This window comes from Protopterus annectens, chromosome 13.part0, assembly GCF_019279795.1.
Source record: "Protopterus annectens isolate FY-2018-M chromosome 13.part0, PAN1.0, whole genome shotgun sequence".
NCBI classification, from domain to species: Eukaryota; Metazoa; Chordata; order Ceratodontiformes; family Protopteridae; genus Protopterus; species Protopterus annectens.
This window is the reverse complement of record NC_056747.1, coordinates 544,129,987-544,274,165: the sequence shown is the minus strand read 5'-3', so window position 1 is coordinate 544,274,165 and position 144,179 is coordinate 544,129,987. Positions and strand designations below refer to the sequence as shown.

At 40.5% G+C, this 144,179-nt stretch overlaps 1 protein-coding gene across 1 annotated transcript; it reads right to left on the bottom strand.

Annotated features, from left to right (window-relative positions):
* Positions 1-28,969: 28,969 nt before the first annotated feature.
* Positions 28,970-91,372, bottom strand: LOC122787458 (glutathione S-transferase theta-1-like). The gene is made up of 5 exons (XM_044054189.1): positions 91,162-91,372; positions 69,661-69,748; positions 49,642-49,792; positions 46,110-46,286; positions 28,970-29,625 (listed from the first exon to the last, which is right to left on the bottom strand). Exons 1-5 carry the CDS (start codon positions 91,271-91,273, stop codon positions 29,419-29,421), a joined length of 735 nt encoding a protein of 244 aa, XP_043910124.1. The 5' UTR covers positions 91,274-91,372; the 3' UTR covers positions 28,970-29,418.
* Between the last annotated feature and the right edge of the window lie 52,807 nt (positions 91,373-144,179).

The following is a 144,179-nucleotide window of genomic DNA, read 5'->3' as shown; positions in this document are numbered from 1 at the left end:
TGTCATAAGAATGTTGGTAAATTCTTTGCTTAATAGCCCCTTTTGTCTTGCCCATATAGATTCTGTCACAGGACTGACAAAGGGCCACGTAAAGCACCCCTCTTAGTATAGTAAAAGTATTTTTTCTTTGGTCTAATTCTCCCACAATTCTTGATATAAATTTGTTCCTTGTCAATCATAAATTTACATTGTGGACACCTGCCACATTTAAAACTGCCCCCCTTCTCTACTAAAGGCAGAGGTCTCTCTAATAACCCTTTAAGAGAAACCTCCTTCTTATAAACTATAGTAGGAGTTTTTCCCAAAAGGGCAGAAGTCTCTGCGTCAAGACTAAAAATATTCCAGTGTTTCTTAATGATTTTCCAAATGTCATAAAAATCCACATTGAATGGTAACACCAGAGCTCTTCCAAAGGTTGCCTCATTTTCACTGACACCTGCCTGTCTCAATTCCAGACTAGTATAGGTGCCTTCCAATCTTTTGTTCTTCACCTCATCCATATCAACCACAACTTGGTTAGGGTACCCCCTCTTGTTCCACATACCTTGCACTATTACACACTCACTGAAAAAAATCATCCAAGTCAAAGATCATTCTGGCTTATCTAACATATTGCCTTTTCACCAAAGCTCTCTTTTGGTGAATGGGATGCCAGCTACTATAGTGAAAGAGTGTGTTAGAATAGGTGGGTTTTATATATAACAGAGAGGAAAAGGTTTTGTTAGCGTAATCCTTCTTTAGTGTCACATCCAAATAATTAAGTCTATCCCTGTCTACACTCATAGTGAACCACAAAAAAGGGGTAGAATCATTGATAAATTCAGAAAATTCCCCCAATTTGTCCTCATCACCTCTCCACAACAGTACTATGTCATCTAGATAATGCTCATAGAGTACCCAAGAATTTTTGTAGGGTGAATCCTAGATATAGAGATCCTCCAATTGGGACAGAACTATGCTGGCAAACACCAGGGTTCAACACACCCCTATTGCTACCCTGTGGGTTTGCCTAAACACCTGTCCCTCAAGCACCAAAAAGTTGTTCTCCAAAACCAGTTCCATACAAGTTCTTAATGTAAAGATGGTGTTATGGTCAAAGTCAGTGTTGGTACACAAAAATTCATAGAACCACTCAAGTCCTTGTTCGTGTGGGATGACCGAGAACAGGTTACAAATGTCAACTGTAACCATTAATAAATTATCATAAAATTCCTGTCTTATTTTTGACAGAAAATACCATGAATCCCTGAATAGATATGGACGGTGGCCCAAAACATGCTTAACCTTAAAATCAATGAACTTAGCTATACAGAATGTCTTGGATGCCTTTGCATTCACTACTGAACGAAGTGGGGATTTTTCAATATATTTATGTATTTTGGGGATCCCGAAGATCGTAGGGATCCTTGGATGTGGAGTTACTAGGAATGTGTGGTCGTTCAAAGTAATCTGCCCATTTAACAATAATTTGTCAAGGACCAGATCTATGTTCCTGTAAGCTATGTTCAGCTCATTATGGGAAACCTCAACATATGTATCACTATATAAAATATCCAATATCCAACTGATATAATCATTACCGTCCATGATCAACAAACCCCCACCTTTATCCAGTTTCATGACTCTGATCGGCTTGTTCAAAATAATCTGCTGTAATAAATCCAAGTCATCTACAGTAAGGTTGTTAATGTTACAGACGGTGTTTGCTGGGTAAGGCTCCTAATATCTGCTTCACAGAATTTTTCAAAAAGATGAACCGTTGCGTGTATGGGGGGAGAAAAAGTACTGGGCCTTTTTAGGTTTCATCCTAAAGCTGTCTCACCATTACAATCCTTAAAATGTAGGGCTAAATTCATTTTCCTACAATAAACCTTAAGTTGTAGTATACTCTCAAACACATTGGCTTTTTGTGCTGGTACAAAATTTAGCCCCTTCTCAAAAAGATCTGCCCGCTCCATGCCAATAAATACTTGGCTCAGATTGTAAATTTTAAAATCAATGGCTGTATTAGCCACAATCAAACAACCCTCATTGGCTTCTATATAGCTGTTACTATTCAATTTCTCCTGTAAAAGGAATTGTTCTGGTTCCTTCTCCCCCTCGAATAACTCTGCTGTGATTGCGGGGCCTGCCTGAAATTGTCCTGTGCCCCACCCCTCTGGTTCAATAATCTTTGTGACCTCCTCAGAGGTGGGTTCCCTAAAGGGTCCACCTCACTGTTAGTACCATTGTTTGAATTTTCATTCACATCATCCATTTCATTACTGGCCTCCCCCACCCAGTAATTACTCTGTTGTCCTAAAGGGTGGTCAGGGTAGGCCTTCCCATTGTCGTAGTTGTTCTTGTCCCTGACTAATTTTTTATCCTTCTTAAGTTTAAGTTCATTAATGGATTTCTCAAAATCATCAATCACATTTATGAACGTATGCACAAATAAATCAGATTTAATGTTAGCATCAAGCTTACAAATATCATTGTTTATATTAGACATTTTTCGGAGATTGTCCTCAATCAACAGCTTTAGTAAGTTACACCCTTGCTACTGAAAAGAGCAATTAACTCGCAGTATAGAAAGGAGTCCATGACCAAACCCGTGGGGTACTTCCACATACGTAACCCCTTTGGGACATGCTCCCAATCTAAGGCATTCATTTAAATAACAGTTCTCTAAGTGCAGCTTCTTAAATTGGAAGACCAACTGCTGAAAGTTGTTGAACTGAAAGTCCAAGTTCCCTTTGTGTTCAACAGTATCCCCAAAATACATAAATGTATTGAAAAATCCCCACTTTGTCCAATAGTGGATGCAAAGGCATCCAAGACATTCTGTATAGCCAAGTTCATTGATTTTTAAGGTTAAACATGTTTTGGACCACCGTCCATATCTATTCAGGGATTCATGGGATTTTCTGTCAAAATTGACAGGAATTTCATGATGACAATTTATTAATGGTTACAACTGACATTTGTGATCTGTTCTCGGTCATCCCACATGAACAAGGACTTGAGTGGTTTTATGACTTTTTGTGTACCAACACTGACTTTGACCATAACACCATCCTTACATTAAGAACTTGTATGGAACTGGTCTTCAAGAACAACTTTTTGGTGTTTGAGGGACAGGTGTTTAGGCAAACCCACGGGGTAGCAATAGGGGTGTGTTGCACCCCAGTGTTTGCCAACATAGTTCTGTCCCAGTTGAAGGATCTCTGTATTTTGGATTCACACTACAAAAATTTTTGGGTACTCTATGGGCGTTATCTAGATGACATAGTATTGTTGTGGAGAGACGGGGAGGGCAAATTGGGGGAATTTTTTGAATTTATCAACAATTCCACCCCTTTTTAGTGGTACACTATGAGTGTGGACAGGGATAGACTTAATTATTTGGATGTGAAACTAAAGAAGGATTATGCTAACAAAACCTTTTCCTCTCTGTTATATAAAAAACCCACCTATTCTAACATACTCTTGCACTACAGTTGCTGGCATCCCATTCACCAAAAGAGAGGTTTGGGGAAAGGGCAATATGTTAGATTAGCCAGAATGATCTCTGACTTGGATGATTTTTTCAGTGAGTGTGTAATATTGCAAGGTATGTTGAACAAGAGGGGGTACTCTGACCAAGTTGTGGTTGATATTATGGATGAGGTGAAGAACAAAAGGTTAGAAGGCACCTATCGTACCTTGTTAGATACTAGTCTGGAATTGAGACAAGCAGGTGTCAGTGAAAATGAGGTGATCTGTGGGAGAGGTCTGGTGTTACCATTCAATGTGGATTTTTATGACATTCGTCAAATCATTAAGAAACACTAGAATATTTTTAGTCTTCACCCAGAGACTTCTGCCCTTTTGGGAAAAACTCCTACTGCAGTTTATAAGAAGGAGGTTTCCCTTAAAGGGTTATTAGAGAGACCACTGCCTTTAGTAGAGAAGGGGGGAAGTTTTAAATGCGGCAGGTGTCCGCAATGTAAATTTATGATTGACAAGGAAAAAATTTATATCAAGAATTTTGGGAGAATTAGACCAAAGAAAAAATACTTTTGCTATACTAAGGGGGTGCTTTACGTGGCCCTTTGTCAGTCCTGTGACAGATTCTATGTGGGGAAGGCAAAAAGGGTATTAAACAAAGAATTTACCAACATTCCTATGACATAAACAGTAAAAATGATAAAATGTCCTTTTTAGACATATCAACAAGTTTTCCAACCATTCATTTAAGTTTTGTGTCATTGACCATGTGGACCTGGGACGGGGGGGGGGGTGTCCTGTCATTGATTATTTAGAATTTATTGAAATGAAATGGCAGGTTAGATTAAATGCCAGTGTATTTCCTGGCTTGAATGATAACATTTCTCTTTCCCCATTTTTGAAACTTAAATCTGCTTATTGTATGTGATTTATTGGGAATATATGTATTAAGCTTGTTGTAAAAATCAACAAAAATCAACTACCAATCATTAGCGGACCGGAGTTCCGCTGTGGCGACCCCTACTCGGGAAAAGCCAAAAGACACAAACAAACAATGTATTAAGCTTGTTGTAAGTTTTAAATGGTTTTATGGTTCAGTCACAATGGGGGGGGGGGGGGTTACGACATTGTTAACCTATCATGTGGCAGGAGTATGTATTTAAGCCCATATTTGTGTGATTTTTATTTATTTTGAAGAAGTCTGAGACGAAAGCACTCAAAGAATTTTATTTCAGTTACTGGAGTGGCTGTGGCTTCCATCTCTCATTTCCTGATTTTCTTGGTCATTTTGGGTGCTATGTTGTGTAAGCTGTGATACTGCCAGCCCAGCTATCTGGAATTTTGTAAATAATTGTATGTCATTTGTGAATATTGATATGATTTATACAGAACTGTATGTTATGTACTGAACTTCAAAAAATAACCGCAACATACCCTGTTGGAACATAGATGATTAACTTAAAAAACTTCATGAAAATAAGTTGAAATTAAGTGCTTTACGATGTGCTATAAAATTTAGTTTCAATGCAGCAAGAAGACAGGATGACATAAGCTAGAAGTTTTTGCTATTGTCTTGGACAGAAGTATTTACTATGTTTAAATTGTAAAAGCATTTTATTGTTTTATGACTTCCATGTTCTGAAAACTTCTGCGAGATATGTACTTCTCACACAGAGATGTTAAAATTCTGTTAGTATCTGTCTAGCCTGGGAACTGAAGTCAGGTGACAAAGAGTGATGTCATTCAAGCTGACCCAGCAGTAATGTTTATTATTAATTTAAGAACTTTCTGAGAGAGACAGACATCCCACTCAGCACTTATTTATTATTTTTCTTGTTTATTGACATTTGTTAACCGTATTTGTCCAACTGGACTTGTGGCCCATTTTCAGTGGAGACCCGAGGAGAAAAGCTCCAGTAATACATTTTAAAACAAGTACAATTTTAAACAATATTGATATAATAGCAGTTATAGCAAAACAATTCACATATGTTGGGATACATACATAAAGTTAAAGTTGCATTACAAAGAGGCTAAGTAACACTTTTACATTGATATAGTTCAATAGGTCAATAATGAACATTTTTTTGTTTGTATAAAATTGTGCAAATGCATCGTAGACACATTGGAGACAGAGGTGTAATGAGGTACTAACTCTGGTCCCTTTGAGGGTACATAAAGGGAAGGAAGACTAGGTAGGGTCATGGCAAGGGCAGATTCTGGAATTGAGAAAATAAGCTTTTAGTTCATTTTTAAAGTGTGAGGTGTGGGAGATTGAACATAAGTCGAGGGGAAGTTTGTTCCAAGCATGGGCAAGGGAGTGTTTGTAGGGTAGTTTGCCTACTGACCTTTTTGAGTGGTAGATATCAAGTAATTGTTGGTTAGAAGTACGGAGGGTCCGGGATGGGATGTAGATGGAGACTAAGGAAGATAGAGATGGACAGAAGGAGGGTTTATAAAGAATAGAGTGTAGCATATGAAATTGATAAGATAGCAGAAACTGGGGAAGTTCAAGCCATTGAAGAGAGTTTAAAGAAATGCAGTGGTGCGAGTTGTATGGGGAGTTAGTAATGAATTTGGCTATTTTATGGTAAGTCAGTTGCAGTTTGTTTAGAGTGGAGGCCTGGATATTGGTAAGAACTGGGGCGGCGTATAAGAGGGAGGGGAGGAGGAGTGCCTGGCCCAGGGTGTGGAGGACTGGGTATTAGTAAGAACTGGTGCAGCGTATAAGAGGGAGGGGAGGAGGAGTGCTTGGCCCAGGGTAAGTCTAGACTCAGGGGTTAGGAATTTTTTGTTCTGATATAGCAGACCTAGTTTCTGGTTTGTTTTTTTATACATTGGAGTATGTGTAGGTTGAACTTGAGTTTGTCATCGATAATGACCCCTAAGAGTTTTGTGTGGGTGTCAGGTTGGATATTTGTATTGTTAGAAGATGTAATAAAAAAGGAGGTTTTGTGATGAGAAAGAGAACGGGGAAGGAAAAGTAGGAGTTTGGTCTTTTTGGGATTTAGGATCAATAGGTTGTGAGAGAGCCATTATTCAGTGGATAGTAGGGCCTGTTGGGTCAGGGAGTGTAGTTCAGGAATGCTATTTCAGATGGATATAAGTGTGGAGTCATCGGCATACTGAATAAGGGAGGATTCTTTGCATGAGGTGTAAAGATCATTGGTGAAGATGTTAAACAAAAGGGGTCCCACGATGGAGCCTTGGGGAACACCAGTGGAGATGGGAAGGAAAGGTGAGGAGGATGAGAGCCATTTGACATATTGTTCCCTGCCAGATAGGTAACTATTAAACCAGGCAAGTGCGGAAGGGGATAGGTGGAGATTTGCGAGTTTGGATAGTAGTAGAGGATGAGAGACAGTATCGAAGGCTTTGGAGAGATCTAGGAAGAGACATGAAATGAGTTTATTGTTGTCTAAGGCCTCTGCAATGATATGAGTGAAGGAGAGGAGGGCAGTGGTGGTGCTGTGGTGAGGACAAAATCCATGTTGGGTAGGGGTAAGTAAGAGGTGTTTGAGGAGGTGATTGAGAAGCTGTGAGTGAATACATTTTTCTAATATTTTGGAGAGGGGGGACAGAATGGCAATGGGTCGGTAGTTTGAGGGGTCAGTGGAGTTTCCACCTTTATGAAGAGGGATAGTGAAGAAAGATTTCCAAAGGATGGGGACAGTTGATTCCAGAATAGATCGATTAATTAGTATAGATACAGGATATGCAATTGAGTCAGCAGCAAGTCTGAGGAATGTAGGAGATAGATTGTCAGTGGAAGGAGAGCAAGATTTTAGCTTAATTAGTAGAGATTTGATGTAAGTAATGGGAACTGGCTCAAAAGAAAACAAAGTTGTGTTAGTGGGACTTGGAGAGGTGGGTGTCGAAGTAGAGTTTGGCTTACAGGTTACCAGATTTTGGATGGAAGAGATAAAATGTTTATTCAGGAGGGTAGCTGTTTCCTGAGAGGAAGAGTTAGAGTATGGGGAGGGATTAGAGGGCTTTCCAGGATAGAGGATGTTGTTGAGAGTTGACCAAAATTTTTGAGGATTGGATTTGTTGTTAAGCTGAGCAGAGCTATAGTATAACTTTGTGTCATTAGTTGTATGTTTATTTGCAAGATTCCTCAGTTGCCTGTATTTTTGAAGAAAATGTGGCTGTTTAGTTTTAGTCCAGGTTTTCCAAGCATGATCTCTTTGTTTCATAAGGGACCTAGTCTCTTTGGAGAGCCAGGGAGCATGGTTTGATTTTACTCTGATCTTCCTAGAGGGAGCTAAGGAGTTTAGAGTATTCTGCCTGCATGTTGTCTGTAAATAAGACTTAGGGCATAGTATCTCTTAGAGATAGCTAGGAATATAGTAAAGATTAGTTTAGATGTTTTCTGCATTTATTTGAGACTGTCCTGCAATGTTGTTTTAAAATATTTACTGTGATTTTGAACTCTGTGGTTACTGTGTTGTTTGAGTATTGTCTTGTTCTTTTATTATTTATTGTTAAATATATTTAAACCTATCTTTGTGGCTGATATTTATGAGACGTATTTAAGCTCTTAGAATACTTGCATATGTATTTGGTGACGCTGTACAGGCCACCCCAGTAGCCTTGCTTGGTCAAAAACTACCATTTGGATAACAGTAATATTACACAGTAGGATTGGACACCCTTTGTAAGGGCCTTAAGTAGCTGATAAGGAGGGGTTGGTGGCAGTGATAACTACCTTATAGTCTGGGAAGAAAGGGGCATAGCTAGCACACTTGTGCCAGCCTTCCCCAGGAGTGTCTGTGTGTCTGTATATAAATCAAATCTCAAATTGTGTCTGTGTCAGCAACATGGGCAGGGACACAAAGCACTGATTGGACAGATAGGGTACTGGAGGTCTTGGCTTGTCCCCTCAGCTGAGATCTTAACCCTATAGCTGTACCAGTGGGGAGTCTTATTGGGGATCTGGAGAAAGAGGGAGAAACCAGCCCCAGACTGACTGCAGTCTCTGTGTACTCTTAAGGGAAATTGTACTTTACTGTGTGTGTACTTGTCATCCTCCCATTGTATATGTCCCTCACTGGTGCTAGTGGTGAGGACTGAGGCTCCTTGATTACTGGGCCAGTGCAGGGGCATCACATAAGCTTAATTAGGAATATTTAACAGGTGGACATTTGGAGGATGTTGTGAAACATGTGGGTGTTACATGTGGAGTGATAACATCCCTTCAAAATGAGTTAATACGGTTAAGTTGGGAATAGGTTTTGCAAGTAGTTATTTCCAGGCTGTGCATGTCCACAACACAGAAACAATACTGGAAAAGTGGACGTGACGTGAGTCATAATGTTATTCAAAGACATATTGTACAATAGCTCTCATTTAGAGATGAAATTAAAATAGGCTCCATTTTATAACGCAGAGTTGTTACTGAAATATCACACATCAAAAAGAAGTTCCTTGATATAAACAGAGCCATGTATGCAAATAGTTTTAAAATACTTCCACTCTCTTTCACAAGAATAGCAAGTTTTTGCCTTACATTTTGCAGAGGTTATAGCCCATACACACAACTTAATTACTTTTTGATTATTTGCTATTAAAATGACACTTTCTGAATGTGTGACAATGCTGTATAGATTGGCAGAGTATTATCATTTTCAAGAGCAACAAATGTAGTCATTAAGATGCAGACTGGTCTTTGGTATACGTTATGAGAAATATGTAAACTCTACTGTTCAAAGTAATAAGATTTAACACTAGAAAAAGCAGCATAAATCACAATTTCCATGGAAAATTATGCAAAGAATTTCATGAAATTCCGATAAAAACTCACAAGTTGTACAAGTTGCCAAGTAGTAACTAAGCCAGTTCAAAAGCTGCCATGTTTTACAGTGTCAAAGTTTTGTAGTGTCCAAATAACTTTAAAGAAAAACACAGGACAAAGTTGACAAAGTGCATGCACTATTTAAATCTAAAAGTTGTGTGCATTGTCTATAAAATAGAATCCATGTATTTTAATTTAAGATGTAAAATGTATAATCTGTATTCAGTGACATTCTAAAACTCAAAAAGGTCTAAAGTTGCAACCTCGTTCCAAAGTTAAACAGAGGTGCTAGATATGCATGTGTGTATGTGGTGTTTGGGGGTGCCATTGCCTGGTAAGGAACAGAACTGGTGAATAGATGAAAATATGCAGCTTACATTCAACCTGAGCAAACAGCCAGAAGATTGCCACTGAAAGATGCCTGGAAAAGAAACTGACCGTTACCCTGAGGTATAAAAAAGTATACTGCGGCCTTTCAGCTTAATGACAGGAAGCATGCAAGTAAAAAAGTATCTGAATGTTACAACTTCAAAAATAAACATACTGCGTGGGTACTTCTTGGAAATTGATTTTTCAGCACTTGCGCAAGACATGTTGAGGAGGACAGCATGTTTATTTTCAGCATTTTTGCAACTATAAATCAGCCTTCAGAAAGTTGCCAGCTCCCCCTGCCCCACCCACTCACATCAGTCTAGCCACTTTATGTGATATAAGCAGGGAGGATTGACATTCTGGTTAAGATCTTAACCTCACAGATACAAGGTACAGAGCTTGATTCTGACCTTTTGTTATTGGGTAGGCTCGTAATAGTCTGCAGACTGACAACTTTGTATTTACCTGTAACTCTGTAATATACCTGCCTATGTTTGTCTACACTGATGTCATTTCATTGCTTTGCACAATTATTATTTACCCATTCTGTTTTCTGTTGTTGGACCAGGCAACCCATGCTGAGCATGCATCTGCTCAGTTCTAATCAGGTCTCTATCCAATTAGTCCATATCCAGTAGTCGGTTTATCTGACGATTGCTATAACTATTGGTATGGACCTGTTCACTTTAAGAAACTATTTGAAGGAAGTAGTCTAAATATTCAAATAACACACAAGCAACTAGGTGGGGAAAAGATTTTCTGAAAGAAATCTGAAAACCAAGAAACACAATCAGTATTTTAATATTGCATCCCTGAATACTTCTAAGTTATAAATGTAGTAAACCTAAGCAGTTTCTGGCATAGCCTATTATAAAAATGTACAAATGCCTTTCAATTCCAAAGAAAAGTATCAAAAGGAGAAGGAAAAGCAAATACTTTCTAAATTATCATATGTATGAAACACATCAAATGTTTCATCTTCAGTGGAGGGGGGTAGTTTAAAGGTAGCACCAAACTGTTTAAACATCAGCATCATCATCAGCAAAGTCAAACCAGTGGTGACACAACAAATCCAAAACAATTACATCCTGGAATGATGAAACTAACACATCAAAACTAACTACATAAACGAATAAAGCCATTACCATCAAAAATATAGAATAAAAGAGAAAAAGTGTTCTTCACAAGCACCTCTTTATTCTGCACATCCTAATATATAAATGTTCTAAATAAATTATTGCACAACTGTTGAAAATGAACATTATAAAACTGAACATCTATTCAAGATCCCTCCTGCAAAAAAAGTCTAATTAGTCCACCAAAAGTCTGAAGAATTAGAAAAAGGTGACAACCGAGGCAGAACAGCAAATTGTGGAACAGGTTAACAGCTTCAGGTATCTGGGAGGGGTTGTTGTGGGGAGTGATAGCCTGAATGAGGTCAAAGCTAGAATCAGAGGGGCTACAGCCAACTGGCACAGAGATTCAGAGTAGTGTGTGTGTATGACAACAAAATAGCTATATTTATAACTTTAACTCTCAACTGCTTCACCATACTATAGCAATAATCCACACCTGGGTGTGGGTAATGCTGGATTTACCCACGGTTGGTGTGGTTTGGTCACGAGGGCGAAGGCCAAGTGGCCAACCGTGGGTAAATCCAGCATTACCCACACCCAGGCGTGGGTTATTGCTATTATACAATGACATTATTTAAGAAAAAAATAATTACTTTTCTTAAATAATGGCATTGTATAATGCCTCCTTGCTGCCCTTCCGCAGCTGTCTGGTATTTTGCGGCAATTCTGATGTACTGTGCATGCGCATGCCTACGCAGTACATCAGAGCTCTGGGCAAAAGAAACGGAGAAAGCAAGATCTCCGTTGCTTTTTAAAAACTGTTTCGCTATGTTAAATGAGTTTAACATAGTGAGACAGCTTTAAAAAAAGCAACAGAGAATCTCCGTTGTTTTTTTTAAATTTGTCTCGCTATGTTAAACTTGTTTAACATAGTGAGACAGTGTTAAGGAATGGAGATCTTGCGTTCTCCGATGCTGTAAAAAAAAAGAGTTATAGTAATAGAAAAAGTCCGGGCGACCGGACCTTTTTCCATTACTATAACTCTGATTTACAACGTGCATGCTGAACAATCAACGTGCACGTTTTGGAATATTAATAGAGGGGTCGTTGTATAATACTGTTTAACACACTCAATACTCCTCTGTTGTATGGTTCTGCAAAAGGACACCTTTACTGTCTGCCACCAACACTACTAATCTTTTTCTTTTCATAGTTATTTGCATTTATCTTGTATAATACTTTCATCTCAAAAGTATTAACCCTGTATATTTTCTATAGATTTGTTCAGTATTTATATTGTATATTTTATTGTGAGCAACAATGACCTATCGGTGCAATTTGTATTCTGAGGAGCTTTTTTTCCTAGGCTACTACTGAAAATGGGTTCTTGCTCAGTTTGACCTTTCTGGTAAACAAATATCAATAAATAAAAATGCCAAAGGAGCTGAAAAGTAAGGTGTATGAAACACTGGGGTGACCAGTACTATTTATGGTACAAAAAAGTGGGCAGTGAAGGGAGGGCAGTTGAGGAAGCTACAAGTGATGGAGATGAAGTGCCTTTGACAGGTGGTAGGATGAACACTGTGGGACAAACAAAGAAATGAGGATATCAGAGCAGAAGCCCAAGTAGCTCCATTTGCAGAAAATGTCAAAAAGGACATATTGCAGTGGTTTTGGCACATGTGCAGGGAAGCAGAATTCAGTCTTGTGAAGAAGATAAAGAGATAAGTGCTCTACCCTGGTAAACAATTACAATAAAAAGATGGGGATTGTGTTTAATTTATTTTCTTCTGAGTTAACAGAAGAGCAAATAACTTTTTATTAAGAACTATTTTTTATTTCATCCACTGGCTGTGATCTGGTAAATGTAATCACTAACATACAGCTTTTTACATGGAATGTTAACAATGCTTATTTCCAATTCTGATAAGTTCCTATTAGCCATACTTTGATAAAGTATTTCAAAATATATGAGAAAGGAATATCCACAATATGCTACAGTACTGTAATACAAAAGGTATGTTTTAAAATGTATTTATCTAAGGCAAACAATGAAGCATTAAAAGAACTGACGATAAACAGTAGCACAAATATTAAGCAAGCAGATAAAGGGGTCTGATTGTAGTTTTAGATGAAGGATACTACGGAAATCGGAGAAGTTATTATGTGATAAAATGGCACATAGTATTAGACAATACTGACAGGATTTATAGTGAATGTGAAAGAAATTCTAAATGATTTCCATATGAGTGGTCTGAATGAAACAAGTTTGATTGTTTTCATATCCCTGATGCTCTTCTACTTAGGATTTATAGTCTTACAAAAACATATAAAGATCTGCATTCGAGAGTTTCCAGCCACGTGTGACTAACAGAACCTCCTCTATTGATGTGGAGAAGACAATGAGGGCACAGACTATCGGTATTGGTAAATTCCATGCATTGTTTGAAGCAATTACACGAATGGTATTTTTGTTACCATGGACATTGAGCATCCGCCTACTGCTGTTTAATCCGAGTTAAAGGTTGTTCATATCTAGCAAACACTATAGATTTCCCATGCCCCAAGATTCATTTGATTTGACCATTACTGGAGTTAATGTTGGAAATCAATGTTTATTTTTAAGGTTGTTTTTACAAATCATGGGGGTTGCAGAGGCACCCCATGTCAACCCATGTGCCAAATAAGTATGCAAATCTTGTATTAGATGAATGCAAGATACTTGGCTGTAGTTAGTGACCACTATTTCATTTGTTTATTAGTTTACTGCAGATTTGTATATTTGTTTCATAGATATGCCTATATAACATTTAAATGACAGTACTGAGTTATTACAATTTAAAGTTGAATATTCTCAAAATAAATTTTTTTAAAATAATGCTGAATAGGGATAAAATGACACTTTGAAATTATGTTATATAAACATTTAAGCATAATATATATTTAGAACTTGAACATATAGTCCATATTTTTATGTCAGGATCTCATGAAAGGATAGATATACAGAGGCTTAACATGTGATCAAGTTAGCACTTTAAAATCTGGTCACATGACTTCAAAGAACATGTATATGACCCTGCTCAAGTAAGACACAGAGGAGAATGCATTAACACATACAGAGTCCTATGCTAGCCCACACTTAGTGACCATGAAAGCAGTAAAGAAAATATGAATGTCAAAAAAATTAACACTATCCCTAATGTATTGCCACCCAAGAAAATTATTTTCCTGTGCCCTGTCAAGCAGAGCCACAGAAGTGATCCCCGGGGTGAATTTCCTATCTCCCATCCAATCATCAAGATTTTTCTTGAAGAGTGCTAATGAGGAGCTTTGTTTGATATAGGTAGTTTGTTCCAGAGTATGGGAAGTCTCTGGGACAGGAATTTATCCCTCCAGCATGTTCTGTTTATTGTGGTGACAAGGTTTAGGTCCCTAGAGTGTGTAGCTCTGAGGGATTGGGATTTATTTAAGTGGAGCATGTCCAACAGCTCTGGGTTTGACATAGCTTTGTAGCAATGGCAAGCTGGGAGGCAACCTCATCAGGTACCTCGTCAGACACTGCTCCTGCTAAGGCCTCTGATAGCTCGGTTATCAAATTGCTTTCAAGTCACGTAAAACGTGCAAAAAATTCAAGAACCATATGGCAAAGGTCATTGAAGTGAAGACCCACTTCCCAAATCTATCCATTGTCAAGGACTCTCGGTTCAGGGGATGAACAGCTGGACTCTCATTGGCGAGTTCCTTTTTTGCAGCAGCCACGACCATCATGGCATCCAATGCTAAATATTTCAACCTGTGAGGCTAATCTTCGGGCACAGAAAGAATTTGGTATCTTGGGCCTCGGTTACGAAGGAAGAGTCAGCACCTGGCCCTTAGTGGATTTAGATTCCTGTAGTTTCGAAGATGCAGGAACTGAATGACACCTTTTCTTTGGTTCTTTTTTGCGAGACTCAGATGTCTCTGCCTGACAAAGCCTCTCCAAAAGGACATCTGAGCAGCGCTTTGAGAATCAGTTTATTATGCCTCTCTGCAAGGGTTCGAGCACTAAAACCCTTGAAGAGCTCACACAGTGGTTGAACTTCCAAATGAGGCACCCCAAAACAATAAACACAAGAAAGTTGCCCATCTGTGTTGGGCATCTTCCTGCTACATTCCTGACATTGCTTGAACCCTATGGTTCCCTTCTGTTTCTCAGCCATCTTTCCAAAAATGCAAGAAGGCACACGCCCAAACACAAAATTCACAAGCGCGCAGGAACACTATGTAACTAATAAACTAAAGGAAAGAATAGGATCAGATTATATATATATATTTATATATATATATACACACACACACATATATGGTTTTACGTCATAATCTCGAAATGCTGAAATACCGAATTACAGCATTCAGAGACCATGAAGCTACACAAGAGCAAATTCGAATATCTCGAATTCACACTTATGCATTTCCGGTATGTTGAGTGTGGTGTTATGGTGCCTGAAATTGCAGGTGAGTGAGTGTTTGTGTGTGTTTGTTTATGCTGTATGTGTGGGTAATGGTAGCGAGGTGTGAGTGTGACTGTTGGATTTCTTGGTGTTTGTGTGATGTGTATTTGCGTGCGAGCGAGTGGAGAATGCCATGGTGTGATTTTTTTTTTTGTTATGTGCGATCTCGAAGTTGGTATATATAAGTGGGGTGGGGGTGCATGCCCCCTGCTTATATGTAGTGTAGGGTTGTGTGGTTTGTATGCTGTGGGTGGAATGGTGTGTGTGTGTTATGTGGTGTATGGTGTATGTATGTTTGTGACTGTGTGATTCGTGATTGTAGGTTTCAGTATTTTGAATGGTTCGGCTTCATGTTCTCGGAATGCTGAAATTCGGTATTTCAGTATTTTGGGATTATGAAGTGAAATCACACACACACATATAATATATATATATATATATATGTGTATATATATATATATATATATATATATATAGATATATATTTTTTAAACACTACCAACAATGGTAAGTAGAACAAAATACGTACAAAGGGAGAAAGAAGGGAATACCAGTGATGGTATTTAAGAGTTTACCAGAGGTAAGAGGGAAGGGAGGGGCCTATACCAACGATGGAAAGTAAGTTTTTACTGGCAAGGTAGGGAAAATTATATCACTCACACCCAAAAAAAACCCCACAATAGCAGCAATAAATGAGAAGAGGCAACAAATTTAGAAGCAATGAATGGTAGATAAATATAAAGATATATCAAAAAATATTAGCACTTAGCTGGAGCATGGCTGATATGTCTGATTTTCTACTCGGCAAATGAGATCTGATGGAAGGGAAGAAAGGCAGTATGGGTAGCCTTAGCTTGAGGGTTTCGAACTGGCGCAAGCTTATTATAACAGCCGAGTCGGTTCTGAGGGTTGGAACTGCAACCTGACAGTCAGAATGAATGAATGAAGATTAACATCAGATCAAATGTTTGAACCACCACTTTAATTCGTCCTTGCAGCGGGATCAGGGGCAACATCTTCGGGGGGGGGGGGGGGTTGTACTATTTTTACAGATTTTTTCAGGTGTCAGACTCCTACACGTGCATACTGGCCAAAAAAAGAATACTGGAATCTAACCTAGAATCTTCAGGAATATTTGTGCCGACATTGCTTTCAAAATTTAGAAAGAACTTGTTTAATTGCAAAGCCCTGTCATATACAAGGAATATTTTTCTGCTGTTCAGTGTCCAACAAGACTCCTAGGAAGGTTTTTGATCTTCTTGGTGTAAAGCTGGAGACAGAACTGAGATAGTACTTCATGCATTTTATCACTGTGGCTATGTGAATGAGCCGATCATACAGGTAAATATGAACCCCTTTTCTTCCGAGGTAGAGACCCAAGTATTTGGAAAACAGTCTAAATGCCATGGACTGAAAAGGACAGGCAAGTGGAGATTCTCTCGTCTCAGCTCCTTCAAGAATTCTCTATGCTCCCTGTGGATTGGTATGTACAGCTATGCATCACGTACATCTAGGGGCACTAAATAAGCCTGTGAGGATGTGGAACATTTAAACATTAGCATATTAAAGTTTACCTTTTAAAACTTTTTCAGCCTGGATAGTCCCAGAATGAACCAAGCATCACATCTTTTTGGAACTATTAACAGCCTGGAATACAAACTTTTTTCTTGTTCTTAGAGGGACCCTCCTATGGCCATATATCAAAAGAGTTACGTTAATGTTGGCTGTATTAGTTCCTCATGTCCTACAGGAATAGAAGACATACCAAGTGAAGGAAAGCTTTGAACCATTTTGTAGCATAAGAATGTGCTATGGTGGTGTTCATTTTCCTGCTCTGACTGACAGCTAACAAACTAAGATAGGAAAACATCCCACAGGTTGTTATACGGAAAAATGAGGAAATAAGGAATAGAGGAAGGGGAGAGGGTACGTTATGGATAGGCAGCATCACACATTAACATCCTGAAAGGGAGGAGACTTTTCTTCTCTTGCCTTAGACTGTTGCCTGCCTTTGCCTCTCCCACCTCAAAAGTCCCCCTTTATTTGAGCTGCCTGCAGCAGACTGGTTTAAACCATTTAGTATGACTGCTGCAATGTTACCCTGGGAATACATGGCTGGAGATGGTTTTAAAAGATTAAGGTCTTATCATTCTCGTCCACATTTTTAAACATCTCCTGAGGGGAACTAAAATAGTACATTTTTGTCTTGGGTCATCGAATACCTGCCCCTGACAACTTTGAGGCCTGTATTTCAGCCAAGCAGGCGTTATTATTGTGACAGTTCCTGTGATCCTACTGCAGACAAATGCATTTTATCTACATTTTGAGGTACAGTTTTTCCACCTTAAATCGTTGTTTGGAAAAGCCTAGTGATTTTATACTTATGATCTCATCTGGTGTATATGATACCATAGCCCCTGTTTGCTTAAAGAGTTCTTAATACTTCCAGTACACCTTTTAGAAAGTAGTTACTTTGGATGAGAGTTGCAACCAAGACGACCTGTGTACTGGTAAGTAAATCTTCCACTTAGCAGCATGCCTGTCTCATGTCTTGTTTGTGTTGAACTCTCTCACTTGGTGTTTGAATGTCAGAATTTTAATTTGGAAGACTTCAGTGTCAGAAGTGAGCATACTACTGAGTAATGTCAGAATGGTTGAGAAGAACCTGGCCCAAGAGCGCAGAGGGAAAGAGCCATGACTGTGACCCAGGAGCACTGAGGGACAGAGCCACGACTGACCAAGATGGCCAGAGTAAAATTAGTAGCTCAGGCGCTATAGGAACCATGCATCAAAGATGGAAAGAGCAGGTATGAAGTGGTGCTCTACATGCAGCCGAGGCATGCTCTGATGGAGAGTGAAGTGGGGCTCTGCATGCAGCTGAGGCATGCTATGGTGGAGAGTGAAGTAGGGCTCTGCATGCAGCTGAGGCATGCTCTGATGGAGAGTGAAGTGAGGGTCTGCATGCAGCTGAGGCATGCTATGGTGGAAAGTGGAGTAGGGCTCTGCATGCAGTAGAGACATGCTTTGGTGTTGATGAAGATGTGCTTTCCATAGCTACAGCCAGGCTACCACTGTAGTAGCTGGAGGAAGACACACATCCACCAATTCTCATCTCTTATACTGAAGTTACTCTCCTAGCAGTGGTGGTGGGGGGGGGGGGGGGGGGGGCACCTGCAGAATCACAGCAGGATTCAGCCAGACCCTGACCTCTCTGGAAAAAGAGAGCTACTGTTGAGGGAGAGGTACAAATGGGCTAAACAGAGTATGGGCAAATATCAGTAATGTGGAAGGTGTCAAAAGAGGGTAAAAAAGACAGAGATGGTAATAATCATTTCATTTTTGCCCATGCAGACACCAGCCAAGTAATTCACTTGATAGCTACTTTTAGTCCACCTAGGGCCCTAGCTAAGGCAAAGTACATTTCAGGTAAGTATTTATGTTATATGCACATAACTGAGGTTTTAAGACTGATGATCAGTTCAGGATGGTGAATGATTATACATCTTTCAACTACTCAAACTGTAAATAAACTCACATGAAAACTGGAAGCCCCAGACTTGAAGAATTAAGCTGCAGCTCACTGCGAGTGGCTTCTGAGAAACCAAACAGTCGAGTGTCACTTATCTTCATATTGTACTTGAGGAGCCAGTAGTGCGTTAATATTTGTGCTCCATGTCTGGGCAAAATCAGTTTGGCAGTACTGAAAGCTAAACGCCAGGCATATGGTGAGCGAAAGACAAATCTACCCCCTGTCACACTTGATTTTTCACTCAAAACAAAAGGGCACAAGAAACGATGCATGTGTGACAAATATGAAACAGGGTGCATGACAATGAATTTGGAGAGCTGTGCTATTTGTTAATCAGAGCTCAGTGTGTGTGGCTTAAAACAAGTTAAAACCGCACACTGTAGAGAGAATCAAACCACGCTAGGAAACCACTCACTGTAGAGAGAATCAAACCACGCTAGGAAACCGCTCGCTGTAGAGAGAATCAAACCACGCTAGGAAACCGCTCGCTGTAGAGAGAATCAAACCACGCTAGGAAACCATTCGCTCTAGAGAGAATCAAACCACGCTAGGAAACCGCTCGCTGTAGAGAGAATCAAACCACGCTAGGAAACCGCTCGCTGTAGAGAATCAAACCACGCTAGGTCTTACCTCAAGAAAGTGAAAGATCAAATGTGCAGCTACAATCTCCAACTAATGAAATGAGTGTAAAACTAACACTAAACCTGAAAAAACTGAAAAGGTACAAGAATAAAAATCAATATGACAACACTTGGCTTCATTATACGTTGAAGATTGCCCCCAATAATGAAATGGCAGCAAATACCATACCCCATATATTCATTGTGAATGAAGGCGTGAAAATTGACAATGTCAAAATGGCAGGTTTAGAGGCTATGTAGTACAGCTGGCCATTATGCAAGAATGCACTTTAAAAACTGAAAAAACTCTAGACACCGACATAAAAGCAGAAATAAGTCTGAAATTGTGTGTGATAAGGCCTGTTCAAACTACTAATAAATTGCAAATCCATTAGAGGAAAGGTTGATGCCAGCATCAACAGTAACATAATGGCTTAATATATGTTCATAGTTTTATTCTAAACTGTAACCTACTGTCACTCTGCATGCTTACTGTTGTCTTACTTAGGGTATCAATTTAAGCAGCTGGGTCAAACTGATCTGACCATTGTCTAGAGATGAGAGGCTTGGCAAGCCCCATTAAAACAATCCAATATAACTTCGTACTGATGCATGTGACTATGGCCTTGATTAAGCAAGTTCAAGCCACACAAATGGAGACAAGCCGCACAAATGAAAACTTTAGCCACTGTGAACCAACTTCAGTGAGTAGAGTGAAAACTCATCCAAGAAAACAGCAGTTAAAGAGGATAATTTTCAGAGGAAGACAGAACACTGAAATTAGTACTAGAGTTAGGAGTCAGTACTTGAGTACAGTGTTAAAAGCAAATATAGTACAGATAGGTGTGTACTAGGCTAATGGCCCTGGAGCCTTTGCAAGCCTAGCCCACAGGATTATCCTGGCATTGTGCCACCTGCTTTAGTTCCCAGTGCCTCTGTCAAGTAGAGCCACTGGAGTGATCCCCGGGGTGAATTTTCTATTTCCCATCCACTCAGGATTTCTCTTGAAGGCCAGTGAGGTGCTCTGTTTGACATGTATGGGAAGTCTATTCCATAGCATGGGCAGTCTCTGGGTTATGAACCTGTCTCTCCAGCATGTTCTGATGATTGTGGTAATGAGGCTGAGGTCTCTAGAGCATGTGGTGCAGAGGGACTGGGATTTCTTTAGATGTAGCATTTCTAACAGAGCTGGGCCAGACATGGCTTTGTAAGTCAAGCAGAGATCACCTCCAAGTAGGCGATATGAGACAAAATAGTTGGAGTTTTTGTCTGCCCAAATAGGACACGTGTTTAAGGCCTAGGATCCTCTGTGATGTACTTTTGCGGCCTCTCCAGTTGTTGCAGGTGTCTAGTGAGGTACATGCCAAATGGGGCATTGTACTCGATTGGCCTGAGGAAAGAACAGAGGGAGACAATGACTTCTTCCTGGATGCAAACCCCTTAATAATGAGATGTGCCACATAGGACTTTGACCACAGTGGCAATGTGGTAGTCAAAAGAGAGGTTGTCAACCTGTTTTCCCAGATTATAACTCTGTGTTCAGTGGGCTACCACTGATGTGGTAATTCATGGGAACCGGGTTTTTCCCCAAAGGGGACGACGACATGTTTGCCATGGAGCTTAAGGCCATGGTTCTGACATCAGTTGTTGGTCTCAGGGAGACGTTTCTGTAGAATGTCATCACTTGGGGAGTTAATAGCTCCCAACTTGCAATAGTCTGAACTTAGTCAGCCAGAGTCTTTGTGTTGGCCTGGACTTCAAAGAAGTAGATAGCAAACAGGAGAGGACCCAGGACCGAACCCTGTGGGAATCCACTCGTGACTGGTCAGCAGTCTGACTTGGAGTCAGCTACTTTCACACTGTGGGTTCTATCTGTGAGCCAGTTTGCAACCTACCTAGTGATATAGGGGTTGATGCCTAGCTTAGTGAATTTTTCTGATTCCTGAGTTTGGAATTAAACAAAATCCTCCGATAAAAAAAATAAAATAAAATTTAAAGCCATTTCAGAAACACTGCACAGAAAGCGTATGCTTTGTCAGCAATCGCCACAAATGCAGAAGCACAATGCACAGCACTAGGAAACCAAGATTCATGGTCTAGCAAACAGTCTAGGGTGCTTGAAAAGAAAACATGAAATTATTATGACAGTGGTCTTCTGTGAGCACTGTACCCGCAAACAAAGGACAGAACAGGAGCTTAAAAGTACGGAACAGCTAGATACACAGACTAAGCCCAAAGAATGGGATAACAGCATGCTGACCATCATAAACCACATTTAAAATCTGTACTAATCCACAAGATCTTAGAAAATGGATTCTGAGACTCATCCTCTACAAATAGTCACAAGGGGTTGCATTATGCCTAATGTAAAATTCTTTAGTGCTTGATGCTAACAAGGGATTTTTTTAAAGTCCATATTATTTGCGATCATATATATTGGCTGGCAGCAGAGATGCAGATCATGCCAGTGTCTTACAGGTGAGCAGATTTGTCCATGTGCCTCTGTGCAGCAGTACACGGAGAAAGGTAATGCACAAGGAAATTGCCAACATAAAGCTGTTCGTTATTGCATCTATTTACTGAATGTTTATGCACAATGATAAACGTGGTAAAATACTGGCCATAATAACATGTAGTGCATAGTCTAATAGATTAGAACAGTGATGATAAACGTGGTAGAATACTGGCCATAATAACATGTAGTGCATAGTCTAATAGATTAGAACAGTGATGACAGAAATGATGAAGCGGAGTACAGCTGGAAGGCAAGGTACGTTGGACACAGCAGGGATTTGACAGCAAGTGAAATACCGTGAAGTTCTTTGAAGAAAGGTGGAGTACAGCTGATGAACGTAGAGTGCAGTGTTAGCAGGTGTAGATAAGCCATGATTGTCAAAGAAATGAATCTTTGGTGTGTATCTTCGACACTAAGGGAATTTGTTACCTTAATTTTATACTGGAATATTGTTCCAGTATTCATATAAATAAATGCAGACATGGAAAGAGTCAATACATAGATACATAAATGTAAACCTAGGCTCGGTTACACAGGAGTCAGCTGTCTCACAGACATCTCAGTATGCTACAAACCTGCTGAGAGTACTATTCTGAAAATAGGACAGACTCCTATTTTTGTAATTATCTTCAATTGCTTCACATCATCCCCCACTCCCACACGCCAGTGTACTTTTGCTCCATTTGAAGGGGCTTCAGGTAATGGACTGTGTGCAGCAATGCTTTTAGAAACGAAAACAAAAAAAGTTACAAAATGAGCCAGGAGTGCCAGCCAAAAAGATGCCCAACAAATTGGAAAAAAATGAATGATGTTCCCACAAGAAATAGAAGAAACAAACTTCCAAGGAAAATATTCTAGTATCAAAGCAAACTTCCAAGGAAAATATTCTAGTATCAAGTGTCATCTGACCGATTAAGTAGTGGATATCACAGTAACCATCAGGCAATTTCAGGTCCACAGTTTAGCAAGGGGATATTATTAAATCCAGTAGAAGGAACCATTGCCTGATAATTGTATATATTTAATGGTATGAAATATTATATTCTGCATTGTATACATTTGTTTAATAGTTTGACATACCATACTCTGCCATCCTCCAGTCCTATGCTACCTCCATCTTCTCACCCTATCGTATGTTCAGAGCAGCACATTTGGTTTCCCCGTCAGACATTTTGGGGAAAGGGACTGCAGATCCTCACACTTTTCTCCTGAGGAAGAGCCATCTAGTCACTCTTGTTCCTACAGGGTCAGAGAGGCCTATGAATGGCTTCTGAATGTCTGTCACAGTGATTACAGACCGCTGCCTTTCAGGTGCACACCACATATGGAGCTGAATAAGCAAATAAAGCACAGTAAGGGTCAGACAAATGACACCATCTGAACCTCCACATACGACACTGAATCCTAACCAGAGGACGATGTTAAGCCAAGCATTAAATATAGCTGGATGCTGAAGTTTTATCACTACTTAAACTGATAATACAGGCAGTTTAGACAACAAGTAGAGCAACTCCCCCCCTAAATAAATGGAGGGTGAGTATTAAACAAGGATTTTAAAGACGCTAACTATGACCGTTGCAGATTCATAAGTGTGCCACCATCAGAATGTTCTAGCAGAAAGCAGCAAGTTACCTGAGCAGCAGAGAAATTCCACAAAGGCTGTGATTATGTAAACTGAATAATGCAATGAACTGGTGGGGCAGAACCGTGCTTCGGGTAACTTTAGATAAGACATGGGGGAAACTGGATACGAGTCACATATCTTTGAATTTATTACTGCTCAATATCAGAGTTGTATGGCTTCTGCTACATACCTAGAATTAACTGCATTACTAGCTGAGTTAAGTACAAACTTGCAGTGTTAAAGATTGTACTGCATTTTATTTTTCATATATTTAATTGTTTCATTGAATATTGTGGTCTGTGTCTCTCTGTAGTTATTTTACTATTTGTTTCATAGAATACTGGGGTCTCTCTCTGTCTCTGCAGTTAGTTTCCCACCCGCTCTCCCTGTTCTTGTTCTGGTATTAATCTTGGTGGCTTTGGAATTGCCCGCCCCTCCTGTAAATTTGTGTTTGAACACTCCTCCTGGGTCTATCTCATTTGCTCACTCAGAGTACAGTGAGATCATATTTTGACTTCGGACACTCCTACCAGTCCCATCTGTTCAGCTCTGTGCCAGATCTATTCCAGTCTAGTGTCACTAGCTCATTCTACCTAACAGAGAGAACACTTGTGAAGGGCAAGCCACTTACATCCTTAGTTTTGAATTATCTTCTGTTTCTCCATTCTCCCTTTCCAAAAAAAAAAAAAACACTTCTAAGCTTGTCTCCTGCAGTAACTAGTCTAGTCTAGTCCAGATACAGATTTGCTGTGACCAGGACCGTTTGTAAGCTTCTGAGCCCCCAAAGCCTTTCTGTGTTGGAGGGAAGCCTTCTAGCTCATCAGTGGGAGTGGTAAGCACTAGGTAGCCATCTACCACAAGAGCGGTTTCTGGCTCAGAAATTGTAGTTTACTGGCAGTTTGGGCAGTTTTTCCATCTCTTTCAACTTGCTGGTTTATAAGCCTGCATTCCTTTCCTGTACCTAGTCTAGTCCAGATACAGATTTGCTGTATCCAGGACTGTTTGTAAGCTTCTGAGTACCCCCAAGCCTTTCTGTGTTGGAGGGAAGCATTCTAGCTTGTCATTGGGAGTGGTAAGCACTAGGTAGCCTTTCTACCACAAGATCCAGGTACAGATTTAGTTTTAGCACTTTAATTTGTTTATTCGTGCTCATCACTTGCTCAGAAGTTGTTGTTAGCACTAAATAAGCTACAAATTACTACAGCACTCAACCTCTTTACCTAGAGGAAAATAGTTTTTCTACTTTCCTCACTTGCTTAGAGAAAAACACATTTTATTCTCCTTTTCCTCACTTGTCCAGATGAAAGTATTTTTTTATTCAGACATGTCCAAGGGTCAGCTCCCTGTGTTCTCTGTCTGATGAATCTGGGCATCGTAGGGCAATGTAGCAACTGCCTCATGTACAAACAACCCTCTCCTCTTACCACCCAACACCACAACCTGTGAGAGATACACTTATGTAGCCAAAATGGAGGTAAGGCTCTCTCCAACCAAGACTGAACTTGACAGTCAAGAGAAGGTAAACACTTGCACCACAACACTCCTAGTCCCACTAACCCTACACCACCAAAATCCACACAGAAACACAAAAACATTTGCAGAGGCTTTCAATAATAATCTGCTCAAGCAACAGGGACCTCCAAAGCAGAAACGCAAGCAACCTCCACCGTCTAACACAACCCAAATGACACATAGCCCACAGACTCAGTGTGCCAATAAACCACAGCCCATAAGGCAAAACATACCCAACACAGCAGTCGTAGGTGAGTCTATAGTCAGGCACACTGATGTCCCACTCACCAGGCTAAACAAGGAGAATGTTACTCTCAGCTGCCTGTCGGGTGCCAGGATCTGCCACATAACCCACGCACTCAGGTCACTCCACAACAAGTACAAATAAGACTCTGTCATTGTCCATGTTTGTGTGAATGACCTGAGACATACCTCCCTGGACTAAATGAAAACAGACATTGAAGAGCTCTCCAATCTTGCAGCCCAGGCAGTTATGACCCTAGCCCTCAGTAGCATCCTGCCATCGCCCAGAATGATACCTCAGTACAAGGACAAAAAGATTGACTTCAACAGCTGGCTAAGCTTCTGGTGTCATTCTAAGGGGATCCAGTATCTGTCTGCCTGGGACAACATGGTTGACAGACCATGATGCTTTGCCAGAGATGGCCTGCACCTGTTGCCCCTGGGATACTGGCTAATGGTCTTTCCACCCCTATAGTGCCTTTTTTAGGCAAGGCTCAAATGACAAATTCACCACCATAAGAGGAACAGGCAAGCAAAAACTGAGGGTAATGCTACTCAATGCTAGAAGTCTAAATCTCAACATGCACTCATTTGAGGCACTCCATGAAGAACATCAATATCTGTGCAGTGATGGAGACCTGGTTCAAGGCTCTAGAGAGCACCCCTGCATTACCAGGCTATAACTCATACCATACTTTTCGGTCATCTAACCTTTACCAGAACACCAAAGGCAGAGGTGTCCATATTCATTAGAAATATGGACACCTCAGGCTAGTTGCATAGCATAATGCATCCAAGGTTATCAAAAGTGCAATTCTGGCCAAACATGCAATCCAAATTGTAGCTTGCTACAGATCCTCCACCATGCCCCAGGATTCCCACTCCTTTTCTTGATATACTGGAAAATATTAGGGTTCAACCAAACACCCTAATAATGGGTGATTTCAACTACCCCCCCATTAACTGGGAAAGCTACTCATGTACCAACTCCTTCGCTCACTTTCTGGAATTCATAAATTGCAATGCCCTGGATCAACTTATCCACACCCCTACCAAGGGCAACAATATCCTAGACCTAGTCATTACCAACATGAGTGACAGGTGTTCCATACCAACTCCTCATTGGTCAGATCCGACCATAAGCTAATCACCCTAGATATCTGCATCCTGCCCCCACCCACCATTAAGGAAACCACTGTAAAAAAAATTCTCCAAAGCCAGCTTCATGCTTAAGACAGAAGTGGTGAACTTCATGATACCCATGCAGATGGACAATACAGTTACAACTGCTGAATCCTACACAAATGCACTCTAAGCACTTGCACAAGTGCATGGATCATGCTATCCCAAACAGAACCAAGAGGCTATCCTCCAAAAAAAGGAAGCCAATCTGGTGGTCCCCTGCCATAAACACTACAACAGAAAGAAGAAACTGTTGCAAGAGTAAAATCCCATGAGTGGAGAACTCCCTGGTCAGCCTCAGTTAGAAGTTGAGATCCCTTATAAGATCCTCCAAAGCTATCTACGAAAACAAAATTGCCACCGATTCTAAGGGCAACCACAAAGCATTCTATAGCTATGTCAAGAATCTCAATGGCAGCATCCAGGTCTGCTCTGAGTACAGCACAATGGCACGAAAATTACAGTACCAACTGATATTGCCAACATCCTGGCAGATAGGTTCAGTGCTAACTTTACCCCCCTCTCACTCCCTAAAGGGTCCATATCTATACAGGAAGAATGCAGAGTCCCTGTAATCACATCTATGCAGGTAAAATCTGCACTCTAAAACCAAAAACACAGCATCCATGGGACCGGACAACATCCCAGGCTGCGTTTTACATGAACTTCAGAACAAACTGGCTCTCCACCTAAGCACCATGTTCAATCAGTCTCACGTCAGGTTTTGTGCCCATGGAATGGTGCACAGCAACAGTTATCCCACTCCGCAAAGGAGGAGCCACTGCTGATCCTGGGAACTATCAACCTATTAACTTGACAAGCCTGGTCTGCAAGGTCATGGAACGTATCATGGAACTCAAAGACATTGGTAAACTCCAAACTCTACACCCCACCAGTTCATGTTTGTGAAAGGCAGATCATGCCTTTTGAACCGGATTGACTTCTTGCAGTAGATGAGGGTAAGGTGGTTCACACAGCCTATCTTGACCTCGCCAAGGCTTTCAACACTATCCCCCATTCTGGAATTATAGCTAAACTCACTAATCTAGGTATAAATCCCTACATCACAAGATGGGTTGCCAACTGGCTCACTGAGAGAATCCACACTGTAAAAGTTGCAGACTCTAAATCTGACTTCAAACCAGTGACAAGTGGAGTACCACAGGGTTCAGTCCTGGGACCTCTCCTGTTTGGTATCTACTTCTCTGAAGTACAGGCTAACACAGAAGGCCTCTGGCTAACTAAGTTTGCAAATGACTGCAAACTAGGAGCCATAGTAGACTCCCCAAATGATGTGGACATCCTACAGAAGGGCCTCAATGAGAGATGCCTGGTGTCATAGGCATGGCCTCAAGCTCAAAGACAAAAAGAGCACTGTCATCCCCTTTGGTAGAAATTCTGTATCCATGAGCTACCACATAAATGGCAGTCTACTTAAAGCCGAATGTGTGATAGAGATCTTGGGACCCAAGAGGACAGAAGTCTCTCCTTTGATAAACACATTGCCACAGTAGTCAGGAAATCCTTCTATGTGGCACACCTCACCCACTATAGAGTACTATGCCCCTTTTGGAATGTACCTCACAAGACATCTGCAGCAGCTGGAAAGGCTACAGAAGTACCTCAGAGGATTACTGGCCTCAAGCAGATGCCCTACACTGACTGTCTCAAAAAAAACTCCAGCTTTACTCTGTTGCATATCGCCTACTCAGAGGAGATCTCTGCCTAACATATAAAGCTATGTTATATCCAGAGCTGTTACATCTAAATAAATCCCAGTCCCTCCGAGCTACACACTCTAGGGACCTAAACCATGTCACCACAATACACAGGGCATGCTGGGGGGATAGACTCCTGTCCCAGAGACTTCCTATACTCTGGAACTCTATGTCAAGCAAAGTTCCTCATTGGCACTCAAGAAAAAAATCTTGGAGTGGATGGGAAATAGGGAATATACCCCAGGGATCAATTATGTGGCTCTGCTCAACAGGGGAAAAAGAAATTAACTTTTGAGTGGCATAAGCCAGGGAACCTTGTTGGCTAGGCTTACTTAGGCCCTTGGGCCGATAGCCTTTTACCTCCCTATGAACCTATAAGAGGACTATTATCTGTTAAGTCAAGTGGTTTTTAACAGCTCATTCCCCAGAATAAGGGTATTGTTAAGAAAACTTAACTTAGGGGCATCACTGTAGTGAAATATTTCTATCAACTTACTGGAGATCTATATCACTGGTCCACTGTTGAAACCACGTGCACCAAGTTGTGTACACAAAAATAACTTGTAAAAAATCAGCAATATTTTGTTCTAATTGGCTAATCTAAGACTACTAGTTTATGCAAACAGTATCATGCTTTGCTGTGCTATATTATGGTGGATTAAGCACCAGCACTTATGAAATTAATTGAAATTAATGTTGTACAGCAAAACAAATGCTATCACATGCAAACTAAAACTATTAACTGTAATACATACACAAGACTGACACTAATCAAAACAGATCTGGAGTGCAGTATCTTCGGAAAGGAGGGAGACCACTTCCATAATTCATGTGAAGTTTATGCCACTTTTAATCAGACTCTAATCTGGACAACAAGGATTAAAATCAGACTAGGTTTTCATGGTCCGAGTTCCATTCTGTTGGAAATTTCATCAGCAAATAGCAGTAGCTTTTCTTCAGCTAGTAATTAACACTAGTAGGCATTTGTCCAATAGGTTTCTAGCTACCCTGGATGTTTACAAAATGAACTGGTGAATTTAGCATAATCACAGAACACCAAGTACATTTACTGACCATCTCCACTAAGAAATGAAATACATAGAATGCATCTCATTCATCATCTGTGTCCAATACATATAGGGCCTGTAGCAGTATGGTTTATACATGAAAAAAACAGCCAGTAAAAACTGTACAAATAGAGAAACTTTGACAAATCCAATCTTGCAAGTTGGAAGATAAATGGGAAAGGATGGGAATATTTCATTCTTGTAGACTTCAGTGTTGTCCAAGATGATGCTGCAGCCTAACCATCAAACGTTTTGCAACTTCAGGAGGTATTTTTTGTTCAGAAAAGCTTTTGGCATTCTGGATTCCCCTGTTTGCCTCTGTAAACAATTCCACTCCTATTTCGGATTCAACACGCTGATGCCAAGCAGCCAACTTAGGACGTCCCTCAAAAACATCATGGCCACCGCCAAAAGACTGTAGGAATCAAAACAAAAGACCTCAAGTAAAAATGCAGATTAGAGGAAAACACCAACTGACAAAGTATTACATTTCTGTGCATGTTTGCTAACCTTAAACCAAGTTAGTCTGGTTTAAATGAGCCCCTTTTCAGCAGATTCCTAGAAAAAAAAAAGCCCCAAACAGTAAAACAGCTCATTCTGACGGGCAACTTTTAGAGACTCCTTTAGAGACTCCAATATATCTGAACAAAGTATACTGTGGCTCATTAAATAGTAAGTTGAAAGGGAACTCATTTGAAGTGTTTATAGGAAGAGAGACTGGAGGGTAAACATATGATGAATTTTAAGAGATCAGGCACGTATGGTACATTTTAAGTGAAATGGGAATTAGAAATCAGAATTCTAGTATGAAGCCTGGTAATGGGTACTTGTGAAGGAGGACCAAAGTGCATGTATAACTGTGTGCAAGTTAGTCATATGAATATTTTTAAGAGGCAGTCTGGGATTTCTTTTACATTGTTACAACAGATCATGGAAAATGTAGGTAGTATTAAAGTTTCTTTTCTGCAGTTATAGCAGTTTAGCATTCCCTATTAAAGAGAAACTACGTCCCAAATGCAACATTTCCTTTCCCTATCTCTACCCCTAAAGGATGATCCCTATACTTTGCATATTACAAAGCATTATTTAGCATTTTCCTCTAATCCATGTAATTTCTATCTTAGCTAGCTTCCTCACTGCATACCACACCGAGGTTGAATGAATGTTTTACATCATTTTACACCTGAAAAATATTTTGCTAAGTGAAATGGCAAGGAACTTGTAGCGGTTTGATATTTCACACCTATTGAGGTCATTAAGCTAGTCTCAAAATATATATCTTGGACTCTGCTGACATATAAATCTAGATTATTTTCCTTACATGGGGGCTGCAAATCTATTAAAACTTTATACTCCTAAAAGTGAGCAAGCCCGACAACTACTGAAAGCAACAACCATTTAGCAGAGCTTTGCAAGTCAGGAAATAACTCTCTAGATGACTTGAGTGAAGACATGCTTTACAAAATCATTTAAAAAGGTCGACTTCTCAGGTCGTTTAACTATCCTTTTCCCTAAAGAATTCATATGTGATGTAACATGCAGGAAATATATCCAAGAGTCACTGCGAAAAAGTCACTTGTTTTAAATGGTATTCTCAAACTTGGGAATATTTCTTACTGCTTCCATTCTAAGTGAATGGGACCATGGTCTGAAAGCACAGGATACGGCACTGTAATCAGTTGCGCCTGCATAGTTCATTATGGGTAAGACTTGCTTTCCAAATAAAGCAGTGCACATCAGCATGTCTGTCCCATGAGGACACTCAGGAGTAGACCAAAAAACATCAATCTACTGTGGTAGCAGCAGGTTTAGATTGTGTAGAATTTCATGGAAAGAAAATATTTTCCACTTTTGCCTATATTGGTCTTTTGTTATAGGAGAAGACCCAAGCATCTGTGTAGCTATGCTATCAAATTCTATAGAAAACATTTTAGCTTTGGCTCAGATCAGAGTTCAAGGCGTATTCAGTTCAATAGTTTGAAATTGAGTAAGTATTCACCAGATTGTTTAATGGTACATATTTGGTTGAGTATGTGGTCCAAGTTGTCTAGAATTGTATTTACTGACAAGTTTGTCAATAGGTGAACATTTGTTTTGTGTTTTATATAGGATGTTAAGCATTTCTTGGTTGTATGGTAACAAGTTCTAACCATTGTAATTGCTTAAGGGCTGTACAGCGGTTTCCCATACTGGGTATGTTAGTGACAAATGTAACAGTTTTATTGTAGTACTTTTCTAATTTAGTACAGACTTGCAAGAGTTAGTTGCTACTGATACTAACCATGGGCAGTGTAGATGGGTACAAAATCCCTATTTGTCGACCAGGTTGGGACCATTAGGCTAGTGGCCTATTTTTAGGGGAGACCAGAGGTGGTATTTATACTAATAGGGGAAATACTGTCAGGGCATTGAGGACCTTCCCCTAATTGATCGTTGCAAGTGGGATCCATTTTGCATGAATACTTCCCATTTCCTTTTCAGGCTCAGGCAGCCTGGAGAAACATGAAAGCAGAAAGCCAATATCAAGACTGGAGAATGTGTGCAAGATTCTGAGGATATGTTTCAAAGAAATATGTTTTGTTGGAGAGGAGTCGGAAAATGATGGCTGTATAATTACAATCCTCCAGTTGGGAGGGTTGCAGGATGATTTACTTACAGAAATGGTGATGCAAAGTGAGTAAAAAAAAATGAAGGTGATGTTTCCTGGGGAGACATTATGGAGAAAATACAAAAGGAGGCTTCAGAGACTATCCTGAAGAATTGTGGTGAGATGGAAAAGAAAACATGCAGAGAACGTAAAAGGCGGCAAGAGGGGTAGAAGAAAACGAAAAACAGAAGTATGTGGTAAGGACTGAAAGTAAAGAAGAAAGAAATAGAATGGATATGAAGTGTGGGACAATTTAATAGCTTCTGTGTGTAAAAGCACATGGGGTAAGAGCATTTATTCTTAACAGACTTTGTGACATTATATTTGCGACTTTTCAATGGAAATTTTTCTTGGGTAATATGGGGGAAAAAAGCCCAACTCAATGGTATCTTAATGTGACAAAAAGCATTTAACAGGGAAACAAAAGAAAATTCACTTACAATTTTGAACAGAGGTAGATACTTTGAAAGGATATTTGAAAACTTCTTGTAAAGTACTGGACATTGCAAATGTTTATGGACTGAGATAGTAATAGTGTTAAAATAGAAAACTATACATATACCAATCATGATAAATGTGGAGGGAATAGAGGTATTGTAACATACTGGGAAAACCCAAAACCATGTTTCTTTTGTAGAAGACATTTGATAAGTTACTGTGAAACAGGAAAATGTTATACTAGTAGGAACTAAGACTTTATGCACAAAAAAATGTGAATTCAACTGTTCTAAATGAAACTGGACACTTATGGATGGATTGTAAACATGAGGGACAAAGAATATTTATTTTATTTTACATTTGTTAACCGGGAGAGTCTGACGGGATACAGGTCCATTTTCAGCAGAGGCCCGGAGAGAAAAGCTCCAATTACATGCATTCTTGACATCTTAAAGATTTAGATGCAACATTCAATTACAGGCAGACTAACATTGTGAATAAAAGGCAGCATATTGCATACACTGAGTAAATATGACAGTACAAGGTAAGACATTACATAACACTTTCCAGATATGACAAGCTATACATAGAAATTTAGTGAGCAAAGATACAAAACAATTAGAAGAGAAAAAATTAAGGGCATAGAAGGCCCTGAAATAAGCAATGAAAACAAATTGGGAGACCGTAAAAAATAAAAGAACACTATTGGTAGAAGGGTAAAAGGCAGAAAAAAAACAACAAAAGAAAAACAGCTATTACTGAGGGGGTGTATAATGGTTAAGGTTTTTAATTCTCACCTTAGGATGAGAAATTGGTATGGCTTAGAATGTGCTATTAAGAAAGCTAGTCTAGCAATTGGCTATGAATTTATGAAACCATGAATCTAAGGAAAGGGGAAAGGATTCAGTGTTTTTCTGTAAATGGGAATAGTATTACTATTAGTAAGAATAAGGATTTCAGTGGTATATATGTGATGTGGAAAACAAGATTTTTAACAAAAGAAAAATTATGACTATGGGGAGGAGAGAATATGAATATGAAATTTGGGAAATGAGAGATGTTCTGGAATAGCCATATTCTATAGACTTAAAATGGAAACAACAATTATATAGATTTATTATAAGTTTATGCTAATTGTAAAGAAAGGGAAAGCTTATTTCAGAGTTTAGACTATGTGGTAATAAAAATGAGTTATAGATATGGTGATAAATATGGATATTATAATGGGAGGAAAAAGAAAATACAAGAAAAATGTTAGAAGTTATAAGATGTGGAAAGTTAAAACTTTGGGACAAACATTCATGGACTTACAAAAGGGTATGTCTAGAACTAAACTAAATTTTATAGTATTGGAAGGTTTAGTTAGAGAAGGGGAGATAGCTGAAATGGGATTTTCTGATCTTACAACAACATGTCTACAGGTAGAGAAACATGTAATATATAAAAATAGGCAAAGAATAAAGGATAAATGAAAAAGCATCAAATGAAGGAAAGATTACTATGGTTAAGGAAACAATCATATTACTGTGAAAAAAAATGTTTTATAAAAATATGGTTTGAATGGTGGGTGATATTTAAGGAAAAATGTTTGCAGTGGCAATGTGAAGTGAAAACAGTAGAGGAAAAAATGTAAAACAATGATGCATTGAAAGATTTAAAACATAATGCAAGAAATACTTTGACAAAAAGAATTATATGAAAGAATCAAGAAAACAAAATAAGAAAAAAATAAGAATTGTTAACAGCAAAGATATCTTCATATGGAAAATGTACAGAGTTATATAACCAGATTAAGTAAGACAGTTGTGTAATGACAAAAAAAGTAAAAGGACAAATAGAAAGAACTCGGGAAGAGATTATGAATACTGTAGTACAATACGTACAAAAATGTTTAAAGAAAAAAGTTAGTGACAAAACATGGAAAGTAAACCGTTCCATCTGTGTTGTCCAGCTTCATTTATCCTTGACATATGGGTTTGGTTCCAATCTGGAATCTACTCTGCCATTACTACAGCCTGTGAGAACAAAAAAACTCGAGCTCAAGTCCTACACAGAATGCTCCTCTCCAACTTCTCAGACTGAGTTTGCAGATAGAAAAAGACAGAAGGCATAATCCTAAAAACACCTTTATAGACACCATATCTGGTGTCATTAAAAAATGCATAACTAGGACCATAACTCGTTCTACCAAAAAAACTGACTGGAAGGGGGACGGAGGGTGGGGAGTCAAGGATAAAATTGAAAACAGATAAAGTTATCTGTGACATATGGGACACAGTCCCCAACTAGCTTAGATCTTGGGAAGACTCATGGAAGGATATTTTTGAGCACCATAGAACCAAATGATGCTCCTCACCTAAAGAACAAATCCAATTTGTAATGAGTAATAAAGGTATGAGGGGTAGCCCATGTTGCTGCTGCACAAGTATCTTCCATGGAAGCCTTGCAATGAAAAACTGCTGAAGCAGTTATGGCTCTAGCAGAGTTTTCCTTAACATGCCCAGGTAATTCAACTTTGTTGTTGTACGTGAAGGAAATACAGTTTTTTAGCCTTCTACATAAGGTAACCTTGGTGACTGGCTTGCCTAAACAGTTGGTCAGATTTCCATATGCCTTTTGTTCTATGAAGATAAAGACACTCTAGGAACATTTAATAAATGCAAACTGTATTCTCCTTTGTTAAATTGGGGAAAAATACTGGAAAATTGATTGCCTGATTGGTATTGATTTCTGACACCACTTTTGGTAAAAAGGAAGTGTTTTCTCAAGGAAACACTGTCTTTGTGAAATATCAAATATGATGGTTTGCAAGATGAAGCTTGAATTTCTAAAATCCTTCTAGTAGAAGTTATTGCTACCAAGAGATAGCTTTCCAAGATAAGGATTTCAAGTTGCAGTCGACAGCAGGCTCAAAGTGGGAGTGTACTACTGTCTGTAACCAAGTGTAGATCCCAAGGTGTAGATGGATATTTATAAGGAGGTTTTATCAAATTCCCTTTTAAGAATGCTTTGCAAAGTTTGAGAAATTAATAAATATTTTTAAACCCATTATGAAAATTTGAATAGCAGCTAGTTGAACCCTAAAGGAAGGAAGGAAAAGGTCCATGCTTCAAAGAGCAAAGCTAAAAATTCGAAGACTAACCAAAAAAGTACATCAGGGCAAGTGCTCTCAAACTGCAAGAACCAAATAAACCAGCTAGCACTGAAGGAAGGCTCGACAACACTCGTTGAAAGCAGGCTTTAAGCAAATTCAGGAACATAAATGCAGGAATAATCCACACAGCGTTTTCACCTGTTAAAAACAGACTTCCTCAGATAAGTACTTGTAGCACCACTGCACTTGCTTTATCTGATGAAGTCTGTGTGGATTATTCCCACTTATGTTCCTGAATGTGCTTAATAAAGCCTGCTTTCAACTTGACTGTTGTCAAGCCTTCCTTCAATGCTAGCTGGTTTGTTAAAAATTCTAAGACTTTATCGATAGGAGTGGAGAAGGGGTCAATGTTATTATCACGAGCCCAGTAGGAAAATCTTTCATTTACTATTGTAGAGTTTCCTGGTGGAAGGCTTATGGGAGGCTAAAAGAAAGTTTATTACTCCTGGCAATCAATTGAACTGGGGAAGCCAAGCCATGAGCTTGAGGATTTTGAAAGTTTGGGTGAACTAATCCCTCTGGATGTGATAGGAGATCTGGATTCAGGTCCAGAGTCCATGGTCGCTGAATCAGATAAGGCCAAAGAAAGGGGAACCAAATCTGTTGAGACCAGAAGGGAGCACTGAGAGTTACCTTGCTCTTCAACCTGATCGCCTTCTTTAGAAACTGAAGAATTAATGGAATTGGAGGAAAGGGGTACAGAAGTCTGGAAGGCTAATTGGGCAGAAGGGTGTCTCAGAGCCACCCCCAGAGGGGGGGATCAGGGCAAAGTAGCTGCTGTACTCATTGTTCAGGGGTGATGCAAGGCCCCAGTGCTGAAAATTATTTTCCGTCACTTTGGGATTGATAGACCACTTGAGGCAGGAGAGTGCATCTGCTCGGTTTGTCTGCTATCACATTGGAACTCCCTGGAACTCCCTGGAATATGAACTGCTATCAGAAAGCAGCTGGAAGAGATCACCCACTGCCAAGCTGAGAGATTCTTGACAAAGGGGTAAGATCAGATTCCTCCCTGCTTGTTGATGCTCCAAACTACCAACATACTGTCTTTTTGAATTGCAATCCTTCCCAAGGGGAGAGCAGTTTGAAAGGTCTATAATGCTAAAAGCATTGCTGTCAGCTCCAGGACACTGATATGCAAGTTGGTCTCTATGGGGGACTAAGTGCCTTGGACAGTCTTGCCCAGATAATCCCCCCAACCCATCTGGGAGGCATTTGTCGTCACTATGGCTTGGGATTGACATGGGACAAAGGGACAGCCCAAGAGAATTTCCTCTGAATAAATCCACTAAGATAGGTCTTTCTTGCAATGGTTGGCTATCAAAATCTGATCCCACACTGGTTGACACAGTATGGACCACTGAGGTGCTAGAAGCCACTGTAGAAGTCTAATGTGAAATCTTGCTACGGGAACCAATGATATGGCTGCCATCGAACCTACAGCTTATAAGACTAGTTGTGCAGCTACTCTTGCTTCAGACAATTTTTTTGCACTTACTCCTGGATGTTTTGTATTGGAGTCGGTTATGATTTTTTTGTAATTTAAGGTATTCCCCAGGTTGGTGCAGATCTGGAGACCATAGTCTCTTGCTTGTTCTAGAAGATGCCTGGTGGGAGACGTAATGAGCCAGTCCAAGTATGTAAACACCCGGAATCCGTGCAGTCTCAAGTGAGCTGCTACTACTGCCATGCATTTGGTGAACATCCTAGGGGCTTTGGTCAGACCAAAGGGTAGAGCTCTGAACTGATAAGGACTGGTTCCCAGCCAGAAGCGGAGAACTCTTCTGGACTGCTTGTCTACTTTTATGTGGTAACACACATCCTGATTACCTATTGAGCACATCCAATCATCTTTTCCTAGAAATGAGAGAACAGACTGAACTATGACCATCTGGAATTTTGTCTGTTGAATGGACTTGTTCAAGACACTTGGATCCAAAATTCATCTCTAGTTCCCTGTCCTTTTTTGGTAATGTAAACTCCAGATTCTATCTGGTCTAGCAGGACCTCTTGGAGGACTCTTTTCTAGCAGTTTGTGAATTTCTAATACTGCTGGTTCCCCTTGACTAGGTAGAATGTTAGGAATTTTGTTATTGTATGGGGAGGGTATGGTGTATCCTCTGGTTAGGATCTACTGCACCCAAAACATCTGAAGTTATCTGCAGTCAAGCATGTTGGTGCAAGGCTAAATGTTCCCCGACTGCTTCTGCTTCTAGAGGAAAGCAATCGGGCCTTTCAGAAATGCTAGTAGTGTTTCCCCAGGAAAGCTGTCCCTGGAAAGCTGATTTTGCAGGTCACCTCTGCTGCGTGGACGGTATCTTCCACTAAAGCTCCCCCCTCTGCCCCTGGGGGAGCCACTGCCACGTGTGTCCTGGAAAGGTCCTTGGGACTTCAACCACATTTTCTGGCTCCTCAGTTTCCTACAATAGGACCACTGAGGAGTAGAAAAACATATGCCCACTGCAGAAAGGGTCTTTCTATCCTTTTCACACCTGGACAAAAGTTTCTTGAACTTTAGGGCCAAAACGGGACGATTCTTCAAAGGGGGCATTGATGAATGAAGACTTAATTGGCTCCACAAATTCTCACAAGTGCCCAGTCCCACTGCTCTACTCGTCCCTTTTGGTGCATGTACTATAAGCCTCAGTCGAATTTCAAATGGACTCTAGGGTGGCCAACTGAGAAGCAACCTTATCTTGGACTTGATCAGATATGGCTCCTGCCGAGATATCTGATAACTCTTTAATCAGATCCCTTTGAAGTCTGGTGAAGTGTGCCATAAAGTTCAAAGGCCATAATGCAAAGCTCAGTGAAGCATAAACTTGCTTGCCAAACCTATCATCCCCAGAGACTCTCTATTAGGAGGATGGATAGAGAAACTTTCCTGTGCCAGTTCCTTTTTGGCCACTGCTACCACCATGGAATCTACTGCCAAACCCTTTGCCAAAACTGATGATCCTCAGGTGCAGGTAGAATTTTGTCTTGCCTCTTGGGAATGGGTTCAACAGCGTCAGGAGCCTTCCACACCCATTGTAAGATCAACTTAATTAGCTCATCAGTTAATTAGCGCATCAGTGGGCAGAGTTACTGGCAGAATTACCCAAGAGGTAGATGGTAGAGTGCCAAAAGCCTGCAAGTACACGGATTCCTGCAAAGAGCCTTTTGGGATGTCCAACCACCCCTCTATTCAAGGATGTCTCCAAAAGAGATATCTTCCGGGGATGACTATGGGGAACCCTCCCTTTCATCATAAGTGTCATCTGTGAGGATTCTTCTGGGGAATCTAAATGTTTCCTCTTACACGTCCTCTGAGGAACCTTCTCAGTGGGATGATTTGGGGAGATGTCAGAAGAGGACAACACCTGTATAGGGGACTCCTGCAGTTTTGGCACTCAATCTCCAGGTGTTGGAATCAGTTGAAGCTGTGGATGAGGGGAACAAGGAAACTGCCCCAGTAGGTGTGGAGCTGACTGAATACCTACAGTGGACAGAGCCCTCTCCATAGCCTCCAAAAATGGAAGGGAGGCTGGAACTGAGAAAGACTGCCTCAGAACCATGGTTCCTCCCGGCACCGAAGAAAAAACCACCTCAGATGCTGAAGCCGGAGTTGAGCCAATGTGTGCTGAAGCCCCAAGGTACAGAGATGGCTCTGAAAAATCTGGAGTATAGTCCTGCCCCCAGAAACTGACAGCATAGCCATGACTTCGAGGTCCCCAGATGCAAAACAGCAGAAGAAGTCAGGGTAAGAACAAGTACCAGAGATGAAGATCTTGCCAGGACCATAACAGTCGGCACTGGGAAACTTGGAGCCAGGATCTCCAAGGCCTCAGAGAAGGAAGACTATTTGGAGTTGAAAAAGGAAGGGTTCTGGCAGCAGAAGTGGCTAGAACCAAGGACATACCTGAAATTCCCCTTGCTGCAAGGAGCTGATCCACCACTCTCAACACATCCAATTTAGTTAGACTGTTGGAATGAACTGACTGGGTAGAAGGGTATTTTGGTTGTTCCAAAGAGGGGCTAGGTAATTGTCTGGCAAAAGAACTATGGACAGAGAATATCTGGTCCTAGGACAATCAAGAAATGAGTATTCATTGTTTTTCGCTGGCACCAAAGCCCTATGTGCCAAAATGGGATATGGCACCAAGACTATCGGCTCAGTGATCTGGTCTTGGGTCTGTGCCGACAACTTTTGCACCATTGGAGGAGAAACTTTGGTACTGAGGTGGGCACCAAAGTATCCTTTAAAGTTTCTATTGGTTCCACACTGGAAGAAGGAACTGAAGTATTAAGTTTTGGTCACAGGTGCAGAGGGAGAAGCTGGCACTGATCAACTCCTTTTTCTAGGTTTGTCAACTTTTGAAGAGGAGAAAGACGAGGAAGGGGAAGAAACATCTATTTTATTTTTATCATCATGACCAGAGATGGCCTCCTCAAAGGCAAATTTTATCATCCCCTTTAATAACAATTTGTTCTTCCTTTCCACCAGGGCCCAGTGACTGAAACGATAGCAAATGGAACAATCTTCCAAGTGCACCTGGCCCAGGAAGTAAACAGTGCCCATCAGAGTTCGGCAGTTTATGGCCACACAAGACATTTCTTAAATCTGGAGGTACCCTTGTCTTTATCAACCATGATTCACACAACGAGAATCATGCACACATACACTATATGGCAAAAACAATATTAACTAAATAGACAGAGGAGTATAGAACTTGTACTACTTTTTTTAAGATAAATAGTTAAAGATAGAGACCACCAACAATGGTAGAATAGTGCACCCGAAGGTATGGAAAGCTACAAACAATGGTAGGTAAAGAAAACACTGACGTGTATAAGGGAAATGCAGAGAGGAGTAGTAAAGAGCTATTAAAGAAAATGGTAGGCTATAGAGCAACAACCACAACAGCAGAAGCACAACATCTTACATCATCAATACACAGTTTGGAAATAAAAAAAATAACATTTAACTCAGCTAGTTGCTAGCACATCTGTCACAGGAAAACAGCAAACGAGATGGGAGGTAAGTTGGAGAGAAGCATTCTGGGTAGGACTTAAGCTCGAAAGTATTTTGGTTCTCATGGGCTGTAGTAATGGCAGAGTCGGTTCCGATACTTGGAACCAAAACCATATGTCAAGGATAAAATGAAGATTGACAACATCAGATAAGCTATTAAAATATTTAATTAAAAAAAAAACAGAAAACTGGGGAATACTGAATATAATAAACAGACTTTCAACCACAGAGATTTCAAAAATAATTCAGTTGGATATTTTCTCAGTTACAGATAATACAAAACTATTCTCACTAGATGCCCCAGTCTAACTAAAAAAATAGTGTTCCCTGACTACTTACTAAAGCAAGCAAACTGTATGTGTGCCAAGTGTCTTACCACAGCAAAAGCCAGATGATGTCTATCTATAAAAAATAAAACCGAAAGCTGGCAAATAAAAGGTCTTCTTAATACGCAACAGTCAAGATAAAATAAAAATAAAAAAGAGGCAGCAAACACAGTAAGAAAGTATTAAGTGCTTTCACGTCTCTAATGATTCTCAAACAATACATCTAAATCCAATATAAATAAATTCTCTTGGTTCTAATTAAAACTATGCAAAGCAGCTAGTTAAACATTTGGGAAATTAAATACCTTCTATGGATACTACAAGGGGAATGTTATTTTTAGTATTTTTATGAATACAGGAATGTTCTTATATGTTCTGTGAATGTACTTATTTTTCTTTTGCATTTATTCATATATTCTTGATGTTTGCACAGACATATTTATTTCTTTACACATTTTTACATATAGACATGCTTACTTAGGATATGTTTACTCATTTAAATTTTGCTTGACAGATTTTGAAATCATATTTTAAGTGTTATAGGTGTCTGTGGATTTAATTTCCCAAATGTTTTAACTAGCTGCTTTGCATAGTTGATTGATTTAACTAGAACCAAGAGAATGTACTTACATTGGATTTTAGATGTTGTATTGTTTGAAGATGTGAAAGTGAATGCATTTATATTGGATTTTAGATGTATTATTGGTTTTGGTTTGAAAGTCTGAAGAAACGTCGTTAGAGACATGCAAGAGCTTACTCAAATACTTTCTTGCCATGTTTGCTGCCTCTTATTTTTATTTTATCTTGACTGATGTCTATCTAGAATGAATGATAGAGACTGGAATTGTGAAATTTTTCTGTCAGATCCTGTGCTGTTGCAAGAATTCCAAAGAGTTCAGCTGCTGTGAGAGTTCCAAAGAAACTAGATGCTGGTTAGAGGATGACATCACCTCTGGTCACCTGCCTCTGGTACAATACACACAGAGCTTTGCTAAGATTGTGACAGCATCGGAAAGCTATAACACAATTCCAAACTTTCCAACCTTCTAGGGTTCTCTGATAAAACATTCACATTTGATCAGTTACGGCAATAAAAGTGAATAAACCTAATATGCATTTACACTTAATACAGGTAACATTTTTAACACCAGCATCTGTACAAATCAGAGAGATGGTCAAATGACAAGCTTTTTTTTTTTTTAACAAAACTCCAGCTGGCTGGGCTGGCATACATACGCATTTACCATCCTACTCTCCCTGCTACAGATGGCACAACCACATATCATTACAAAGTGGAATACTAAATACATATGGAAAATGAAAGCTAGAAGACAATTAAAAAGATGGGGACTGATGGTACTGAAGAATGATAAAGGATCTGCTTATGAAAGTAGAAGAGACTTGAAATTAAAATGGAAAATATACAATGGCGGATTTAGGCTTTGGTGCAGGGGCGTGCGCCTCCCCCTTTTTAAACTCATGCCATAACCTGGCATGAAAATAAAAAAAAAAAAAAAAAAAAAATAGTATTTACACCACAGTGACGAGTTCACATAACCTCCACTATCCTACCATCTCCATCAATGGTAACAATCAGCCCACCTCCAAGATGACATTACCACAGGGGCAGGACCTACCCCATTCAATACCTTGCAATTCCACAGTAATGAACCTTGTAACTGCTCCGCTTTTACCAGAGAGTACCGATTTTACTTCACAAATCTCTGTTTACCCCACTGTTTACTTTATGTGCATTGCCTCACTACCATCAGGGCACCGCCAACACTACTGCACTTCCGTACACTTCTGTTAATTGTATGCTTAATGGCTAGCCAAAAGAAAACACTATGATGCTTGATTCAAAACAAGCTGCTTTGAAACTTAGATTATTCTGGGATACATTAGTTTTGCCCTGCACGTCTGTCTTTCATTATTGAATAGTGTAGAATCCATGTGCTGCTGAACAGAACTGTGTGTCTGGGATAACTTTGTGAATTGTTCTCAATGACCTATCCCCAAAATTTGCCGATAAATTACATTATGACAATGATTACCAACAAAAAATTGAAAATCTGATTTCTCCGATAGTGGCAGGAAAGAATGTTGTAGGCTATCTGAAGCGTGAAAGTTGTGTGGCTTATTGTAATATTTTTTCTCAAAAATGTATCCAGATAACCTAAACCATGTTATAATGACATCCGGTCAACCTGAAAAAAGAAAAACTAATCTTTCCTCATCATTGTGATTTATTTTCCTATAATTTCTCACTCATACTTATCCTTTCTCATTAACCGCACCCACTTAACAAATTTATGGACTAAATCACATTCACATCTTACATACATTTTGGGAAATAACTCGAGTAACTACAGCAACATTATCAACATTGTTTTAAATAAGTTAATGCATGGAAATGCTTATGGAAAGATAAAATGGATATACCTTAACTGCTCCAAACAAAATGCATCTTTTTAAAGTGATATGCAAAGTTGCCACTATGATTAAATATTCTGCAATGTCTATAGTAGGGCACATACCATTACTTACCCAAGGCAGTGTAAGCATAATTACTGTACTTTGCTTCAAGAAAATGAAAGATTGTTGGATTACTCTTTGGAAGTTTCATGTGTCCTTAGAAGTCTTTCCATGGCTTTGCATATTAGACTGTTCAGACATTAAAGTAGATTGTGTTACTGTTTTTTTGTGAAATACTACAGTAAGATTTGTTTTTTTACATTGCATATAACTATCTGCTTTTTGGGACTTAACATATAGTTCCTTTATTTGTTATGTTGTTTTAATTAACTGAACTTCACTTGTGCACATAAAATTATTTACTTCAATTAACTTTGCTGGTTTCACATGTCATTATTTATTAAAATTACTTACATTTGCTATGGGAATTGCTGGGGTGATGTCACCTTCATTGGGACTCTGCAAAGTTATCATAATGCATATGTCAGGTATGCCATAGAAAAGAACCATGACTTGGCATGGGCAACCAAACATATCTTCCAGGTATGTCTTGAAAAACTGGCAATGTCTGCAAATGTGCTGTGTATACCTCTCAACCTCAGTGCAAGAAATCTGGACAAAGCCTGACAAAATGAGGTGACAAAAGCTCAAAAATAGGGACATATTTTAAATACTGCTCTTATAAACTTAGAAGGTTGTTAGAGTGAAAGGATTTATTTTAACATGCATTTTCTAAAGGATTTGAAGTCTAAAACTCAAATGTAAGTCATTTTATAACATCAGTCTTTGGATCATCCTAGTGATTTGCCAGAAACCACAAATTTTAGGAGGAACAGACCCAAAATATAAGCCAGAAATCTGGACATTCAGTGAAAATCTGGACATTTGCGTTTTATGGAGGTGTGTACTGGATAGGAGTTATTTACCTCCACTAATGCAGCCACATCAGATTCACTGGATCATAGTAGAATACTAGGCTAACTGCCCTGAAGGGTAATTTTAAGTCTAGCTAATAACATGAGGTTTGCAACTGAATGTATGTTGTGTTTTCACACATGCTGATACAATATTTTAAGGTGATCCTTTCACATCCCCCTTTCCCAGTGTTCTACTTTTCCCCCTCACTTGTCAGCTTTCCAGACTGCCCCCCCTTTGCAAATTCCTGAATCCGCCATTGATATATATAGTAGACTTGAAATTAAAATGGAAAATATATATATAGTATAAAGGGAAGGGCTGTCAAGAATTGATTGTTGATATTATGAATAGAAAAGAAGACCTTAATAAAGCATGTCATACAACTGGACATGAAAGTAATAATGAAAGAATGTAAGTGAGAAAGTTAGAGAATTATGTTCAGTACATAGTAATAAAGTAAAAATACTTGTAAATAGTTGGGTAAGCCAAAAGGTACATATGAAAGAGTTGTACACCCTTTGCATTAGTTATAAATGCGATTCCAGTCCAGTTAACATATGTAGATAAATTGGATAAAAGTAATAATTTGCACAAATGATATCTAAAAGGTGATACGGATGGTTAATAAAGAGAAGTACAGGTTTAGGTGATATAGTAAAGGGGTATATATTTCAAATGAATTTTCTGTGTTAAGTATAACATTTGGGAATACAGGTGCAAGTAGAATTCAATGGGAAAAATAGAAATAAAACAAACCTCTTTTCTGGATAAATTATCGTTCAGAAAAATGTCAGCACTGACAGGGAAATTAGCATACTTAGCAAGTATATTTGTGTTGTCAACAGTGTTTGAAAAGGAATTCTTGTGGATATTTTTTTTTTCCATTTATATGGGGTTCTATATTAAACCCAGTATAAAGAAGAGTTTTACATGCAAATAAAGAGAAAGGTGGTTTATGGTTAATTAACCCAATGGCATATGCCGCTTCATTAAATTTGTACAACGTGCTAACGTAGATAAATGAAATGGAGATTAGTAGTAAAACTGTATATATAGAAGCATGATAACATTAAGTGTGTAAGTGAAGAAATAAAATATTACTAGTAAAAAATATTTTGTGGAAAAAATGAGGAAAAATATGGTACAAGAATTTAATGATAAAACATTACTATGTAAAACCATGAGAAAAAAATTAACAGATAAAAGCCAGAAAAATAAGAAGCAAAAGGCGTAATAATTAGAATGTCAAGATTTGTGGAGAAGGGTAATATGCCATATAAAAAACAAGTGATAAAATGCGTCTACATGCTGGATATTTTTATTTTACTTGTGGAATTTACATCTGGTTCCAGGTATTCGTGGACTTGTGTTACAAACTACCGTGGACTTGTTACAAACTACTGAGCATGTGTTTTGTTATGGAGGAAAATCATTTTTTTTTGAAGATGTAAAAGTGGATAAAATAAACATGGACATGATTAAATACAGATATAAGAAAAGTAAATATGTTTAATATGTCATATGGGTTATACGGAATGAAACAATACATTAAATTATGCTTCATGGTAAGTGGATTTCAGCAATAAGTAAAAATCAGATGGTGGTTATGGAAAAAAGGAGGGGGTCTAATAGGGATGAAAATTTTGTATGGCTAAGGAAAAAAAGTGTGAATATTTTAAATATACTTGATTTATACAATTTGTACAATTGAAAATATCTGTAAAGAAGTTATTTTTGCATATAAATAAAGAAACCCTTCTCTTTTCAATAAGTGATGTTGGAACTTTTACATCCACCAATTCAAGCAGATGGGACCTCAGTTTAACATCTCACCAGAAGGACAGAACATGCAGGAATGCAGCTAAGTGTACAATTCTGATCTTGTAATCTCCATTTTTCACCTACTTCAACCTCTCCACCTTCTTACCTGCATTATATCGCAGATTGACAGCAGATCAGCCAAGGAAATCTTGTCCCCCGTGACAAAGGGCTTGTCCTGCAGGAATAACTCTTCTAGCTGCTTCAGGGTTGCATGGAGCTCTTGCAATCCTGCTTCTATCTTCTCCGGTGGAAGCGGCTTCCCCAAAAGTGCAACAGCCATAGTCTGAAGGTAAAGGTAGAAGCAGAAAGGTCTTTAGCAGTCATCCTAAAAAAACAAGACTCACCTACTGGACAAACAGGCATCATGGATAAGACAGAAAAAGCAGTCATACCTATAAGTAAGCCGACTATGTATCCATTACTTTTTCTCCAGTCCCTCTGTTGCCCATCAAGCCACACACCCTTAGCTGGTCAACTGGCCCATTCTTTCTCCCCAGGTGCCAGCCCTATCACCCATTTATTTCTGTAGCAGGGGGTGAGCAAGTTGAAATCTGCATCACCCACAATGCCCTTTCACCGAATATCCCAATGTATTGGCTATACCATGCCCATATTTGCATTCCTTTGTGCACTGGGACATTACAAGAACTGCTCACCTCTGTTCTAATATTCCCTCTCTGGAGCCCTACCTACATGCTGAACCTGGCAACCATTTGCTGTGATCTCCAGTAAAACTAATAAGAAATGGGCTTGCCTTCAGTACTTCAACCCTTCCCCTCAAGACACGTGAGCAAGCAAAGAGTTTCTCTCTCAAGCTGCCTCCAGAAGGTGCTTTGAGTTACCTAACTGAATGATAAACTGGGTCATAGTCCAGGCTTTATTCTGGTATGTCAAAAGAGCTGGCAAAGTCATCTATTTTAAGGAGAAGAGGCAGGTATTCAGTTAGAGACTCAGGAACCATCTCAAGCCTAAACCTGGGTCACAGTCAAGGCTCTACTCTGCTTTACTAAAAGTGCTGACATTAAGCATTGACTTATGGAGAAAAGGCAAGTATTTAGGCTAGAGTTACCAGCAGTCCATAATTAATGAAAGAATAGTGTAGCACACAGTTTGCACCTTGTGAAGGACGCCACCAAGTTCTGTCGCCACAGTAACCTTGGGTCTGGCACAAAAGCAAAATTCTCTACAATATCACTCAAGCAAGAGTACACGGCACAAGGTGAAGTGGCTTGAGGGTAGAAAAATGGACAAAGTGCAGAAAGTAAACATGGAGGGAGAACAGAAAGGATGAAAATATAGAATACAGTACAGAAACAGAAAGGGGTGCACAATAAAGTGGAATGCGGAGAGTTTTCTAAAAACCTTAATCTTGTGTAGATAAGACCAGAGTGGCTTGTGCACATCTAGGGAGTGAAGTGTAAACTTACCCTTTGTTCTAAGGATCAGGGAAGATGGGTAAATATATTGCCTAGTTAAGAGAAACTTCCATGACCACTTTAGGCATGAAGGAGTGATAGGTTCCTCTACATCAGTGCCCTAAGCTCAGGAATCTTTGACTGATGAGTCACTAAGAAGCCAGTATTCCAAGTGGTAAATTTGGAATCTCTAGAGGCTGTAGGCTCAAAAGGAGGCAAGGCAAGCTTTTTTCCAAAAGAAAATTTAGGTCCCAGGATGGGGAATGGGGCCCTCCCAGAAGATCTTAAGTAGATGATACCTTAAGAGAAATGTCACTGTGGGATGGGAACAGTCAGATAGCAGAGGTGTAGATTTTAACTGAGGAGTATGAGAATCTCTGAGAAAACACCATTCACAGTGAATTGGTGCTTACACCGATTCAGTCTATGGCGTTTTCCTTTTCTCAAATGGTTGTGCATCCATTGAATTGTATACAATTAAGGGAGGTGCTTGTCCCCCTACAAAAATAAAGTAAGTTGTATTTTCTTATGCTTAATATTTTGACTTGTGATTCAGCGTTGTGGGCTTTCAGTCAAATTCTTCCAAACATTTAATTTTTAGTCAAGTACTGTTCAATCAAATAGCAAACCTACACCTGGGCTTCCTTCCACAACGTATATGTCAACCAAAAATTAAAGAAATACATCCCTCCGTATGGAATTTATGCCAGATGTTCAGAAATGTTACTGCTTTTAAAGCATCAGGCTGGACAGGTAGAAATAAATTCATAGGCAGCTCTCCTAAGAAAGGAGAGCAATGACTGATTGGGAACATTCACCCAGAGATGGAAAGTGTGGGCAGGAACTACCCAGGTATGAACTACAACTGAAAGAATAGTGGCATGTGAAGGTGTCAAACATCTGCACTGCAGGGGAACAGTAGGAAAATCTGGGGTGAAGCAACATCACTGGAGGGTACCACAGCTTTCACTAAACTCATATCTGAGCCATAGAGGACTTCCTTAACTAGAAGGTCAGATAAAGGGCAACAGGGCCCTGTAGCTCACTCCTCACCTTGGGAAAGGTTATGCATAGTGTGACAAACACATCTGAAGGCAATATCTACAGGACCGCGTTGTACCCAACCAATTAACACCCTAAATCCCCTCAAAAATGCAGCACATGTGACTGGCTGCTATAGAGGGGTGTACTTTAAAACCCCAGGGAGCATAATTGAAATCCTCTGAACTGTAGAACTACAAGTGTGAATGCAGGGGAATGTCATGCCAACTCAGACAGCAGGTAAACACAGAGGTTTCCTTCTATTTCAAGATAAACATGTCCATACAGACTACAACAATGCTTTGAAGGAGCAACTGTTTTGTAATTTTATTTCTGAAATTGCAGTTTAACTTTGCAACAGTTGAGATTTGAAGCACAAGGGTTCACACTTCTCATAGGCAGTCTTTACAAGGTATTACACCGACAATGGGGTAAAAATGGAAACGTTTTATACATACATCAAGCAAGGGAAGAATAAAATTCTAATTTACCCCAGTTCCTTCGAGCAACTGCCAGTTTAAAGTATTGCAAATCTCGCGGTTTCACACATTTTATTTTACTTAATGCGTTATTGGGATAACTACTAGATTAAGCATTTAATATGTGCACATTTCACTGTTTGTAACTGCAATGGGGTTCTGATTAAGACACAAGAGGGTAAAGAGAAAGTGAAGGAAACATACATCTGTGGGACAGTAGTTATAAAAGAATACAATAGTTATGCAAGATGCTCATTATACCCTTGGATACTGTATTCTGGCAGCAACAGGAATTAGCACTTGCTCCCATGTTAATCTCAGCCTCTTTCTTCCCCAAGGCTTCTGAGCTTTCCCTTTGCTGCTGTTATCCTGATCCAGGTGACATCTATCCCTCTCTCCAGCTATGACGATCAGCTCAAGTAATACAGTGTGAATACTGTTCTCACAACAGTACCTCACCATTCACATAATCTTGAGCCTTTGTCTTCTATGGAGGGCAAATCCACCCGCTTCCCATATAAGACTGCTTTGTGCAATGCAGCCCCTTTGACTCTGATGTCAATGCACCTTAGGAAAAAGAATTTCACACAGACATACACCTGTGTGAAGTCCCATAAAAGCTTTGAGATGAAGCAGTCAGGTAAGCTTAACTTCAGGAAGTTCAACAAGCAAAGACAAGTCACATTGAGCCCAAGCTGATTACCTTTAGCCAGAAAGCTTTTCCTGTATGTTGACGGAGTGTAGTAATATGCCAGGACATGAACTCATCAACTTTTGCACGTTTTTCCAAGTCGGCAGGATACCAGTGATCAGGAACCTTGTACTTTCTGGCCAAGTACAGCAGAATTGCAACACTAATAGTAATAAAGAGCAAAAATTAGGAATTTTAAGTGTTGAAAATAGATAAACCAGGAACCTATGTAACCTACTTTACATGTATAGAATAATTCCGGATGAGCAATTAATTAATAGCAGCAAAAATCTTTCTAGACTGACTAAAAAAAAAGAGCATTCTATTGTGCTAATGCAAGCAATTTCAGGGATAGGTGCAATTAAAGCATATATCTGAGATAGGAGGCAGTAGGAATCATTCCTACATTGTCTCACACTTCTATGCTAGAAAGTAGCAAACACTGCAAATGAAAGTAAAGTCTCTGAATCAGCACAAGTGGTGCGCACCTGTAGTATCCAATCTCATTCTGCACTTCTGTAAAAAAACTCTTGCACTCACAAATATTTAACTATATGAAGTAGGGATAAAGCAATAAAATTGCAAAGCACTTTAGGTGAGCCAAACGTAAGGGCATTTCTACAGATGCCCATCAATATCAGACCGCTGACTGCAAAAAGCTCTTGCACCAATTTAAAGTTACTCCTCTCTTGTCTACACCTCTATCTAAAGTTACTCCTCTCTTGTCTACACCTCTATCTACAAAGCATGGAGAAGGGTCATCAGTTTATGGTGCAGATCAGAAGCAGCTAACAAGAGTAAGGGTGCTTAATGTACCCTAATTGGGAAGTGGTCATATGCAATGCTGGAAATGTTGCAAAAAAACAAACATTCTAAATAAATAAATTTAGACATTTTTTCTAGCCTCTGATCCAAGTCTTGAATCATTTAATTCTTTTAACCAAAGTGTATAGGAGTGTGTGTGCATGCTCGCTCAAGCATTACAATGCTGGCACATCAAAAGTGCCCTAATTGCAAAGTACAACCAATCAAAATGAAAACAAATGGTTTCCTTCTATGGCAGATTAATCAAAACCCTACCAGTGACTTCAGACAGTCTGAATAATGTTAGTGTTATGGAAAGATTTTTATCTAGGGTTGGGATTAGGATTAGTATATATTAGTAAGGGTGGGTGAGGGCATTGCAAGCCCCATGTTACTGATGTGAAACACACTGCCCCAATCTCAACCCTACACCTTACCCAAACCTTTTATGTAACAAAACCACTACATAGACCACATACAGCAGCACACATGCCCAACACTAAATCCATACTCTTCTCCAACTTTAAGCTGCAAATCCTTGCACATACTGACATGCACACACCCCCTTGTTACATCCAAAGTTTTGACATTAAACAGAATCCCACACAAGCACCGACCACAGTCTCCCTCCTTTTGACATATCTAGCACTTAGAAAAAAGGGTGGGTGGAGATTTTGAAAAATTTCACAAGCATGTCAGACAAATTGATGATTTAATAATGCAAGAAGGAAACCAAACAAAAAAATGGAAGTTTTGCATCTATTAATTTGATTTCATGCCAAGTGTAAGCATGTCATTGACAAATTGATGATTTAATAATGCAAGAAGGAAACCAAACAAAAAAATGGTTTTGCATCTATTAATTTGATTTCATGCCAAGTGTTTTGAAAATATCTGAAGTGGTACAGTGTATAGTGATCCTGATTTTTTCTGTTCATTAAAAAACGGTTTAACACCTTTATGGGTTTCACAAGTACTCAAAAAATCAGTATTTTTTTTTCATAGGTTTGTACTAAGATAACTGCCCTTGGAAGCCATTTTAAGCCTAGCCAAATATCCCTTGTGAGATTCAAACCCTGCACCTTGTGTTTGCAAGGCAAACAACTTAACCATTAGGCCATCCTCCCAACCCTGTAATTCCTGTCAGACAAAGAATTTGCCATGTACATTCTTATGCTACTGAAACGGAGAGTCAAAGATGGAGCTCAGGGAGCTGCATGACAGAGGTGGAATAACTGGTGTTGCAAGTTATGAAACAAAGCACAGGTTTTTGAGAGACAGGTAGGTGCAGCATCAAAAGCTATGGTGTGAAGATCAGCTAAATGATGAACAGGTATGTAAATAAAAGCACACACGGCAGAACTGAGCAATAAAGGAGAAAATAAAGCAAATAATCAAGCAATGAAGCAATGTACATAAGGGCTCCAATGGAGTCAAAAATTGCATCACTGAAATACAGATTTGCAGCAGGTGCATCTAGAAACAGGACAAGAAACCTCACCAGCTCATTCAAGCTGGTAGAATCTTTGCAAGAAAGCAGCATTTTACAAACGTGTAAAAACAAAACCAATTGCTTTCAAACGCATCTGCATGTTTTTTTTTTGCATTAATAAATAAGGCAAGACTGTTGGTTGGTCTTTTACTTTCAGCTTTTCCCATTAACGATCACCACAGCATGACGGTCCTCAGTACGACTGGCGGTGGAGTTTTACTGTGTCAAGTTTCCAGCTCGGTGCCCAACCTTCCACAGAAAGCACATGCATGCACTGACACCTAGGGCCAATTTAGAGTGTTCAATCCACCTTCAGCATGTCTTTGGAATGTGGGAGGAAAATGGAGCACCTGGAGGAAACCCACATGGAGGACATGCATTCACACAGAAGGCACTCCAGCCAATTGGAAATGGATGCTTAGAAATAAAGGTCTATAATGTGCAATTTAAAATGAAATACTGGTGTAGACTGATACCTCATCAGAAAATACTATTAAAGCTTTGAGACTGAAATACCCAAGAGACCAGAGTGTCCACTGAACTTAGTCTGGCTATCTTGTAGCACCATTAGGACATAAACTGCTGACATGTCACTATAACAAGTTTGGATTTTTTTTCCCCCCAGTAGATCTACTATTCTCCCAACATTTTTGGTTGTCTGGTTTCTGTGAAGTTAGGAATGGTAAAATGAATTACAAGTACGAAAGCAAAGACTGTATGTTGTCACAGTCAGAAGAGCGAATCATATGCACTGTAAAAGGCATCTCAAATACAATGCAAAGCCAAAGCACTGAGCTACTGCATGGCTATGAGGATTTAGTCTCAGTCTTAGGTAGCTTGCCAGGAGAAAAATTACATACAGATAAAACATGCTGTTCTCCCAGAAAAGTAAATTAGAACAAGAGCTGAAGGACATGAAGACTCCAGACACTAAGAAATAAGAGTCAAAAGAATGAGTAACCAGCATGGTCATTGTTGTAAAGACATACAAGATGGATATTTCCCTAGGAACTGCCAAAACTCCCTCCCCACTAAATGCTGACCCAGACACCCCTCACCAAACTGCAAATGCTTTTAACTCTTTCTTTACTGAAACCATTCAATCTCTTGCTAGTCAACTGAACACTAATAACTTCTACCCTCCAAATAATCTAGTAGACTCTTCTTACAACTTCTCTCTACAACCTATCTCTACCTCTTTCATCCATAGACTTATCTCCAAACTGAAACCCTGCACCCCCTCTGCCGATAAGCTCCTTTTCCTTTCCCTTTTTCTGCAAAAGGCAGCCAAAGAAATTGCATAACCAATAAGTATACTTATAAATAGGACCATCCAAGAGGGAACCATCCCTGACAACTGGGTGGGGAGGCCTATGGGTACAAGGTGTTTGCCTTTACAAACACAGGGTGCAGGTTGAGTCAAGGGGGATAAGGATGGGGCTTAAAATGGCTCGCAAGGGCAGTTAGCCTAGTACGAACCTATTAACATCTGGAAAGTCTCTCATATTATCCCTCTACACAAAGGCGGTAACTATATTGACTTCTCTAACTTTAGACCTATTGCACTTCTCTCACATTTAGCAAAGATTATGGAGAAATGTATTCATCAGCAACTTGTACAGTATCTCTCCCTACACAATATTATAGCTAACTGTCAACATGGCTTTAGACCCCACCATAGCACCACTACTGCCCTCCTTTCCTTTGTTGATACCAACAGCAATCGCAATAACCTTTTCTCTTCTGCTCTATTCATTGACCTCTCAAAAGCTTTTGATACGGTTAACCACTCTTCTTTAATTCATATTCTTGAATCCCTCTCAATTGATAAACTTACTATAAAATGGTTTAGTTCATATCTCAGAAACAAGCCGTTCTTTGGGACGGCCACATCTCCTCCTTACTGCCAGTTTCTGTTTGAGTCCCTCAGGGCTCTATTCTTGGCCCACTTCTCTTCTCCCTCTTTATTAATGATCTCCACTCAGTAATTCCTCAAGCCACCTGCATTCAATACGCTGACGACTCCACTATTATTTGTTCAGCATCCTCCCCTTCTAACCTAATCTCACTAACCCAAAACGTCTTCAACACAGTAGAAACTTGGTTTACTAGACGATACCTCTTCCTTAATGCTAAAAAAACTACTCCTCCTCTTCACCCCCACCACTCGTACCTCCTCATTACACTTCACCATCCTGTCAAACAACAACACAATCATCTAAACTAAACTGCTAGGCATAACCATTGATAACAATCTCTTTTGATCAACACATCAACACCATTAAATCAGTAAACAGAAAGATTGGATCCTTATACTGTATTAGCCATTTCTCACCCCATCTGCTAGAACTACTATTACCCACTCCCACCTCATATCCACTCTCTTTTATGCCTCTATCTTCACTAACCTCAAGAAAACTAACCTAAATAAACTTGCTACAATAACATTGCCCGCTTCGCCACTGGTAACCCTTTCAAAACCCATCACTGCCTTAATTTGAAACTTCTAGGCTGGCTAGAACTAAAAAATCATCTTATAATCTCACAACTTACTATTGCCCACAAAATTCTGTACCAACCTGATAACACCCCTATTCTATCACAACTCTTACTCCCTTATAACAATCTTACCTCCCTTCGCTCCTCTTCTAAACTCTTGACCAAACCCATAAAAGCTCACAACTTAGCTGGTGACTCTTTATTCACTAATACTGTAGGCTGAATATGGAATTTGCTACCTAGTGATATAACTCTAATCACATCCCTACCTCTCTTCAAACAACAAATCAAACTGTACTTCCAAAACCACTGGCTTTGCTCTTGTGATACACCTGACTGACTTCTCTCCCTCTCTCCTGACCTTCTACCCTATCTTGTGCTGAACACCCCACCCTCTCCGGACCTTCTACCCTATCTTGTGCTGAACACCTAGCAATCACCTTTCTTTTCTCTTGTTGTCCCTCTATGCTCTGACCCATTTCTCTTACCTCTCCCTTTCCTATTGTTTGTCCTTTTCATTCCTTCTCTCATTTCTTGACTACTGTCTCTTCCCTCTCTCTTTACCTTACACTTTTCTCCTTCTCTATCCACTTGTTCCTTTTTCTTATTATAGTAGGAGCCTTATGGCATAGCCTGTTTGAATTAAGTTAGAAGCTTTGAAACTGACCTAACTCTAGTCATGACCTTTTTGTTGGTGTGCCTTATTTTTGTTAATTTTATCTCCTAGTTTTATTGATTATTACTATTTTATATTACTAATTTTTTTCTTATGTTTATTCAATGTGTTTATTAACAATATGTCTCATTGCCTATGTTTTTTTATGGTGGAGCTTTTCTCCCCGGGCCACTACTGAAAATGGAAATATATCCAGCTAGACTAGCCCGGTCAACAAATGTAAAATAAAAAATAAAATAAAAATATTTGTATTAAGCCACATTATCCGAATAAACAAATTCCCGTAAATGTCTATGCAGATTAGTGAAATTGGAAACAGATTACAAAACCCTTGGCAAGCATACTCAAAATGTCACTGTATAAGGAACCTCCATGATCACACAGGCCATTACTTAAATTTACAAAAATGTTTGTCTTTCGGCTTTTTCCCGGTAAGGGGTCACCACAGTGGTACTCTGGTCCACTAATGATTGGCAGTAGATTTTTACGAAACGCCGAGGTGCCAGCTTGATGCCCAACCTTCAATGAAGGCATGCCCATTTATGCACGCATGCCTTTTGAACGCTACCCAACCACGAGGAGGACATGCAGACTCCCCACAGAAGGCACTCCCAAGCCAAGCCGAGAATTGAACGGGAGAACCACTTGCTATGAGGTAACAACGCTACCGCTGTACCACTGCGAGTAACACAAATTAAATTTACAAAAATATGATCTGAAAATGAAGTATGCATCAGTCAGGGAACTACATATAGATTAAACAGAACAGGTTACTGGAAAAACATGAAGGGTTGCTACAAGGAGAGATATAGGTGACACTAACTGCCAATAAAATACAACTACTAAAAGATGTTACAGTGAAAGGCTGGCATTAGCCAAATACATCAGTAAGAAAACATTCTTTCCAGAAGAAATAAGACGTGTCCAATGACTAATGTTCAAAACTTACTCGTTCCCAATTTATTTTATATTTGTTTACTGGGAAAGTCTGACTGGGCATGGATCCCACTTTTAGCAGAGGCCCGGGGAGAAAAGCCCCACAAAGATTAGTACAGCAAATACAGTAAATACAATACATGTGTTAAAACAATACATGTGTTAAAGTACAGTACAAATAAGGTACAGTTTCAAGGCCAAAAAAGAGCCAACAACTAAATATACTACAAGGAGCACTGTGTTACAACAAATACAGTTGAAAGGACACATTTAGTTATTCATTGGTGGCTAGTACAGTAAACACACATTGATTAAGTACAGAAAGGAGTTGCTGCAAGCTTTCATAGAAGGTTAACGTATATGATATGATCTAATTAAGTGAAGCTACCCAGGGTCAGAACAATTACATAACCAAGAACTATGTAAATGGGACAGAAGTTTGAAATTTTTGTTTTCAGTGGTCCCAATATCTATGGGCATGGTATTCTATGCTTTTGCAACAGAAATGGAAAACATGGAGTCCCCAGAGCTATTGTTGCTTTTGCCTAGGTCAGCCAGTGCTTTATTGATGGATCTTAATAGAAGTTTTGTTAGAGTAGATATTAACAGGGCTGGTGTTAGCATTTTGGGGGCCCCCAGCAGATGTCAAGTTGGGGGCCCCTAGGCACTTCCAGTCTACGTATCACCCTGTCACTGATAACCCTCCTAAGCAACCTTTTAGTTCATGCTGCAAACTTTTAGGAGTAGTTAATAACAGACTGACCTGTAGCTGCAGTGCTCTTAATTACAACAGACCCTTGTATCACACTATGTTGTCCCATCTCACAAATGATCATTTAAAGTCAATGGCATTTAGTTGCACCGAAGATACATTGCAGCAACTCTATATACAGGTCTGGACTTTGTGAAATGGTGCCCTAGGCCTACTGTTTCAACTACCCCCCCCCCCCACCGACACACACACACACACAGGTCTTCCCCTGTTTTCCCCCCATCTTGGGCTCCCCATACCATGCACATTACTTTTTTCTTCCTTTTCTCACATTTTGCTTTACTCTTCAGCTTTTTTGAGAAGCGATAACTTCCTTTATCCTCTGAAGTGCATTTTAAAGGGTTTTTTTTTCCAGCCTTTTCATCCAATGATGGCTTGAACAGAAATGTTGATTAAGGAAAGAAATTGTGTTGCTGTTCAGCTTTAGTTTTCCTTGCATCCTTTCAACACACATTTCCTGACCAAGTAATAACCATTTAGGAAATAATTCAGTTAAGCTAGAGCCCTCAGAAGCATTGGGGTATGCATGTTCTGAAATACATTCAGAGCATTTTACCAACCAATGATGGTGGCCAAAACAAAATTAGTAAGAAAATAATTTGTCTTATTTTTTTTCTTTCAGTGAAGGCATAAATTGTATCAAAGGCCTAATGGTCAAAGATAACAAAACAGTAACTCACAGTAAACTAATTGTTGTTGTCTGGATACACAAGTCTTATCTGCCTCCATAACCCCCCAAAAAGACTGCCTATGCATCCCTCTGGTGTTAGACTGGGATGAAAGCAGAGGTTCAAATTTCTACCGTCATGCATTTCAAATGACTGCTGACATACATATACATAGATGCTTCCACATTCCTCAACCCGAACAGTCAAAGGCAGCTACCTGCATACATGTCTGAAGTGTGATTGTGAGGAAAGTGAAAAAAAAAAAACACACAGTAATGTATTTTACTTTGTTGCTCCTAGACAGTACACTGCCCCAGCACAAACTATAGTAACCTTTGTATACCTCTGAAGTCTAGTAGAAAAATAGAATAAACAATGACCACACTGTCCTAAGCCCAAATGACCGCATGTGCACACATCTAAGGTTTGACTGTGATGACAATTAAAGTAGTAATGAACACCCCCCCCCCCACACACACACACACGAGCAGGGCTGGTTTTAGAATGGGTGCAGTTGAGAGCAGAGGCCATTATCAGCTCTATCCTCACAGGGTCATATCACACCCCTGTTCAGGTTAATGAGCGTTATCAGAAAATTAATAAATTTTTCCTCCTAATTTTCCCCAAGCAGCAACAACTTTTGTGGGGCCCCCCACAGTCGAGAATGATTAAGGGAGCCCCATATATATAGTGTAGGACCCCATCTAAATGTCTGAATGTTCTGTGATATATTTTATTACTTTTAAAATACTTATTAGCTACATTTTTGTACTGTTACCCAGAAGAATAATGTCTGTATTCTAGCATTAGTGGGTGTGTGCACAGATAAAATCACTGATATATATATATTTTTTTACACACACATGCGCACAGACATAAGCATAAGCCATAACAATACCAGTTTTGTACTTATTTCAGCAAATTGCAATACATTGTACAACACTGGTACTGGCACAACATGATCAGTTACTGCCATTTAGCAGTCGTCAACAGCAGCAGGGTAAGTCACTTTTATTTTCTTTCCCTGACTTTTCTTATAGTTTTGCTGTATCCTTTATAAAAAGTTTGATTTGCTTGTAAATCATTCAGAATTACAGACAGTCAGTAAAATCAGACTGTAGACTTTTATACTTCTTGTCCAAAAAAATGAAAGCTGATGCAAAAGGTGTTAGACTATTAACTTTTTAATTTAGAGGAATATTTAGAACTGGTTCATGATTTTAAGCCCAACAACAACAACAACACTGAATTCTTCTGCAAATAAGTTGAAAGTTTTAGTAGCTGCTGGTGTTCTGTCATTGTTTATAAAATTCCCTGAAAGAGAACCATCCCTTAAGATTAGAAGCATCAGCTTTTCTTACAATCCAAGGTCTGCACTGATCTCACTCTGGACGGCTGATCTCTCTAGCGCTTACCTTGCTTATGTTCATTATCCTAACAGGTCATTGGACAGACTTGTTCACAGTTGGACTGCTGACCTTTGATCTTTCTAGTGTTACCTTGCTTATGTTCATTATCCTAACAGGTCATTGGACAGACCTGTTCACAGTAGAGCATAATCAGGAAATTCCTGCATTTTTCGCCTCATTTTTCTCCAACCAGCAGCAATTTGTGGGGCCCCGACGCACAGTCAAGGATGATTAAAAGGGTCCCTTTGCACCCACGGGTATTGCAAGTACCTAAAGTTGGCTATGTTAGTTTTAGGGGACTGAATGTCCAGTAACAGAGTTTAACTAAGCCAGGGGTAATATGTCAGGGGTAAAATATTTAATGGAATTGCGAAGCCTGTTGCTTGACACAAACACTGTTACTATAACCGAAGCTTTTGTTGGTTTGACAGACATGTTACAAAATCTCAAGGTAAGACAACTTGCTGTGGTTGGGGGCCCCCTAGGAACAGGGGGCCCCTAGCGACTGCAGGGTTTGCTGGTGCCTAAAGCCGGCTATGGATATTAAGTAGGCCTTGAGGAACAGGAAATCTATTGGGATAATATTGAATTTGGTGGGCTATTGCAAGCTGGTTATATGTGAAAAAATATGAAAACATGCTTGGGAGAATAATGAATCCCATTTAGTGAAGATCCAGGCAACCTGCAGCCTCACATGTTCTGCAACCACTAACATGCACCTGGTTAGTGCTTTGGGAGCAGAGGTGAAACCAAATGGCACAGTACAAAATGAGTTACTATCTCTATGCAGAAGCAAAAGAACCTCCCTGACTTTTTTGCTACTTTGACTATGTAGGATTCTTGGATGTCCAAACAATGCATGCAGCCTCAAACACAAGGAAGGACTGAAGTTAACAGGACCATGTGAAACGGCTACTTTGAAACACACCAGTTTAGGAAATTGAAGAATGGGTCTGAAGTCATTAGTTTTCCATGAAGAAAATTTTGAGTAAAAGCATAGCCCTTTGTGATCTAGCAGAACCTCTGGGATTGCTTTTTGGAATCAGGCTTGATGCAGCACTTTGGGTGGGATGTCTGGCAAAATAATTAACTACCGCTTAGGAAGAAAAGCAGTGAAATTGTATAGCTTCCAGAACTTATCCACAACTTCCTATACCTTCGGACTCATCCATGCAGACAAATGGGGGGAGGCAAGTGAAGGGGGAGGCAAGTGACCCTGACTGCCTCTAGAGTGAGACAGTAAACCAAGGTCTCTGGTAGCTAACTGCAGGCCCCCCATGGGGGGGGGGGCTGTGTGTCCATTTTGATTGTCCAGCTTGGTACTCGCACTGGAAGTTGCCATGACCTTTCTGATCCTCCCACAACCTTTGTTTTTATTGTGCTTGGCAATGTTGAAACCATAACTGATGCAGACTCCACTGCAAGGAGATAACATGTTGGGACATCTTGAGTTTAATGCAGGAGGGAACTCTCCTCCTTTTGCTTCTGCAGTTAGGTTTTACAGTTGGTCCAAACAGCATAAAGCTGGTCTTAATTTCTTTGGCACAAGCAGACAAAGCCTGGTATGGCATATTAAAGAAAGGCCACTGCCTGATGCTCTTGCCAAATGATATACCATGCTGTGTGTCTGATGCATGTTTAGCTTTGACACATTTGATAGGTGGAGGTCTGATGGTAACCCTGTCAAATATACAGATTCCAGGCAGCTTCCTAAACCAGGACCATCTAGAAAAAGCATCTGGGATGTGTAGTTTTTGCCCCATAAAGTGAATGAATGCACAGACTCATTTCCCCAGCCCATGCAATGCACATGATTCTTTACTTTGTGCATGGACAGCTAAGCTGTGAGGAGTGGGAGCCTTTAAAGGTAGCCAGGAGTCCATCTGAACAGATGTAGGAGGATCTTGTCATGTCTGTTTGGAATAGGGACTACCACTTCTTGCTTCCACAGTAAGCCACCAAGAGAACCTGACAGGTGGGAAGGCCTAATGTGTGAGAAGAAGTCCAAGTTCTCCCAGACTAATTTTTAAAATCTCTAACCTTTGTGGCTTTCAGGTGGGAAGAAGAAACAGCCAGCCCACTTGACTTCATCTACATCAAGACTTTAGAGAGTCAAGGAATGATCCATTTTGCACGATGTCTCAGTATCTGATTTTGGAGGTGAAAGTTCCAAGGAGAAGGAAGACAAAACTCATCTGCATGAGGCCTTAATTTCCTGCTGAAGATCCCTAGTTTCTCTACCCTTTAGAGAAAGGGGTAGATGGCTAACAATGGAGTTACTGGAGGTCCCATGGTTCAGCCATGACTTAGACCAATGTTGTGGAATAAGCATATTTCAGAGGCCTGCATCTTCAGTCCCATGATCAAAAATCAGGGCCGTAAGTCAAGCTGCAGAGACTTACCTCAAAGTTTCAAGGACCAGCCCAGCCTCATGCCTCCCCCAAGGCTTACAGCTTGGCTGACACCAAAAGCATCAATGTCAAAAGGTCAAGCCAAGTGCTATAATGGCTGGGCAAAAGGGGACTGGATCAACCTTGACCTCCAGCTCCAATATCAAAAAGACCCCTAAAACTAAAGATGCCAAGCTCAGAAAATATGCTTAACAGCACTGTCAATGGGAAAAGTCAAGATGTGGAGCCATGGTCCTGAAGACCTGCATGTAACCCCAAGGGCTGCACCAATGTGGATGCTGGCAAAAACAGATCAGTGGCTTCAAGTGCACCAGAATCTGAACATGACCCAATGAGGAAAGCCTGGGACAGGCAGAGAAGTGACAGACCAGATGCTCAGCTTGCCCAGATGTTACTGGGGGGTGTAGCCCGTCACCACATACGCTGCACTGTTAAGACCAGATGCATCCTCCTATAATCCAGTCCATGAGCACAGAGCTGCAAAGGCTGACTGGCCTTGAGGACAGGGTTCAAAGTGTCTCAAGGTTAGGACCTGAACACCAAAGATGCTACCATGTTGGAATGAGCAGCAAGAAATTAAGTCCCAAAGGAGAGAAGGAAACCTCATGCTGAAGTTTTATAACAGAAGCCGAGGAGGCCTCACCTTTAGAGGGAAGATCCTTTTAATTAAACTCCACACGATCAGAAAAAAAGCTGACATGTGAAGCTTGGAGAAGGTCTGACCAATAAGCCTCAAAAGGAGGAGACCTAGACTTGAGCTTCTCCAGTATCATCCTTTTTTTATGGTCCTTAATAATGGAATGTTCAAAACTGGCACAAATATAGCTTTCAGAAAAGGATTCACCCAAGCATTTACCACGTTTGAAGGGTTTGTCATATGTATGTCTGGTGCATGTTCATATTTGACAGAGGGAAGGGTTAACATCGGAGACTGTTAGACATTTTATGCTATTTACACTTAATTTTCCCTATTTAACCAAGGATAACACTTTTACATGTCACAATTCCAGCACCTGAAAAAATAATCTCCTGAAAACTGATTAGACATCTGAACAGTAACATAAATCACATAAACCAAATATGTATGAATGCTAAACACAGAAATGATCAACTGTACAATGTTATACATATTGCTGGCAATGTGGGATGACAGAAGTTATTCCAGCTGCAAACTTGAGAAATATGGGGCAAAATTACACAGCAACAAATGACAAAATGTAAATATTAGTAAACAAAGGGAAACGCCCTACAAATGGAGTGAAACAGCTTATGGTGAAAAGGAACAGAAATTCAGCCAAAAGTGGCTTGTAATGAGAAAAATATTACTGAACTTGGTAGTTCAAACAATTGGCAACAAAGGTAGCCTGGGCTCTTTTAAGCATCATGAGCACTTTGTGTGGCAAAAGATATCTGGAAATGGGTTCCTAGTCCAACAGCATCATCAATAAGGGGGACAGGATAACTTGCCTGGAAAAGCTTTACATGCCATGCTGTCCTGCTGGCCTTCAGGAAATGACCAGTGCTGCTCACTTTAGTTAAATTTATGGGAAACTTGTGTTCATGCCTGCATCAGTTTTAAGAAGGTTTTTGAAAAGAGTGTTTTGATTCAGACCTCTTTTGACAGTTTAATTGTTAAGAAATTAAGCCAACAAAAACACTGCAACCCAAAAGAAAGAACACAATGACTGAAGTATTCAGCCTTGGAGGATTTAGCAGAAGAGCTCAGGGCTCCATTGCTAAACAGTGACCATGCAAGACTAATGCATACTCTTGACTATGAAGAGTGAGGTAGAAAGGGCCCCAAAGACAGGATGTTGGGACCAAGTGGGAGCAGACTATGGCAAGATAATATGTACCATAACAAATACTCTGGACACACAGCAGGAGAAAAAGCGAAGGAGTGAAGAAATTACTGGACTCCATAAAAATGGATGGATTTTGAGGGTTGATGGAGGATTAAGGCAAAAAATAAATCCAGTGTGGCTCCACCAGTGTGGCTCCATTGAGATGTGGGGTAGTTATAATGGAAAGACAAGGAGTACAGGAACAGGGGGAGGATCACTGGAAAGTGATGTAGAGGTTAGAAAGGTTAGAAACAGGATAAGTATTACGAACGTCAAGACTAAACGACTTCTAAAAAGCATTTCATGACAGAAGGCAGGGACAGACTCGGAACTACCGTTTGAAAGGAGAAAAGCACAAGTAGGCAAAACAGGACATTAGTATAACTGGACATCTCAGATTACTGATCACTAAAGCAGAAGGCAATATGTCAGGCTGAAAGGGTAAGACAGTGAGAGGATGGAGAGATGGGAAGGTAACAGAAAAGGCTCCCAAAAGCTGAAGGATAAGGCACAGAGACCGGATGGGAATTCAAATATCTAAACAAGGCTACTCGGATTTTGGTAGAATATCTGATAGAGCTGTTGAGACAGAAGGTGGTCATAGGATTGGGTGGAATCAGTGGCAGTACTGCTCTATAAGGGTACATCAAGGACTGGCCAGTTAATATGACCTCACTGATGGGCAAGATGAACAACAGTCTTGAGGGGAAGACTTACAAGGTTCCTGGGGCCAAAGGAGCTGTTCAATGAGTTTCACGGGATAAAGTCCTGCCAGACCAACTTGACCAGGTCAGTGAGACTCACCAGGAAGGTGGACAGGGTCACCCTGTGGATATTAACATGATTTTGGCAGAGTCCCCGAATGGGATCATAATGTAGACTTGTACAAAGATGGACACAGAAGTGGGCAGCAAACTGTAGGTGAATACAAAGTAATGGTCACTCAGTGTTATAGAGATTACAATGCATCCCCCAGTTTGCTGAGGCAGTTTATGTAGGTAATTTCTCAAGGACAATCTCTTTGAGTTATTTTACCAGGAATATGATTCTAAAAGACTTACTCAAAGCTGACGCAAGTTACGTCACTAATTACCATGCAAGAAACAGCCTTACACCACAGGGCTCATAAGTAGACACTAGACTATCAATCTGCAGACTAGAAGTCAGAATCACATGGCATCTTGCATATTAAGTTAAGACCTCAACCATTATGCCATTACCACTTGTGTTGGAGTAAGATAAACCTTTAGAATCTCACCTCAAGTCTCTAATCATAATGTTTACAGTCCATTGTAGTTTCTATCTATAAAGCAGCCTTACACCAGAGCATCTTGGAGTAATAGCATTTCCACTTCAGTCCATGTTTTGTATACATTTCCACTTCAGTCCATGTTTTGTATACATTACCGTGGTTAACTAGGAAGAAGTCAAATGTTCCAGTTGAGAAGGTAATCATCAACTGTACAGTTGGAATATATATATTTGCATAAAACTCTGCAATGTGTTAAAGTGTCAGAAAATGACCAGTGGTGTTCTGAAGGGATTATTTCTGGGTCCAGCACTTTTCACTGCATTTGACACCTCATACAGACATAGAAAGATGTTTGTCTGAGACAAGATCAAGGATGGGATATTATGACAAAGTAAACATGAGAAGGAGCCTTAGAAATGAAAAGGAACCTTAGAGAAACAATGGTGTGTGCCAAGAGGTGTCACCTTTGGTTCAACCCTTCCAAACATATAATGCTGCACATAGGTAAGGAGTCAAGAAAACAACCTGCCTGGGGAATATCATGGAAAATTTAAACTAGGAAGTACAGAGGAAAGGGGTTATTAGTGAAAGCAGACTATACAACACATCTAGGAGAGTTAAATTCAAGGACTAGTCAGGCCAGATTTGGAGTACTGTTGGCATTTGTAGGGTACTTAAAATGGACAATATTTAGTGCTGAAATCACCGACTAGAACAGGGAGTGTTACTGAAGGTATATTGTACAGGAACAGGCTAAGGCCTTAATGTAAACCTTAATGTTCAAAATAAGTTAGATGGGACAGATATCAAAGACACTGGGGGATACTGTAAAAATAATGTACTGCAAGGAAGATAATGGTGGCATGACCAGAAGGTCAAGGGGTACAGTTTAAGCTTTACATGAGAAAATTATTTACAGAAAGCAGTTGATAAATGGAACACAGTGAGCAGACTGGACAGTGAAACAGACATTCAAGGACTTTAAATCACTTCCAGAAAGGCTGGGATGAAAGAGTAAGCAGATAATACAGCAACTTTGCTTGACAATGTACAAGTTGTTGTAAAACACCTTGATCAAGCAAGGGGCATTGCAGGAAGATACAGTAACCTCAGCATGGAGTAAGGTGCCCTCCCCCCCACCAAAGAAAAACTCAGATATTCCAGGTCCATAACAAAAAAAGATCACTGAAAATCTTCAGATACTTAAAGAAAGAGGGAGAAGACTAGTACTACTTTGTACCATGTCTAAGGACACCCATACTCAAGACACTATATAGTTATATCATTCTACACTTGGAATCATTTCAAACTGCCTAACAAAAATGCTACAAGGGATAGTATTAGATACACAGAGCAGGCATGTCTGAAACATTAGAATGTGCAGTTCCCTGAATCACCATCTGCTTATAAATGCTACAGAATAGACATTTTTATAAATACTGTGTTCACAGGACTGCTAGGGAGGGACAGCACTAGTGACACTAGTGTCAAAGTAGAAGGTTCCTTTTGGCGGCAACATTTTTGAGTGGTCCTTGAAGGGCTGTGCTAATTTACCAAAGTCCAAGAGATTAGAAACAATGAAAATCATATCCAAAACTATTAAATAAAAGGCATGTATTACAGGCAGTGTGTACTGATGGATACACAGAATGAACCTGCATTTTACATAGGGTGCTTTTATTAAACATCTGAAGCTGCTGCATACTGGAAAGTGGTTTCCATCACTGCCAATCAGCCAATTTTTCACCTTGCAGTGCATATCAGACTTCATATTATCAGGATAGTTTTGTAGACTTTGTTCCAGCTACAACAGAAGCTAAACTAGTAAAAGTAATGTAGTAACATTTTAACACCTCTGGGATGAGATGGTAGAGAAGATGGCTTACATCTACAGTAATTCCAGGGAATTTCTCAGAAATCTAGGTGGAAGTAGATGGTTCAGTGATGACTGCCAACTAGGCGCAATCTTCGAGTCCCCAAATGATGTTACATATTACAAAAGGGGCTAACAGACAAATGACTGGGGCCAAAGGAGCTATTAAACAAATGACTGGGGCCAAAGCCACAGACTAAAATGCAACGAAGTGCATTAGCATCCCCTTTGGCAAAGAGGAAGTCCCTGTAAATTACAATATTGACAGCATGCCCCTAAGCTCAAACCCAGTGGTGCGAGATTTGGGAACACAGGTTTATAGCAATCTAAACTTCGATCACCATGCGCATCTCATAAGTAAAGGCATCCTCTGTACTTGACCCTCAGACCACTAGTAGAATACAATGCTCCCCTCTGCATGTACCTCAGACACCTGCAGCAGGTGGAGAGACCAGAGGTTTCTCACCAGGAAAATTCAGGGCCTCCAAAACTGAACCTAAATGGAAAGACAAAGCCCTGTCACTGTGCTCTGTATCCTACAGGCTGTGGAGACACGACTTGTGCCTGGCCTACAGGGCAGTCTCTGACCCTGCCCTAATGGAAATGCTGTACATCCACAAATCAACATCCACAAATCAAATTGGACAAGAGTCACTCACTCTAGGGATCTCAAACCAGCCTGTGACATGAGACAGATACATCTCCCAGATATTGCCACGCCTCTGGAATAAACTCCCAATTCACATGAAGCAGAGCTTCTCAATGACCCTATCCAAGTGGACCCTAGACAACTGGATGGGAGACTGTAAATTCACCCCCTGGGATGGCACCTATATCCCTCATGGAGAGAGGCAGTCGGTGCTAATCTTAGCCTCACTCTGCAAATAATGACCATCTAACCAAGATCAATTAGGGAACACAAATACAACATGGCTAGGCTTGTAAAGGCCCTAGGGCCATTAGCCTAGTAACCTCCTATGAACCTGTAAGACAGAAAAAGATGGTTTAGTTATAAGAATTTAGAGGGGCTAACAAAAGTTAAAGTATTGCAGAAAAGGGGACTCTCAGAAAAGCAGCAGGTGCCGAGCACTAAACAAGGAGTATTTGGGTAATATGCATGACATAGGACTGCTTTCAAGTTGATCTCTCCAGAGCACATAAACTTACAATGGCTCAGGCAACAGAAAAAAGACAAAAGGTTTGCTACCAAACGTAGGAAGCATATACAAGAAAAATATCTAGAGATCCTGTAGAGGTATTCGATACATTTTGGAAATTTTGTGAAAATTTGTATAAGGCAGAGGAATGTGGAAATCAATGAAAAAAATTTTTATTGAAACATATGCCATGTTTAGAGGTTGGTTGTTGTGGAAGATTGTAAGAATGTAAAAGATCTGGACGATCGTTTAAATGTAGGGGGAAGCACCATCATCTTAGAAAGCTGTGGGGGTTGTATTACCTAAAGAAACACAACACCTACCAGACCCAGCTTCATACAGACCCATTTAAATTTTAAAACATGATTATGAAGTGTTTGTCTATACTAGCTAAAAGAATGGCAAAGGTGTTACCAAACAGATACGGATCAGTGTTTTTATGCAGGGGAAGCAAACATGTGACAACATTAACAGAAGAATGATGATCTAGAGGGAAACAAAATATAAGAAAATAGCACTGTTGGTGAGTCTTGATGCAGGGGAAAAAAAGTTTGACAGTAAATTGGGATTTTAGGAGCAGGGCAGTGGAAGCATTTGTATTCCCTGAAATAATCAAGGGAAACTAAGGGGATGTATGAAGGATTGCTAGCAAGAATTAAAGTGGGAGGGTTCCTCTCGGATGTTTGAAAAGAGGATCCAGGCGGGGGGGGGGGGGTCCTCTTTCCTCTTATTTGCTTTAGATTTAGAGCTATTGGCAAAGAAAATAAGGGAATCAAATTCAAGCATATAATTGGTATGGTAATAAAGAAAAGTTGGCTTTATTTACAGATAATATTTTTGTACCTGATAAATACAGAAAAGGACTTCAGTCTTGTACAATGTTTTTGGGACAGTTTCAAGTCCTGTGGGATATAAAATTCATGAATGTAAAACAAAGGCTAAAGCCATAAGTGTCCCCACACAGGAACTGGCTCAGCAATACCCATATCTAAGGGGACACGATTAGTATTAGGATTTAAAAGGGTTCTGTTCTGACAGCTAATGATGTGGGAAGAGACTAAACAAAATACAAAAGCCGAGAAACTGGAAGCTCTTATTTGTGAACATAGATAGTAGCTCCTTTAGTTTTATATACAGTGTGTCAGGCATATTTATCAAGCAGAGGAGAAACTGTAAACAATTAGTTGAAGGAATTTATCTGGGAGGGGAATAGGGCAAGACTCAAGTAAAATAAACTGATCCTTCCAATAGAAGGAGGTGGCATAGGATTACCCGATTTGCAGGAATATTTTAGAGCTCCACAATTAAGGCTCATATATAAATATACATAAGCAGAAGCTTGTAATTCAATATGTTGAAGCGCAGGGGGGGGCAGAGTTAAAATAAGGAAATAGTTTGATTTTAGAAGAAGTAGAAGGAAGCAGATCGTACAGAAGAACCATGCAGAATAAATTCATAAAGAAACAGAGCATTCTAAGTAATAAGCCACCACAGGAATTGAGAAAGGAGATTGTCAATAGGGATTACTGCAAGCAGGAGTACAGAAAATAGACAAGAGGGGGCTGGAATTTACTGGACTAAACTGGCAAAAGAGCCAAAGATAACTCAAAAGTGGCAAAGGATAACTACACAAATTCAAGACAGCTTTACAAACAGGATCTGTGCAATGATTCACTCTTGTGGCATGTAACTGTTTTCTGTGGCACTTTCAGAACTTTACTCCGCACATGTACGTGTACCAGTCAGTGCTGCTTGGAACTGAAAAGTTTTTGTGGTTATCTAATGTAATAAAACAAACAGTCTAGTGATTACAGCTATGATAACAGGCCAAAAGTAATACTTGGCTCAGGATGAAAGCAATACATCTGTGTAATTATTTATGTATTACAGCTATATAACATTACACAGAGCCACAATGCAACATTAGAGAACTTAAAATCTACAAAGGGCAATAAATTTTACTCCATTACAACCCATCTTGTTTGTACTTACAATATAAAAGCATGTAGTTGCATTTTACTTTGTTGTAATAGGAAAACCACTTTTTAGCAGTTTATAATCCGACTAATCAAGCTCTAATTAAAGGACATATGTAAGTTGACACCCCCCAGTTGTATTTACTTCCTGGTGAGAGAAACACCAGTTACCTCTTCGTATTACTAAGGAAGAGCAGGTTATCGGAACCAAAGACATTTAAGGCCATAGCTGCACCCCCTTACACTAAAAATTGGACTGTACCTCTCAGCCAGGGTGAAGTCTCCATCTTTCAAAGCTGGAACTTTCCTTACAGGGTTCACCTTCCCAAACTCCTCAGACATATGGTCCCCTGCAGACAGAAAAATATAATCCTTATAGGTTATTTCTCACAAAATTGTTAGTTCTTACATTATTCATTATGTTCTTTGTACAACAATTACAGACATGACTTTAGTCCTCTAGATTGTGAATTTCTCTAGAACTGAATTTCACAACTCCAGTTTCCTAAGGGTCTGCCCTCACCCTGGTCTGGACCAGACAGGCAGACAAACGCAGTCATATCTTCAGTTACTGGATCTGTGTTAGGCAGAGCTACCCTATGTACTAAGGGCTGTGGTAGGTGGAGCCATCCTAAATGCCAGGATCTGTGGCAGTTAGCTATTCTGAGTGCTGTGGCTTGTGACATGTGAAGCTACTCTGAATGCTAGGTCCTATGAAAGCAGCCAGTTTGTCATATTAACTCAGTCTCAACTTAAACGTTTGACCCTTTTCTCTAAAGCGCTACACCCCTCAGAGGAAGTTTGTAAGAGTTAGGGCAGGGGTGATGCTCCTCACATGTAAGGCTAGGGGTCACTTTCCTGAAAACACTTAGATGTGCCTGTCTGGTTGCAGAGATGAATTATGATTTACTGTCAACTGCTGCATCACTCACTAACAGAAGACTATGGGTATACTTTAACATGCATTGTATAACTGGGGAATAGCAGGGGTACACTGTATGCAAGCATCAGACCTCTGCAAACAAGAAACTCCACCTACTAATGGACAGAGCAGACAGGATAGCTCCACCTACCACAGGCTCTAGAATTCAGGATGGTTTGACCTCCCACTGGCCTTGCTACTTAGTATTGCTCCACCCACCACAGATCTTGACATTCATATAGGTTCTGTCTGCTACATATTCTAGCATTCAGGAAGGATACATGTAGTACAAGTCTCAAACAGGATGGTGCCACCTAAAACTCAGCCATTCACAATAACTTTAGCTACCACAGAGTCTGGCATTCAGTATGGTTCCATGTATCATAGGATATACATACCACAAACCCTAGCATTCAGGATGACGTGGAATACCCCAGACCTCAGACAGGACAGTTTTACCTACCAAAACTGTCATTCAGGATTGCTTTATGCATTGCAGGCTCAGCAGGGAGGATAGCTCCAGCAATCAGACCCTTGAACTCAATGATTCTGTGTATCAAAATATTCATTAATGGCATCAACTGGCAACTTAAAATAACACATACTCTATGCACTAAAAAAACTGCATCCATCTACAGGTATTCAGTCTTTCTTCCAATATAAACCCCATAACCTTAGGTAGATGACTATACCGGCTACACTGGTTAGCCTTGCTAACATGTGCACCTCTAAGCTAAAGTACCTTCTCTCCATCCAGTTTGTTACAAAGTGACTTTGCAGTAAGGGCAGTGACAGACAGCATGGTCTAGGCTATTGAGAACAGTGACTCACATGAACAGTGACATGTCCTCAGATTTGTGACAGACATCCTGAGACCAGCATGTGAAGTTGTACTTGGCCATGCTGAAGGATCATCAAGAGTTCAGACAGGAGTGACCCCCCCTCCCCCCCCCACACTGCCTAAAGGACTAAGCACCGACATGAGATACCCATCCCTTTCCCCCAGCAAGTGACATGTAAAACAGGGCTGGCCAAACCAGGCTAAAACTGAACTGAAACTCAAGACAAGCATTATGCAGAAAACAAAGCTATGATGCTGGGTAAGATAGGAGAAATGGCTCCTGAGGGTACTAATAGTGTGGAGAGAAAAGCGTATCCCAGATGACTGGAGAATAAGCATACTCATGCCAGTGTACAAGAACAAATAGGACATCCACAACTGTGGGCAGTACAGAGGCATCAGACTCCTATCACACTGCATGAAAGTTCTGGACAGGGTGACTGATAAACAGATACCCAGAGTAGTAGAATGTAAGATGGAGATGAACAGTTCGTTTTCAGATCAGGATGCAGCACAATTGACCCAATGTTTGCACTGAGACAGATACTTGAAAAGAAGCTAGAAATGAGGACAGAGTCCAAATGGGCATTCCTAGACTTGGAGAAAGCATATGACAAGGTCTCAAGAAAGCTGACCTGGGCAGTACTGCGGTGGTTTGAATTCCCAGAAACATTGGTAGAATTAGTGCAGGGTATGTACAAGGACTCAACAAGTAAGAACAGTGTTTGGCCTCACAGGGGGGTTCCCAGTGGGTGTACATCAGGGTTCAGCTCTGAGCCCACTGCTGTTCATACTGGTGATGGACTACATTAGCAAACAGGTTGGAGGGGGTGGATCAACAAAGCTGCTGTATGCAGACAATGTGGCAATGCAGGCAGACTGAGCTAGAACTTTACAAAATATAGGAGAATGCAAATCTGAAGGCACATGGGATGAAACTAAGCACAGATAAGATGGTGGTAATGGCAGCAAATTGGGGAAATAAGAAACTGAGAAGAGATAGAAGGGAAGATAGTGGAAAAGATAAACAGCTTCAAGTATACGGGAGGAGTAGCTGAGGAGAAGGGTAGTCTGAATGAAGAGGTCAGAGCTAGAATCAGAGGGGCTGCACCCAACTGGCATAGAGCATCAGGTGTAGTCTATGACAGAAGATTGCCAAAGAAACTGAAACGTAAGGTGTACAAGACAGTAGTGCAACCAGTACTGCTGTATGGTACAGAAACCTGAACAGTAAAGGCAGAACAGCTGAAGAAGCTAGAGGTGATGGAAATGAAGTACCTGAGAAAGATGATAGGATGCACACTGTGGGACAGACAAAGAAATGAGGACATAAGAGCAGAAGCCAAAGTAGCTGCAAGTGCAGAAAAGATCAGAGAGAACAGATTACGGTGTTTTGGGCATATATGTAGAAAAGCAGAAGACAATCTGGTGAGGAAGATTTGGGACAGACAGGAAGAAGGTAAGAGGAAGTGAGAATGTCCAGCAAAGAGGTGGATGGATTGTGTGAAAGAAGATCTGTGACAGTCAGGCATGAGTGTTGAAGAAGGCAGGAGTGTGGCACTGATTAGCGAGAGTTGGTGACAGTCAACACGATACTCCAACCCCATGCAGAAAAATGGGAAAACGGGGGCTGATGATGAAGCTAATGGAAAAAATGACCAAGACAAGACTGCCACAGCACAAGACATCACAGACCACTATGAAGCAAACAAAAAGGGTGTTCCCAATGCATATCCTTCAGGAATGAGGTAGACATCCCGACTTCATTTCCTGGCACAAACTAATCTTGAACCACTGCTTCTGGGAGACTATACAGTCACATATACAGGTAAAGTGAAAACAGATTTGCAAGAAAAGTCCTTAATGGCTATAAATTCAGTGGGAACAGGTTGCGCTTTGGAGATGCACTATATAGTAGTTCAGTGACTAAAAAATGGAACTCTGTCCCTACTAGCATTCAAAACACATCATCCAAAGCCTCCTTTAGACCTCATCAGGCAACATCTCAAGCAAAGTTGGCAGTGCCAGGATTGCTCCCCAGGCTAGTGAAAGCGGATAACATACATACAAAATCTAGAGCACTTGATAATAGTTTTCAATCTTACTCACAAACACTGGCTAATCTACAGTGTATGTACTGTACCCGTGTACTATGTATGTATTCTACCTATGTTCCAAATTTCAGCTGTACACCACAAATCTATTACCTTTATTTTTAAAATTAATGTTTCTTTGTTTGTTCTCTCCACTAACTGTTTATGTGCCGCATACCACTGTAAAAACATCTCTTGTAATTTGTGTGCATACTGATCATGTCTAAATAAACTAAATGTGTCTAATTTCTTTGTGGAGCTTTTCTCCCTGGGCCTCTGCTGAAAAAGGGCATTTTCGGCTCACACCCCCCCGGTTAAATGTAAAATAAATATGTTAAAATGAATTAAGGAGGCATAACTCCCTGCATGGAGGTGTACAGTGGGCCTTGACCCCTCACACAATTTTTTTGGCAAAATACTACGTGGTCAGCTATTGCTGACCAAACTGGCATAGAGTAACTGGCAGAGTGTGGTGCTCTGCTTTCAGAGACCCAAATACATCTGAATAAAGAATATAGCCTGGCAGAAAGTCTGTTTCCAGGAAATAGAATCATGTGAGGTTAATAGGCCAATGGCCTTTGAGCATTTCAAACCAAGCCATTCATGTCACAAATTTCCTGATTAGCAGTGCCTATAGGCTAGAATGGCTTTGGTATATGCATGTGCCTTAGGGCAAGTACAAACTGCCTCTGTCCATAAGGGCCACAGGCGACAAAGTAAATGTGATTTCCAATCCAATTGGTCAAAACTTCATTTGAAAAGACATACGGAAGAACTGTTTCACATGAATGGGGAGTCTGTTTCAACAAAGGGGTAATCTGAGACACACACCTGTCTTTCCAACATGTTTTGTTTAGGCCACAGATGAGGATTAGTTTCTCAGATTATGTAATTCTAAGGCGGTTTTGTAAACCTGTAGCAGATCCACCAGGGCTGATCGGAGAATGCTTTGTAGGTTAGGCATAGATCACCTCTCAGCAGTCTGTAGGAGACAGTACAGGGACAGGTAGTTGAGGCTGTTTGCATAACACATTTACACCCTGTATCCTTTTAGTGAGGAACTTTTGTAGACATTCCAGCTGTGGCAATGCCTGATCAAGTACATGCTGGAGGGTGTACTGTACAGTGGGACAATGATCTTAGATATGGATGCCATGCCCTTACTTGTAAGTTGTACCATGTATAAAACTTCTCAATACCAAGGATGCATGATCAAAATTGACATTACTTGAGTTCCCTTATCACCACGTCTACTCTTAGGGGAGTGTTATCACTGTTGCAGTTTGCAGGGGTGGCTGTCTTGCAAAGGGTATGACTATGCATTTTGCATGGAGTTTTAGGCCATGGTTCTGGCACCAGTCATTTGTCTGTTAGACCTTCCTGGACGAGATCTACATCTTTAGGCGATTCAAAGATTGTACCCAGCTTGTAGTCATCAGCAAATTTCATCAGCCAAAGGCCCTCTAAATTTGCCTTAACTTCATGGAAGTATCAGGAGAGGTCCCAGTACCAAGCTCTGTGAGACATCACTAGTAACAGGGCTCTGGGTGTAGGTGGATTCCCCCACTCTCGTGTGTTCTGTGAGCAATTTAGCTATCCATCAAGTGACAGGGATTTATGCCCAAATTTGAGAGTGTTATAATAACTGGATGAGGTATTGTGACAAATGTCTTTGCCAGGTCAAGGTAGGCAGTATGTACTGTTTTTGCCCTTCTCCATGGCTCTAGTAACCAGTCCATGTTTAGTAGACATGACCTGCCCTTGACAAAACTGAACAGGGATGGGTCCATTGTTTGAAGATTTCCCCAAGTCTTTCAGGTCCACAATAATTCTTCCCATGGCCGTGCATACAAGACAAGTCAAACGTATGGGTCTATGGAATTACTATAAAAGGGAGTTCTCAGACAGCACCAAGGCTCAGCAGTCAATTAGTACTTCCTAAAGCAAAGATCAGTTTTTCAAAGCCTGCTAGCAGCAGATTAATGCCTTATGTAATTCCCTGCACTCACTGAAAGGGATACAAAAAGGTTAGCTGCAAAACAGAGCTTAAGGCAAAATGCAATTAAAATTCAAGAAAAGCACTACGTTTTGCAGCACAAAGTTCATGTGCATAAAGAGTAACAATGCAGTACTAGTTAGTGGGTAGAGGCCAGTCATGTGATGAATTGGTAAGTGCCCCCACAATTGCATGCATCCTATTATGCACACATGCAGATGCCACTGTCCAATACAGAACTGACTGAAATTTTACAATTCTGGTGCTGCAAGCTACAGCCAAGTAAACATGATGCTGTGAGATGCAGTGTCCAAGCCCCCAAAACGGTGAAGGATACAGACATACTGACCATAAAGAGGAAGATCTACACAGAGGGCTCAAACACTCTTATGCACCCTAAAGAGCCTGAACAGTTCATGAGAGTCAGGTGTCCATTTTCCCCATGACACTACCACTTCCCTTAACAACCCTATATGTACCTGCAACCACCCTACTTAACCCCTCCCTCTCCCTATACCCACTTTACCACCAAGTCTGATCTATAAGACCTTTCCTATTTCTATAACTTAGACTCAAACACTCTTATGCACGCTAAAGAGCCTGAACAGTTCATGAGAGTCAGGTGTCCATTTTCCCCATGACACTACCACTTCCCTTAACAACCCTATATGTACCTGCAACCACCCTACTTAACCCCTCCCTCTCCCTATACCCACTTTACCACCAAGTCTGATCTACAAGACCTTTCCTATTTCTATAACTTACTATATCTGTATGCTCTCCCTTCTACACCCTCCCTCTAGATAACTACATCCCTCCTCTGCTACTTTCTTCTTCCACACCATCTCTTCCTCTGATCTGAGGCCCCTTGTACATACCAGTTTCTCTTTTTTTACTCCTGCACTAGTTTCATCCTCAGATCTGAGGCCCCCTGCACATATGCACTTTTTCCTTCTAGCTTCTAATCTAATAATGCCATATTTTCAAATGATTACCTATAACCTTAATTCCCTGACTGCATACCTCTTGGATTTATTATTGTTGTTTTTCCTTTTACAACCTTATAATTATATTTTTGTATATAGCTATGTTTAATTCTATTGAGTACATTGTTTTGCTCTGTATTATTGTAAACTTCTCTACTTGTATGTCCATTTGGGGCTTTTCCCCTCTGGTCTCCACTGGAAAAGGGTAAATTCTTACCCATCTGGGCCAACCCAGTTAACAAATGCAAAATAAAATAATATTATGGAGTATCAAAGACTGATATAATGTCTTCAGAACCACAAAATATTGCATTGTGACCTTTTACAGCCAACATGTAACGAAAGGTGTGATATTAAGTACAAGGTGAAGTGTGTTATGGGAGAGAACAAGTTTAAATTAAAAACTCAGTATGTGCCTATCCCATGTCAAAACTGAACTGGTTTGTTTGTTTTTTTTCTCTTGTAAGGTAACTGTGCAGAGTTCTGCAATACTACTAAATAAACTGTTTGACCTTTTCACAATACAAGACAGAGTAGGGGCTGTTATTCCAAACTACAGTTATTAATGGGCAGCCCTGAAGCAAAACGGTTTACAAAAGGCAAGACAAACTGGAATGTAAAACCATGACAAATAAAACTATGCAGCAATGACCTTTTCACAATACAAGACAAAGTAGGGGCTGTTATTCCAAACTACAGTTATTAACGGGCAGCCCTGAAGCAAAATGGTTTACAAAAAGCAAGACAGAAACTGGAATGTAAAACCATGACTGAAATAAAACTATGCAGCAATGAATAAACTGGTTATTTCAGAACTACAGTTTAAACCACTGACTAGCAAACATTCTTGAAAGGAGTGGCAAAAAAATCTTTGTATCTTGCATTGAAGTGGAAAGTAGACATACTGAAGTGGAAATGTGGAATGCTTGGATATGGACCTATTACTTTAAATCACATAATACTTGCCATTAATACCCCAAAATATACACAAATCTACAAGAATTCCATCCAGAAAAACAGCAAAACAGTGATGGCACTGCTCAAGATACTGTCCTCTGTCACACCCTACAAGACACAACCACAAACAAAAATCTACAGATCAGATGCAAAGGATATTCACAGCAACTCAGCGTTTGGCAACATAGGTAGGTACTAGGCTATTAGCCCTAGGGCCTCTATAAGCCTAGCCAAAAGAGGTACCCTGGCTTTCGCCACCCAAGAAAATTATTTTCTTGTGCCCCTGTCGAGGAGAGCCACAGAAGTGATCCCCAGGATGAATTTCCTATTTCCCATCCTATCAAAATTTTTCTTGAAGATTGCTAATGAGGAGCTTTGTTCGACATAGGTAGCCTGTTCCAGAGTATGGGAAGTCTCTGGGACAGGAATCTATCCCTCTAGCATGTTCTGTTTATTGTGGTGACAAGGTTTAGGTCCCTAGAGCATATAGCTCGAAGGGATTGGGATTTATTTAAGTGGAGCATGTCCAACAGCTCTGGGTTTGACATAACATTGTATGTTAGGCAGAGATCGCCTCTGAGTAGGCGATATGCGACAGAGTAAAGCTGGAGTTTGAGACTGTCTGCATAGTTCATCTGTTTGAGGCCAGTAATCCTCTTTTGTGAGGTATTTCTGCGGCCTTTCCAGTTGTAGATGTCTTGTGAGGTACATACCAAAAGGGGCGCTGTACTTTATAATGGGTCTAATGAGTGATGAGTAGAGGGGAACAATGACCTCTTTTCCTGGATGAGAATGTGAACAATGCCAGAGTTTGAGAGATTCTGCTTACACTTGAAGCCAGTCTTGTAAAAAAATGAATTAATGTATTATTTTGCACTTTTACTAGTCTCCACTGCATTTGTTGAAGCATTCTGTACTATTTATTCATTTTTCCTGCACTTGCTTAGAGTTAAGTTACATTCTTCCAAGACTGCTGTTCTATAGCTGTAGTGCTCTAAATAGTATCTGCAGTTTCCAGTGCTTTTGGACATCAGTTTTTTGGTTCCAGAACATTTGGGCTCCAAATGAGTCATTTTACATAAAGTCTGCATTCATCACGCAGGATTGGCTGGCAGAGTGCCCTGTATATGCATGCAAGCACCTAGAAGTTGAACTTGTCCCTGTAAGAACTCTGAAATTCTTAGTCCCATGCTGCTCAAGGAGAAAATGGTTTGCTCACTGAGCGGCATTCATAGGATTATAGGAGATTACTAGGCTGTCAACCCAAAGGTCATTTTAAGCCTAGCTGTTTCAACCCAATACAATACCAATGAGGTACTAGTCAGTATCCAAGATTGCATTTAATGACGACTGCCCATGTCCAGGAGGGTTGTGGACACTATCCCCAGAAAAAATGTATGGTGCCCCATCCACTCATCCAGATTCCTCTGGAATAGTGTCAGAGGTGCTCAGTTTCACATGAATTGATAGCCTGTTCCAAAAACGTGGCAGTCGCTGGGAGATAAATCTGTCCCTCAAGCATGTCCTATTTAAGTTGCAGGCAATGTTTAAATCCCGGGAATGGGTAGCCCTAGACCTAGTTGATTTACAGTTATGCAGTAAGTTCATTAGGTTTGGTTCCTGGGTTGCTCTGTAGGCCAAGCATACATCTCCCTAAGAAGTCTATATGATAGTGTCTAGTGACAAGGATTTAAGTTGGTCTGTGTAAGCATTGTTGCATTTAGCTAGCTTTAGCTTACACTACTTAAAACACCCAAACCTCTTCCAGTCGCAAACACCCTCCCCCATTCAATTCTCTTGTAAAACACATAGGACTTGCAGTCATGGATATGCACTTTCATGCTATCTCTGCAGCCAACTTGATGGACATGGACATCAGAGTCAGTGTAGCAATTGCCTCACATTTACTGACAACCACTTAATTCTGAAACAGATAAACGCAGTATGTGAGAGATGTAATTACAACTGTACTGGGGGAAAGACTCAAAAATGCCATACAGGTTCTCAATGACACATACAGGACCAGACTGACTCACATGCAGGTGCTCACATAGAACTTATCCTAACTTCAAAGGCCTCCCAGATGGAGTTCTCCACATAAACAAGATAATTTCCACTAAAACACAAACTACTTCTCATGGTGCCTCAAGTACCAAGTCCACAAGGTGTGTGGGGTGGGGGAGTAACACATTGAGGCTCACCTTTTCTTGGGGGTGTGGAAGCACAAATTCAGGGTGCATATTCTAGTGGTTGAATCCCTGAAGGCTAAACACCCCATAGGTGTGCTGGCTTCAAAGGTGGGGGTGGCAATGTCACTTGTGGAAATGGAAGCCATGCCTTTGCCAGCAGCCACTAAATGCAAAACCCTGGATGGGTTACTGAGCATAAACTAGATTAGCGTCGAAAATAGCAAAGTGTCACCACCCCTAATGGCTACCTAAAATAACCACTCAGTTCTCAGCCAGGTGCGTATCAAATGAATGGGCTTACATTCCAAGACAGGATGCAATGTTTGGCAGATAATAGGAGAAAAAAAAACTTCTGGCCTACAGTGACATGCAAATGAAAATATACCAATACAGCAAACATTTCCCTGAAATTTCCTTACTTTTACGATATCAGAAGAATATGAAGTCCTTGTCATACAAAGGAAACTGTCAGCCTAGCCCATTCACATCCAATAACCAAGAGATTACACCACAGTCTTCCTGTAATACCTGGACTGGTGACACCATTGTATCACCTGATCACCATGCCAAGAAAACAGCATCTTGGGAAGGATTCATAATTACCCTTGGCAAACATGATTCTCTGGCTACCAAGAGCCCTAGAACCAGTAACCAGTAAATGGAGGTCCATATGCTAAATATATATATCAGCATCAAGGCCTCTTGGTCAGTTCACCATAAGCACATGAAGTGGTATGTTAAACAAATGCAGAAACTCAGGAAGTAATTCACAAATATGCATCTTTTATGAGCCTTTCTGATCAATTTCACTACCTTCAGCACAGACAGTAGAAACATCTAGGGTCTTTAAGTCTGCTGCAGAATGATACTGTCCTGCTTTGTTGTGCACCCATTTCGTACACCCATTATCTGACACACACACACACACACACACACACACACACACACACACACACACACACACACACACACACACAGTGAAAAAAGTTCCATATGTTACCATTTTTCCACTACCAGTCATCTAATCAAAGGATGCCCTGTAACAAGGCCAGTAAGTTGATAGCTTTAACAAGCCCAGCAGGACAGCACAACTTTTTTGTTGCTAGTCCTATGTCTGTAATAAGCTCTGCTTATAGGACACTGCATCTGTCCAACTATCAGAGTCTAAAAATAGTTAGCTTTGATGGTCATGTCAGAAGCAGCAGTACATCAGCACCAAAGGAGCATCCTCGTGCACATCTCATGCTCCCACAGTCGAAAGTTGTAACCCTACCATGTCACATATTCCTTTCTACAGCAAATGAATGTCGCAAAGTGGAAGGTTAGAGTAGAAAATTACTGAACTGTAGGCTTCAACCTCCGAGATAACCATATGTATGATATTAACAAGAGAAGCATTATAGAACTGAGGAAATTGTGAAATGGACAGAACTGGCCACAAGGAGAAGGAAGAGAGGCTGTGACACTGAATAGGGTTGAGCAGTGAGAACAGGAGATTATAGAATATAATGGAGATTGGACATAACAGTGATGTTCAATGATATATGGATGACTGAAGGCTGGGGCATCAGTAGGGCAGGACTGAAGGTTGGGGCATCAGTAGGGCAGGGAGCAGATGTCCCATGGAGTAGCAGTGAACAGTATGGGGCATAATGGAGGATGTGTTGAAGACAAGGAACACAAAGTGAGCAGGGTAAAACTGCTTATACAAGGGTAATTCTGAACAACTTATCAGGTGGGGGGTAAACAGGAAAAGCACAGGATATTACAGCTAGAAGCTTTACCAGGACAGAAGACTACCTGGAAACTAATAACCAGAAAGGGGACAGCACAGAAGCCTTCAAGGGAAGGACACAAACTGAAGACCCAATGCTACATACAGTGCCATGTTAGTCACTTCTCAGAAGTGTTCTGGGTCCTGGTGCAAAATGAAAAATAGATCTCAAAGCATAATACTGGACTGGAGTGAATAGTGTAGCCAATGAGACTAAGATCAACTGAGGCAGTTCATAAAACACTCTTAATTGGGCCACATACGTATGAAAGCTAAGAGTAAGCTGAAACAGAAAAAACAGATGGCCTTAAACCAGGTTCAAGGGAAGGCGGGAGTGGAAGGAAGTTCTCAAACATACAGGAGTGGCAAGAGGACTCTAACTAGGCATGAATGAGAATGTCACTGAAGAATAGATTAGTATTCAACCCGAAAACTTCCAGCATCAAAGAACTAAAATGAACTTTCTACAGCTGTCACTCTTGGAAGGAAAGATGGAACAGGAAGTAAAGAAACAGGTCAAAAAGTGAAAGGGGCACAGGAAGGAGAACGCCAGAGAAAACTAAACAATCATTTACTATATGCAAGGAAGGTTGCTTTACCACCATCACAACTGGCTGGGATAGAGGTTCTAGCAGCTGAGCTAAAGGGTGAGCTGTGGATAATACGACAGGTACGACAGGTCTGCTACATGGACAATACGACAGGTAGGACAGGTCTACTACATGGACAATACGACAGGTAGGACAGGTCTACTACATGGACAATACGACAGCTAGGACAGGTCTACTACATGGACAATACGACAGCTAGGACAGGTCTACTACATGGACAATACGACAGGTATGTTGGATCTACTGCATAATGCATGCTAGGTATTAACGCTACTGATCCTCAATTCTCAGTTTAGTGTTAGGACAATTGACGGAACACTTCTGGAACTGACTTGCATGGTTCTTGAAGGTGAATAATCTAGAGCCTACTCAGCACCATATGAAGGAGAAAGTTCTGTCACTGCATTCTGAGGATTCAGGGCAGAGATAAGAAAAGCAGAATTCCTTAAGTTTATCATTGAGGGCGACTCCATGCAATACTGAGAACGCAACAGATGGGACAGAAGTAGGGGTAAAGGCAGTGTGATGAAATGTTAGCAATTTCAGCATCAAGTGAAGTAACTGAGGTGGGGGGTGAAGACCTCTCAACTGTCCTGAATTTTGCAGTATGTCCAGATTGTGCCTCATATCTTGTCTGTTTTCATATTCTGGCAAATCAGTAATGACTGCAGTCAGTAAATCATATTCATCAGAAAATGTATGCCAATACAAAACCTGTTATTGTAGCAACTTACTCAAGTTTATAGGTTAAATTTTTAAAATTCGTCCGTTTTTGGGCATTTGCCCTTAAGCAAGGGGTCTGTCAGTGCAGATATAAAGGGAGGGCCAGGACAGATTTATACTATTGCCGGAAAGGTGAGAATTTGGAATCAACCAAGAACAGCAAGATAATAGGGCACGAAATAGTTCTGGGACGTATCTTTCTGCTATGGACCAATTAGTATGGACACAGAAGGTTATGATTTCTGTCACCATTTTTATGTACTCTGATGGTAACTGATCTACAGCAAGTTGCTCAAAATAAAAACTATTAGTGAGGTGGGCACTGGACTAAAATTGTAGAGCTGCGGGTGGTTTTGACTCGACAGGGGTACAGGGAGGTGGGCAGATATATTAGTGTCTAGGAGAGATAATATTGACTGTATAAAGTAGGAATTAAACTGTGTAGAGATAGTCTGTTGTCTGTTTTTGGCAATGGAGTGGTGGTTTTGCCAGGATGGAGTCATTTAGTGATGTCCAAAACTGTTCGGGACATTTTCATGTTTGTCTTCTAGGTTGGCATAGTATGTTTGCTTGTCATGTTTGACATGGAGTTCTGCAGGGTTTCCAAGATGTCTAAATTGCTGCAAAACATTCAGAGTTCTAATTTTATACCAATTTTTACAGGCCTGATCTCTTATAAGCATTTTTTTGTTTCTCGTTAGCCATGGTGCAGAGCTGGACTTTACTCATATTACATACTGCTGCTACATTATTTAAGGTATGTAAGAATATATTATACAGCAGTATCTAGTGGCACTGTTCCAAGTACATTCCAATTATATCGTTTTAGTGTTTCATTGAAAATATCTTTGCTGAAACTGGTTGTATTTTGTATTTGGTTACAGATGTGTTTATCTAGGTTATTGTGGGCTTAATGGCATATGTTGGCATGCAGTCACTGATGTTATCTTAGCGGCAGCTTACTTTTGTCAGTTTGTCTGCTTTGGATGCAAGGATCCAGTCTAATGCAGAGTGTCGCCCTGAAGTTGTATTGATTCTAGTGGGTGTGGTTATTAATTACAGTAGACTCCCTCTTATCTGGTCTCACTGGGACCGGACCTTAGGTTGGATAAACGAGAACATACAAAATAGCATTTATAGGTTGTAAATCAGATAGAACAGGATTTGTGTTAGTATGCATTTTTCTAAAGAATATGAAGTCTAAAACTCAAATGCCTGTCATTATTTAGCAACTTCAATTCTTTTTATGAGGAAGAAAAATATGGGTAAAAAAAATCTGGACAGTTGAGGGTCATGCTACCCATCACACCTGTGAGTGCAGGAAATCTGGACAAAGCCTGTCATAATAGAAGGAGGAGACAAAGGCCCAAAACTACGGACTCATTTTAAATATTGCTCTTATAAATTTAAATCTGTTAGCATAACAGGATTTGTGTTAGCATGCTTTTTCTGAAGCATATGAAGTCTGAAATTGAAATGCACATAATTATTTAGTGACTTTAATCTAGATTTAAGTCTCCAAGTATTATAATTTGATATCCAATATAGGAGGTTTTCAGCAGTATCAATATTATTTCCTGGTGGTATACAAGTTGTTAACTATAATTTTTGTATTGTTGATTTTTAGGAGTTAGAGATTCAGCTTTGTTAAATTTGGGCATTTCTTTTTTTTTTTAATTTCTCCCAAGTCTTTTGGGTTTCTATTACTAAGACAGGAATTGATCCCATTCCTAAGTCAAAGTATGATTAAAGCTCATGAAATTAGTATTGTTTCATTCTTTTGATGTCAGCCAGAAGTACTCTTCACAGCCCTCATAATGTGCCTAATAATGACTCTTTCTGCAATTCATATGGAATTACATGTATTGGTAACATATTTACAATTGTAGATAATTTCATAAGACCCATTGCTCCTACTACTATTGGAATTGTCTGTGTATCTTTCTTCCACATTGCTCTCATTTTTGCCTGCAAATCCTGATGTTTTAAAACTGTCTCTTGGTACGCAAGACACTGTAGTCACTGGGTGTAGGGATTTCAATGATCAATGTTACTGGTCTTCTTTTCATGGACCACTATATCTGGTTTTCTCGCATCTATCTTTTGAACAGTTGGTAATGGGTGATCCATGTGATGTAGACTTCATTTTCTATGATGCTTTGTGGCTCATGTTTCCAGTGTTTCAGCTATTTTAATACCATAATGTTTACACAATCCCCAGTCAAACAGTCTTGAAACATTATGCCTTTCAGTATACAGTCCTTCTGACATTAGTAGTATGTCACAACCAGCAATGAGGTGTGTGACTGCTTCCAGTTCTGTTTTACAAAACCTACATTTGTCTGTTTCTCCAACATGCTCAACGAACTTTGTAAACCAATGGGCAATTTTTTTTGGGCTAGGCTTGTAAAGGCTTCAGGGACATTAGTCTAGTACACACCTACGAACGTGTCCGTAGCCCACTATCTTGGGCTACCAATATTAATTAACCTTTCATCTTTTGGGTTGATTTTGCCTCAACCATTTCTGCGTTCTATCCTGATCAATACGAGGTTGTTCCAGAAGTTTTCTATACTTGCAACTATATTTATGCTTTTTCCACATTTCTTACCTTCTCATCTGATCCTTCACCTTATTTTATTTTACATTTGTTGACCGGGCTAGTCTAACTGGATACATGTCCATTTTTAGTAGAGGCCCGGGAGAAAAGCTCCAAGACAGAACAATGAAATTAACAAGATAACAAATAAGGAAACATTAAACAAAAAAAAAAATCATATTTACAATACATATTACAGGTTATCACAGTAAATTCAGCAGTGCAGAATACAGGCATAACATAGCATGCTAGTACAATCAAGATGTTCTACAGGGAGATAGTATTATGGTTAATACGGAAGGAATTACAGTTAATGAGTAGAAGGGGTAGGAAGAGCAAAGTATTAAGAGACACATAACTAGTCAGGGTTAGTACAGGGGCATAACCACTGTGTTCTGAGGAACACTTTCAATTTGTTTTTGAAGGGTGATAGTGAGGGAAGTGAGGAGAGTTCACTGGGGAGGAGATTCCAGGCTTTTCCAACAATATTAGAAAAGAGGGAGTCACCGGCCTTGTTGTTTGGTTTAGTGGCATGTACTAGAAGTCTCTGAGAAGACCTTAAGGATTTCAGGTTTTTATAGGGAGTGATGAGTGTGGATAGAATAGGAGTTTAGAAGGTTTGTAAAGTGTTGTGGGCTATAGATAGTTGATGGAATTTAAATCAGATTTTGTAGTTCAAGCCATCCCAGCTGCTTTAAATTAATGCAATGGTGGGTTCTAAATGGGTTGCCTGTAGCAAATCTGGCAAGGTTATTGTAAGACATTTCCAATTTGTTAAGATTATTTTTAGATAGATTAGTAAAAATGGGTGAGGCATAAAGAAGTGAAGAGATTAGATGAGTGTGTGCTATAGTGGTTTCAGCTGAAGGTAAGAGGAAGGATTTTACCCTATAGAGAGAGCCAAGTTTTTTGTTGACAGTTTTTATAGTATTGTTAATATGGATATCAAAGTTCAGATTGTTGTCAATGGTGATGCCCAATAGTTTGGTGGTTGGATCAGGGGATATAATAGTTTTATTGGTAGAGATAACTGAGAAATCAAGAGGAGAGGACTTATTGGTGGGAGAGAAGAGGAGGAGTTTAGTCTTTTTGGGGTTTAGGAGAAGGCATCTATGTGTGAACCATTGTTCAACTGTGTTAAATACTTCTTGGGTAAGTGACTGAAGTTCAGAAGAGGAGGTGGCTGAGCATATCAGTGTGGAGTCATCTGCATATTGTATGCATGTGGCTTGGGGGGTGGCAAGGTGAAGGTCATTAATAAATATGGAAAAAAGCAGAGGTCTTAGGATGGACCCTTGAGGGACACCAAGTTTGACAGGCAGGTGAATGGAGAGAGACTTGTGCCATAGTAGGGCTTGTTGTCTTTTATCAAGGTAGGACTGGAACCACTTTATAGAAGATGTATCTAGTGACAGGGATTTCAGTATTTTGATGAGAATTTGGTGATTTACCATGTCAAAAGCTTTAGACAGGTCAATAAATAGTGCTGAAGAAAGCTTGTTAAGATTGTGGTTTTTGTTGATACAATCTGTGAAGGAAAGAAGGGCAGTACTAGTGCAATGTAAAGGTCTGAATCCATGTTGACAGTTGGAAAGCAAATTATTTTGGGTTAGATGGTCAAGTAATTGTCTGAATACATTTCTCCATGATCTTTGCCAAAGGAGAGAGAAGGGCAATGGGGCAGTAGTTGGAGAGTTCAGTGGAGTGTCCACCTTTATGGAGGGGGATAATATGGGAGATTTTCCATAAACTGGAGATATGACTTTCGGTAATAGTTCTATTGATCAGAATAGAAATGGGATAAGCAATAGCATTGGCTGATTGTTGTAGGAATTCAGCAGGTAGTTGGTCTGCTGAGGGTGAGCATGGTTTTAGTTTCTGTAGAAGGGTTAGAATATTTGTTGTTGGGACAGGTTGAATATGAAAAGTAGGGGGTACGGTTGATTTATAGGAAGGTAGAGTGAAGTTATTAGGTGATAGTTAACTAGCTAGTGTTTGTATAGCATTAGTAAAAAAGGTATTGAAAGCATTAGCTGTATTCAATAGACTTTTGTGGTCAGTATTTTGAGGATTTGGAGTAGTGGATTGACCTGGATGGAGTAGTTGGTTAATGCTAGCCCAAAATTTTTGTGGGTTGATTTGATTAGCTTGTTGGGATTGTAGGTAGTAGTTTCTTTTATCAGATATTATAGCTTTCTTGGTTTCATTTCTTAGCTGTCTAAATGTTATTTGGTTTTAGATATTATTTCGTTTTCTAGCACATTCAGTTGCCAGCTGAATTTTATCTACTTCTGGTTTGATTTCCATTCCTGCTTGAGATCGATATGCTTCTGCTAGGCTAAATAGGGAAATGATCTTAGATTTATTTTCCTCATGTTTCAAAACTTTCACTGTTTGTGTCCTGCGAGATCAGCAGATGTGTGCAGTTCCATGACTGCAGATCTATACATATAATCAATTTCAAGGAGGCCCATACTGCCTTCGGAATGGGGAATATATAAACTTGGTATGCACTGATTTTTATAAATCATTTGGTGAGCATAAACATTCCTTCTTGTTTTCCTATCTGATTTGTCAAACATGTTTTGGGGCCAGTCAATCACTCCAAAACTGTGGGAGTAAGGTGATGGTTAGGGAATTTCTATACAAGTTTACTACTCACCTGCATGCTTGCTTTGTCTGTCATGCCTTAGTATATTGTATCCTTGGGGGGAGGGGTGATTTCATTATCTTTTATTTCTTTTTTAACCAGGTTTTGGCAGCCATGATTAGATCAGGAGTGTATGCTGCAAGATAGGAATGGATGTCAAGGATTTTATTGCACATACTTAGGCTCCTATTTAGTAAGGAGCGTTTGGGTTCAGTTTTTTGTTGAGGGGTATTAGGTGATGTTTATTGCATGGTTGGAAATGGTTTTAGGAATAGTGAGACAGGGTTAGGGTGAATATCTAGGTTTATTATTTGAACTGATAATTTACAGAGGATAAAGTGTGACCAGTTATATTTTTTGGTCTTGGTTTGGTATTTGCTCGTAAATGTAGATACTTGTTTTAAGGTATTTATAGATAAATAAATCGGGTCTATATTACAACATCAAACTCACAGGAGTCCGAACGTTAAAATATCAAACCCAAATGTTCGAAATACGAAAATAGTGAAGCCACGGCACACCGATTTTTTCCCCAGGGAGACAAAAAAAAAAAATACAACGTTCGAACTCCAGTGAGTTTGATAGATGTAATATAGACCCAAATAAATCAGATGTGGTTTGTTTGTATAACTAGGGTGCAGTAGAGAGAGTCAGGCTGGATGATGTTGGCATTCTTTGTGAGGACTGGTTAAAGTCCTATGTATTTGAATTAGGTGGATTTGATAACTGGTGATGGGGAGTAGACTTAAGATTAGTAGAATAATCTGAGTTAGGGATATCTTATTTAACTTGGGTTTTACCTCTGGTAAAAATTAGGATTAGAAAAAGTTAGAGCGTACTGGGTTGGTTGTAAAGATGTAATGTAATAGTTATAGGGGCAAGTAGTAGTACAGTTCGAGTAAACTAGAGTAGGTATCACTACTGGGAGTTATTCTATTATTTTCTGCTGGGAACTTATAATATTGGTTTGTGGGTTGTGCTGTGAAATATAAATCTGTAGTAAGAGGGGTTGGGAGAGAATTGGGGGTAGGGTAGAGGAGCAGGGTGAGCCCGATCATCATCAAGGGCGAACGAAGCAGGTTGAAAATGCAAGTTGGTTAAAAGAGAGAGCAGCAATCAGTGACTGGACTTTGATATCCGCTGAGAAAGATAAATCAAGAAGCAATGCAGTTTAAAAGACATCCATACTAGAAGATGAAACTCATGATTTTGTTGCTCTAAGACAGTTTTAGTAGGAGAGTTAGCCCAATATCAGGGTATCCTCACTAATGGTGATGTACAATAGTAAAGTTTGACTGAACAATTGCATAATGGTGAGGTTTCTATGGACTTTGAATTGCAAAATCCAAAGGAGGAATAAACCTAAGAAAGGGAGACCGTGGACTGCTAAAAAACAAACAGATCCCAATTGTAAGGACAGAGTACCATTGTGGCTGCTGTGGTCTAAGAAAATGGGACATTGTGGACAAAGTTTTTTTTTGTTTTAGGATGGCAAAATATTTATAATTTACATAAAATTATAGCTCACAAACTGGTGCTCATACTGCAAGCTTCACTGTTCTAGACAATTAGTTCACAGCAAGGCTACTTCTATAGAAAAATAGAAACAAATTTTTCTAGCTTAAAGAGACAGTTGAATGCGTACAGTCACCATTGACTCAGTGCAAATACTGGCTCTGAGCTGAAAGTGGTTTACTAACTTTCTCAAGCAAGGAGAAATAAAAAAGGCAACCAAAGGTGACTTCCATGAAAGTATGCAGTTCCACTGAACAAAGACAGGAGGATACAAACAGGAGTAGTAAAGCTAGAAGTGAAGAAAATATGTAGTTTAACAGGAAGAGTAAACGCCAGTGTCTGTTAGGAGAGTAAAAGCGGACCAGCAGGATGTCTGTGGGGCACACCTCTTAAAGAAACCTGAACAAAGCCATAAATAATGGGGGGGGGGAGCAAAGATAAAAAAAAGTTGGGACAATTTTTAAATACTGCTCTTAGAAATTTAAAAAGTTAAAATAACAGGTTTTCCATTATCATGAATTTTCTGAAGGGTGTGAAGTCCAACTTAACACGTCATTATTTTCTGAGTTCCATCCTCAGTTTTTGCCAATCATTTGCCAGAAAAACAAAAATTTATGAGGAACAGACCAAAAATGAGGCAAAAATCTGGATAGTTGAGACGTATGCTGTGGAGGAGGGCTTACAGACGTAAGACTATCACTTTTAGACTAGGGCACTGAAGCACTTGTCCTCAGACTAATCACCTTGCAGGCTAAAATACATGCAGAAAATACTGGCTGACACTTAAAAGCACTATGACAGAGGTGGTACAAAGTTTGTCCCAAATAAACCATGGGGGTATTGAGTGGAGTCACACTGCCTTTTGGATAAGCCTGCCCAGTGTATGCTTTAATGATGTTTCCACTGAACCCCTGCAATTCCCTTGCACCCTGGAGAAAAATATGGAAAGAAATGTAAAAACTGTTTCTGATTTTTGGGTTAGGCATGCATTGTGTCTTTATATATATTATATCGATATATCTATATATATATATATATATATAAAATATAGCTATATGCATAGGTTACACCTATACACACACCCACACACACTAGAATGAACCAGATCAGGACGTCCTTATCCAAGCCGCGTTCATTGGTTTTGTGAAAAATCAAAATCCATGAAACGCAAAACGCTAGACTCAAACACCACCAGATAATTCATTGTGAATGGTTTCCCAGTCTCATAGCCTTCAACCTTACATTCAAAAATGACTTCAACTTCAGTTAAGACGCTCCCGATGGATAAATTAAGTTTTTCTTATTCTTTATATAAACGTACAAAGATTCTAAAAAAAAAAAAAAAACAGACCCTTCCGGGAATTTCGAAGCACGCTTTTTCAGACCCCCAATGTGGAACATCCCTCGTGATGAGGTACCCCTCAGCATTCCTCTCAACCTCTTAAAGCAATAAATCTGGACAAAGCCATAAATAAAAGTGGGACAATGGCTCGAAAATAGGGGCAGTGCTTAAATATTACTCTTACAAACTTAGAAAGCTGATAGAATAACCAGTTTTGCATTAGCATTAATTTTTCTGAAGGGTATGACGTCAGAAACTCAAATGTCTGTCATTTTCTAATTTCAGCGACCCCAACCGGGAAAAACCGGAAGAAGTCTTTAATGATTTGCCATTAATCTGCCAGAAACACAATTTTATGCAAAACATAAAAATATGAGGCAAAATCTGTACAGTTGAGAGGTATGCGGGATGTATTGTCGTTATCTAATGAAGTTATGAGGTAATACTGCTATGGAATTAAAAACGTGCACAACCGTAAAAAAGACGGATTACGGCCAAGACCCCCCGGCTTCCCATACCTCCACTGCCACGCACCCCCGAAATCAAAACTTTTCATTGGCTCTACCTTTCATAAGCTCCACTTCCTTGAATTCGAACGGAATGCCATTCTTCTTGGCGAAGATGTAAACTGTTCTGCAGGGAGGGGACAACAAGTCCAGGTGCAATTCCAGTCCCATAGTTACAAAATAATCAGACACAGACCGAATTCTTAAGTAGCAAAAGCGAGTGGCATTCAAAGGCACAGTGTCAGTATAGCCAGTTTACCTCGTTTTATATACTGACACTTAGCCCGCCCATTTTACAAACATCTCAACTGCCAAGCATTAAAAGTTTGTTGTGGAATTCGTGGGAAAGTGCTTAGTCACCCTATTCATAATTCCTCAAGCAACCTGCAACAGAAATGACTTTGTTCTTTTAAAATGCACCCACCACATATAAATTACTGTAAAACGTGACCGAAGGTGGAATGCATGAATAAGCCACAGATTTGCAAACGGAAAAAAAAACAAGGGGTATTGGTAGAAGAGGACTTGCAATACTTTCAAGAATTAGTGAATGAAGGCACAATTGGCTAAACTATTTATACGACAAAATAGCTAGCATAAGAGCAGCTCAGAGTTTGTGAAGACTGCAGCTACCTGCAAGAGTTTCACGTAGCCATCATTAAAATAAGCACAGGGATCGCAACTCAGTTGTTCAGAATTTCGCAGAATGTCCAGAATTTTGCCTCATATTTTTGTTTGCTCTTTATAAGGTCTGTGCTTTCTGGCAAATCACTGAGTACTGAAGTCACCAAATAATGTTTGCTAAGGCAGCAGCTGTTATTATACTGGCTTATACAGCAATATTTAAAAATTGTACCCGAGTTTGAGCTGTCTCACGTTATTTTTAACTTTATCCACAATTCATGTGCAAATATGTTGAGATGTATGTACTGTTATCAGACTTCTGTTCTCACACATGAGAGCTAATTGTCGGTGAAGAATGTTACATTTAAGGAGTGTATATAGTCCCCATAATTATAATCATATTTACTATTGTATTGTATGCAACATTAACTCCAAACTCTTTGTGTTGTGTATACTTTACTGACTTTATCAAAATGAAATAACTAATAATAGTGTCATAGGTTTTTACTAGATTAATGATCACTGGAGCCATTATAAACCTAGCATCATCCCAAATATATCCTGCGAGATTTTGTGCATTAGAGGTTATTTTAAGAGGTCTGTGTAAGCTAGGGCAAGATTTGCAGACTGCCTCTGGCTGCATCCAGTAGAAACATAGATGCTGGACCCAGGGTATACTTCCGGTTTCTAATGCCCTGGTCCAGGTTTCAATTGAATATGGTTATGCCAGTTCTAGAGAAGGGGGAGTTATCTGAGTCACATACCTGTCCCTCCAACAAGTCTTATTTATGTCATAAATGAAGTTTAAATACAGGAATCAAACAATTCTGTTGCTATTTATTTTGCGGATATGCAAAAGGTCTATCAGAGTGGTATTCAAGGATGCCTTGTATGCCAGACATTGATCACCTCTTAATCTGTAAGAAACAGAGTACAGAGATAGGGCGTTGAGTCGATCTGCATAGGACACATACCTCTCAAGTGTACCTCATTACGATGGACATACCTCATTTGGGGTCTTAAAAAAGTTCATGTTCCTTGAAGTTTCACATTGAAAGACTGTCACACATTCAGTGTTAGGAGTTTTTAAGTGAAATCCATTGTAAATAGAAATGACTCATATTAATTTATTAAAAGATCTTTATAAGTAAAACCAGCATATTTTAACCATCCTATGAACTTCCTAGTTGAAGTTGTTAGTAAGCCATTAGCATGTGCTCCACACTTTGCCCATTTGTTCCACATTATGAGGGCTAGTGTTCCTCAATTTGGAGATGGAAGGTTGAGAGCTATGAATTAGGACATGCTGTTTACGTTTTGTATTCCTTTCATGAGGAACCTCTGTGGACATTCCAGTTGTTGCATGTGCCTGGTCCGTACATACTGTAGTGGCATTGTAGTCACTGATGGGCCTAATGAGGACCAGATATACTGAAATGATGACTTCTTTGGACCTATATGTCATGTCCTTGCGTATACATTGAGCAATTCAGAATGATTTCCTTACTATTTTAAACACATGCTGGGCGAAGGCCAGGTTACTATCTACAAACGTACCCAAATCCCTGACTACTGCATCTGCTTTTAAGGGTTTGTTATCAATGAGGCAATTTATTAAGGTGGCTGACTTTCCCAAGGGTACTATTATGTAATTTTTTGGCACTGAGTTTTAATGACTGGCTTTGGCACCAGTCATTTGTCTGTTTTAGTCCTTCCTGTAGGATATTAGTGTCTTGAGGGGATTCTTTGAGTGCTTCTAGTTTGCATTCATCTGCATACTCGGTCAACCAGAGGCCCTTGACATTGGCCTTGAAATACAAGAAGTAGATGCTAAAAAGGAGTGGACCCAGCATAGAGCATGGAGGGTCACCACTAGTGACCAGCCTCTCTGTGGAGGTAGTTTCCCCCTGTCCTAACTTCCTGGGTCCTATATGAGAGCCAGCTGATTATCCACCATGTAACTTAGGGGTTTATGCCAATATCCATGAGTTTCTTTACAACGCCCAAGTGGGGTACTGTATCATATGGCTTTGCCACTTCAAGGTAGGCAGTATGCACCATTGTTCCTCTCATCCATTGCCTTGGTGACCTTTTCAAAGAAGTCCACCAGGATGCATAGGCATGATCTGCCCTTAATGAAACCAGACTCAGTTGGATCCAGTGCTTGAAGGTTTTCTTTGTCCTTATTAAGTATTTTCATTATAATTCTTTCCATGGCCTTGCATACAAGACTAGTCAGACTTATGGGTTTGTAGTTCCTGGGGTCTGTTGAAGGCTCATCCTTCTGCTGAGGGATGACCATTGCAGTTCTCCCTTCACATGGCACAAAGTTTGTCTGGAGGCTGTGGTTGAACAGTGACTCCAGAGGTCCCAATAGATCAAGTTTCAGGCGATTTTAGCGGCATCCTGGAATATAATCTGGAGCCATCAATGCAGTGTTTTTTGGCAGACAGAGAGCATATAGGACATTCTCCCTAGTGATAGTTGAGGGGGAAGTTGTTAGTATTTCTGGGGGTAGTGGTCAAGGGAGAAAGGGAGTTAAAACTGGTTGTGTATGTGGCTCCACTTGCAATCAGTGTGCTGCCTTTGAGGTTTCAGACATAGCTAAAGAAGGATTTATTTCTGACCTTTGCCTGGGATACTATCTTTGTCTCAGATTTGGTTGCAGTAGACTTAATTTGACCTCTTAGCTGTTTGTTTGTTTAGACTGATGACTATTTTTTCATGCTGGGTGTAGCTCTTCTTAGCCTTGGCTGTGTTTTTTCCTTTTGTTGTACAACCAGTTTATGTTTGGATTCCACCAGAGTGTTTTTTTTTTTGTGTGTGTGTTTTTTTTTTTAGTTATTTCTGATGGGCACAGCTGTCTGTATGCATTTATTGATGACTGTACAGAGTGTCTGGGGGCAATTCTACATAGGCAGCTATATTCCCAGGGTTTGGGGTGGGCTTGAAATTTTGACAGGTTACCACTTAGTAGTAGGAAGCTTGTCTTAGACTAATTCCTAAATGTTACAGGGTTAGCCAAAGTCACATAACTGATTTGTATTACAAAGGCGTCAGCTTTGTGGTCTAACCTTACCATTGAGGACACTTCTAGTGGGGGTACAGCATTCTACCATGTTTGTGAGCACCAAGTTAAGTATGTTTTCAACCCTAGTGAGTGTATGACTATATAGTCCAGCGTGTTTGTGCTGATAAAGTCAAGGAATCTCTAGGCCTGTAAATCTGGGATTGTGTAAGTATCCCAGTTTATAGTGGGGTAGTTGAAGTTGCCCATGACTATGGTATTGGGTTGAATGGTGAGGGTCCTCAATAAGTCCAGGTATGAGTTATGGATTTTGTGGGTCATAGAGTGTGACCTATAGCTTACAAGGATACGATATGGGACTTTGATATAGAAATCTGGACATAGAGAAATTTGAGCATGTCATCCTGTCTGACTAGTCTTGAGGTGAGTTTGTTTGGTCCCTGTCTGTGTAGTAGCTGGGCTAAATGTTTGGAAGTCATAGTAGTCCTGCACTGGTGTGGTACTTTCTGTGGCTTTAAATCATGCCTCAGTAACTGCACAGATGTCCACATTCTTCAGGGTGATGAGAGCATGGAGGATGTGAAGTTTCTTGTTCAGGCTCCTGTCATTGAGCAGCAACACCTTTACATTCCTTTAGGATGGTTTTACAGTGTTGGAAGGTTTGTCAGGTTGGCAATGCCTAAAAAAAGGCACTGTGGGAAAGAAGAATGTTTTAGCCAATATTCAAAAGCCTAGAAGGAACAGGTGTAGACCATCCTTGGCAAAGCATTGTCTTCTGCTGACCATATCCTCCCATGCTGACAAATATTGTACCATCTTGAAATGACACCAGAAACTAAGAGAATTACTGATGTCAGACATCTTTTGTTCATTTTGTGACATCATCCTTGGTGACGGTAGAATGCTGCTCAATGCTAGTCAGATCCCAGTGTGGGACACATAGTCCGAGAGCTGCATAATGTCTCTCTTCATATAGTTCAGGGAGGTATATCACAGGTCATTTACACCTACCTGGACTATGACTGAATCATACTGGTATTTGTGGTCTAATGACTTGAGTATGTGGTGTGATTTGGTGAATCCTAGCCTTTGGTAGACAACTGACCATGATTTTCTCCTTATTCAACCTGGTGAGCATGACACCTGTATGTCTCACAATGGAGTCTCCTATAACTAAAATATTGGGTAGTGTGTTAGCTTGCCTTATGGGCTTTGTAGCTGAGACTCCAAAGGATGTGGCTGTACATGTTGTATTTGACATTGTTTTGAAGTCCTTTTGGAGTTCCTGAAGATTCTTTTTTACAGTACAAATGTGTAGGAGATCTTTGGGATTTAGGAAGGTTGCTTTTTAAGTGCCTCAGTATATGTTGGTGAATGTGCTAGGGCAGTAATTTGTGAGGTGGGTGAAATGCTTATACTAATGACAACCTGATTGGTATTTTAAATGTTTTGTGTGAGAGTCTTGTCTCCAGCGACATTGTATAATTACATCTCTCACATAATGTATCTGTTTTTCTAAGGATTAGTTAGTTGTCCTTGTACATGAAACAATTCATAGTTTGTCTCAGGATGCCAATATCTCAAAGGTGGAGGTGGAGAAGTTGGGAAAGCGCACTTCTGTGTTGTCAGGGCTTTTTTACATGAACTACAAAGGAGTGATACTGTAATTGCTTACAGTAGGTTGATTAAGGCGCTATAAAGGTAGAAACTACAACTAGACTTTGCATGACTGAATTTGTGCAGCAATGCTCTTCAGTGCCCAAACAAGTTGCTCTTTATGCATCTGAGTACTGGGTAAAGTTATAGCTGAAGTTTTTTAGAGAAAAGTTAGTTTTTAAATGCCATTATCTATTCAAGGCATAGCTAAATACTGTTGTGTAACAAACAGTGGAATTTACCGAATCAAAGAAAAGTGGTTAAACCAACCAAAAAGTCCTCTACTCAATTAAATAATCGCATTTTAAGCCTCCCTGTATGTTTTCCAACTCAGACAGACCAGGCTACCTTTCTACTGCTACTAGAACTGCACTTTAGTTAGCCACAAGTGAAAATACATCAGAAATAAATTAAACAACTAGCTACAGCAAGTAATTACTCAGTGATTCTAAAACAGACAAGCCATCAGTAAGGAACAGCTCTGTCTGTCTCTCTCGCTCTGTCTCTCTCTAGCTCTGTCTGTCTCGCTCTCGCTCTGTCTGTCTCGCTCTCACTCTGTCTGTCTCGCTCTCTGTCTGTCTTGCTCTCTGTGTCTCGCTCTCTCTCTCTCTGTGTCTCACTCTCTCTCTCTGAGTGTCTGTCTGTAACCACAGCAATGGTCTGTATTTCAGGTTGTACCAGGTTTTGGCGTACCATGCATACGTGTTGTGGGTGCATAACAATCGAAGGCTGGGATTTGGAAATCGCATGGTGCTTCCTGCTTGTATCATGTCGCGAATTCGAGCACAGTTTCCATGTCAAGATGATGATTCTTACACGGGATTTAAACCTTTCGAGGGACTATGGATTTTTTCACAACACTGACATGTCAAAGTAGTATTACTATAGCTGTGCATTGTTGGTCACAATTGACAAAATGGATTTTACTTTTCAAAGCATGTATACCCTACCTTATTTTGAAATTTGTGCACTAATAAAGTGCGTGAATCATTATGACTTGGATATTTAATGTTTCATGTGTGCTTCTGTCTAACATTGCCTTAAATTAGCTGTGCTCTGAGAGCAGTGTACGTACTTACAGCCCTTACGACTGTTGTATATCATCATGATGATTGTGTCTTTCTACAGCAATATTTGCACAACTTGTAATCCATGGTGAATGTCCACCAGTGCAACTGGTACCATTCTTCCTGTGGCCCACCATGCAGACAAACTAAATGTATGTGGTCCTAGAAGTGTTTTTTAATTCTGTACTGGTTCTGCCACACCGCATATGTAAGACTAATGAATTCCTAAGGTTTTTGGCTGCAGCAGAGTTACCATACGATCACTATATTCCAAGCTTGGTGATTGCACTTATTTGTAGCACAAAGTGTTGAAGTTGTGGTAAGGGGAGAAATTCACCTGAATTAAAACTCCTTTTACATTGCTAATGTAGAAAAGTAGTGTTTTACAGTGCCCTGGTTTGAATCAGAGGAATTGTCGACTTCATGTGTCATGTAAAGCCTGGGAACAAGGATAAACTTTGACCGCAGAGCAACTAAGGTGGATGACTGTGACACTGACAAATGTATTTCATGACTGTCACATGAAGGCAGCCATTATTAAAGTTGGATATTTCACTGAACATCGATTCGAACCGTTGAAGTCTTACAGGTTGTACCAATGTTATTATGCAGTCTAATCAGTTTACCATGAATGAGTTTTGTGATTCCTGTATGTGATTTGATATAGTACTTTTTATTTTTATTAGGTAATCGTCAAAATGCCATCCTGCTTTGCAATCAACTGTAGTATGTGCCAAGACAATCTGCCACAGGGGGTATCATTCCATCAGTTTCCACGTGACATTAACCTGTGTAGACCGTGGGTGATTAACTGTGGTAGAGATGTTGGTAGCATACCGAAGTTTGTTAAGGAAGTGTTGAGTAGTGCAAAGCCACGACATTTCCTCTGCTCCAAACATTTTGAGGAGAGCCAGTTTCACCTTGACTACCAGCATCAGCTACTTCCTGATGAGATGAAGCCCAAGCATCCAATAAGGAGATTAATAAAAGGGGCAGTACTATCAATTTTCAGTCTTTCAACCAGCAAGACACGGACATCTTCAGTACATCGGTTGCAGCAGAAACAGCAACAGAAGGTAAGAACATTGGTTGGAGCACTGAAAGGTTTAATCAGCCTATTGTCATTTGCTTAGTGGGATACTGGCACTGTATGCTTTTCAATTTGCAACAGTTAATGGATGTACTTTTCCATGCAGCTTATTGAAGACCTTCTGAGTACAATGCAACCTACATTGCAAAACCTTGTGACAGAGCAATGTTCTGTCCAACGCAAGGTGAGTGTAATTCTATTGTCTCCTCAGCATACAAATCATTACTCACTACTCAAGTGAATGTAATTTTAATGAGCCATAATTTGTATCTGTTGCAGAGTAATATGCATGTCCAGCTACAGAGTCAAAGGGATCCTGATAATGAGGTGTCAAGACACAATGTGGTGGAAGACCAAATGGAAGACTGCCAAGTGAGTCAAGAATCTGTGGAGGTAAGTTTTGATGAAAACCTAGTGGAATATGTATGTGTGGATAAGCATTTAGTCTACTGGTGAGGTTATGGTTGTCTGAGGAATCAAAATAATTCTACATGAAAATTTTTGTCTGGAGTTCATTATGAGTCCATTGAATATATTGACTCAGGATCACAGTGATCCAAATGCTTATGCTGTCATGACAGTGTAAATGTGTGTAGAGTTTTATACTTGTATATTTAAACTTTGTCATTAGTCGAGCATTGACTGATTAACAATTGTTATGTGATTGTAGGTTCAAGCAACATAATTGTATGAAGAGGTAGTCGAAGGCATGGAAGTGTACGCAATAGAGACTGGGATTTGCAGTCAGAGTACAGTTGCATGCCAGACAAAGTTTCGCCAAAAGAAAGGTAGCAGCATAAGAATTCAAGCCAAGCTAATGGACCTTCAAACAGTACCACGCACTATGATTGATGCAGCTGTACAGGTTCCAGAAGTAGGAGTCTCACCACTGATATACCACATATACTTCAAAACTCCAAGGTTGTACAAACAGAATTGAGTCCGGACCAGAACAGCACAGTTTCACTAATGCCAATCATCGCCTGAGTGAGAGTACATGCCACAGTGAAAAGGATGAGAGTTGCACTGAAGAGGCCACGTTGGAAATGACAGATCGCAGTACTCCGGTCAAGCTACATAAGGACGTCCATAACATGAGCATGCATAGCAGCTCCTCACTTTCGCAGTGGACAGATGATGTTGAAAAGGATCCCGACTGGTTGTACACTTCTGACAACTTGCCTACGTCAGAGATGGAAGACACAGTGCTGGAACAGGATGAAGATGAGAAGATGATAAGTGAATCAAAGTTCATTGCGTTTGAGTCCTGCCTGGATTGCGTGTTGTTAAAACTGACCTGTCCACAATGCCACACACCAGTCATGGAACTGAAGAAAGTGAAGTTGGGATCCTATGTCTCAGTGAAGGTATCATGCATTAGTGGACACTAAGTTCTGCATTGGGAAAGTCAACCATTAATAGGCCAAATGCCAACTGGCAATCTTCTACTCGCATCATCTGTACTTTTCAGTGGAAGTATGTATGCACATATAGCATGATTCTGTGCTTATCTAGGACTGGAATTTATAAGTGAAACCACATTCTATTCTATTCAACGAGAGTATTTATTCCCAGTTTTGCAGCATACTTGGACACAGCATCAGACTCATCTGCTAGAAGATGCAATGGGTAAGGAAGTAAGGTTAACTGGAGATGGGCGGTGTGATAGTCCAGGTTATTCTGCCAAGTACTGCTGCTATAGCATGATGGACCTGGACTCTGGATTCATTGTTGATTTCTATCTGGAGCAGGTCTGCAGCGGTGTATCCTCAGTGGCACTGGAGAAGAAAGCTTTTAATAAGTGCATGAAAAACTTGCTGGATAAGAATGTGAATGTAAGCCTTGTGGCAACAGACAGACATCCTGGGATAAGGTTATTGATGCGCACAGAATTTCCAAAGGTGGATCATCAGTTTGATGTGCGGCATATGACAAAAATTTGACTAAGAAAATCACTGAAGCTGGGAAAAGGAGAGGCAAGCAAGACTTACTGCAGTGGTGCCACAGTATTTCAAATCACCTGTGGTGGTGTGCTGAAACATGTGAAGGGGATGAAGTCGTACTAGAGGAGAAATTGTTGTCATTGCTCTAGCATGTAACCGACCAACACAGTTGGGATGGTGGCAAGAAGGTTTCCTGTTGTGGACATGAAATGCCACTCATCGATGAAGATGAGACAAAGTGGCTGGAAGAGGATGATGCATGTCACAGTGCATTGAAGAGAATTGTTGCAAACAAATTTCTCATTAAAGATTTGGAACACATCACCAAATTCTGCCACACTGGTAACCTCGAGGTGTTCCATGCATTACTGTGCAAGTATTGCCCCAAGTTTGAGCACTTTAGTTTTGCAGGGCTGAAAGCAAGAATCATACATGCCATCCTGGAGAACCTTCATCGTGAGCAAGCAGTGGTGAGATTCCCTACAAAGAAGTCAGCAGCAAAGGGAGAGCTTAGGTATCGCGTGGTGTACCCGAAAGCAAAACAGGAATGGGTAGCCAAACCAATATTTGAGAAGAGAAAGTTTGACTACATATATGACCTGATGTTGGAAGTTATAAAAGCTAAGCGCGGCATCTTGGAAACGCAACCCATGTCTATACCTGACATACCAAAGAATATTGCTAGGTGTGAACGTCCTGAGAAGACTATGGTGATTGCTAGACATATTTCATGATTTGGTGATGGTAGTAAATATCCAGGTTGAAACAGCACAGTTGCTACTGTGGACTGGGTAAGTAAATTGTGACACTCTATACTTTTTTCGATTAACCTAATTTGGACTGATAATATCCCCAGCTATTGATGGTAATGGGTGATACTACCCCTGTACCCTAAATAGCTCCCTACAGTTAAAGTAAATTAACTGTTTAATGTGCATAGGAGCACTGCCACAATATGCACGATCAGCCCTTATTGACCAATTCAAAGTGACACCCATTGGGATGCCCCCAGGCATTCTGTACTGCTTCAGAGATCTTGCTGGAACTGGACCACTGGTGTGGCATACCTGAAATGCACCTGTTCACCTTTTCCAACAGGCAACTTGGCTGGCATTGCAGCAGGACAACAGAATCAAAGGCAGTGGTAACAGATGGCCCTATCCACCTCCTGGCAGGGGAAATTTCTGCATGCTTTACCACCCTTCCCATTATTTCGAAATGTGCAGCTGAAAATTAAGCTGGATGAAGCATACATCTTTATGTTGACTCACTACTAACCAAGACAGCACTGGTTCCCCCTCTTAGGTCAATCAGAAGTTACCCCACTCAGTGGACCAACTAAACACAGGAGGGATCAGAGATGCACAAGTTTGGAGCCCCAGGAAAATGACATTGCTCTAATCCTGTCTTGTGTGTAAACGAATACAGACAGGTTAATACTCTACTATAAAAGGACATTTTTTCGATATCTCAGCTTGTCTCACCCTGGACCCACCCTTATCATACAGACTACCTGCAAAACCTTCCGAAAAGGGGTTCTCCACCTAAGACCCCATATGAAACAGACACCTCCTCCATGGGTTATTTAACTAGAAGTTCGAACTACTCAACAGAGCCCCCTTTGAGCCAGATGCCAAAGCCTCACGTAAATGTTTACGCATGAAGCACTGGCATTTGATGGGCTGTAACCTCAGACTGGAGGGTCTCCCAGCTAGTAGATGTAATGTCTGACCCACCTTTCCTAACCTTCCATCTTGACAGGCTTTCGCTCAGGACCAACCCGTCCTTCATGGCAATGATGAATGACCTATCCCTGAACTAGGCCATACACTGACCCACTTTTTTCCCTAAACCGCAGGATGATAGGGACAGTTATCCATACTCTGGATGTTCACAGACTGATTTGGTTTTATGCCCGTAACACCAAGTGTAAATCAGTTCTCCCTAAACTGCAGGGTGATAGGGATAGTTATCCATACTCTGGATGTTCACAGACTGATTTGGTTTTATGCCCGTAACACCAAGTGTAAATCAGTTCTCCCTAAACCGCAGGGTGATAGGGATAGTTATCCATACTCTGGATGTTCACAGACTGATTTGGTTTTATGCCCGTAACACCAAGTATAAATCAGTTCAGGATTTTGTCTCTTTGCACCCCAGGGTTGTGTGGAAAGTAGTGGTCATGCTGAACATTTCAGCCTCTTTTCTCCAAGGTAATTACATTTTGCTACCTGTACCATGGAAACACATTGCATGGAAGTATTGCAGCTCACTAAAGAAGAGCGATGGCCTCTTCAGGAGACTTAAGGAATGTTACCACAATGCTATCATTGAAGTAACTAGTTGTTCCTTAGTACAGACTTTATGTAAAAAATGCAAGCTGGACAAAATCACAATGGCCAGAGCAGAATTGGCCCGGGCTGTCCTCCATGGTTTCCTAGGGAAACGTCTACCAGACCAGATAGCCTTCATGGTGAGCTGCGGAAGTCACCCACGTGGAATAGTACAACAGTGGAATCGGAGGACATCAAAGTTGTGTGAAATATTACCATAAACATAGATGTCCATGTCTTCCATGTTGCAGTATTCCTTCACACCCTCCCCCTCCTGTGAGTGTGCACTTGTTCCTGTTAGTGGTCTGTAGGCCTGACTCCTACTGGCGCTTCTGTTATTAGGGCTGGTGTGTGTGGACATCACTTTTACAGCCCATGTTCATAGAGCTACACAAAGTGAGAGGCACATAGGACGGAAACATTGGAGTAGTGGCCATACGTAGGTGAAAGATAGGGAACCACATGTGAAATAATGCAACATGGCAGAGAATGACACTTATGTTTAAGATTTTACAAAACTATTCTGTCCAAACTGCCGATAAAGAGGGACAGTGATGGGTTGATCAGACATGCAGTGGGTGTCTCCTCCACAGGTGGTGGCACATCGTGTAGAAGAAAATATCCATACATCGTGGTCCTTAAATGTGGTAAGGGTAGGTGACAGTGTTTGCGAGCATGTAACCAATCGGATACTTCAGAGGAATGGTTAGGATGCAGGCATTAGAGTTGTCTAAACTGGGTGTAGTTGCCAGGTAAGAGGATAAGAGCAAGGCCTAAGGTAAGGTTTGTGGTAGTGGTAGAGGTCATGCAAGTGGTGTGTGTGACACAACAAGATGCAGAGGACAGGACAAAAGGGAAACGGATATGCTGTAGCGACCCCCAATAGGAACAGCCAAAAGAGAAGACTTCCATTGCCAGTTGAATACAGACTAATCCAGTCTTTAATTATCACTTATTCTACAGTTGGACAGACTATCTTGTCATATGTAAACTGTGAAAACTAAGAACTGATCTTTGGTTATAATTTGATTCATGCCAAAATGACTTTGTCTCTTGTGTTCAATACAATGTCTAACATGGTGCTACTATGAATTCATGCGATGTAAAATGGAGTCTGCAAATGTGTTATGCATGCTTTGTGATGTGTAATTTTAACAGTTTTCATGACTTGATGATTAGAGTTTGACTGGATGACTGGTTCTTGAGTTGGTAATGGATGGAATTGATAAGCTATGTAATGTACAATTGTATTAATGCCAGTGTATGGACTGCCTATTACATGCAGTCACTGTAAATGTACAGTGCTGTGAATGTATCTTTTTGGCTTGAACTCTGAATGGTATGATTACAGTCCTGCACATTCTGCCCTTGCCAAGTGCCATGTACAATGGAATAACAATCCTGTCATCAAATAGTGAAGCTTTTGAAATGGCATTCATGTATGGAGTAGCACTGAGGGAGCAGGCAGTAAAGTAAGGCATAGGCCATTATATCACTATGCAAGCACCCTTTTCAACATTACTCATTACTAAAGCATGTATTGTCAGCGTATTGTTTGACAGCAGTGAGTGTTCTCTACATCAATTTGTATGAAGTCCTGGGAGTGTCACACACTGCATTCCCTTCCCAGAAAAGTATTTCACATGGCCAAGTGTAATGGTGAGTATATGTGATAGACGTTAATTTCTGCGTAGTGCAGTGTAAGGGACTTGTCAGTGCATTCAGTAATGATATTTACATTATAATTTTTTTTAACTACTTGGTCCGGTTGATGGAACACTTGTAAATCCAAACCTGTTTCTTCTGCTTGTCTGTCATTTGGGAATGAGTAGCTAAGCATGCAAGCTGGCAATTTTTGGGGTACATGGTGTTCCTGCTGTTGAGCACTTGGGGCTCTGGACAAGTACTAATAATTAGATAATATACGTACTGGTATTGTGCAGTGATAATAAATCTTTCTGAAATAGAGTGACATGTATGTGTGCTGTTAGAAATAATGAAACTAACAAAGGTCAATGATCAGTTGGCATAAGTTCTTGTGTAAGATCTGTCGTGCTGTGCAGATGTAGATCAAGAGACCACTAATCTCATGGAATGTCTGGAATGTTTTGTATTAGTCCAGATTTCCAGTAGGGGTTGTGTGAATGCTGGAGCGGTATGGAGTTGTGTATTATTCCTTTTTATTTTTTTGCAGCTGGAGCTTATACAGTGTGTCCAGTAAGAACTGGTCCTTTGTGAATAAATGTAGATATGTAGCGTGATTTGCTGGTCAAGCGGCGCGTATATCTGGAAGCCTGTTTTCATGCAGGGGTGTAATGATAGTGGTGACATGAGTGGATCAGGCTGCAGATGCAAATACTGTTGTGGCGTGAGTGGACCTCTGTGATGCTGGCTACCTTGACGAGGTACAGAGGCTTTTCACAATAGTGCTGTGGTAACTGCCACATTTGCACATTGTAAACCAAAAGCCAGCTTATCTGGATGTCATTTACGATGGATCAGTTGACTTCTGGTACATTTTGGGAAATTAACTGGTATTTGATTACTGTAGATTTGTAAGGTCCCTTAAAATCATAACTGTTTTACAGGTGTCAGATCATTACTCTGCAGTCTTAATGTATACGGTGTATATTTATAGAGAAATGGATACAGCGCATACTTATTTGTAAATGGACATACTGTAATTAAAGGAAAATATGTAGCAAGATGATGCATACTAACCGGTGAAATTCTGAGTAAACCATGATATGATGGAGTATATGTAGTTGATTTGGGTTGTAACTGTAGCTGAGGTTGGAACACAAAATTTGCCCGTTGCTGGAACTGTGATAGTCCAGCAAAAATGTTAGACTATAATCTCACTTTTCTGAATAGCCCTACCAATGTGACAAAGTACAGGCAGAAGCACAGTAACCTCTAAAAAAAACTAAGAGTATAAATTTGCAATGACCATGCGCAGACATTAATTGCATGTTTTTACATAAACAGATGTCTGGCACAATTAAACACTACAACAGATTACAAGTGGTATGCGCTGCCGTAATATTTTAAATTATGACTTAAAAAAGAATGTGGGTGCTGTCATGCAAGTCTGTGAAATATTTCATGTTTATAGTGTATCATTTGTTAGCTATTTAACCAAACAGGAAGGAAAAATAAATGGGAGTTTGATGCTTTGCAAAACAATGATTATTGCCAGTGCTATGTAGCTTGGTTTTAAATTTGACAGGAGGAGTGCAACAAAAAAGTCTCCCACTGTAATGAGGGAAAGGCTGACAAGAAAACAGTACATTAGTCTGGTCACCTGCTGTGAGCTGTCAATCACATGCAGATGTTGTTGTCTTAAGGCTTTTCCCAGTTAGGGGTCGCCACAGCAGAAATCTGGTCCGCTAATGATTGGCAGTAGATTTTCATGAACGCCGAGGTGCCAACTCGATGTTCAACCTTCAACAAAGGCACGCCCATTTACACATGTCTTTCGAACTCCCACCCAGCCGCAGGGAGGACATGCAGACTCCACACAGAAGGCACTCCTGCACTCCAGCCAAGAATCGAACGGGAGAACCTGTTGCTGTGAGGCAACAATGCTACCGCTGCACCACTGTCAATCACATGCAGATAATGGATCAAATTACCCTTAGCTCTTTGACAGCTAGGGAAGGTAGGTGTGAAGTAGGAGGGGAGATGCTTTGAAGAACTAGATTTCAGCCTTCACAAAAGAAAGCAAGTTAGCATTTCTAAGAAGAAAGAGCAATAAAATGCACTTTTCAGTTCTGTTCTGTAACATTTGCACTGCTTGTGTTTAAAGTAGGCATTGAAAAAGGATAACATTTTAACCAAAAGTAGGGGTCCTTTAAGACTGCAGTGAATGCCTAAGTCAATGAAGTGACAGCAGCTTAAGGGAAAATGTGGCAGATCTGATGCAATTTTTTGGAGATGAACAATGCATTCTGGGATACTTAGAGGCAGAGTAAACAGTCTGAATTGTTTCAAAATGCCAGCCCCCATGTGGACAGAGTCAGAAATTATGTCTTAAAATATCTAAAAAGCTCTAAATAGTCCCAGAGTGCTGTTAAAATGTAGGAAACATCAAACCATGAAATTAATATGTTTTTTGAGTCTGAGGGTGCGGTTGTCCTTTAAGGTGATTTCAAAGCATACTAGCAGTACCTAGCCAGTGGGAAAAGCAAGTATACTTTATATTAAAAATGTTGAAGATGCAATAAATAATTTGAAAATACAGCATCAGTCTTCAAAAATAATATAATGTCTCTCTGCTCCTTCTCTCACTAGGAGCAAAACAGGAATACTAATCTCAAATTGAATCCTGAAAAGGAGTTCCCACGCTCTCCAGTGACTGGTAGTCTGGTCCCAGATGTTACAGACTTCAAACATATGCTGGATGAAAATAGAGTAACACTCAGGATATTGCAGTGTGCACTAACAGAGAGAGGTGATGTGAAGTAGATGCTAACACAGGTTTAAGATTCCAAGGGGAGAGCCTTCCCAGTTTGATCTTTCAGTGTCCAGTAGAATGAGCAGATGATATAAGATGGGAAAAACCTCCAAAGACAAATTGACAGTCAGCAGTGATGAAAATGTTAAAAGCCACCAAAAAAAAACAGGAACTAGGTGAGTGGATGGATGGGAAAAAAATTCAGGCCTACAGATTTCTCAAAACAGAAAACAAAAGCAATAAATAAAATGCAACAACAGAACAAACTCTTTGGAAGGGCCATATATAGCTACAAAGTAAATGCAGACACAAAGAAAGAAAATAAAATTACTTCCCTTTCGTATTCTCTCTTTCTAGTAGAGAGCCAAATAATGATTGCCTGGAAATGTAGCCCAAGGCTTATTGTGTTAAGACACTGAAATAAGAACCTATTTCAGTGGTATTTTTGACCTGGGACATAGCTGAGAAGGTTTGGAAGACCACTCCTTTTCTCCATCCATTTTCCAATAACCCGCTTTATATTTACAGGGTCATGGAGATGCAAGAGCCTATCCCAGAAGCCAATGGGAGCAAGGCATTAAGACTCATTCTGGATAGGGTGCTGGTCCATCTCAAAATGTCCACTTCCACTCAGACAGCACACATAAAGGCAATTTGGAAAATATTTGGTTCACCTACTGCGTGACTTTGGGAAGTAGAAGGAAACCAGACAGTGCAGAGAAACCTCATGCATATGTAGGGAGGACATGCAAAGTTTGCACAGAAAACACACAGCGAACCTCTTACTACAAGATTGCATCTCTACTCAAGGTACAAAACTAACAAAAATAAAATCTCTTATATTTGCCATCTTTAACAATGCCAACCCTGGCCATGGGGGCAGCCAATCATAAATAATGAATTTTTACAGGCACCTGCACTGACAACACTAGTATGGTGCAACAAAGCAGACGCTTACATCTTACAGTCTTTGAGTTGCACCCTGTGTAGAATGAAACAATTAAGCACACCTATGGGCATGTGGGCATGACTCCCCATGACCATTTTGGTTTACACATGAGAGTGAACCCTGAGTGGTAGCTGTAGCAACAGAGTTAATTATGCATTATATCACAATCACAACACTCAGTTGCTTTAAAAAGATTTTCTCGTATTTTTTTTTTTTAATTTTTTTTTTTGTTGATCACGGTGTCACGTTTGTGTTCCTGTGTGCCTGATTCAGTCTGACATTCATTACAAATGCACTGCATATATGTACTCATGACATATATGCAGCAAATAGAGTGTGATTTATGCTATTTACAAGGGGCGTGCATGTGTCTGTCTGTGTATGACTGGCATGTACTTGTGGATGAAATTGTTAGTATAAGAACAAGGAAATAAAGTATATCTTGCTGTGGGCTAATAAAGTCCTTTTTCTTAAAATAAAAAGAGTACAAAGTAATTGTAATAAAAATAAAAAAGTCCCAACACAAATGTGGTTTCACCAATTTAATAGCACAAAACACAAAGATCCCAACGACTGAGCGCTTTCACCTTAAGAATGGCATTCATCTTTTGGTGAAAGCACTCAGTCATTGGGATCTTTGTGTTTTGTGCTATTAAATCGGTGAAACCAAGTTTGTGTTGGGACTTTTTTATTTTTCTTTCATTGTTTTTTGCTTTGTTGGAAGACTTGGTGTTTTTGTGACAAAGTAATTGTATTTGCAACCCCTGAGGTAGGAGTTCTGTCTGCACACCCCCCCCCCCAATCTTTACACTACATCCTGAGTTTGGGAAGATAACCTCAATAAACCCTTTGTAGTTTCTTCCACTTGGAATGTTGTGCCACCAGTGTCCTGGTCACTTGAAGGTAGGTGACACTTTCAGTCATTTATTTGTCATTTGTTAACTGGGTTAGTCCAGCTGAGCCAAAGGTCCGTTTTCAGTGGAGACCTGAGGAGAAAAGTTCACCCCTCAAAAAAAGACATTAACATGCATGCATTCAAAAAACAAGAATATTACATAGTTATATCATACATTCAAAAAGCAACAAAATGACATATTTATATCATTGCATAGATTTACAGTAACAGAGGGTTATGTGAAAAGTATATACAAAATAAAATGCTGAGTGAACAGCAGATGAAACTTTAGAGTAAAATCAGACTTACATTCACCCTAGTATGTTGTAATATTACAGAAAGGACTTTATTAGCCCACAGAAAGATATACTTTATTTCCTTCATCATTCCTCAGTGGTCAGTCATATTGTCTCGTATCCTACTTTGGCTTGGGATGCAAAACTGTTTGGCTTTCTCTTTAGCCATCCATCCCTCTGTGATCAGCAGTCTGGCTTCTCATTCTTCTTGGAGTATGAAACTGTTTGGTCTTTCCTTCAGTAATCCATTGCTCTATTATCATCAGTTTGGTCTGTCATCTCTGTTGCGGTATAAAACTGTTTGGCCACATCTTCAGTTATCCTTTCTTATTTGGCAAATTATATGATCTCTCATCCCTCTCTGGGTACAAAACAGATGCATCATCTCTGACTGAACATTTTCTTGATCCTTTATCTTTCTTTTTCAGGTCTGTTTATGCATATATTCTGGGATTACTGTTGAGCTGGTTGCTGCTGCAGTACAATTTTAGTAAAATAAAATAAAAATGCAGAAATGAGGTGGCTAAAAGCAGAAGAATTAAATTTAATAACAGGTTAGCGCTTTCACATCAACGATGCTTCCTCAGACCATATACAATCTTTTCACTTCACCCATATACATATATATATATATATATATATATATATATATATATATATATATATATATATATATGGGTCTAGGATATTTCATTGAATGCACATTTCACTGAAAGTCAAATTAGTGTGCACTTCACTAAAAGCACAGTTCACTGAAATCTCAATTCACTGAAACACATTTCGCTGAAAGTTATATATGGCCTTTTTCCCACTGTAGTGCGACCCTGGAGTTAGAATATATATATAGTAAGGGGGCACCGCCCACCACATCGGGGGGGGGTGGGCGATGTAGCCCCCCCACATATTTTAAATATTTTGAACTATATGCATGGACACTTGCAATTCCAATATACTACTCTTTTCCGAACATAATATATACTTAAAATATGTGGGGGGGGCTACGACCCCCACACCCCCCCGATGTGGGGGGCCCCACACCCCCTTACTATATATACTAACTCCAGGGTCACACTACAGTGGGGAAAAGGCCATATATACCTTTCAGTGAAATGTGTTTCAGTGAATTGAGTTTTCAGTGAATTGTGCTTTCAGTGATTTGTGTTCAGTCATTTGAGTTTCAGTGAAATGTGCATTCAGTGAAATGTCCTAGACCAATATATATATATATATATATATATATATACATTGAATTCATCAATTAACCAATAATGTAATCTAGTTCTTAAAGTCAACTCACATCTCTTTTTATAAAAATACATACATATACATATATATATATATATATATATATATATATATATATATATATATATATATATATATATATATATATATATATATATATATGTGTGTATGTGTGTGTGTGTGTGTGTGTGTATAAAACAATCAAAGCACATCCTAAAATTATATGTATATAGACACATATTAAATGAATATATAAATGAAATATTGAGGGAAGATAGAGCACAACCTTATATGTATGGACCAACATTAAACCAGGGAAATACATCTAGAGTACAGCAGGATAGTAATGATGTAAAATTAACATTAGAGTATTCTAGTAATGTTGATTATGTGAGATGGATTATTAATAAGAATTGGTTTATATTACAAGCTGATACAGAGATAAATCAAGTCATTAAAAATAAACCACAATTTAGTTATAGAAATAAAAAGAACTTGAAAAGATTGTTATGACATGCCAACAATTTCAATGAGATGGTAATAAAAGGGCTACAGAAATGTGGTAGTTGTAACATTTGTGAAGCACTAACACCGAATAACGAATTCATACATTCTAAAACCAATAGGAAATATGAATTTAGAGTATCAGCTAATTGTGCAATGAAAAATATAATTTGTTTAGCTACCTGCAATTCTTGCAGCTCATTTTATATCGGCACAACTAATATAGGATGCTAAAGGAATGCATTAGAGAACATCTAGCAGCGATTAGGAATCAAGATGTAGTGAGAAGTGCACTTGCTAAGCACTCAGCCATGTTTAATTATATGCATGCATTCAGTTTCAACGTGATAGAATGTTTAAAGTTAAGCCCACAACTAGGGGATTTGAAACATGTGACAGAACAACGTGAATTAAAGTGGATATTGGAATTGCAAGCAGATAGACTCTCTGGCCTTAACAACAGGGCATCTATTAAACCACATTTAAAAGCTAGACCTTTGAAGTGAATTGTATTTTTTATTATTATTTTTTATTTTTCATTTATATGTTCATTTAATATGTGTATATATACATATATACATATAATTTTAGGATGTGGTTTGATTATTTTATATATATATATATATATATATATATATATATATATATATGGTTCCCGTTTAGAAACGCGAACTGAAACAAACTCGAAACGCAAAATCACGACACAGGAAGTGCGAAAGGCGGGAATCTCGAAAATGCAATATACCGAACAACACCAGAAAACACGTACGGTACAGAGAAATATCGAAAAAATCTCGAATAACCCCGAAACACTTTATTAAACAAATTCAAGTATCCCTCTTGTTCCAAATAAAAAATATATTCGATATCCGCAGCAAAACAACCATCGTGCAGGAAAACGAAATATAAACCCATCCTGACGTGAAACTTTAAACAGCACGTACACTCCTACTACCAATCAAGCTGAACAGTAGTAATCGCAACATCCCATAGTCCTCACACCTTTAGCAATCTCGCAATAGCCATAAGAAACTCCATCGTACTGTAGCTACCTCTATTCTTCACAACTTGCTGGAACTGTAAATGTCGCCTAACAACCTTCCGTTTCTTCGGTGACGGGGGCGCACCACAACTCAAACGTATCCTGAGCTCATCCACTCTGTCCTGTTCCCTAGCTAATATTCTCATCAGTACACACAGATCTGTTTGCCTATGCCCCAGCAGACTCTTTAACCTATGATGCCATGCTTCAACACTATTTTGTGTATGAGGCAAAAACAAGGCATTTAACTGCTCCACATTCCAAAACGTAATAGGGAACAGTGGTGGGAACTTTGAAAAACCAGTAGTTCGAGTACAAAATTTACGAGGTTTACCATTAACATACCATTCGGAAAAATATCGTAACAATTCACTGCCTTCAGTAGGGAAGTCTGCTTTAACCTCATTGAATGCTGTAAGCACATCGCTCTCTGGTAGGAACGCTAAGGCGATCAAACATTTAACATGCAACTGAAAATGGAAATCCGTGTTATACAAGTGAGCTAAACCCAACTGTTGAACTTTCTGCCATATATTTTGTGAGAAATGAAACAGACATCCCTTGGCTGTTACACCCTGTAGATTGGAAAGTATACTTCTCCTAGCTGCAATTTCAAAGTCGCTCAAAACATATTCCACAGACACTTCTAAACCATGTTCATCCATCAACCGTAACACTGAATTCCACATGTTATTGTACGCCTTCAATGACTTCTTATTCATAATACAATATAGTAATGGTACACTCTTATGTTACCCTCCGTACTGAATCATGCCATGTATACTGTATAACTGCCTGCACATTTTACCCTTGTAAAAATAAGTCCCATCAACAAGCCAAATCGTTGCAGTGCTTAGGTCAATTAAATTTTGCTTAGTAGTAAAGATGGCCACCGCTGTATCTGACATAACATCAACTACACATTTATTCAGAAATACTCCGGATTTCATAGGGAACTCTGTGACATTTATCTCTTGTAAATGCTGTATACGGGAGCTACTACAGTCCGACACTTTACGGCGAATCCTACGGACCTGTTGTGCTAGTTGTTTACGGGGAGGCAAACTAGGTGTAATAGCACTTGAAGTTGAAGCTAGTACATCATCGACAAGCAAGGAAGGGTTATCTCTAGAGTTGCTTGCCTTTACTTTTAAAGTATTGCACACTCTATACTGCTCAATAGCAACAGGGTCTCCGGGATGGAAATGAGCTACAGATTTTAATAGTTGCTCCCCGGTAGGCACACTTATTGACACGGCCCTACCTCTACACTTTTCTTTCCGTTTCCATTTGCAACACCAATAGCTCTTCTGTTCACATATCTTTTCCCTATGTAGTACATATCCATCTAACAACAGAACCGCACCTCCTTTCTGCGATGATACAGTGCTATAAACAGCACCAATAGACCCTGGAGCATTATAGCTTCGATCCTTGTACTGCATAGTAGCGGTAAGACCATATATACGGCATCCACTTGCAATTTCTCTACTTTAAGTTATGGTGTCAATTCGCGCTTCTCGTCTTTCGTGATTTTGCTGATTCGCGCTTGTACTCTCGGGATATTGCGTTTCGGTCATCTTGTAATTCGCGTTTCTAAACAGGAACCATATATATATATATATATATATATATATATATATATATATATATATATATATATATTTTTTATAACTAGAGATGTCAGTTGACTTTAAGAGCTTGATTACATCATTGGTTAATTGATGAATTCAATGTATATATATATATATATATATATATATATATATATATATATATATATATCTATGGGTGAAGTGAAGAGATTGTATATGGCCTGAGGAAGCATTGTTGATGTGAAAGCGCTAACCTGTTATTAAATTAAATTCTTCTGCTTTTAGCCACTTCATTTCTGCATTTTTATTTTATTTTACTAGTATATTGTTGTGCAGATAAGGTTCGCAGTGGCATCGTTGTTTGTTGGAATATTTATCTGTAGTATAATTTTATAAAGCTCTAATGAACACTGCCATTGCTACACATGGGGCACTTACTTGAAACAGCTGTCTTGGATGCTGAAACGATAACAGAGGGCAAGTCAAATAGTAACTCTGTACGGGAATGAATCATGCATTGGTTTACTGCTTGTAATTCCACCTCTGAGTGATATTGCTTTTATAATTTCATAGGAGTATACCAGGCTAACAACCAATGGAGCCTTTATAAGCCTAGCCAAGCATGCCAACTGTGTTCTTCAAATGTATATACCTTAAAGATTATTTTAAGGGGTGTATTCAAAAAGGTCTCGCAGAGAAGGATAATTGGTGCCAGAGCCATGGTCTAAAGCTAAATGCCAAAAAGTGTATAGTCATACCCTTTGGCAAAAACAATGTGCCCACAAATTACCACATAGGTGGTATCCCATTAAGTACAAAGAAAGTAATTAGGGATCTGGGGACCCAAGTTGATAGCAATCTCTCCTTTGACAACCACATTGCCAAAGTGGTTAGAAAGACCTTCTACATAGCTCACCTCAACATGAAAGGATTCACATCTAGATCAAGAGAGGTAATCGTGCCCCTTTATTCATCCCTCATCAGGCCCATCATAGAATACAATGCCCCCTTTGGGATGTACCTTACCCGACACCTGCAGCAATTAGAAAGACCCCAAAAGTACCTCACCAGGAGGATCAAGGGACTCAAACAGATGCCATATGCTGCTCGGTTAAAAAAACTCCAGCTCTACTCAGTTGCATACCGCCTACTTCGAGGCGATCTATGCCTGACATATAAAGCTATGTCCAACCCAGAATTAATGGACATGCTCCACCTCAGTAAATCTAAATCCCTTAGAGCCATGCGCTCGAGGGACTTGAACCTCAGCACAGAAATAAATAGAACATGCTGGAGGGACAGATTCATAACCCAGAGGCTCCCTTCATTCTGGAATAGAATTCCAGTTCATGTTAGGCAGAGCACCTCACTGACTCTCTTCAAGAAGAATCTTGATGAGTGGATGGGAGATCGTAGGTTTGTCCCGGGGATTACTTCCGTGTCACTATTAGACAGAGGCACAGTAAACTAAACTTTAAAAAGGGAACAGTATACTCAAATCAAGGGGTGGCGTAAGCCAAACACAATCGGGCTAGGCTTATAAATGCCCCAGGGAAGATAGCCTAGTATGAACCTATGAACCTATGTAAACTAGGGCAAGATTTACAGGCCACCTCTGTCCATGAAACTTATAAGATGGTACACCTGGGGTAAATTTCTGATTTCCCATCCACTGGTCCAGATTTCTCATGAAAAGGTTAAGGAAGAGCTCTGATTCACATGGATGGTAACCTGTTCCAGAAAAGGGGAACTCTGTGAGATATCTACCTGTCCCTGTAACATTACCTGTGTATGTAGCAAGCAAAGTTTAAATACCTAGATCAAGTATCTCTGATGCCGTTTGTTTTGCAGATATGCAAAAAGTCCATCAGAGTGCAAGCTAAGGATGCTTTGTATGCCAAGCAGAGATCACCTCTCAACACTCTGTAGAAGTATAGAGCTCAGACATTTTAGATGGTCTGCATAGGATATGCTGTTTGCACTTGTATTCTTTTTGTGAAGAACTTCTGTGGATGTTCTAGTTAATGCATGTGCCTGGTTAGGTAAATACCGAAGGGGGCATTGTGCTCAATGATGGGCCCGATGGTGGCTGAATACAGTGGAACAATGATTTCCTTGAACCCAGATGCCATGTCCTTTCTTGTAAGTTGAACAACATAGAATGACTTCCTTACTACCTTAGACATACGCTGATCGAAATGGAGGTTTCTATTTACAACCCCCCTGACTACTGGTTCTACTGTTAGAGGTGTGTTATTGATAGGGTTATTTCCAAGGATGGCTGACTTCCCAAAGGGTACTATTATTCATATCTTTGCATTGATTTTTAAGCAGTGACTTTGACACCAGTCATGTGTGTTAGTGTAACAGTGCTGCTCTGACTGTAAGTCTGTGAATCTATTGATTCATGCATTCAAAGATTGTTAGTAGGCTAATGACCCTTGGGGATGTTCTAAGCCTAGCCAAGTTTTCCTGAAAAAATAATGACATCCTGTATTCAAATTGGACATTGAGGGCCAGACATTTATAAGCTACCTCTGTCCATAAGGGACATGGGTGCCAGACCTGGTGTAAATTTCCTGTTCCCCACCCACTGGTCTAGGTTGTGCTTAAACTGGGTAATAGATGAACTCAGCTTCACATGGATGGGAAGCCTGTTCCATATGAGGGGCAGTCTCTGAGACACATATTGACTCTCCAGCATGTTCTGTTTAAGTCTCAGACAAAATTCAGCTCCCTAGACTTGGTATTTCTGGTACTCTTTGATTTACGAATATGTAAGATATTCATAAGTGTGGGGTTTGCGGATGCCTTGTAAGCCAGGCATATATTACCCCATATGTAAGATATTCATAAGTGTGGGGTTTGTGGGTACCTTGTAAGCCAGGCAAAGATCACCCCTCTTTGAAAAGAAAAATTAAAACAGAACTTAGGCGGAAAGGTCTATGTATTATTAAACTGAGGCAGGGGCAGTTATGTATTCAATGCAGACAGTTATAAATTCATATTTTGGTTTTGGAAATAAAGAATCCAAAAGATTAAGTGAAAAAAAGTAATGACCTTATACGAGAACTAAAGTACACAAAAATATATTAAAACTTCAGGCAGATAGAAACAAAATGCATATAGGAAAGGTTTAGTTCTGTTATTAAGTTTTTAAGTGTCTCTCTAGTAAACTGTAAATTAGAATGACAAGTTGTATCACCTCTTTCATTAGAGTCAATATTGGAGGACCAGGGTTCACATGTCAAAATAGGAATAGTGTAATGACAAGATTTCATTCAGGTTTGTTAAAGTATAACATTCAACAAGATGGCAAGGCAAATGAAATTCTAAACAAATTACAGTTCCCAAATTCCCAAATGAGTTCTTAAAACTCAGTTCCCTAGATTTAATAAAATCCATGCAGGCATAGTGTAAAGTCTACATGGAATGTTACCGTGTACATATACATGGTTCCGTCTCGGCAGGATGTCATGCATATTAATCATGGTGCGTTGCTGAAGGAGAACTGTGGAACACAATTATTGAATCAGTGTAGGGAGTGTGGTGCTGTGTCCGCAGATGAGTAACACACTGCCTGCACTGTCCAGTTGTATTATAGCAATGTAATTTAATGTTTTTTTTTATATATTAAAAACATGTTTGTGCGGAGTACATCAGTGCTAAGTGGTGCCAAGACACCTGCCAGACATCTAAAAATAGAAACTGGATATATTTAATTAGTTCTGTAAAGGCCAAGTTTAACCGTAGCTGAGCAGGTTTGCGAGGCATGCCACTGTTGTCAACACTACTTAACAGTAGCTCATTGGTATATGTAAAGGTATAGCAAAATTCCACATATCCATGTAGGTAAATGGGTAAAGTTACTGCCTCATGTGTAGTAGGTGCAGGGTTTGAATACATGGAAGAGCAAGTACAGGACAGTGTGAAAACTATGGTGTCAGTCAGTATAGACACTAGCCATAGCCAGAGAGCTGGCAAGGTCCCACACAGGCAGATTGACAGGGGTGCTCACAGGTGTCACATCACGGGTCACTCATTGCATGTTTTGGGCTGTCATGAGGGTACAGGCATGATCTGAATGCAACAACAGCCAGATGCTTAGGGTTATGGATGCAGCACAGTCTGACATCTGTGACTGCCTCAGTCGCATTGGTGACACCCTGGAATGTTTCACTGATATAATGGACAGATGGTGGGCTGAGACAGTGTCTGCCTTTGACTTCACACTGTCTGTGCTGGAACATTTGGTTGGAGTTAGGCGTTGGGCACCTGAACGTAGGCCAGCAACATCATCTGCTGGGAGGCCACGAGGCAGTGCACAATCACCCTCCTGTAGTGGCAGTACTTCCAGCGCTACAGAGGGAAGTGTGCTGTCCATACCACAATGTGGCAGGCCATGGGCATGGGTTCCTGAGAATCCTGTGGGGGGGACAGGCCCAGCAAACAGCAGTCACCATTAGGTACTAACCGCATCTGACATTGGGCATGATGCTGCCCGTGCTACTCCTGGTGAAGCCAGTTCCCATGTTCGTGGCCAGAGACGGAGACTCTACCATGTACAGCCGTCCACCATATAAACATATAGGGCTGTTACTGGGCTTGACTGTGTACACGCACACATTCCAACACTACTGTCACATCCAGGTCACCTACAGACACATATGGCACCTCTCCCTGGCCCATAACGAGCACCCCTTCCTGACTCACACACATGCTGTCAACTATTTGGCACAGCCTAGGCCTCTGGCAACTGTACACCATACCCTGTGCATGTGATAATACATGTGCTATATCCCTGCCATCCATGCCATCAGTGCAGGGACCTGCAGATATGTGCCTGATGCACAGGGTGAGTATATAACTTTACATGTGTTTGTGTAGTGAAGTAGTGTTGTGCCATGGCAGTTGTTGTGGGCCACAACAGGTACTGTGTGCTGGCATGTGTCAGGAATACACATCAAAGGTTGTGTATCTTTGTTGCCTGATGGTACACTGGCGGTAGTGTTACAGAATGAGGTGTGTCATGGACCTGTGTATGTTTTTTGCCCCAGGAGTCTGAGCAGTTCAGCTATGGACACATGGCAGCAATACAGTGGCACAGGATGGGAAGGAAGCACAGCAGAGATATAACATCAGCAAGGTATGCCAGTACACATGCATGGCTCCCTAGGTGCATATGTGTAGAACAGTATGTAAGGGACAATGGGGACAGTCAGTGTCATCATGCTTTCATACCCTGTGACACACTCTACTACCCTTGATACACGTCACCTGGGTATTCTGCACATACAACTCTAGATGGTGGCGGACATCAATTATGCTTCTGTAGAGGAGGGCAATTTAGGGCCAGTGGCTAGTCACAGGGCCATAAAATACATAACCAATGCACTGGGGTAGGCCACATCTCTAGTGCTATAAGGGGACATATTTACACACACACACACACACACACACACACACACACACACACACACACACACACACACACACACACACACACACACACACGTTAGATGCTATGAGATTAGAAACCCTACCTATCTAGTATTACACACTATAGCTCGTAATACTTATTGCATGCGCCACACTGTTTAACATTACACTATCAGCCAGTGCTCTTAAGGCGGATGACATCAGCAGACCTTGTAACATCGGTCAGTGTTGATGCTAGCAGCTAGTCAGTGGGCATAAAAATGCATAACCATTGCGCAGAGATAGACCATCTAGTATTACACACTATAGCTCGCAGTACGTATTGCATGTGGCACACTGTTTATCTGACATTACACTGTCAGACAGTGCTCTTAAGGTGGATGTCTTGTAACGGAGGCCAATGCTGAGGCCAGCAGCTAGCCAGTGGGCATAAAATGCATAACCATTGCACAGTGATAGACCATACAAGCTTATCTGAAGTGCTGCATTGGGATATATTTACACACACACACACACACACACACACACACACACACACACACACACACACACACACACACACAAGTTGGATGCTGTGAGAGTAGAACCTCTACCCATCTAGTATTATACATTATAGCTCACAGTACTTATCTTGTGCTCTGCTAACTTTATCTGTTATTAAATTGTCAGCCAGTGCTCTTTAGGTGGATGCCATCAGCAGTCCTTGTAGAGGAGGGAATTTAGAGACCAACAGCCAGTCAAAGAAAAATTAAAACAGAACTTAGGCGGAAAGGTCTATGTATTATTAAACTGAGGCAGGGGCAGTTATGTATTCAATGCAGACAGTTATAATTCATATTTTGGTTTTGAAAATAAAGAATCCAAAAGATTAAGTGGAAAAATGTAATGACCTTATACGAGAACTAAAGTACACAAAAAATATATTAAAACCTCAGACAGATAGAAACAAAATGCACATAGGAAAGGTTTAGTTCTGTTATTAAGTTTTTAAGTGTCTCTCTAGTAAACTGTAAATTAGAATTACAAGTTGTATCACCTCTTTTATTAGAGTCAATATTGGAGGACCAGGGTTCACATGTCAATAGTGTAATGACAAGATTTCATTCAGGTTTGTTAAAGTATAACATTCAACAAGATGGCAAGGCAAATGAAATTCTAAACAAATTACCGTTCCCAAATTCCCAAATGAGTTCTTAAAACTCAGTCCCATAGATTTTATAAAATCCATGCAGGCATAGTGTAAAGTCTACATGGAATGTTACCATGTACATATACATGGTTCCGTCTCTGCAGCATGTCATGCATATTAATCATGGTGCATTGCTGAAGGAGAGCCGTGGAGCACAGTTATTGAATCAGTGTAGGGAATGTGGTGCTGTGTCCACATATGTGTAACACACTCCGTGCACTGTCCAGTTGTATTATAGCAATGTTATTTAATGTTTTTTTATATATTAAAACATATTTGTGCGGAGTACATCAGTGTTAAGTGGTGCCAAGACACCTGCCAGACATCTAAAAATAGAAACTGGATATATTTAATTAGTTCTGTAAAGGCCAAATTTAACCGTAGCTGTGCAGGTTTGCAAGGCATGCCACTGTTGTCAACACTACTTAACAGTAGCTCATTGGTATATGTAAAGATATAGTAAAATTCCACATATCCATGTAGGTAAATGGGTAAAGTTACTGCCTCATGTGTAGTAGGTGCAGGGTTTGAATACATGAAAGAGCAAGTTAGCATTTTTGTGCAAAATAGAAATTATGCAAATTATTTTTAAATACTGGCCTGCTGCATTCAGCTAAACTCTGCTAAGACCTGTTTAGATGTGCTAAGCACTGCATAAACAAAATAACAGCGGCTAATATTTATGCACTGCTTGGCATTGCTTGGCTGGTTTCCGCACTGGTGAGAAATCCAAGCATTAAGTGTATTCCAGTTTTCACACTGCTTAGCTCAGCCGCGCTGGTTTTCACAGTGCTAAGTGACTTGCTGCATTTTTAAATATTGCCCAATGGCAGTGTAAGGTTGGGAAAACAGGCTATGTTAAGCCCAATAGGTGAGAATACAGCATAATCCTTTTGAGGTTTGTTTCTGAAGGATACAATGGCAGGCACTGGAGAGGGTTCACACTTTCAGGTGCAGTGGTGGGGCATGCAGGAGTCCAGGGTCATGGTTGGACTCCTTGTCAAAAACCATGAGGGCCGGCTGATGCAGGGAGGTTACCAAGGCTCAGAGTGCAAGGTGAAGGCCTGGGACTGGCTGGCAAGGGACCTCACGAGTGAAACTGTTATCCCCCACACAGGTGAGGAGTGTCGACACCACCATGACTACCTGACAAGATGGAAGGGGGCTCTCTTGAAAACCTGGGTCCAAGAATTCTGGGCTGGGAATGTCCCACATGTATGTAAGTACCATTACCTGTTTTTGACCAATATCTAATCTTGAATGTCTGCTAAACTGGTATACATAATGGTATGCATTTCTCCCGACAGCTGCAAAGGAGAGGGCTCACAACATCGAGGTGCATGCTGGGTGCTTGGCCAGGTTGCACCATGAGTGTGGTGAGTACAGATGTAGTTTGCTATCTACAGTCAAATAAGCAAGAAAGAGTAAAGCATTAACTGTAATTAGGTATATGCAGTAAAGATTGTATTGCAATGAATGTAGACTTGCACCTGTACTGCAAGAAGTGCATACTGCCAACTGTTGTGCAATAAAAACATGAAATTATACAAGTAACTGATTGACGGTATCTCTAATAAAGACTGTTGTGCAATGACTGTGGAAGTAGGGCTGTTTTGCAAGAAATCAATTATTACAAATGTTCTGTAGTAAAAACATGAAATAATATCAGTACCTGCATGAAGGTATATCTAATAAAGGCTGTTGTGCAATAAGTGTAGGTTCACAGTTGTTTTGTAAGAAATGACTTATGACAACTGGTCTGCAATGACACATGGACCAATAGCAATAACACCAAGGTATATTGTACATCAGGATTGTCTAGTTTTCACCATTGCATGTCAGCTACAAGCATTCAGGTTGTGAGATACTGTACTGCAGTCAGGTATAACAGTGTACTAGTTGTAGACTGCAAATAATAACCCATAATTGGATATTATTTGTTGACTTCACAGATATTTCAACACACTAACAATGTATTGTGTACACCTGCATTCTTCTCTGTCATGCTTGAATGTCATGCATGTGTGTTCAATTGTCACTGCAGTCAGGTATAAAACTGTACCACTATTAGCAGGTCATATTTTGGTGCCAGGTGAGCACTAGCCAAATATCACTCAGTCAATAATCAGTAGTGACTCAGTAGCTCAGTTTGCTAAATGCTGTGTGTAAAGTACATTTTTGCCACACACAGCCCAGGGTTATATTCTCTCCTCGGGAACTACAGATACATGGGTGAGGTATCCCATATTATGAATACATTATTGTGTGTTTAGATGTCACAGACTGTTACAATCATTAGCAGGAATGTGAAAATACAGCATAAAATACAGGAAATAAGTAAATAATAAAACAAAATAAAATGTGTAAACTATGGTATGGCCACATGCCTGGAGTGTGTGTATTAAAGGTTATTGCAGTCAGTTAATACATTTGATGCAGATTTCTTCTCCAGTCACTCCTACTGGGTTCAGTCCCCATGCCTGCCAAGCAAGGCATGATAATTGTTTACTGTCTGCACTGTACACATACATGTCTGTTAAGTGTCCACTGTCACGGAATGTAATTACTGTTATGTAATCACTCTGTCACAGATGTATCATCGGCATGATTATGTAAATAGCAAAGTAACAGTAAATCAGCCCATAGTACACCTTGGTAGTTATACAGGTACACCTGATGTGCAAGTGTTCTGTGTGTACTTGTGTACCTGCAGTTGTTACTGCTTGGCCCATACTGTCCCATTCAGATAGCTTGAGAGGTATGTATGTGCTACAGCCACTATAGGGCACTTTCACACATAAATAAAGGACAGACCTGTAGAGTAGATAGCAGTACTGTTGTCAACTATATAGCCTATAATGGTATTAATGGACTGTATTTCTCTATCTCTCCACACCTTATCTTGAAATATTTATTATTGTTATTCGTTGATTGGTTATAGTTTACTATTAACATATGTTGTTCCATAAACTTTATTTTGGGTCATGTGTTTTATTACTGTTATGTATTACAATGGTTGCATATTAACACATCTTGTTAAATTACCTATTCCGTTGGCCTTATGCCATAACTGTTACTGGCATGATGTTAATATACTGACTGTTCTATTATTTATTGTTGTGTTTCATATAATATGCATTCAAATGTAATGGGGTTATTTCCAATATTCTGGCATGCTGTTATTACTATCAATGGTTTTGTTCATAGCTAACCTATATGTATTGCTTTACCTCCAGAACCGCAGCACATCAGGGTAGGCCAGTTCCTGCTGATCCGCCTACCCTACCTCAGCCAGCCATGGCACCAGGTCCCAGTGCATCCCAGACCCAAGCTGGTGGTGCCCCCTCTGCTGGCCCAGCACCACCTTTGGGTGGAACCGCCTCAGGGGATGGGGCCTGTCCCCCTGGGAGTGGTGGCGGAGGGGAAGGAGTCACCTAGGATTGACTACTGGCCATGGTGCACAGGATTATTCATAGGAGTTATGAACATCTCCTGCACTGGACTGAGGGCAGACTGGACAACCTGATGGGGGCTGGCTGGCCCTGACACCCAGCCTCCAGTGCAGCCACCTTGGGGCAGTGAAGGAGCAGTGTCGACTACCCATGGGAGTGGACCTCAGTCATGCTCCTGCCATCTGGAGGCACATGCACTTTGGATTCCACAACACCCTTCCCATCCAAGGTGCTTACCCCCCTCATGTGCTACACGCCACCCCTGTCTGCTGTCTTGTCTGTCTTTTCTGTCTGCAAGTGCATCCTCTCATACCCAACTTACCTCCCCACATGTACCTCTACCCCTTCCCCAACACTGCAGTCTCTCCTTATAAACAAAAAAAAAAAAAAAGATACCTGTCCCACAAAAAAAATATCGCCGCATGCATAGCTCTTCATTTTGCACATGGTCCATTGGACACAACTAATTTAGTTCAATTGGCTTGAGAATACATTTATGTTGTCCTCACCCCTCTTTCTGGGATTTGAGATTCCAAATGAATCCACAAAATCTGTGAAACTGCACAGCTGTTGCTGTACAAGAAATAGAAATCTATGGTTATTCCCTACACCTGTCCTGCACATCCCTACCTACTTTTCACTATGTTTTTCCCCTTGTTTACCCCATTTCATGACTGTTGTATCACCTCCTTTTTCTTTTTAACTTTTTCGCGTGGGTTTGCACTGAGCTAAGTGAAGCGCTGCAACATGCTGCACTGTGCAAATCCACTTGCATGAGCTTTAATGTGCCTTAATGATCCTATATGTTTCTCACAGTGTTAGACACATACAAAATAATCACCCCTACTACATTTCAAACCTGGGCCTCTGTCAACTACAGCCTACTGCACTAACCCACTAGGCCACACAGATCTTAATTAAAACACGTGTTCCCAGCAACACATACTGATTGCCACAGACAGACTGAAATCAAACCTAATGTGCAAAATGTGAGTGTACCTGGGACTCTGATGTAGAAATACACCAGTAGGCAGCCAAATAAATAATAATGCAGTATGTGAGGCCTGGAATAGCAGGTAAATGTTCCCTTTTACCTGCAACATCTTAAAACACACCTGCTAAGGCATCAATGGCACAGTACATATGTTCAAATGGGACCCTGCTACAGAACAACTGCCTTTGAAAACCATGCACATACTGATGGATGCAGACATGTGTCACAGCCTGTATATCAGCACATATTTCTGGCAAATACACTTGTTCCAGCACTGACTCAATAGCTCAGTCTGTTAAATGCCTTGTATATATGACATTTTGACACACACAGTCCTGGGTTCAAATCCAGTGTGTTGCACTTCAATTACATTGTTGTGAACACAGCAAGTAATGACAGAGTCATGCGATTTTAATCTCCATAGGTTACTTCTACTGAATTATCTGCTACCCAGTTTTGCAAGTCACAGGCCTGCAGGTAGGGACACACTGCACATATTCGTATAGCCTAACTATATGTCACCTAATACTGTGCTATTGGCACTGTTGCATAACAGATGTAGCTTAAGCACAAGTCTTGATTGGACTGTAACAGGTACCCTTACCCTGGCTCTGCTGTAATGACAGGGCTGCCACAGCTGCCACAGTTTACACATACAGCTTGCTGGCCTCCAAAGTGTTCAGACTCCCCCCTATGTTTTCTAGGCTGCAGCAGCAGCTGCTGCCTGGGCCATACATGGCTGTATGTTAAGGTAGCTGCTACAGACCAACCATACCTCCCAACCCCCTGTAACAAGGGACCCTGACACAACCATACATAAGGGGGGGGGGCAGAGATAGATACATGTTTCACAGTTTGTCCCTACAAAGATAGTAAATTGATAGAAAAACAGCTACTGTATTAGCATGCATGTTTCAATGGGTATGAAGCCTGACACTCACATGTCTCTTCCCTTTCTGACGTCAGCCCACAATGTTTGCCAGTGAACTGATTCAGTGACCAAACATATGAGGCAAAACTGTAGAAGTACTTCATACATCTCTACAGTGGACAGTATTTGTACTTACCCTCTGTGATGCTGTAGTTCCAACACCCCAGTAATGTCCATCTCAAAAACTAGGAATGGGACCAAGGCCTACATGAAGGCCTTATATATTGCACTGTAGTGCCATGTCATTGGCTAATGATAGTGCAATTCAGCTATTTTGGATGCAATTAGCAATTCTGAACCATAGATTGGTGCAGAGGCAATTAACTGTTAATGAGCATTACCTACAAAAGGCAAGCAACTGCTAATGGGGAACAGGTCTGTATGTGATTTTACTCATACAGATAGCATATGTGCAAAGCATTTACAGAGGAATGCTTCAAAAAAGGAATACATCACTCTTCCAGGTATGTACTATATTTCCCATAAAGCACGATGCAGATGGAAGGATGGAGGTATGGGGAATAGGGATTAAAAAGTAGACTTGTATTAGATCTATGATAATGACATGTCAGTAATACTCTGCTGTCCAACACCTACAGGCATGCCTGTCAACTGTCCCTGCTTTGAATCACATCTCTGCTCTGTCCTTGTCCATCCCTCCTACAACGGTCGGCAGTTGTAGTAATGATAGTGGATTACACACACAGTAAGACATAGTGACACTAAGGGTGTACACTCCTGTAACATCAAACAATGTGCTGTAATTCACCTCTTCTCAGTCTGTCAGTGTCTCACATAAATAGTACTAACATTATAAAAGTGTCCGCGAATGTCCCCGATGTGCTCTTGCTAAGTCCCTGACTCATGGACATTCATCCCACTCTGGTTGAGAGCTATGCCTCACACACCTCTCAACTTTCTGCAGTAAGAAATCAGGACAAAGCCATATTTAATGGGGGTACAAAGGCCCAAACTCAGTGACAGACTATACATACCAGCCATACAAAGTAAGAATGTGAATAGACTAACAGATATTACTATAGAATAAGTGTTGTCTGAGGGGTCTGATGGGTGACAGTTAGATTTTGTGTCAGTTTTCAGACAGCAACCATCAGTAAGTGGACAACCATTTGTCAGACATCACAAGTTTGTGCAAGAGGACCACATCTATGAGGCAAACATGGTGACATTCTGCATACATCTGCATAGTTGAGAGGTATGATGCATACAGGGAACATATACTACAGCAAATTTGCATTGCTGTCTGTCATTGTGGCACGCTAGTTTTGCTGGACTGTCCCCATGTAGTTACTGGACTAGCACACTGCTATTTGTCCGACAGTGGCCATATGACATATTAGTGAGGACTTGCCTGAAGGAGATACACCACAGTACACTGCAGTGATGGGCATAGAGATATACAGCAGAATCCATTACAGCACACAGTAACATTACCCAGTATTGCTACTATCTTGGTGATAGCCACACATGTAGTGTAGTGCCAATTGTGGGGTATGACGTGTGAGGGAGCAGTGGCTAGTGTAGGCCATTATGGCTGTGTAGGGTCTGTACATAGTGGACATCCATGTATCTGGTCCTGTAATGTGTTCCTCTGTTGTTGTCTTGCAGGAACGATGTACCAACAGAGACATCCTCTATTTTCATCTGCAGAAAATGGCGCTATACTGGATGCCCTCAGATTCAACCGTCACATCCTGCTTTCAAGGGGTCATCATAATCATGAGCAATGGGCAGCATTGTGGGCCAACCTTGTGAGGGCTGTTAATCATATTGGCCAACAGGACAGGACCTACGGGCAGGTCCGACATCATGCCACAGATATGGTCAATGTCAAAGAGCAGCTGCTGTTGCCAGGGATCATGCTGCCACTGGTGGAAGGCTTGCAACAGAGCAACCACTCTCAGCTATAGAGGAATTCCTGGTGAACATAAGATCAACCAACAGCTCCCAGCCAACCATCACACCATACATCCTGGAGGTTGGTACCACAGCATACACATCAGAGGAGCATCCAAGTTAGCTTACTGTGTTCACCAGTGTAATACATTAGCAGTCATTGTGGCAAGCTCTACAGACCAGTACATGGGTGTCAGGTCTATCTGCATGGGCATTTAGCTTTTACCCACAGTTGTGCACACATACTCAGATTGTCAGCAATATAGCCAGTATCACATTAGCTACTGTATATGTGAATATACACACATATTACCTTGTAACACTGCAAGATTTGGTGTTGCTGACAATGCCTCCACCTCACCTTTTCATGGTTCCGTCAGGTGTGGCCAGAGTTTGTGGTAATGTACCTGGTAAGTGTGATACTGTTGTTTTATAGATCATGTATACTCTATGAATGTTAAGGGCTGCCATTTTGCCTTATGCACAACTGTTGTGCTTAGCCAGAGTAGAATAGTTGTATGTTCCATTCCGTAGCAGTTAACTACAGTGCATAGCCTAGGGAATGAGAGGTGTGTATTTGTACAAACATTAACATGTTTCTACTTATAGTAATGAGCAACTATGCAGCCTGCTATACATGAAGCAATTACTCCAAGATGCCCATTCGAATACAGTAGGGAGAAGGTACATACCTGAGGCAGTGCTACTACAACTGGCATATCATTGTCAAGATAGATGTACTGCATTTTATGTGTAATTCTATCACATACACTGTAATATTGCATACCTCACATGTGTATTATACTGGCAATGTTACCAGGATGTAGGTGACATGCATGTTAAACAGGGCCTGGGTTATCTGTGTATGTTGTTATGAGTTTGTGTGTTGTGCATGGGATCAGAGATGAGAAGATGTGGGGCATGTAATGCAATTGTGAATCCTTATCTGTGTGAGTCTGTGTGGATTACCATACATAATAGTGCAGGTGATAATGTACTGCTTTTATCTTGCTTCTCACAGGTTAACAGGGGGGTTGGAGTCTGTCCGCCTCACAACCTGAAGTTGTGTTTCCTCTGACTCTGATGATGATGATGGTGGCCATAGTGAAGCACAGGTGGGGTTGTCAGTGACTGAATCTGTCCCAGAGGCTGACATCCCTCTTCTGCCCCAATTGTTCTCACACACAGTCAGTATGCCCGCACATACCCAGTCACTAGAGGCCACAGATATTCGACTGTCAGAGGGTGGCAACCTAGTACAGGACAGTGTAAAAACTATGGTGCCAGTCAGTCATAGCCAGAGAGCTGGCAAGGTCCCACACAGGCAGATTGACAGGGATGCTCACAGGTGTCACATCACGGGTCACTCATTGCATGTTTTGGGCTGTCATGGGGGCACAGGCACGATCTGAATGCAACACCAGCCAGATGCTTAGGGTTATGGATGCAGCACAGTCTGACATCTGTGACTGCCTCAGTCGCATTGGTGACACCCTGGAATGTTTCACAGATATAATGGACAGATGGTGGGCTGAGACAGTGTCTGCCTTTGAGTTCACATTGTCTGTGCTGGAACATTTGGTTGGAGTTAGGCGTTGGACACCTGAATGTAGGCCAGCAACATCATCTGCTGGGAGGCCATGTGGCAGTGCACAATCACCCTCTCGTAGTGGCAGTACTTCCAGCACTACAGAGGGAAGTGTGTTGTCCATACCACAATGTGGCAGGCCATGGGCATGGGTTCCTGGGAATCCTGTGGGGGACACAGGCCCAGCAGACAGCAGTCACCATCCGGTACTAACCGCATCTGACCTTGGGCATGATGCTGCCTGTGCTACTCCTGGTGAAGCCAGTTCTCATGTTCATGGCCAGAGACAGTGACTCTACCATGTACAGCTGTCCACCATATAAACATATAGGGCTATCACTGGGCTTGAATGTGTACACACATTCCAACACTACTGTCACATGCAGGTCACCTACAGACACATATGGCACCTCTCCCTGGCCCATAACCAGCACCCCTTCCTGACTCACACACATGCTGTCAACTATTTGGCACAGCCTAGGCCTCTGGCAACCGTACACCATACCCTGTGCATGTGATAATACCTGTGCTATATCCCTGCCATCCATGCCATCAATGCAGGGACCTGCATATATGTGTCTGATGCACAGGGTGACTATATAACTTTACATGTGTTTGTGTAGTAAAGTAGTGTTATGCCATGGCAGTTGTTGTGGGCCACAACAGGTACTGTGTGCTGGCATGTGTCAGGAATACACATCAAAGGTTGTGTATCTTTGTTGCTTGATGGTACACTGGTGGTAGTGTTACAGAATGAGGTGTGTCATGGACCTGTGTATGTTTTTTGCCCCAGGAGTCTGAACAGTACAGCTATGGACACATGGCAGCAATACAGTGGCACAGGATGAGAAGGAAGCACAGCAGAGATATAACATCAGCAAGGTATGCCAGTACACATGCATGGCTCCCTAGGTGCATATGTGTAGAACAGTATGTCAGGTACAATGGGGACAGTCAGTGTCATCATGCTTTCATACCCTGTGACACACTCTACTACCCTTGATACACGTCACTTGGCTATTCTGCACATACAACTCTAGATGGTGGTGGACATCAATTATGCTTCTGTAGAGGAGGGCAATTTAGGGCCAGTGGCTAGTCACAGGGCCATAAAATACATAACCAATGCACAGGGGTAGGCCACATCTCTAGTGCTATAAGGGGACATATTTACACACACACACACACACACACACTGTTGGAGTTGGATGATATGAGATTAGAAACCCTACCTATCTAGTAGTACACACTATAGCTCATACTGCTTATTGCATGCACCACACTGTTTAACATTATACTATCAGTCAGTGCTCTTAAGGTGGATGACATCAGCAGGCCTTGTAACATCGATCAGTGTTGATGCCAGCAGCTAGTCAGTGGGCATAAAAATGCATAACCATTGCACAGAGATAGACCATCTAGTATTACACACTATAGCTCGCAGTACTTATTGCATGTGCCACACTGTTTATCTGACATTACACTGTCAGCCAGTGCTCTTAAGGTGGATGCCTTGTAACGGAGGCCAATGTTGAGGCCAGCAGCTAGCCAGTGGGCATAAAATGCATAACCATTGCACAGTGATAGACCATACAAGCTTATCTGAAGTGCTGCATTGGGATATATTTACACACACACACACACACACACACACACACACACACACACACACACACACACACACACACGTTGGATGCTGTGAGAGTAGAACCTCTACCCATCTAGTATTATACATTATAGCTCACAGTACTTATCTTGTGCTCTGCTAAGTTTATCTGTTATTAAATTGTCAGCCAGTGCTCTTAAGGTGGATGTCATCAGCAGGCCTCGTAGAAGAGGGAATTTAGAGACCAACAGCCAGTCACAGGGCCATAAAATGCATGCCATTGCACAGAGACAGCCCATTTGGGTATGTCTATAGTTCTGTGAGGGGATATATTGATATACATATGCACACAGAGTAGGAGGATGTGAGATTAGAACTCTTACCTATGTGGTATTACACACTACAGCTCACAGTTCCTATCACATGCATTACAGGTTATGTCTGTTGTATATTTTGATGCAGGCACAGTACTTATGTAGTACACAAAGTGGCCTTGTGTTAGACCGCATGTGTGGCCTGCAAAGTGATACTGCTTGGTACTGTTATTGTATCTAGAGTCCTAGGGGTGGGATACCTGATAATGTCCCTGCTATGTGTGTACACTTACCAGTCTTGCCATATGTGGCTGTTTGCAGTTTACTAGGCAGACATGTGCCCAGGGACAATATGGCCTGTCCAAGGCATGCATTGCACCCATTGTACATTATACCACCTGCATACCTATGTCTGTCTTGCAGAGTGACAGCCCACAGGCACAGGGGTCTGTGGGTGAGTGGATTATGTACTGTTGCAGCTTTGCTCTGGTACCATCAGATGGCAGTTGCTATACGTATGTGGAGATAACCCGAGCAGTAAGTGGTATGTGAGAACATTCGTACATCACTGCCCTTATCTATCTCAATCTGTATAACAGGGTTGTCTGCTTAAATATAGTTGTGTGTGTCAGAAATGTAAATGTATTCTGTAGATGTATGTGGGGAGTCTATGTATCATTGTACATTATATATCTATATATACATCTTGTTATTTTATACATATATATATATATATATATATATATATATGTATATATATATATATATATATATATATATAGATATATATAGATATATAGATATAGATATATATATGCCACATACTGATAGAGGCACTATTTAAGCGTGGGGGATAGGGAAAGACAGATATGTATAAGTAGCTGTATGTATGTACAGACATATTTCCACATAGCAGGCCTTTGGGCGGTAGAGGCAACAGACTTGGGCTAAAGTTAGCTAAGTGTAGAAGCATGCCCAGTGTGATTGTCATTACGTACAAGGCGACTCCAGGCCATAAGTACCTGTACCCCAGTCAGGGATTATTGTGTGCTGCAGGCCATTGGCTGCTGCACCTTTTACCACAGTACTGCAGTTGCCTGATATTGTCCAAAGCATTCCCCAGCTGTTTGCTGACCTTAATATGTGACTCAAACTTCAGAGCTGCACTGAGCATCACAGACTGTCCAGACTTTTGCCTCATATGTTTGGCCCATTTCACATGACATTGTGGTTTTCTGGCACATTATGGCAAATCAGTGAAGATTGAAATAAATAAATAATGACAAACATTTGAGTTTCAGACTCCATGCACATAAGGAGAGTCATGATAATGCAGGACTTGTTATTCTATTGACATTCATCCTTTGTAGGAGCAAATATTTAAAACCTGTCCCGATTTGTGGCCATTGGTCCCACTTGTATTCACTTTATTTGACCAGATTTCTTGCTTTAAGAGGTTGAGAGGTATGATGTCACTGGGGTACATGGTGAAACACCACACACAGGGTGACAGTCTGCATACCTCTCCCTGTACATGTTTTTGCAGAATGTCCAGAATTTTGCCCCATATGCCTGCTGTGTTCCTCATACACTTGTGGTTTCCCAGTGATACACTATACTATACAGCAGTCACTGACTTGTAGCTATTGATACATTTAAGTGATGGCCTTTACATCCTGCAGCTAATCTGACTTGTTGCAGGCTGCTGTTATACTAGCCACCTAGGTTACTCAGAGTGTGTATAATGTCTGTCTGTAGGTACAGCCCGTTGTGCCCCCATTCACTCTGGCTTTGTCCAGCTTTCTTACAGTAACAGATTGAGGGGTTATGGCAGTTTGTGGGACTACCACCATATGAGTACCTCACATGCAAAAGATTCAAACCATCAGCACCATCACACATGTGACTGTCCTAACCCACTGAGACACACCAGCCACCAGACAGAGAGGTTTCCTTCCTCATACTATCAACAAGATTGAGGAATTTGTCTGGTTTGCTGGTATATCATTGCAGACTTACTGTTACAGCAGTTGTATAGGAACACTGATGTGTTTGGGGTGGGGAATGACCAGCCTATGCTCTGCTGGCATAGACAGTCGTGCAACTGTCCTGTGACCCCACTGTTTGGCATCTCCCTGGAATACTGTCATGGAGTTTCCAGCCATGTGGCCTAGTGGCTATTATGGGGCACATACTAGTGAACAGAGTACCTGTTGTCTCAAGTGGCTGTTAGATATGTGTAAGTAGCCCAGTAGCCCACTACAGATCTCTGCAACTAGCCTAGTAGCACACTGTATATAGCCCACTATATTCCCTTGCATACATGCAGCAGGTCCATACATATGCTACCATATTGTAGTATCTCTTACAAGTGGTGTACAGGAGAGTGACTTACCTTGCAAATGCAGCAGTTGACAGACCTGTAGTTGGGGGCTGACTCTGTCTGATGCATGCAGTCCACAGCCAATACGTGGTGAGGTACAGGTTGCATGGGCTGGTTGACATCATTTTTAGTAATATGTATGCGAGTTAGCATAAGGTAACAGTTCTTAGGGCCCTAGGTTGTCAGTGCATGTGCTATGCATTGTCTCTTGGTCAAGACCAGGGCATACTGGGCACACCTACATCTGCCTACAGGGACAGCCTCAGGGGATTCCTCCTCCAAGTCCCCTGTGAGTGCACCTGTGGTGACCTAGGCACTGGTGGGGGCTATGTATCCCTTCCCTTTGCTGATCCTGCTGCAGCTGTTTCAACAGGATCATTTTATTTATTTTACATTTGTTGACCGGGCTAGTCTGGCTGGATAACAAGTCCATTTTCAGCAGAGGCCCGAGGAGAAAAGCTCCACTATCTACTAATACATTACATAAAACTAGATCACTAAGAAATACAGCTTATAAGGAATATAACACTGCAAGAGAGATATTCAACAGTAATAAAACAATTTTCCTGAAAAAAAGAAATGTACTGTTCTTTAATTCCAACAAATTTTGCAGAAAAATATATAATACTTAAAGTTCTAATAGTAGTAGAATCATATTGTGTAGCATGGCACATACTGTGAACATCTGTGCACATGTGGCTGGAGAGTACTGCAAGGCTCCATCAGATATACTGAGGCACTGGAACTGTGACTTCAACAGCCCAAACACACACTCTATGATGTTCCTGGTTTGTGCATGTGCCTCATTATGGCATTCTTCTGTGTGTGTGTGTGTGTGTGTGTGTGTGTGTGTGTGTGTGTGTGTGTGTGTGTGTGTGTGTGTGTGTGTGTGTGTGTTTGCATTTCTGATGGATGTCATTATCCACAGTTCCAGTGTATAGCCAGCATCCTCAAGTAAATGGCCGTGTGGGATGTCCCCAGTAGCAAACGTTTGGTACAGCTGTGATACGTGCCAGATATGGGAGTTGTGATAACTGCCAGGGCTGCCAGCACACACATTCATGATAATGCCCTGGACATTGCACATGGTTTGGCAGTTGGAGTCATACCCCTTGCAGTTGATGTAAATTCTACCTTCTTCACTGGATGGTGCCTTGATGTGTACATGAGTGCAATCTATGACACCCAGTACCACAAGGTAGTGTGCTACATGGTAGAACAGTCGCATACTGCTGGCCCTCTCCTTACGGGTGTGGGGAAAATAAATGTGTTCACTAGCATGTGGAAGCATGGCATCCAGGAACTGGCAGAGTACCCTGGAAGTAGTACCTGTGAGACCCCCATCATTTTCCCATTTGGTCTTTGGAAAGTACCTGTAGTTAGTATCCTAAGGGCTACACATACATTTGTTTCCACTGGGATGAGTTCCCCTCTGTTGGCTCTTGAGGTCGGCAGAGCTCACTGAGGTGTTGTAGTATGTCCCTGTCCACCCTGTAGCTCGCTACAATCTCAAGCTCATGTAGCTCCTGGAGGGTTACCCTGGGCCTGAACACTCTTCTCCTTCTCAGTCTAGGCCTATATTCAGCATCAGCAGCAGCTGCATTGTCCTCAGCATCTAGCACATACATATGTAGCATACCTACAGCAGCCCCTAGCATTTTCTAGGTTAAAATTCCCAAGTCTGTACTCCAGTGGTGCAGAGTATGGGGAAAATCAGATTGTAGGGTGTATGCATACTTTATAGTGCTCTGCTGTAGGTGTAGCCTGTTTGATTGGCTAGCTATGATGCATTCCACCTGCCAAGTACATCATTAAGAGGTTTAGTGGCCCTATTGTAATTGAAACAGGGCTCATCAGTAATTAATATATCATTGGCTTTCTCTGCCAATTTTTTTTGACAGCCTTCTTTGCTGAGCACTGCAGTGTGCCGTGCAAACCCTCGTAGCACAAATAAACAAGGCTTACCAGTGAGCAGACACACTCCCATGGAAGGTCACACTCAGCATGGCTGCACTCCACACAGACATGCTGAAACTCACTGAAACACATACCCCTAAGGTAAACAAAGCTTAGCAGTCACTGCACACATAGCCCCTGCTGAGCAGAGCGGCGCAGTGCAAACAGGTGCCGCTAAGCTCCATTGAGCGTAACAGTTTGAGGACACACCTCTTTTGATATCAGCTACTTCTTCTGTGGACACCAACACAGTTCTGTCCCAACATGGATGGGATCTGCGGACACAGATACCCATTTGTGCTATTCAGTAACCCCAGCTCATTTGCATACAGATCCGTGCACAGTACTTGGTAACTACATGGTTTCAGGCACTGCCTCGTTAGCAACCACAACAGTCCTACATTCCATACTCCACACAGGGATCTGTAATGCATTACTGTTACATACTCAGAAATGCTGTTTTTTTACAATATTTTTATATATATTTTTTTCATAACAGCACGTTTGCGCACTGCAGAGCGCCATGCAAACATACCCAGGGTATTAAAAATAAATTATTTTCCATTATTTTCCATACAGTTTTGGACATACAGTGTTTGCACATATCTGCGTCTTCTATACTATTTCTGCCACTGTAACTACACCTTTGCAGCCCCTGGTGTCATTTTTACATCCTGTACATGGAATTTTTCCATGTACATTACGGACACCAACACAGGGTCTGCACAACTGCCTATCTGCTTTCTGGAGCACTTTAGCTGCCTCATTTGCATGCATTTCCTCTGCTTATGAGGTGATTTGCATGCCTCAGACACTTATGTATTCGCACGCTCATACACGCCCCTCAACTCCATTTCCCAGATCGCACATTTGCTTACTTCTAGGTAAGCACCATGCCACTATGCCTCCATGGCAAATAAGTCCATGTAGGCTTTAGTAAATTCCCCCGAATGTCCTTCACTCATAAACAGAGATCACTGCAGCTACTGAATCTCTTATGTCATGGAAGGCAGTATTGCTGGATGGGTTGACTTGACCACTGAGCTCTGTAAGATCTTTGATACAATACTAGCCCTACAATTAGAGAAGGACTATCATGAGGCTAGCAGGCAATGAATACTTCCTTACTTTTAAACAATGATGCTTTCTCCAAAACAAGGCAATGATCCTACAGATTCTGCCACCTACAGACCTAGATCCCTGCTTCCACTAGAGACCAAGATCTATATGAAAGCCATGGCAAGGCATATACAGAATGTATTGCCTTAAACTGATCCACCTATGGGAAAGAACCATTGTGAAATGTCAGAAAGGAGTGCCACGTAAAATGACTCCGGTCATCTTGTCACAGTGACACTTCAAGCAACTCTCCTTATTGACCTTCATGGTGTTTTCACCTGACTGAACTGGGAATATTTATGGGAAGTGAAAGGAAGAAACATATTAAAGGACCTTTTTTGTATAAGTCCACTCACCCACATAAGTACTAATGGGTTCATCTCACCTTATTTTCATCTATCCCAAGACATGAGGCAAGGAAACCCAACCTCCTCCTTACTGTTAACACACCCTGCAAACCACCTGGGAGCCTCTTTAATACAGCAAACGTCCTCAGTAGGACAGAGGGAATGGTAGGACCATCTGCCTGTCTGTCTGTCTGTCTGCCTATCTAGCTATCAAATGGTAGGACTAACTATTTATCTATCTAGTCTGTTTGAAGATGATTGTATAATCTAGATATCCAACCCACAAAATAAATTTAACCTCTATGAAAGCAGTTGTATCCCACTTTGCTTCCTTCTATGTCCTTAGAGTCAGTAAGGAAAAATCCCAACTAATGACCCTGAGGGATGCCTGTCAGCAATGACCACCCCACCCTTCTGGACCTTTCAGGTACAATAAACTAACTCTGACATATCTAGAAATTGACTTGAATCAGAATCATAACTAATCCAAACCTCTTTTAACTAGTACATCACAAGAAGAAACAAAATTGCATGTGGAGAAATAAGTTTTGACTTCCCTTCCTAGCCAGAGTATAAGCTGTTATAATGATGATTTTGCCCAAGATGCTGTTTATATTGGAGAACATGTCGGGCTAGCTTTACGGAATAGTGAAGATAAGTGTAGAAATTAATACTCGACTCAAAATGTAACTCCAAACCAGCTTCAGTGGCTAGATAGTAGTTGTATCAAATGATAACCTGAAGCAAATAAACAGTATGGTACTGCAAATGATAATATGTCCAGTATCCAAACTGCCTAGTGTAATGCAAACAAGACACCATGAGTACTATAGACCCATGTCTTAATACTGCCAGCACAGTTTCTTCAGTGAACATAGAAAACCAACAAGTGTACCAATATAAAAATCAGCTCATTGTAAAACTGTCCAAAATGGTTTATTCATCACATTGAAGGCAGACGTTACTGCTGGGTGTAACATCATTAATAAGAACTCTTTTTAACTACAAAGCTTTCATACAATCCCCATCTATGTCTAACGCTTCATTGCTGACTTATTCTGGACACATACTGAAGCAGGTGGGTCAAATTAACATTTTGTGAAGGTCAGAATGTGCACTGATGGGTATGAGTCAGTGAATCCATAGCATGCAAATGCATGAACAGTGCACTAGATGGTGCAATGCTGTCAGAGACAATGATATGTACAGTCACAAGGATAGTGTTTCATATTGTTGTAAGGACAGTGATTTGTGAAATCAGTGAGACAGTACTTCACTTAAATAATCATGCACTGAAAAAAGTCAGCTGTATGGATTTTTAAACTATGCCAGCATTTAGGTGTACTTCCCTCATAGAGAATAAAGGGATTAAAATATATGACATCTCCTCCTGCCATTTCAGGGGAGCTAGAAATAATGCTTCCCAATTCGACAAAGTAGCAAGCAGCCAGTTTCTCAGTAGGTCTGGGTGTGTTAGGTGCCTAAGGCAGGTTGATATATGCTGGCTAAAGAAGACAATGAAAGCAAATGCTAGATGATAAGGTACTGTGCTTTGGTTCTGGATGGAAGTGGAGTGCAAGTGCAGGAATTAAAGCAATGATCTTTTTAATTCATCATCATCAACCCCTTTTACCAATTCTTCTAAATAGCATCAAGGTGTCTCCTCAGGTGTCACCACCTCTCTTTCAGTTTAATGCCAGTTTCCTACTTTCCTTGACAGTCATGGCTGACTCTTGTAGGTTTTCACTCACACAGTCCACCCATCCCTTTATTGGCTACCCTATTTTCCTCTTACCTTCTTCCTGTCTGTTCCAAATCTTCATCACTAGATTGTCTTCTGCTTTCTTGTACATGTACCTGAACAACTGTAATCTGGTCCCTTTGACCTTCTCTGCAATTGGAGCTACTTTGGCTTCTGCTGTGATGTCCTCATTTCTTCATCAGTCCCACAGTCTCCATTCTGCCACCCTTCTCAGGCACCTCATGTCCATCACCTCTAGCTTCCTCATCTACTCTGCTTTCACTGACCAGGTTTCTGTACTATACAGTAGTACTGGTCACACCATTGTTTTATGTACCTTACCGTTCAGCTTATTTGACACTCGTCTGTCACACACTGTCCATGACACTCTGTGCCAGTTGGCTGCAGCCCCTCTGATTTTAGCTTTGATCTCCTCATTCATACTTCCCTTCTCCTCAACCACCCCTCCTAGATACTTGAAGCTGCTAACTTGTTCCACTATTTTCCCTTCTACCTCAGTTCTTAGCTTCTTCTGATTTCCCCTTTTGCTGCCATTATGATTGTCTTATCTGTACTCCATTTTATACCATGTGCCTTCAATTTTGCATTCCATTTCCCTATCATCTGCTGAAGTTCTTGTTCAGAGTCTGCATGTAATGTCAGATCATCAGCATACAGCAGCTTTATAGATCTGTCCTCACCAACCTGCTTGCTAATGTAGTCCATCACCAGTGTGAGCAGCAGTGGTTCAGAGCTGAAGCCTGATGCATATCCATTCCTACTGAGAACCCCTCAGTGTAGTAGACTCTGCATGCCAAGCCAAGTGGCTTTGTTACACTGCCCTTCCACCTTGTCTTCTGGATTCAAAGGATGTTCACCTTTCTCCTTCATGCCATCATGTCATCCACTTTTAAGCTGCATCCTGTCCGTGCACTTTATAGTGAGTGTACCAGTCCATAGTTCATGTTGGCAGGTTGATTTTTTTTTATGTCCTGCTTTTGCTCAACCAGGCCATCCTTGGCAATCCAGGCTTGGCAACTAGACACTGTCAGGCCAGTAGCTTATTGACCCAGGGTTGCTGGACTTTATAGCAGGCACACAATAGCCAATAGGGATATATATACGTCTTGCACCATTAGCGTGGTTCCCTGATATAGGTCACAGTAGACCAGGTCTCTGACTCACTTTTCTCTGGCAAATACTCATGCTCATTTTTAGCAGCATCAGTGTACCAGTTTGTTACTTTAAATTCCGTGGTTAATCAAGGATTAGAAATGACACAAGACACCAAGGCTCAAACTTAACAATTTATTTAAGCTATTACTAACAATTTATTTAGCAAAAACCTAGTGTTGTTGCACTTGAGAGACTCCAGGTACAATACTGGCCCTCTCTTGTAGATACCATTTCCATTTTTGCACAGTTGAAGATTGTGCTATTAAGGTTTTTATTAAAATATTATTTCACAACCACCTGTGGATTGTGTAGTCAGTTTTCACTGTTACTGTCTGTTGTTTGGTTAGTCCTTTCACATAAATTAATGCTGTGTAAACTGCCAGTACATGTTGCTTGAGGGGGCTATACCTAATCTGTGCTGCAGTTAGGGATTTAGACCAAATTCCCAATGGTCTTTTTTTCCCAATGTCATTTTTCTGCTGTAGCCCCATCTTTGGGACTGCAATTTTCTGGATACTTTTTAGTGCTGCTGCAGGTATCTCCCTTTTTGCTCCATTCCATATCATACCCAGGAATTTTACTGATGTCCCTTGTTGTGTCTTGTTCTCATTTATGGCCCACCCTCTGTTTTGAAGGTGCTGAATTACAGTTTTTAATGTAATGTCTACCTCCAACTTTTCTCCAGTGATCATTATATCATCAATGTAATGGTCACTTTGTCTAGCTGTAGCTTAGCTAAGTCCCTGGCCACCAATATGTGGCATAATGTAGGGCTGTGCAGATATCCTTGTGAGAGCACCAGGAAGGTATAGTGTCTCCCCTCCCAGGCAAAAGCAAATTGGGCCCTTCTTCCTTCTGCTATAGGGATGGAGAAGAAGGCATTTGCTAAATCCAAAACTGCATGATATGTCCCAGCAGATGAAGACAGTCTTTTAATGATTGTAACAATATCTGGGACAGCTGCCATTAAGGGTGGAGCCACTTTGTTCAGACCCCGGTAATCCACAGTCATCCGTCATGACCCATCAGGTTTTTTGACTGGCCACACCGGGCTATTAAATGGACTCACAGTTGGCTCGAGTATGCCAACTCGGAGTAGTTCTTGAATTGTTTCAGTAATTTTAGTGTGCCCACCTGGAATATGATACTGTTTGATATTTACTATTGTTTTTAGTGTGGGAATATGGAGCGATTCCCACTTAGCATTGCCTTGAACAACAGCCTTGACTGCATTGACTGAACAGTGCCACACTCCAAACCTGAATGGCCCTGCAGTAGTCTTCAAAGTTCTACCTTTCAATACATCTATTTTCAAGATGTGTTCAGGTACGGGAGCTATTACTGCTGCAATAAAGACAGGAATACTTTCTCCAAAAGCTATTTTTACTTTTGTTTTGGTACGTAATGTTTTTGCCCCCCCCGTAACCATCAGTTTTTACAGATTGTCCATGAAACTTACGGGGGTTGCCTGCAAAAATGGTTATCTCTGATTCTGTATCTACCACGGCCATTACATGTTGTGGCTTTCCCCTCCAGAAAATGGTAAGAGGTACATAGAGGCATCGGTCCCCAGGTGTAATTGCTCTTAGTGTACCTCTAGCTACTGGGGACCGGCCTACTAGTCAATTTGTTTTTGTTTTTTTAATTGGGGTCTTCCATTCCTTCTCCCCCTAATCTCTTTCATCAGTGAATTCTCCCATTTGCCACTGTGCTAACTCCTCATCAGTAGGGATGTCAGGATACAGTTGATTCCACCCTGCTTTCCCTTCAGTGGCACTTCTGGTTGGACTTTTTTCAGGGGTCTGTGTTTACCTGAAGAGTCTGATCCCTTCCCCTTCTGTTTCTGTTTTTATTTTTTGTATAACTCTTTGGTAGCTATCCCATCTATTTCTGGAGCTTCTACACCCCCCCCCCCCACTTTAACAAGTCTAGGAACATTTGTTTTTTCGTAATCTTCTCACCAGATTTATTTTTTTGATTTGTCTGCATTTGCCTTTCTAGTTTTCCTCTGTTCTCTCTCTTCTACCAATTTTGCCATTTGATTCAAAGTAGTCATTACATACCATATCTGTTGGCCTACACAACCTGCTAGGACAGCCATAAGCTGCCCTTTCCATCACCGTGGTGCATTTTTAATTAGCTTGTTTCTCATATTACTTGTCATTATTTGTGCATTTGGTACTTTTGGGAATATGCAGTGCCCCATTTACTAATTTTAGCGAGTAAACAGTTGCTAACATGGCCATTTCCCTCAGCTGCTGAATTGCTTTAGCAATTGTTTTCCAAGGCTTATTTTTATCTGCCACTGCTGTGGCATCAGGCCAAGTACTCCAAAAAGCTGAGGCTAGCCATACTACCAATGTATTAACTTGAGTGTCGTCATGGTTTATATTATGCACTATTTGCTTTAACCATGGGTGAAATACTAAACAGGAGCATTGGTGCATTTTTTCCGCATTTAAGGACACCCCCCCCTCCTGTATCCCAGACTCAGAGAAACCAAGCTGAAATAGCTTCTCTGGGCCTTTGCTTATAAATCTGGATTATATTTAATAACTCTGTCTGGGTATAACTTTGCACCTCTACCCATTGCTGTGGTGGCCCCCCAGTGTACTTTTAATTTTTCTCTATAACGGGTCATGCTTCCACTGATGGGGAGTTTATCAATTTAAAATCATTATCGACCTCATCAAAAGAAGGGAGATCACCCTCCCATTCCTCAGGGTTAAACTCTGCTTTACACACCAAGGCACATACTCGAGGCCCGGAGGGCAGATGACGTGAGCTTTTTCCCCTCCATTGCCTATGCTGCTGGATTACTTGAGTAGCAAGAGTCACTGAATTGTTTCTTTATGTTCTGCTTCCTCTCCTACCTTGGTAAACTCCACATTTGCCTTCTCCAAGGCATTCCTATCCAGTCGGTGCATATGTGCATGTTCTTTACATTGTTTTTTTTTAAATTCAAGAACTTCCTCTTTTAAGTTTTCTATATCTTTGTCTAATTCCTGTATTGCTTCGAAGAACAGCCATCCGCTCCTCCTACTCCTTCTTTCACATTTTTTCCATTATCATCCAACTTTAAACCTGATAGGGCCCTTACTAATTCATCAGGGTCCGCCTTAGGTTTTGCTTGTGAAGATTTTGGGGAGGGCGGAGGTGAAACCTGATTTAACACCTTAGCAAGGGGGTCTCATTTCCCAAACAATGCTGGCATCACAGTACCCGCTTCCCCCTTATTTGTACCTTCTGTAACATCCTTCTTGCCTATACTTATATGTTTCAAAGGAAAAACATTGGCTGTTGTTGTGACATTTCCACTGCAAACCTCAGAATCCTGCCAACTACGCTAAATGTACCAGTTTGTTACTTTAAATTTTGAGGTTAATGCAGGATCAGAAATGACACGAGACACCAAGGCTCAAACTTAAAAATGTATTTAAGCTATTACTAACAATTTATTTAGCAAAAATCTATCAATCAACTAGTAAAAACATTAAACTATTAAATCATGTACTTACAAGCATAAGCAAAAACAAAATCATCTTTGCCACTGATAGGGGGACTTCAGTCCTATTCAGTGCAGCTATCTGTTCAGTCAAGACAGGGGCGACCCTGGCAAAATGGCTGTATGCTCAGTTCAGGCGGATGCTTCAATCAAATTTGGATGATGAGTTCTATTTTATTACCAGCCTTTGAGCTTTTTATAGTCTTGAACAGGCAATATGGTCAGCAGGTTTGGCTGATGACATACAGGTCATACATTTGATCATAAACTGATGGAATATTTTAGAAAATTACAAATCATTTCCCAAGTTGTAAACAAGGCCTGTAATGTCTGGTTCCATACATTACTTCCCCTTTTTAAGGGAAAGTTAGCCCACAAACTTGTGATATAGTTCCTCATTGAAATCCCCCATATTTTGGTAAATATCTTTTAAACTGGTAAACAATTTCACAGGTTAACTAAAGTTTAATTATACCAGTGATCAGTGTACAAGGCTAATGTTATAATTTAAAAGTTTTTTTTGGACATCATCATGCGCAGACATTCAAGTTTATGGTACGAAACTCTCATGGACGGATGGTTTCGGTTTGCAAGGGAGGAAACAATGGAACTGAAACTGAAACGGACGGAAGATGGGGCGGGTTGGGTTTGGAGGAAACGAGCGGAAGATGGGACACACTTTCAGAGGAGTAGTGTG

What these genes read in the sequence shown, in the direction of transcription:
- LOC122787458 (XM_044054189.1), bottom strand. Translation starts at nt 91,273, where the DNA reads ATGGGACTGGAATTGCACCTGGACTTGTTGTCCCCTCCCTGCAGAACA. An exon ending in GACTTCACCCTGGCTGAGAG is followed by an intron (nt 49,793 to 69,660) that starts GTACAGTCCAAT and finishes TATTACTATTAG; the next exon opens with TGTTGCAATTCTGCTGTACT. An exon ending in CAATCTGCGATATAATGCAG is followed by an intron (nt 29,626 to 46,109) that starts GTAAGAAGGTGG and finishes TGATTCCTACAG; the next exon opens with TCTTTTGGCGGTGGCCATGA.